General features: G+C 49.4%; 8 protein-coding genes and 1 long non-coding RNA gene across 13 annotated transcripts; 6 read left to right on the top strand and 3 right to left on the bottom strand.

Annotated features, from left to right (window-relative positions):
* The first annotated feature begins 37,227 nt into the window (after positions 1–37,227).
* On the top strand, positions 37,228–49,469 carry Pdik1l (PDLIM1 interacting kinase 1 like). Of its 2 annotated transcripts, none has more exons than XM_015994528.3 (3): positions 37,228–37,361; positions 40,662–40,963; positions 45,295–49,469. In XM_015994528.3, the coding sequence occupies exons 2-3, from the start codon at positions 40,679–40,681 to the stop codon at positions 46,033–46,035; spliced, it is 1,026 nt and encodes a 341-aa protein (XP_015850014.1). In that variant the 5' UTR covers positions 37,228–37,361; positions 40,662–40,678; the 3' UTR covers positions 46,036–49,469. The 2 variants fall into 2 exon arrangements, with proteins under 2 accessions (XP_015850014.1, XP_006975709.1); XM_006975647.4 differs by lacking the exon at positions 37,228–37,361 and adding an exon at positions 37,693–37,840.
* A 19,637-nt stretch (positions 49,470–69,106) lies between these two features.
* Fam110d (family with sequence similarity 110 member D) lies at positions 69,107–72,380 on the top strand. Its single transcript, XM_006975645.4, has 2 exons — positions 69,107–69,213; positions 70,917–72,380. Exon 2 carries the CDS (start codon positions 71,010–71,012, stop codon positions 71,832–71,834), a length of 825 nt encoding a protein of 274 aa, XP_006975707.1. The 5' UTR covers positions 69,107–69,213; positions 70,917–71,009; the 3' UTR covers positions 71,835–72,380.
* An 870-nt stretch (positions 72,381–73,250) lies between these two features.
* C2H1orf232 (chromosome 2 C1orf232 homolog) lies at positions 73,251–76,378 on the bottom strand. 2 transcript variants are annotated; one of them, XM_042272053.2, is made up of 4 exons: positions 76,295–76,378; positions 75,008–75,091; positions 74,821–74,918; positions 73,251–73,587 (listed from the first exon to the last, which is right to left on the bottom strand). In XM_042272053.2, exons 1-4 carry the CDS (start codon positions 76,376–76,378, stop codon positions 73,290–73,292), a joined length of 564 nt encoding a protein of 187 aa, XP_042127987.2. In that variant the 3' UTR covers positions 73,251–73,289. The 2 variants fall into 2 exon arrangements, with proteins under 2 accessions (XP_042127987.2, XP_042127988.1); XM_042272054.2 differs by lacking the exon at positions 76,295–76,378 and adding an exon at positions 75,609–75,662.
* A 1,485-nt stretch (positions 76,379–77,863) lies between these two features.
* Positions 77,864–78,725, top strand: Znf593 (zinc finger protein 593). Its single transcript, XM_006975644.4, has 3 exons — positions 77,864–78,063; positions 78,298–78,360; positions 78,451–78,725. Exons 1-3 carry the CDS (start codon positions 77,864–77,866, stop codon positions 78,590–78,592), a joined length of 405 nt encoding a protein of 134 aa, XP_006975706.1. The 3' UTR covers positions 78,593–78,725.
* On the bottom strand, positions 78,058–79,398 carry Znf593os (ZNF593 opposite strand). Its single transcript, XM_076565375.1, has 2 exons — positions 78,998–79,398; positions 78,058–78,474 (listed from the first exon to the last, which is right to left on the bottom strand). The coding sequence occupies exon 1, from the start codon at positions 79,273–79,275 to the stop codon at positions 79,030–79,032; it is 246 nt and encodes an 81-aa protein (XP_076421490.1). The 5' UTR covers positions 79,276–79,398; the 3' UTR covers positions 78,058–78,474; positions 78,998–79,029.
* Positions 79,399–84,191: 4,793 nt separating this feature from the next.
* On the top strand, positions 84,192–95,945 carry Cnksr1 (connector enhancer of kinase suppressor of Ras 1). Of its 2 annotated transcripts, XM_006975697.4 has the most exons (21): positions 84,204–84,371; positions 86,663–86,820; positions 86,941–87,122; positions 87,794–87,878; positions 88,303–88,344; positions 88,421–88,525; positions 89,426–89,485; positions 89,592–89,654; positions 89,981–90,082; positions 90,198–90,259; positions 90,518–90,591; positions 90,730–90,836; positions 90,915–90,945; positions 91,367–91,539; positions 93,247–93,320; positions 93,482–93,553; positions 94,270–94,343; positions 94,476–94,537; positions 94,633–94,717; positions 94,804–94,985; positions 95,315–95,945. In XM_006975697.4, exons 1-21 carry the CDS (start codon positions 84,224–84,226, stop codon positions 95,582–95,584), a joined length of 2,211 nt encoding a protein of 736 aa, XP_006975759.4. In that variant the 5' UTR covers positions 84,204–84,223; the 3' UTR covers positions 95,585–95,945. The 2 variants fall into 2 exon arrangements, with proteins under 2 accessions (XP_076421489.1, XP_006975759.4); XM_076565374.1 differs by lacking the exon at positions 95,315–95,945 and having other exon boundaries at positions 84,192–84,371; positions 94,808–94,979.
* On the bottom strand, positions 92,445–96,450 carry LOC121827407 (uncharacterized). 2 transcript variants are annotated; one of them, XR_013049384.1, is made up of 4 exons: positions 96,399–96,450; positions 94,291–96,320; positions 93,207–93,288; positions 92,445–92,786 (listed from the first exon to the last, which is right to left on the bottom strand). It is a non-coding gene; the product is annotated as an uncharacterized LOC121827407 (long non-coding RNA). The 2 variants fall into 2 exon arrangements; XR_013049383.1 differs by having other exon boundaries at positions 92,445–93,288.
* Positions 96,451–96,511: 61 nt separating this feature from the next.
* On the top strand, positions 96,512–109,955 carry Catsper4 (cation channel sperm associated 4). The gene is made up of 11 exons (XM_015994421.3): positions 96,512–96,659; positions 96,754–96,828; positions 97,238–97,381; positions 101,507–101,608; positions 104,414–104,511; positions 104,690–104,810; positions 105,008–105,141; positions 106,507–106,681; positions 108,318–108,529; positions 108,796–108,961; positions 109,534–109,955. The coding sequence occupies exons 1-11, from the start codon at positions 96,657–96,659 to the stop codon at positions 109,582–109,584; spliced, it is 1,281 nt and encodes a 426-aa protein (XP_015849907.2). The 5' UTR covers positions 96,512–96,656; the 3' UTR covers positions 109,585–109,955.
* An 8,702-nt stretch (positions 109,956–118,657) lies between these two features.
* Positions 118,658–131,122, top strand: LOC102927901 (uncharacterized). Its single transcript, XM_076563578.1, has 7 exons — positions 118,658–120,122; positions 121,820–122,025; positions 124,901–125,058; positions 126,889–127,125; positions 128,796–128,955; positions 129,185–129,299; positions 130,439–131,122. Exons 1-7 carry the CDS (start codon positions 118,673–118,675, stop codon positions 130,501–130,503), a joined length of 2,391 nt encoding a protein of 796 aa, XP_076419693.1. The 5' UTR covers positions 118,658–118,672; the 3' UTR covers positions 130,504–131,122.
* The last annotated feature ends 7,332 nt before the right edge of the window (positions 131,123–138,454 follow it).

Here is a 138,454-nt window from a genome sequence, read left to right as displayed (position 1 = left end):
AGAGCACTGGTTACTCTTCCAGGGGACACAGGTCCAAATCCCAGCACCCGCATGGCAGCTCACAGTTTCAAGGAATCTGAGCCTTCCTCTGCATGCAGGTGATGCACAGACCTACACTCAGGCAAAACACCACACAGAACAAAAATAAATAATTTTAAAGGTAAAAGAGGGCGGAGGAGAACTTAATGATAAAGCATTTGCCTAGCATGTGGGATGAGGATTGGGTTCCATTCTCCATAAATCACCCCCCTCTCCTCAAAAAAAAAAAAATCTGGGGCCAGTCTCAGGAGAGGGTAGATGAGGAGGAGGGACCAGTCCCAACCAGATTACAGGCCTGGTGTTTCAGGCAGGAGGACCGCTGTGAGTTCAGCTCAGCCTGGGCTGTGGTGGGAAGACATGCCAGGTTTTTCGGGTCTGGCGGTTCCTCTCGTTCCAGGCACCGTGCTAAGCACCCTCTTGCCTTCTACAGTTCATCGCCTGGACAGTCTACAGTGCAAGAGCCGTCGCGTCCCCATTCAATGCCACAGGCGAGTCAGGCACAGAGAGGCAAAGTGACCTGTGTGAAGCCACACAGCAGGGGGCTCTGAGACACAGGCCAGTGTGAGCCTCTGGAGTCTCTATGGAGGTGTTGGAACAAGTCGATAGTTTTGGGCCATCTGAGGGGGAAATGATGAGAACTCAGAAGAGGCGTTCTTCCCGGTTCACAGGACCTCAGGTTCATTCAGGCATGCGCGGCCTGGTGCCCCAGGAAAGGGGTTCTCTCCTGTCACAAGAGATAAGTCACAAGAGAAAAGCCTATACTGGTAATCTCATTCCTTCTGTCTAACGATGCAGCAGTTACCAATGTCAATACTATTAGCAGTAACATTCGCCAACGCTAAGGACTTCCTTCCTGCTGAAAACATGAGTGCAGGATGACAGCTTCATTCTTGTCTGGAATGGGGCCGCGAGAGAGTGGGCAGCCACTTTGCAGCTATGAGGGGACAGTGTAACAAAGAAGCCAACCCTGAGGAATGCCCAGGGGAGCTATAAAGAGTCCCTGGTGACAACGTGGACTTAAGAGGTGTGAGAGGGCTGACAGCTCAGCGATTAAGAGCACTGGCTGCTCTTTCAGAGGACCTGGGTTCAATTCCCAGCACCCACATTGTGGCTCCAACCATCTGTAACACCAGTCCCAAGGGAACTTATACCTTCTTTTGGTTCTGTGGGCACACGTGTGGTGCACAGACATCCATATCGGCAAAATACCCATCGACATAAAACTTAAATTTTAGAAATAAAATAAATAATTAAAAAAAAAGAAGTTCAAGGTCATTCTCAGCTACATCGTAAGTCCAAGGTTAACGTGGATTATATTAGATCCTGTCTCAGAAGCAACATGGAGCCAGGCGGTGGTGGCTCATGCCTATAATCACAGTACTCGGGAGGCAGAGGCAGGAGGATCTCTGTGAGTCTGAAGCTAGTCTAGTCTACATAGTGAATCCCAGGCTAACCAGAGCACAAACAAAAAGATCCTTAAGAGCCAATGGGAGGACTCAAGGGATACACAGAGCTTGTGGACAAAGACCTGTGTTTGCTCCCGCGGTCTGCCCTGGGAGGATTGAGCTGATTCCAGAGGTCATCCCGACTCCCACATGCAACAAGAATTTATATTTTAAAAAGAAACTCAAAGCTAAGACAGGTCAAACAGTGAAGAGAAAATAGAGCTGGGGCTGCCTCCGAGGGAGGGCATTTCGATTTTGAGGTGCAGGCTGGGAGAGGGAAAAGACAGGGAACATTCTGGGTACTGGGAGCAGGAGAGAAAGAAGAGCTGGCCAGCGTCTGGGGCTGAGGTGGATCCATGGACAGCGGCAGAGGGTTTGGTATGAGCCGTGTGGTCGATCCTTGCTGCTGTCTGTGTCCTGGACCTGCTTGCCACCTGGGAGGAGCCAGTCACAGGGTCCTGTTGATTTCTCCAGCTGCACTGGGCAGGCCAGGTGCTGAGCCCCAACAGACGGACAGTGGGACAGCCTCCAGCCTGGACACTGGTAAGCCAGTGCCGCTGAAAGCCGAGGGGGGAGATGTGGCAATCCTCACGTGGGCTGTACCGGGCAGCAAAACATGCCTGGTCATTCGATCCTCACATCTGTCCTTCAGGAGATCTGTGTTTTCCTTCTCCCAGCAGGAAATGAGGTTCAGAGAGTTAACTGACGTGGCTGAAGCCACACAGCCACAAACGGCAGAGCCCAGCCCTGGCTCGTAGCCAAGGTAGCCTGACTCTCAAACCTGTGCTCCACAGTTAGAGCAGGTAGTGAGTGCTCCTTATAGGCTGGCCAGTGTGCTGAGACCTTTCCATACTTCTTGTCGTTCAGTCTTCCAAGTGACTCAGTGGGACAGGGAGGAGCACCTTCTCTGTCTCCAGCCAATCTGCCAAGGCTCAGAGACGGGCAGTCACTTGGCCAAGCTCCACCAGGAGTGAGTGACAGGGCCAGTGGCATCACCAGGATTTTATAAATCCACTACCAGTCATTAGAACAAACGAGAGAGCCATGGAACGGAGGGTGAAGAGGTCAGTATGAATTATCAGTGGTGAGTTGGGCCCAGGACTGTTTTTGAGGCAAGACAGAGCCTCACAATGTAGCCTCTGCTGGCCTACAATTCCTCTGTAGACCAAGTTGGCCTTGAACTCACAGAGACCCACCTACCTCTACCTCCCGAGTGCTGGGACTAAAGGCGTGTGCAACCATGCTTGATGCAAACTTTTTTTAAATGCTGGATCTCATGTAGAGCCAGGAATTGGAGAAAGACTGGTGGTGAGGATCTGATCCTTCTGCCTCTACTTCCCAAATTCTGAGATTGCAGGCACAGGATTGAATGAAGATTTCAAACATGAAAGTAGGGAGAAAAGTCTAATGAGCTCATGTAATCAAGCTCAGCTTCAATTCATTGGTTTCATGTGTGTGTGTGTGTGTGTGTGTGTGTGTGTGTGTGTGTGTGTGTGTGTTACTGGAGAATGAACCTAAGACCTTGTGCATGCTAAGCAAGCACTATACCACCAACCTATACTGCAACCTTCTCTGCTTTAAAAAATTGTTTGCCAGTGCTGGAGACCTGGCTCAGCGGTTAAGAGCACTGGCTGCCCTTCCAGAGGACCCAGGTTCAATTCCCAGCACCTTCATGGGAGCTCACAACTGTCTGTAACTGCAGTTCCAGGGGATCTGACGGATCTGACACCCTCACACCAATGCACATAAAAACAAAATTAAATAAATTGTGTGTGTGTGTGTGTGTGTGTGTGTGTGTGTATGTGTGTGTGTAAAACCTGACCAGGCAGTGGTGGTGCCTGCCTTTAATCCCAGCACTCAGGAGGCAGAGCCAGGTGGATCTCTGTGAATTGGAGGCCAGCCTGATCTACAGAACAAGATCCAGGACAGGCACCAAAACTACACAAAGAAACCCCGTCTTGAAAAACAAACAAACATACAAACAAAACAAAACAAAACAAAAAACCCAAAAACAAAAAAACAAAACAAAAACCTGTTTGCTGATTTCATGAATTTGTATGATGATTTTAGTCATGTTCAACCCCCATTCTCTCCCTCACCCCCTTCCCTCTCCCACCAGGACCCCTTCTTCTCATCAAGTCTCCCTCCTAGGAGCATCAGTTGGAGATAATAATACTGGGAAGCGTGGTACCTCTTGGACCCCTCCTCCATCCCTGATGAAATGTGGACAGGTCCAATTTTGTCACAGCTGCAGTGAGTTTATGAATGAAATGGCTGTGTCATGTGGTGCTGGGAATTAAGCCTGGGTTCAATGGGTATTTTTGTTTTTTTGGGTTTTTTTTTGGTACACATCCAAACAACACAGGCTGTTTCCATTGCCCTTGGTGGCCCAACAGAATTTGATGGTAAGACCCTGTTACTGAAGACAGCTCACCCTTTAGTCACAGGTTCTAGAGAGATCAGGCTGGAGTTGAGCTAGACGCTCCCTCCACATTGGCGCGCCCTCCGAATCCTGGAAAGGGCTATGCAGGCTGCTGGAGAGAAAAGCCATTAACAGCCTTACTCGGCTGTGACCTCGGCAAGCTGCAATACCTGCAAGCCACAATACTGACCCACCACGCAACGTGTGCCGACGAGTGCATTAACGGCATGGCTGTGGTGGGGGTAACCAATACTTCCCAACTCAATCTGGTTCTGAAACCTGATCATGAACTCTAGTGAGAAACCTATACTTCCCCCCCCCCCCAAATAATCATGTTGCCAGTTTTTTTTTTTTCTCCATTTTATTCTGAGATAGGGTATTGCCAAAGCGAGAGGCAATCAAGTTTGCCTTCAACTTTTGATTCCTCCTTCCTTAGTTTCCAAATGGCTGGGATTACAGACACGCACTAACAGGCCTGGCCGAAATTTTCAAGTGAAGAGGTCAGGCTTGTTGTCTCCCTTCTATAGAAGAGGGAGCAGAAGCACAGGCTGGCATATGGAGCTGCCACATGTCCACAGCTGGGACTGGTAAAGCTGGAACAGGCCTGCTGAGTCCCTGAGTCTGCTCTTTGGGAATGCCACTAGAAAAGGGACTTTTCGGAAACCGGAGAGCTTGAGGCCTCTTGGTCACAGGAAAGAACCCTGGCCACGGGCTGGAACCTGGGCTCTGACTCTCTCTGACCAAGACTTGCAATGTGATACCCAGCAGGCCACAGCCACCACCAGTGACGGAACGGCTGCTGGAGAGGATCCCCGAGGGTCCCTTTTTGTCCCCACCGGACTATTCTCAGGAGAGTTGGCCCAAGCTGACGGAGTTGTGGGGATGGCGGTGCCACGGGGGCGGAAGCCACCTCATCTTTCCTTTCACACACACACACACACACACACACACACACACACACACACACACACACACACCCGTGTTCCCGGCTTGGTGGAATGCTTTCCTGGTTTATCACGGTTCGCACGGAGCAGCTCCGCGTCAGATGCCTGCCTGCTCCCACCTGCCCCTTCCCCCACCCCCCACAAGATGTGAGGGTGCATTCTGCTTCTCCGGACTTTCCCTCAGGAACAGGGGCAGGAAGGCAGGGGGCGGGGGCTATTTTCTAGGGCTTGAGGACTCAGCCATAGACTTCGATGTCATCCTCAGCGATGAATCAGCCCGGATCACAGGATCAAACTGATGGTCATTTGATCTGCTAAAGCCAGAGCAGTTGGCAGAGTCGGGCCCATGGGTTCTGGGGCATGATGCAGTGCCCGGGGGCCAGGACGATGTCCACGGGGCCTGACCCACTTGCCGTAGAAAGGAGCAAAGTGTCCCAGGAACTCAGTACATGAAGCCTGGGCCAGGAGCCCCATGGCCTTCTTCTACTGTTCCCAGGTCTGGACAACACAAATGAACAGCTCAAGGACTCTGGGGGGTGGGTGGTCTTTAAAGTAAGGGACTATTAGGCTAGGCATGGTGGGCACGCCTTTAATCCCAGCACTCAGGAGGCATCTCTGTGAGTCCGAGGCTAGCCTGGTCTACAGAGCGGGTTCCAGGACAGCCAGGGCTACATAAAGAAACCCTGTCTCACAAAACCAAGAAAATGAAGGAAGGGAGGGAGGGGGGGGGAGAGAGAGAGAGAGAGGAAAGAAAGAAAGAAAGAAAGAAAGAAAGAGAGAGAGAGAGAGAGAGAGAGAGAGAGAGAGAGAGAAGGAAAGAAAGAAAGAAAGGAAGGAAGGAAGGAAGGAAGGAAGGAAGGAAGGAAGGAAGGAAGGAAGGAAGGAAGGAAGGAAGGAAGGAAGGAGCTATCTCAGGGGACATGGAGGCCAAGTATATGAAGTGGCTGTGGATTGATGGATCTGAAAAAGGGAGTTAAAGTGCTTTGAGAAGTGTCATACCTAACAGAGCCACACCCTGAGACCCTGAGAGCAAGGAAGAGGCCACCCGGGACCACTACAGCTGAGGTCAAGTTTAGGATCCTTCAGCAGTGGTTAGTTCTGTTGCCTCGGGCAGGATAGTCAACATCTCTGTGTCAGGTTGCTAACCTGTGAAAGGACAGTCCATAGAGCAGAGGTCTCTGTGGGCCAAGAGTCCAGACTTTAGGGTGATATCTTTTAGCCCTCTCCAGTACAAAGGTGCGGAGCCTGACTGACCCATGACAGTCCTTCACATCTGGATAGGGAGCAGCAGGTCTGGCTACCATCTGCTCAGCGGAGCTCTGGACACAGCGGTGTGAGATACGCTCGTGTGTTTGTTGAGACAGACTCGTCCCAGGCTGGACTTGAACTTAGTGTATAGCTGAGGATAGCCTTGAACTCTCGATCCTTCTGCCTCAACTCCGGAGTGCCGAGATCACAGGTGTGTACTGCCACCTCTGGCTTACTGTGGGGCTGGGGACAGAGTCCAGGGTTTCACACATGCTAGGCAAGCATTCTACCAACTGAGCTACATGCGGTCTCTGTGTAACTCCTGACTGATCTGGAACTTACTGTGTAACTCAGGCTGATCTCCGGTTCTCGACAATTCTCCTGCCACAGCCTCTGGAGCTCTGTGATGACAGGTGTGAGCCGCCACACCTCCTGGCTTCGCTTCTTTTTGAGGTGAGGTCTCCATACACAGTCCAAGCTGACGCTGCCTGTGGTCTCCCACCTCAGCTTGTCACCTCACAACAAAGATTTTCCACCTAACAAATTATCCCCGAATTTAGCTAAAAACTGTAATAAACATTGATTATCACAGTTTTGTGGATCACGTCATCAAGAGAAGCTACGTCAGGGCCACTAAGAGTCTGTGGTGAGGACACCGGCTGGGTTGCAGGCCAGTTTATCTGAGGACTTAACTGGAGCGACAGGAGCCACCTTTGAGATAGCTCACTCAGTGTTTATGAGTTGCTGCCCTCAGCTCATGTACCTGTCCACAGTGTGTGCGCACACACACACACATACACACACACACACACACACAGACACACACACACACACACAGACACACACACACACACACACACACACACACACAGTCCTAAACATGGCATCTAGCTCAGAAAAGCCAGATAATGGCAGTGTCTTTAGTGAGCTGGCCCGGAAGTCATACATTATCAGTTTTTAATTGATTTTTATTTATTGCATGTGTATGTATGTATGCAGAAGTCAGAGGACAACGTGCGGGAGTCAGTTCTTTCTTCCACCATGTGGGTCCCAGGAATTGAACTCAGGTCAGACTTGGTGGCAAGTGCTGAGCCATTTCTCAAGCCTGACGTCCTCTCATTGTGACTGAATTCTCCCGGGCTCACAGTCCAACCCTGATGCTCAGTGAGATGGTAAGAGCTGCTGAAGACTTTCTCGGAAGCTGATTACAGTCTGTCCTGAGCATTTCATAGGTACTGATTTATTAGTTCATGAGGTCCATTCCAGTTCCATCCCCATTAAACAGATAAGGGAACTTGGTCAACATGCTTGCACATTGGGTAATAAGTCCAACATTAGGCTCCCAGAAAACAGCCTGAGGCATTGCTGGGGGCTGGAAGCTTGGGTCGCCCCCAAATTCACAGCCATAACTGGGTGTGATGATACGTAGAGATGAGACCTCCCTTACATATAAAGTTCAAGGCCAGCCTGGGATATGTAAGACCTTGCCTTTAAAAAATTAAATAATAAAAACAGTCGTGGGGTTGGGGGGACATACCACGAAAGAAGGTAGCCTTCCTCCCTCCATGCACACAGCAAGGAAGATCTGTGTGTGCACATGGCAAGATGCGACATTCCTCCTGGCCTACCTTGCTAGCTCCTTCCTTGATCTGGGGCTTCCCAGGCTCCAGAACTGTGAGAAATCAATTTCTAGTGTTGAATTACGCTAATCTGTACAGCAGTTGCTAGGCAGCCCAAGTAGATCATTGCATTTTTAATTCTGTGTGTGTGTGTGAGAGAGAGAGACAGACAGACAGAGAGACAGACAGAGAGACAGACAGAGTTCATACATGCTTTAGTATAAGTCAGAGGACAACTCCACCGTGTGGTCCCCAGAACTAAACGGCTCAGTCATCAGGCGTGGCAGTAAGTTCCTCTACCCACTGAGCCATCCTCCTGGCCCCCAAGCAGGTAATTACAGGCCTGGGACTCGAACTGCCTGCTTAAACTCTCACTTCTTCCTCTTCTGTCCTGTGCACACTGGCTGGCTCCCACACTCCTGTCTGGGCCCAGGCCCGGAGGAGAGACCGTCCTCACTGGCAGCCACCCTGAACGCCCCAGGAGGGACCCAGGAAGACCTGGAGGAAGCGTCCCAGGCACACTGCCAACCAGTGGCTCCGGGCTGCCTCTGCTGTCTTCCTTTCCTTTGCCTGTGCCTCAGAGGGCCAGTCTTGGGGTCCAGCCGGTGCTGCGCCCCACCCCCACCAGCCTGAACCTGGGGCTTGTCACACACACACACACAACCTCCAGGACTGTCCAAATCACAAATAACAAGCAGGGGGAAAACAGACTATATTTAAACCAGCAGTTGCTCCGTAAACAAACGAAAAGACAAGTCACTGGCGGAGGGGAATCACGGGAGACACGTGTCCAGACAAGTGGCGGCAGCGGCGGCGCTGTGACGAGTGCAAAGGTAAGAGGAAGGTGGTCCCCAGGGGCACCGATGCACCGAGTTCCCCACAAAACCAGAGGCAACATGCTTGTCTGCACTTGCTTCCAAACTGCCCACCAAAGTTTGTAATGCAATGGAATTTTCATCTATAAAACTGGCAAAGATATTAATGATTGGCTCCTCTTGAGACCTGGGGGATTGCAATTTGATAAAAAATCACAATGTAAACTATCCATACAGGGGGCTGGAGAGGTGGCTCAGTGGTTAAGGCTGCTCTTACAGAGGAAGTAGGTTTGACTCCCAGCACCCACCTGGCAGATCACAACCTCCTGTAACTCCAGTCCCAGGGGATCCAACCTCCTCTCTGGCCTCCTTGGGCACTGCACGCACATGGTACACAGACATACTCGTAGGCGAAACACCCATACACACAAAAATTAATAAATTCATACATGTGACTCGGCAATTGTGCTGGGGAATGGAACTGTATGAAACCATCAATAGAGAGATAATAGGGCTGGAGAGATGACTCAGCTGTTAACAGTGCTGACTGCTCTTCCACGGGTCCTGAGTTCAGTTCCCAGCAACCACTGGTGGCTCACAGCCATCTGTAATGAGATCTGGAGCTCTCTTTCGGTGTGCAGGCAAACACGCAGCCAGAACACTGTGTACATAATGAATAAGTAAACCTAAAAAATAGATAATAAATATGTTTGAGCTCTGTACATACAAGGATTTTTTTTTTTTTTTTTTTTTGGTTTTTCGAGACAGGGTTTCTCTGTGTAGCTTTGCGCCTTTCCTGGAACTCACTTGGTAGCCCAGGCTGGCCTCGAACTCACAGAGATCCACCTGGCTCTGCCTCCCGAGTGCTGGGATTAAAGGCGTGCGCCACCACCGCCCGGCCCATACAAGGATTTTTTTAAAAGATTTATTTATTTATTATGTATACAACATTCTGCCTGCATGTATGCCTGTAGGCCAGAAGAGGGCGCCAGTTCTCACTACAGATGGTTGTGAGCCACCATGTGGTTGCTGGGAATTGAACTCAGGACCTCTGGAAGAGCATCCAGTGCTCTTAATCTCTGAGCCATCTCTCCAGCCCCCAGATTTTTTTTTTTTTTTTTGAGCAAGTGTTTGAATATATAGTGTAATCGCTTCTCGGCCTTTTGGCTGAGATCAAGTGTGAATATATAGTGTAGGGTAGTCTTAAACTTGAAGCAATCCTCCTGCATCAGCCTCCCAGACTGCTGAGATTACATACTTGAGCTACAACACTTGACTTGCAAGATTTTTTTTTATTGGACCTTAAAAACTTTAAAGAAAAAAGAGCAAAAAACAAAAAACAAAACAAACAAACAAAAAACCTTGAAAACAAGCCAGATTACCACCACTGGGAGAAATACGTAAGTCAAGTGGTCACAGAGAGGAGACCGTGCAGGATCAGAACAAAGATGTTGCTGCCTATAATGCAGAGGGGTCTCATCAACAGTGTTGAGCCAAACGGTGCAGCTTGTAGTCCTTTTCTGTGACGCTAAAAACTGCAAACTAACCTAAACTGTTACAAGTCGGAATGGCAGGAGCCAAGGACATGGCTCAGTTGGCTGCCATTTGGAGGATTTTCTCAGGGAAGGAGTAACCAGGGGACAACCAGGTAATGTCTACCCTGCTCCTTATAAAAATCCCAATGCTAAAGTTGGGATTCTATCCCAGAATTCTATCCCACCAAAGTCACCCCCCACTTCTCCACCCTACCCCCCTGGGAAACAATGAGTTTATTGGGCCTCTCCACAGAGCATCCTTCTGTACAATGTAGCCGCACTGAGACGTCTTTACCCAGTATAGATGATGGCTTCCTCCCTTATAGACAAGGGAGCCTCCTTCTTGTCCGTGGATTCCAGACCCTCCCAAGACCAGAGGCTCTGTGAAATCAGGGCAGATTGCATGCTACTAGCTGAGAATGACTGGATATTGAGGTGACGGTCCCGGCCCCCTCCTTCTAAGAGTGATCTTCAAAAGCCGACAAGCCCAAACGTAATGATCATTCCTGAACAGATGCAGCCGAACGTGTGAAGGTGGCGGGTACTTGGCTCGGAGGACAGTACTGCACAAATGCCTGGCTTCGGCCCCCTGTACCAAATAAAACTGAGAGTGCCAGTGCACACCAGTAACCTAAGTTCTAAGGAGGTAGAGGCAGGAGGATCAGAAGTTCAAGGCCAGCCTCAGCTACAAAACAAATTTGAGGCCAGACACATGGACTATGAGACCCTGTCTCAAAAATAAAACAAGGCATGCAGGGTATGCTGGCTCAGGCATTTAATCTCAGCACTTAGGAGGCAGAGACAGGAGCATTTCTGAGTTCAAGGTCAGCCTGGTCTACAGAGAGAGTTCCAGGACAGCCAGGGGCTACACAGAGAAACTCTGTCTGGAGGGGGGGGAAAAAAGAAAAGAAAAAAGAAAGAAAGAAAACTTTTCTTTTTCTTTCTTTCTTTCTTTTCTTTCTTTCTTTCTTTCTTTCTTTCTTTCTTTCTTTCTTTCTTTTTTTGGTTTTTTCAAGACAGGGTAGCTTTGCTGTGTAGCTTTGGTGCCTTTCCTGGAACTCACTCTGTAGCCCAGGCTGGCCCCGAACTCACAGAGATCCGCCTGTCTCTGCCTCCTGAGTGCTGGGATTAAAGGCGTGCACCACTACCGCCTGAAAACTTTTCTTGAAACTAACAAACAAACAAAGCAGCCTGGGCCATAAAATAAAATCCTGTTTCAAAACCAAATGTAAACAAAACAAAAAACACCCCAAAAATATCCCCACGGTCCTCGAAGAAAAGCAAATCAGTATGTAAATTTACACAAAAATTCTTCCAATTAAAAAAAAGATTACATGGTGTCTGGAGAGATGACTCAGCAGTTAAGAGCACTGGCTGCTCTTCCAGAGGACCCAGGTTCAATCCCAGCACCCACATGGCTGCTCACAGCTGTCTGTAACTCCAGTTCCAGGGGATCCGACGCCCTCACACAGATACATATGCAGACATATATCTGCAGGCAAAACACCAATACATATGAAATAAAAATGAATAAACTTGAAAAGATGACATGGAAGTGAGGTGTGCTGGCTCATACCTGTCTTGTCAACACTAGGGAGACTGAGGCAAGAGGATTGTCTCAAGTTGGAGGCTAGCCTGGGCTACGTGGTGAGACTTTGTCTTGAAATTCTCATCAGGAATGAAGGAGGGAGGAAAGGAGAGAGGGGGAGGGGTGAATTAGAACAAGAGATGGAGAGAACAGGAAAAGGCGTGCAGTTTCCCATGTTCTTGAAGTTTATGTCATGTGTACGGCTGTCTGCCTGCATGTCTGTCTGTGCACCAAGTGCATGCCCGGTGCCTGTGGAGGCGAGAAGAGCACTTCCGATCTCTTGGAACACGAGTTCCAGACAGTTGTGAGCTGCCCTGAGGGTGTTGGGAATGAAACCCCAGGCCTCTGGAAGAGCAGTCAGGGCTCTTAACTGCTGAACCATCTCTCCAGGACCTAGCTTTCCATACTGACTATTAATATGAAAAGATATTAGTAGTATAAAGGAAACAATGCTTGCTGAGCATATGTAATCAAATCTGTTACTAGACTATTAAAAAATAATGGAGCCAGAGAGCTGAGTCAGCAAGGAAGGGTATTAGCTGTCAGGTCTGGCAACTTGAGTTCCATCCCTGGGACCCACATTGTGGAAGGAGAAAATCATCTCCTAAACTTTGTTCTCTGGCGTCCACCTGCATGGTGTAAGTGTGCACATTCACAAAATAAATAAATGCAGGGAAAAAAAACAACTAAACCCATGTGGATATGTAAATAAGCATGTGGGTAAAAAATGTGATTCAGGCATTAAAAAACAAAATGAAACAAATATCAACAAAAGTGCTAGAAGGAAATCCCCAAACTGATGTGGTGGTTCACGCTTGTCGTGCCAGCATGGGGAAACAGAGGCGAGAGGATTTGCAAGCTTTCCAGTTTACACAGTGAATTTCAGAGGAGCCTGGGCTATACAGTGGGAGCCTGTCTTGGAGAAAGAGGAGGAAGAAGAGGAGGGTGTGACCATCCACGGGAGTGATTACTGAAAGTTGTCCTCGGACCTCCACGTGGGGCACACGTATGCATGTAGATACAGCAGAGAGAGAGAGAGAGAGAGAGAGAGAGAGAGAGAGAGAGAGAGAGAGAGAAGAGGAAGAGGAAGAGGAAGAGGAAGAGGAAGAGGAAGAGGAAGAGGAAGAGGAAGAGGAAGAGGAAGAGGAAGAGGAAGAGGAAGAGGAAGAAGAAGAAGAAGAAGAAGAAGAAGAAGAAGAAGAAGAAGAAGAAGAAGAAGAAGAAGAAGAAGAAGAAGACTAAACTTTTGGAAATTCACTATTCCTTTGGATCCAAACTCTTAAGCCAGATCCCTTTACCCTTTTAGGAGACCCACCAAGAAACCTGAATTCTCCAGGCGGTGGTGGCGGCGGCAGCAGCGAACGCCTTTAATCCCAGCACTCGGGAGGCAGAGGCAGGCAGATCTCTGTGAGTTCGAGGCCAGCCTGGGCTACAGAGTGAGTTCCAGGGAAGGCGCAAAGCTACACAGAGAAACCCTGTCTCAAAAAAAAAAACCAAAAAAAAAAAAAGAAACCCGAATTCCATATGTTTGACTGGACCTACCTTTGGTAGGCACTGGGCCCTGGCCACTAGACTAAGGGGTGTTTAGAATCAGAGTGGACAGAAAGTCTGGGTGCCTGGGCCTCCCGGAACACAAGGTCAAGGCATCAGGACAGGAGGAAGGGTCCCTATGAAGAGGGTCACGATTAGGGCCACCCTCAGTTTCAGGGTGGAACAGAGCACAGCCTTCACCCAGGGCCACCAGTTAAGCCACATAACCCTGTGGCATCAAGGCACAGCTTTGTCACACAGGTGGTCCATGCAGTCAGGCCTTGGACTGGAACCTGGCTAAACCAGTGAGGGCTGCCGCGGGCTGGAGGATCAAACAGCAGGGACCAGCGATGCGGGTACTAGACTCCAGAGTCACGGAGGCCCAGGCTGCAGTCACATCGAGGTCAGAGCTGTCTCTACCCTGGCCTCAGGGGTCTCTCTAGGCCTCTGATGCCTTTGGCTTCAGCTTTTTGCAGCCTGGTGGCCAGCCAGAATAGATCCCTGGGCACCCCCTATTCCCTTCACCCTGCTCTGAGTTATGGGAACATAAAGCCTGGCTACTTGAGAGGCACAGTGGGGCAGTGGAATGGCCTGAGTCTTAAGTTTCTGGTGTGAAACTGGAGCCAGGGGTGGCCTGGCTGGCTGTTCGTACACAGCTTAGAAGGAGCAACTCGTTGAAGGGCCATAGTCAGTGAAACCTGACTGAAACTGTACAGGTTTCTTGAGTCCTTACTTCTATGGGAGGTAGGTACAGATAAGGAAACTGAGGGAGGGGTGGGGGTGGGGGTGTGCAGTAATTCTCCCAAGCTTACCCAGAGCTGGGACCCTGGATCTGGGAAGACCCATTTTGAGCCTAGCCCTCCTGTTTACTAGGTATGTGGTGGTGGTGTTTGTTTTTGACACAGGGGTTCATGTTGTCCAGGCTGGCATCGAACTTGCTACTTTAAACTTCTCACCCTCCTGCTCCCTCCCCCAAAGTGCTGGGATGCCCTGCTCAGCTGTGTGGTCTTGGTGCGTTGCCTAATCCTGTTGAGTTTTGATTTCTTCACCTATAAAGATTATATTACATTATCATGCACCTTCAAGATTTGTGAAGATTACACAAGGTATTGGAAGAGAAACTCAATGGTGCAGGCTTGTAATCCCAGGACCTCCAGAGGCTGATGCAAGAGGATCACAAATTCAAAACCAGCCTGGACAGAATAGAAAGACTCTTCTGATAAAGGTGCTTGCCGACAAGCCGGAAGAAGACCTCCAGAACCCACATGACAAGAAGATAACTTGACTCCTGCAAGTCATCCTTTGATCTCCATAGGGGTGTGATGGCACACATGTCAGTATCCCCTGGTCACACACGGTATTGACAAATGTTAAAAAAAAGAAAAAAAGCTGGGCAGTGGTGACCAGCCTGGTCTACATAGTGAGTTCCAGGACAGCCAGGGCTACCCAGAAAAACCCTGTCTTGAAAAAAAAGTGAAATGATGTCTAGAGAGATAACTCATTTATTCAACATACTCAAGGCCCTATATTGGGTGATCTTAGTTGAGTATCAGGGAGCAAGCCTATATTCCCAGTCCTTGGGAGGCTGAGGCAGGAGGATTGTAAATTTGAGGCTAGCCTAGCTACAATCAGTCTACTCTATCTCAAAAGAGCAATTCACAGCCAGGTATGGCAGTACCCTTTAGTCCCAGCTTGGGGCTGATGGGATTGCAGAGGCTGGCAGACCTCTGTGAGTTTGAAGCTAGCCTGGTCTACATAGTGAGTTCCCATCTAGCCAGGACTATAGAGAGACTGTCTTTTTAAAAAGAACAATGCATAAGTAAACAAAAAGGCAATGTTAAAACTCTTAGTGTTTGGTACATAGAAGGTCCCATCAAATATTATGGTTAGTGGGGCTGGAGAGATGGCTCAGAGGTTAAGAGCACTGACTGCTCTTCCAGAGGTCCTGAGTTCAATTCCCAGCAACCACATGGTGGCTCACAACCATCTGTAACAAGATCTGATGCCCTCTTCTGGCCTGCAGTCACATATGCTGTATACATAATAAATAAATAAATCTTTAAAAAATATATATATTATGGTTAGTTTAATCATCTAAGCCATGGCAGTGAGACCAGCAAAGGCTTGCAGCCTTCCAGATCAATCCAGGCTGTCTTCCTGGAAGAAGCAACATTTCTGTCCTATTCTAATCCAAGTCTGAGCTCCCTGGTGTGTGTGATTGCCTCGGGTAGCCTGGGGTGTGCCAGGAGAGGTGGGGTAATTGGAGCAGGACGAGTTGCCTGGGTCTGGGCGTTGTGAGGGTCAGGTCAGGTCTGAGCCTGGGCCGGCATCCAGACCTCGTTCTCAGAGGTTGTCTCAACAGCTTGCTTGGGCACCTTGGATGATAAACAGGTTGTCACCCTCTGCCTGCGCCCCGAATGAACCTGGTAGACCCTGGCGAAGGAGGAGAGGCGAGGAGCCTTGTCTATAAATACACCGTGACTCAGCTTGTCCTGGTGCGGGAGCTGTTCGTGTTTAAAACCCCATTGCTGGGGGCGGGGCGGGGATCAGCCTCTGGCCTGAGTTTTTGGGGGCCAGGCCACCCTCAAGTTTCAGACTTCCCGTTTTCTCTGTAGGGGTTGGGGTGCAGGGTTCACACCCTTTTAATTTTGTGAGCAGTTCACTGTGGGACTCTAAGAAGCCAGTTCTGTTCTGCTCCGGCAGGAAATGGGACTTGCTAACACCCTGACCTGTACTAGGGAGGCTGTAAAGCCAAGTGGCCTGGAGACAGGGTTCACAGTGGCAAGAAAAAGTGACTCCACTATCCATTTTATTTCTTTTTTCTTTTTTGGCTTTTTTCGAGACAGGGTTTCTCCGTGTAGTTTTAGTGCCTGTCCTGGATCTTGCTCTGTAGATCAGGCTGGCCTTGGACCTGAGGACGGAACCCACTGAGCTAATCCCCAGCCCCTCATTTTGTTTCTTAATGGTGTGATTTAAAGATGAGACATTTCACTTCTCTGAACCTCAGTTTCCTGAAATGTGCAGTGAGGCTAAGGATGGACATCAGGTTGGCTAAGGATGGACCTTTTTGTTGTTGTTGTTGTTGTTTTCTAGACAGGGTTTCTTTGTGTAGCTTTGGCTGTCCTGGAACTCACTGTGTAGAACAGGCTGGCTGGAACTCAGAGATCCCCTGCCTCTGCCTCCCAAGTGCTGGGTTTAAAGGCGTGCACCACCATTGCCTGGCTGCAGATGGACCTCCTTGAGGCTAGCAGAAGATCCTCAGCCCGTGACGGGGGCTTCAAGCCCAAGTCCGCGGTAGGAACTCACCTCAGCTCTAGCTACTCTTCCAGGTTCTTCCACGTGGGGCTGAAAGAGACATCTGACTCCTTCAGAGAGCTATTCAGGGAGCCAGTGGGCACCCCAAATCTAAAACACCCCTCTGCCACCCAGACAGAAACAACCAAGCTGTGAGGAAAATAAGACAGCACCCTAAGACTGGCAGGAAAGGGCAGGACACTGCCATTTATCAAACAGCCACTGTGTGCCAGCCGCTGTCCCCTACGTCATCACCCCGTTTGAGGCTCCAGCCACCAGGAAACTTCTCTCCCTCATGGCCCTGTGACAGCAACTGAATGTCAGAGCTATGGACCTGAGTCCCAGAGCCTCCAAAGTCCTATTACAGGCACCACAGCACCCAGAAGCCTGGGAAAGGGGTCAAACTGGAGAGGAGGGGGAAAGAACCGGCTGAGGCCAGGAGTTCCTCAACAGCCGAGGGGAAATGAGGGACTTGTGTCTTTCAGGTGACCAGGTGACCGCTCTCTGTGGTCCACCAGCAGGCAGAGGAAAAAGTATAGCTAAACTCAGAAGAGGGGTGAGGCTGGGATGGGGGGGCCTTGGCTCAAGGCTGTGGTAGGACTCTGACCTTCCAACCCCTCAAGACCATCTTCTCCCTGACTACGCGCTGTGCCAGGAAACATCCTATGTACGGTCTCTGCCTAAAAAAATCAGTGCGTGCCGGGCCATGGTACAACACATCTTCAATCCCAGCACTCCAGAGGCAGGCAGATGGATCTCTGGGAGTTGGAGGCTAGCCTGGTCTACATAGTTAGTCCCAGAACAGCAAGTGCTACATAGAGAGCCCTGTCTCAAAAACACAACAAAAATCAGCCATAAAAAGTCTGCTTCTAGGGGCTGGAGAGATGTCTCAGTGGTTAAGAGCACAGACTGTTCTTTCAAAGGTCCTGAGTTCAATTCCCAGCAACCACATGGTGGTTCACAACCATCTGTAATGATATCTGGTGCCCTCTTCTGGCCTGCAGGGACACATGCAAACAGAACACTGTATACATAATAAGTAAATATTAAAAAAAAAAAAATTTAAAAAAAAAAGTCTGCTTCTAGCTGGATGATGGTGGCTCATGCCTTTAATCTCAGCATTTGGAGGCTGAGGCAGGTAGACGTCTGAATTCGAGACCAGCCTGGTCTACAGTGCATCACAGGATAGCCAGGACTACACAGAGAAACCCTGTCTCCAAAAAAACAAAAACAAAAACGCCTGCTCCTCACTAAATGTGGTGGCTCATACCTGTAATCTCAGTACTTGGGAGGCTGAGAGAGTGGGATCATGGTGAGCTGGGGACAGCCTGGGCTACAGAGTAAGAGGTTGTCTCAAAACAAATAAATAGGGCTGTCGAGATGGCCCAGTAGGTAAAAGCACTTATGGCCAAAGCTGATAAGCTGAGCTCTGTCCATGGGGTGATGTGAGAGGACTGGCTGACACAGTTACCACTCCAGGTGCACATGTGGGGTGCACACGCTCCCACATCAGCCACAATAGGATAAATAGATGGGAAAACCATGAAGTTGTGTTTATAATTAGTCTAGTCCTTTTCAGGTGAGATGCACCTTTCCCCAGGAAGCCTTCCTTAACTACTCCATTTAAATATGCTTCTATCTCCTTAACATAGAAGAAACTCAAAGTAATAGAATTGTTGTTATAAAAGATTTACTAATAGATTTGCTTAGGAGACATTAAGCTATAGAAAGTAGAATTTAGCTAAGGGAGCGCTGCCCCCAAATTATCCCAAAGATAAGTAGTCTGCTAACCAGGCCTGTTAGAGCTAAGCAAAATTTACAGTGTCAGGATGTAAATGTTTGTTCATCAGGATGGCCCAGCCATCAGGCCCATCACCAAAAAACATGCCTCTAACAGGCAGCTCTCGGGGGCGGTGCACGGTCACAGCCAATGCTAAGTCCTGGCCTGCTGTACATCACAGCCAATGCTAAGTCCTGGCCTGCTGTACATCACAGCCAATGCTAAGTCCTGGCCTGCTGTACATCCGGGAAGCCCCCTCTTCTTCTTGAGACAAAGCATAATTCTGCCAGGTGGGCAAGATGACCCTGGGTGAGACCTTTCCAAAGAGAACAAGGCTGTGTACTTACTTAAGAAACAATTCTGGCCGGGCGGTGGTGGCGCACGCCTTTAATCCCAGCACTCGGGAGGCAGAGCCAGGAGGATCTCTGTGAGTTCGAGGCCAGCCTGGGCTACCAAGTGAGCTCCAGGAAAGGCGCAAAGCTACGCAGAGAAACCCTGTCTCGAAAATCCAAAAAAAAAAAAAAAAAAGAAACAATTCTGGCACTGTCTGCCCAAGTGGCCAGACTCCCGGTCTCCAGTCTCTGTTTAAATTGTTCAAAGTGTGACCTGAAGCCAGGACCTAAAAGAGATGTAAAGACAACAGCGCATGTGAAATGCATCAGCCTGAGGTGTGTATAAGCTGGGAACATCTTCTGCTCAGGGCCGACTCTCACTTGAGTGTGAGCCCCAGTCGGCCCCACTTTAGTAGAGAGTTTTTCTTTTGTCTCTAAGTGTCCGGAGTGATTCCTCACTGGGAAGACGTGCTATGTCTATGACATCCTTACTCCTGGAACCTGGAGCGTGATGGGTCACAGGCCCTAGGAGAAAACTCACGGTTATTAATCTGTTAAAGTGACAGCAATACAATTATTCCTAGTGACTGATCGCTATACCCATAGAGCTTGGCTCTCCTCAGAAAAGCTGCTTGCAGTAGATGATAATTAACACAGAAGCCCACAAGTGGTCCCTGCAATAGTGACCCTAAGCGGGATAGCTTTACCTCAGCCCTCCCCTCAGGGCTCAGGGTCCTGTGTAAGAGCCAGAGGCGGTGGGCAGGTATAAGGAAACTGTTTCAGACACAGCAGGACCCATGCACAGATGACAGCCCAGACTGTGAGAATGTGCACAGGACCTCCATAAGATCAAACCACACAAAATCCCAGGGTAGAGGAAGGGGTGGCCATGAGGTCCCACCGCTCCGAGGAGCTACGAGGAATTATTGGCTTTTGGGTGCTGCTGCTGTTGAGAGAGAGAGAGCAAGTCAGTTTTCTTCAGCGAGGGAAGGTCCCATGACCAGGAGCAGTGAGCCAATACAAACTGAGATCAATGGATTTTTAAGATAGATAGATAGATAGATAGATAGATAGATAGATAGATAGATAGATAGAGCAATATAAATTAAAAAATATATCTGCTAATGTTACATTATTGTTTCTGTACATTTTGTTTTGACTCCCCCCTCACTGAAATAAGGTCTCACAGTGTGGCACAGGCTAGCCTCAATGGGTGTTTTGACTATAGGTATGACTCACATACCCATCTTGTTTCTGCATTTTTTTTTTAGTGTGTGTGTGCATGTGTGTGTATGGATGATGGTGTGCCACTGTGAGCGTGTAGAGGTCATGAGACAACCTTACAAACTGGTTCTCTCCTTCCACGGTGGGATTCAGGGATCTAATTGAAATCATCAGGTTTCCATGGTAGTCACAGTCATCTCCCAAACCATCTTATAATCTCCGACTTTGTATTTTTATTTATTCTATTGTTTGCATATGAGTGATTTGCCTCCTTGTATATCTGTGCACTGTGTGCATGTCTGGTGCACGCAGAGGCCAGATGAGGGCATCAGATTCTCTGAAACTGGAGTCACAGATGGTTGTGAGCCTCCACATGGGTTTCTGGGAATTGAACCTGGGTCCTCTGGAACAGCAGCCAGTGCTCTTAACCACTGAGTCATCTCCCAATTAATTCTTGCAGAAAAAAAAAAATAAAATGATTTGCTGATCATGATGGAATGTGATTTGTATTTGTTCATTTTTGTTTTTCAAGACAGGGTTTCTTTGTGTAACCCTAGCGGTCCTAGAACTCTTTCTGTAAACCAGACTGGCTTCACCAGAGATCGGCCTGCCTCTGACTCCCAAGTGAGTGCTGGAGTTAAAGGCACCACCACCACCACCTGGCTGAGAATTGTATTTGTACAAATTGTACAAACACCTTATGGTATGTGTTTGTAGCCCTGCATGGTGGTGCATACCTTTAATCCAAGAACTCAGGAGGCAGAAGCAGAGACAGGCAGATCTCTGAGTTCGAGGCCAGCCTGGTCTACAGAGAGTTCCAGGCCAGCTAGAGCTACATAGTGAGATCCTGTATCAAAAAAAAAAAAAAAATCAATCAATATAATGAGAAAGCTGGGAGAAATATTTACAAAAGTTGTAGCTGATAAAGAACTTAGCTAGCTGAGGGGCCCCCAGCTGGATCAGGCCCTCTGAATAGGTGAGACAGTTGATTGGCTTGATCAGTTTGGGAGGCAACTAGGCAGTGGGACCAAGTCCTGTGCTCATTGCATGAGTTGGCTGTTTGAAATCTGGAACTTATGCAGGGATACTTGGCTCAGTCTGGGAGGAAGGGACTGGACCTTCCAGGTTGATTGCAGTCCTCGGGGGAGGACTTGTCCTGGAGGAGGTGGGAATGGAGGGTGGGCTGGGGGTAAGGGGAGGGGGGAGAATAGGGGAACCCATGGCTGATATGTAGAACTGAATGGTATTGTAAAATAATATATATATATATATATATATATATATATATATATATATATATATATATATATATATATATATATAAAAGAACTTAGCTAGCATGTAAAGAGCTTCTAAAGTACAACAATCAGATCATGAATAGGGGGCTGGAGAGGTAGCTCAGTGGTTAAGAGCACTGGTCATCCTTTCAGAGGACCTGAGTTCAGTTCCCAGCATCCACACAATGGTTCACAATCATCTGTAAGTCTAATTTCAGGGAATCCAACATCCTTTTCTGATGTCCATAGGCACCAGGTACACACACTGTAGTACACGCCTTTAATCCCAGCATTGGGGAGGCACAGGCAGATGGATCTCTGAATTTGAGGCCAGGCTGTAAGAGATACAGACTTGTCTAAGGATACGCTCATTAGTGAGTGCTTGCCTAGGCATGTGCAAAGCCCTGGGTTTGGTCCCCACTACAAATGGCTAAAAACCAAGCAATAAATGCTGCCCCATTCCCCACCTCCTGTAGACTCCACCAGGAGGACCCTCACCAGGTACCAGTACCTTGTCATTGGACTTCCCAGCCCATAGAACTGTCCTTGGCATGGCCCCTTGCCACCAAGAAGCTTACCATCTAGTAGGAAGAGTGATTATCTCGGTACAGTCTGTTAGTTACCCAGTGTGTGTCGTGGAACAGGGACAGTAGCACACTCTGTCCATAAAGCATTACTTGGAAAACACACGAGAAGCTGGACACAGCAGAGCATGACTGTAACCCCAGCACTTGGAGGTGAAGGCAGGAAAATTAGGAGTTAAGGGTCATCCTCAACACATAACAAGTTAGGGGCCAACCTGGGCTACATGAGACCGTGTCTCAAAAACAAAGCAGCACAGCAAACCCATAAGACTGAGGGAAGAAAAGGCAGAAAGCAGCTCCGAATCTGGAAGCCGAGGACACGCGGTGAGCATGTGGAGGGTCCCCTTCAGACAGACGTTCCAGCTGCCAGTGCCTGCGGTTCCAGGCTCCAGCCAGCGTGGACTGCCAGCCACGTGAAGGCATGGTTCCTCCGCTGGCTCCCAGCCTCAGCCCTGGCAGATGCCAAAAGGAGCGGAGATGAACTGTCCCCTGAAGCCCAGAGCCACGCTGGGATGAGAACGAAGTGTTCTGGGACAAGCCTTCAGGCAACCGCGGGCTTCTTTGGGGTTTGGTTTCCTCAGATGTGAAATGAAACCATATAGAAACTATGGTGTGTGTGTGGGAGGGGGGGAGTGACATTAAAATGATATAATGCACTTGTAGGTTTTTCTGTTTTGTTTTAATACAAATAAATAAATGCTACTAAAAATAAATAAATACTATTAATTAAATTTTTATTAAAACATATTTATTTTTATTCTATTTATATTTTTGTTATTATACTTATATGTTTTTACTTTATTGTATTTATTTGTGTGCATATTTGTTGACATGTGCTTACCATGGCAGGGGTTTGAAGGTCGGTGGAAATTTTGAGGGAACTGGTTTTCTCTTTCCACCACATGGGTTCCAAGGATCAAACCCAGATTAGCCGTCTTGGTGCAGGCCCCTGTACCCATTGAGCCGGCTCACCAGCCCACTATCGGTTTCTATAATCAACATAAGGAAACAGAGAAGCCTTGTCTGGTGTAACGCATAGGCTGGGGGCAGAAGAGGGAATTCCCGTAAGATCTTTGTTCCCTGGGATCTGCCGCCACTTCTGTGGCAAAGAGGGCTTGGGCTGGCGCCTCACGGCCGAGGAGACGCGCTGCAGACTAATTCCCGCGCTTTGTATGGATTGTCTCATGCATGTTTTCAACAGCCAAATTCAAGCCTCATTTAGCTCAGGCTAGCCTTAAATGCGAGCGGCTGATCGTCCTGCCTCTGCCTCAGAAATGCAGAAAGTACGGGTGTGGAATACGGGATCATTTTATGCAATGCTGCGAGTGGAACCCAGGGCTTCCTGTACTGTGGGCAAGCACTGCCCCAAAGGAGCTACATTCCAGCCCCCGGACAGGTTTTTCTTGAGACAGAGTCTCACCACGCATTGCGGTCTGGCCCAGGCTTCTCCTGTCTCAGCCCCTCGGAGTGTTGGGATTGCAGGTGTGTGCCACCACGCCAGGCTAGTGAAGATTTACAGTACATAGAAGGGTTCCAATCCTTAGTGCTCTCGGGCGGGCGCTTCTGATGAGACTGCAGCTGAAGGAGCCTTCCCGTCACCGGGCCCAGTCTAGAGGGCGCCCTGTGAAGCGGTCAGCAGGCTGGAGTTGTCCGCATACCTTCTCGCTTTGACAGCCCACAGTTCCAAGCGTGGGCTTGCTCCTGGCACCCATCAGGGCCCTGCTTTATTGGGCAGCCCGATCCCTGGAAAGACAGCGCGATGCCCTTAAGGGACTAGGAAGATGCCTGCCCCAGGCTTGACTTCATTCAGGAATTTCACACTTGTCTAGACCCTAGTCTGCAGGTGGAGGGTGTCTGGCAGAAGGGCCCAAGTGCGCCTGCTGAGATGGGACAGGATCGCTCCCACCCAGGCCACCTGTTCCGCAGCCCCACCCTCCCACCTCTGCACCTCGCTGCTAGAATGCTAGCTCCCGGGCTGTGGGGCACTTGCGGAGTATTAATAGCCCAGCACCGAGACTGCACTGATAAGAAAGGCATCCTCTGGCTGCCCAGTCAGGGCAGTGGCTCCATGCAGGCTCTCCTCACCCCTGCTCTGTGCAGCGATAGTAAGTCACCATGGCAACCCTGGTTTGAGTGCCTGCTGAGGAGCCAAATGAACCACCTGCTTGTCATGTGCATTCCCATGGCTGCCCCTTCAGATACTTCCAGTATCACCATTTTTTTTTTTTTTTAATTTGGAGAAACTGAGGCTCCTGAGAGGTGCATTCACTTGCTTGGGTCCCGTAGCAAACAAGTGGCGGGGCTGCCCGCCCTCCTCCCCCAGATCTCATCTGCCGGCTTCTCTGAGTCCCTTTCCTTCTCCGTTGATATGCTCAGCTCCTCTTCACCCGAGGTTGAGACAGACCCTTTGGATGGTGAAAGCCAAAGAATTGAACCCTGCCCCCGGAGAGAGCCTAGCTGGGGAGCAGACTCGCTGGCCCAGTTCCTTGAACTTTTGGAAACCCGGAGATTGAAATGGGGCGGGGCAACAGGACACGGACTTCCAAGAAGAGAAGGTGGATAAATGCATTCACTATAGGACTGGCCTTTTGGCCTGGGCCTCCCCACAGCCCCAGGGGGTAGGTAGGGATGGAGCCAGCCCAAGAGAGAGACAGAGACAGAGACAGAGAGAGACAGAGAGACAGATGTAGCTAGAGTTTTCCTGCCTTGCCCACAGTCAGGACAAATCTCTGACACCCGCCAGTCCCACAGCCGCTCAGACCCAACCAAGTAAAAACAGAGACTTATATTGCTTACAAACTGTATGGCCGTGGCAGGCTTCTTGCTAACTGTTCTTACAGCTTAAATTAATCCATTTCCATAAATCTATACTTTGCCACGTGGCTGGTGGCTTACCGGCATCTTCACATGCTGCTGGTCATGGCGGCGGCTGCAGTGTCTCTCCGCGTCAGCCTTCCACTTCCCAGCATTCTCCTCTCTCCTTGTCCCACCTACTTCCTGCCTGGCCACTGGCCAACCAGTGTTTTATTTATTGACCAATCAGAGCAACAGATTTGACATACAGACCGTCCCACAGCACTTTTCCTTTTTTTTTTTTTAAAAGGAAGGTTTTAACTTTTACACATCTCCAAAGTCAGCTTGGTATATTTGGGAATTTGGGCGTAGTTTTTCTTACTACTTCCTGCTGGAGGGGGGCGCTGTATCTTATGGGGACACAAAAAAAATTTTAGGATCATGGAGTAGTCCGTGAGACCATATTGTCTGAGCCAGTTGCCTTGAAACGATTTTGGATGTTGAATCATCTGGGTCATGGTGTCATCAGAGATCTTTCAGGTGGTCTTGGCTGGTCAAACCTGATGTATCTTAATCTGGAACAAATCCATAGCCTCTGGCTTTCTGTGGAAACAAAACCAGAGCCTCTTTTTCAAAGCAACATATCCTTATAGCCAAATTTTGAAGTCAAGGTACCTTTAAAATATACATTTTGGCATAACTCAACAGCTTTTGTAATCAAATGTTTTTTTTTTAGTTACAAATATCAAAGAGAACATAATCTAGATTTTCTGTGTGATAGCCATCTTTACATAGCTTATTTTTTATATTACCTTGAGCCTATTGCTTAAACTGTAGTCTTTTAAGCCTGAAACGGCGCTGCGGCTGCTGGCTCTGTCCACTTTAGCTTTTTTTTTTTTTTTTTTTTTTTAAGATTTATTTATTTGTTTGTTTGTTTGTTTATACAGTGTTCTGCCTGCATGTATGTCTGCAGGCCAGAAGAGGGCACCAGATCTCATTACAGATGGTTGTGAGCCACCATGTGGTTGCTGGGAATTGAACTCAGGACCTCTGGAAGAGCAGTCAGTGCACTTAACCTCTGAGCCATCTCTCCAGCCCGACCACTTTAGCTTTTTAACATGGCGGTGGTACCTTTTCCGCCAGCTCTGGGAGCCATCTTGGGTCTATGCTTTTATCCAAGCAGTGTGTAGCCCAGAAACTTTTTTTTGTTTTGTACTAGCAAAGGCTAAATCCACCTTGTAGCTTAATGTGTCACTTGTAGAGGCCTCATTTTCGCCATACTGTAGGTCAAGCTCGTACGCTAGGAACCCGCCAGTAGCTCAAACCGGCAGCTGCCGCTCATTTGAGAGAGACAATTAGGAAGCTGTTTTTAGCTCCGTTTTAGAATCTTTTTTCAGGTTTAAGGTAGAAACTTTTGCCCCACGTTGGGCGCCAGACAGAGACAGAGACAGGAAGCAGGGGCATGAATTAGCACAGTAAGCCTAGGAAGCCCCCGGCAGCTGGGCCACCCTCCAGTTCTGCCACTCTGCTCGTTGGTTTTGTTTGGGGCAGGCTTTCTCACAGCCTGGCGTGGGCTGACTTGGAACTCCTTAAGTAGCAGAGGATGATCTTGAACTCCTGATCCTCTTGCCCCCAAATGTTGTAGGAATTTAGCGGAGTCGCTGTATCTGGGGCGGACATGAGAGCGAATAGTTGTTTTCTAGAAGTACTTTGACCTTGAAGAATCTTTGTGGACAACGATGATTGTTTTCCATGATTTGTAGAATTGTTTTACTGAAGGGCGTGTTGCAGCCTTCACATGACTTTGGTCACACGACACCTCTGGACACCTGAGGCTCTTGGATTATTGTGTGCTGCAAACGGTACATGGTCAAGGTCTGAAGTCATGAGGGCATGTGATGCTTTCCTTTAGTGAGACATAGAGATTAGATCAGGGACCTTGGTATGAGGACATACTTTATCCAAAAAACAACTTTGTGTAACAATCAATAAATATGCTTTTGTATAGCTGTTCGGGCATTAGTCCATCAGAGAAACTGGACCTTTCTGCTGCCACATAGGCCTTAAATTTTTATCTTGGGCTGGGCAGTGGTGGCGCACGCCTTTAATCCCAGCACTCGGGAGGCAGAGCCAGGCTGATCTCTGTGAGTACAAGGCCAGCCTGGTCTACAGAACAAGATTGGGGACAGGCACCAAAACTACACAGAAAACCCTGTCTTGAAAAGACAAACACACACACACACACACACACACATACACACACACACAAATTTCATCTTGGAATGCCTTCTTTCCTCAACTGACCCATGATGCTACACAGAGCACCCCAACAACCAACTCCCAACTTGTGGGTATGCATCACCACCTACAACTCAGATTTGTCATTCAGTCAATTTTGTGTGACTCTGGGCAGGTCTTTCACCTCTATATGCCCCAGTTTCTCCATCTGTAAAATGGGTAGAAATACACACTTCACAGAGTTGTTAGTGAAATTATGAAGATTATCAATGTAATGTGAGCATGTATTAGTGTAAAGCCTGGCACAGAACAAGCACTTGGTGTCAGCTACTCCCAGTTAAGGTACACACACAGCCATTACCGGTGATCAGGCTCAGGGTCGGGGGCTTCCAGACTCTTGGCCTCTTGTGAAAAGACTTGAAAAATAAGGGCAGGTCTGCAAAGGTAGCCTGTCAACACATGAATTTTACCTATTTCAGTGATGATAGAGGGACCTTCCTCACCAAGTGTCCGTTTTTTTTCAGAAACTGGCAATGTCTGAATTCAACTGATGTCAACTGGCATGTCTGACAAGCCCCTACACCTATCAGCTGCACTCACAGAATCTACCACCAGGGGGCAGGATTGTCCCATCCAAATTTCCACTTGTCCAACCATGCATTTCGTTTTTGAGCATGATTCTTTTTATTTCAGAAAACTTCAAATATACAAAAAAGTACAGGACTGGGGATGCATCTCAGTTGGCAGAGGGCCTGTGTAGCATTTATGAGCCCTGAGGTTACGTCCCCGCACCACAAAACCAGGGTGTGGTGTCCCATGCCTAGAACCCTATTATTGTAGAGGAATGACCATCCAAGTTCCAGACCAGCAAGGAGTTCAAACCAAATTCAAAGTCACCTTGAACTAAATGAAACCCTACCTAAACACAAAACAAACAAACAAAAAAACCCTCAAGCACAATAATACAGTGAACCTCATCAACAACTAACATTTCCTTTTGTTCGCTGTGCTATTTGCAGACGTTTTATGTATTATTATTGTGTGTAGGTATGATGGGAGAATGCGGTCATGTGACACTGCATGTGTGGAGGGCAGAGGGGAATTCTGTGGAGTTGTTTTCTTGCTTGCCACCTTTACATGGGATCTGGGGGGCTAACCCAGGTTGTCACCCCATCTCGCACGTTATCCCCTGAGCCGTCTCCACGGACTCTTGCTCAGTATTTTAAAAGGATGTCCTAGACCTCATCTCCTTTTATCCGCAACACAGCAATGCTCTGTCCCCTTACCTTCACAACCACCACCTGAACAAACGCCACAGTAACACCCTTTTCTCTCCGTTCAGATTCCAGCTTGCCCAAATCTTACCATGGGTATCTACTGGGTGTGGGAGCCCGTCTTCTGAGACACGGCTTCATGTAGCCCAGGCTGGGCTGGTACACTTTAACTTTCGCCAAATCTTAGCACAGATGTCTATTGGTGGGCGTGGGGGTCATCTTCTGAGACACAGCTTCTTGTAGCCCAGGCTGGTACACTTTAATTTTCTACAGTCCCGTTTTGCTGCTGGTGAGGCCATGTCTCACTGTCATCTCAAACTGGCCTTGAACTCTGCTCCTCCTCCTGCCTCACCCTCCCTAGTCCAGTCCCCTTTTTTCCTTTCCTTTTCATGTATGAATGCCCTGGAAGACTTGGGAGCTTGTCCTATAGGACACTCCAGATTTTGAGTTACAATTGTGGTCTTTGTCTGCCCACCATATTTTTGCTGAACTGACAATTACAGATCATCTGAACTAGGCTCAGATTCCTTCTTAGACAGAAATATTTCCTGGAGACACTGTGTCACCCCATTGGTAATTAAGTTTGGTCAGTCAGCTCAGGTTGCTGCTTAAATTTTTATGTCCCCAGTCACTGTTCACACATCGGTGTTTTGTTTTTGTTTGTTTGTTATTTTGAGACAAGATTTCTCTGTGTAGCCTGGGTGTCCTGGAACTCACTCTGTAGATCAGGCTGGCCTCAAACTCAGAGATCCACCTGTTTCTGCCTCCCAAGTGCTGAGATTAAAGTCGTGGGCCACCACCACCCGGCTTATATGGCTGTGTGTATTATATATTATAAATTAATAGGTTTTTTTTTTTACATACTCTGTTAAAATACCCTAAAATAGCTGGGCGGTGGTGGCACTAGAGAGGCAGAGGCAGGAGGATCTCTCTGAGTTCGAGGCCAGCCTGGTCTACAGAGCAAGTTCCAGGATAGCCAGGGCTACAGAGAAACCCTATCTCAAAAAAAGAAAACAAAAATCCTAAAAACAAAAAAACAAAAACAAAATGCTTTTTCTTTTCTTTTGTGGTATGTTGTACTGTACATGTAAGGAGCATGTACTTGTTAGTGTAGGTGTGTGCATTCAAGTGTGTGTGTGTGTGTGTGTGTATGTGTGTGTGTGTGTGTGTGTGTATTCACACACCTGATAGACATCAGGCCTCTAGACAGGATTTCTCACTGAACCAGAAGGTCACCGGCTCAGCTATGCTGGCTAGCCAATGAACTCCAAGGACCCACCTGTCTCTACCCTCCATCACCCTCCGGTGCTGGGCTCCAGGCATGCACGGCAGTGCCTGGCTTTTTGTATAGGTTTTGAAGATCTCAACTCCGGTCCTCACGCTTGTACAGCAGACATTTTACCAACTCAGCCTTCTCTCCAACCCTGGTGTTTGGACTGTTTGAGGCTGGTTCTTGCTATATAGCCCAGGCTGGCCTTGAATTTATGGTCGTCCTCTACAACCGTGAGCCACCAAGACTGGCTTTCTCCTTTAATGTTCAGATTGTTTCATCTTTGGCCACTGCCCCTTGGATTGCTTCCTTAGTCATTTTTACGTGACCTATGAGTCGTTAGTAGTCTTCTGGCTTCTAGAATCAAGGTGGACCCAAGCTTATTCTACTCGGAGAAGCTGGGAACCTGGAGCTCACTGCGCAGCCTGCAGGCAGCTTGACAGATTGAAGAGTGTCCTTTCTGGATGACTCGGTTGGTCTAAACCTCTTCTAAGCGGCCGGTCTGGTCTCAGTCTTCTTTGCAGCTTGATTTCATCTGGGAGGTGGGGACCTAGTGAATCTGGTCAGTTTCAGGGACTTCCTGTAGCTATTTTGAGTTATTTATTCCTGCTTAAGGAGCTTCCCTGCTGATGGAATGGTTCCATCCAGGAAACTACTCCACAACAGTAATTTAAGGGAGTCTGCCCTCTCCTTCCATCATTGGGATTACAAAAACAAAAACAACAACAACAAAAAAAAAACCCAAACCCTCAAATTGTCAGACTAGGTGGAAAGTGCCTTTATTTGCTGAGTTACCTTGGTGGGTTAACCTTGAACTTTTGATCCTCCTGCCTCTGCCTCTTGAGTACTTGGATTGTAGACATGGGCTACCATACCCAATGTATGTCTGCTTGGGCTCAACCCACCTCCTTGTACATGCTAGGTTGGTGCCCCATTGACTGAGCTACATCCCCAGAGAAGGGATTCTGACCAGCGTGACTGCGGCAAGCACAGCTCTGGCAGGTCCTTCTCCCCGATTCCCTCTGCCTTGCTAAAAAGCCGTTAGATGACATTCCTAAAGCTGGCCTTCAAGGTCTGTTTCCTTATTTGGCCACTTCCTCCTCCTGAGGCTGACTACCAACGTCCAAATCAAAAGCCCCCTTTGGCTCACCCAATTAACACGCCCAATTAAAATTAAACACTTCATCCTAGCATGGGGTACCCCCCTTCTACCTTTATAAACAGCCATTTGCCACCTCTCTCCAGAGGCAGGCTTTGGTCCCCCTCACCCAGGGGCAAATACCCCGCCCCTTTCCCTTGACCCCTTCCCCTTCTCCCTCATCCCCTATCTCCTTTACCACCGCATCCCAGCCCATCCTAACACAGACCTCCCCTTCTCCTCTTAAAAATTCCACCTGCAAGGTCATTGGCTGCTGTTTTCGGTCTGAGTCAGAAGGCGGCCACTTTTCTTCCCCGCTTAATAAAGGAAAACTGTGAAAACAGGTGTTTGGGTGTGGTTTATGTCTAATATGAGTTCCAGGAAGAAGCCACCCCTGGGCAGGGGTCTCCTTCATCCAACCTCTTAATTTTTCTTTTCAAACTAGAAAAAACCGAGAGACTAAGTCTTTGTGAAGACGGTAATTACCAATGATTTGGTCATTGTCTCTAGGTCTATTCAGCACAGATAGAGTATACTTTTTTGTTTTTTGTTTTGTTTTTCTAATCAGGGTTTCTCTGTGTAGCCCTGGCTGTCCTGGAACTCACTTTGTAGACCAGGCAGACCTTGAGTTCGGAGATCTACCAGTGTCTGCCTTCCAAGTGCCGGCATTATAGGTGTGGGCAACTACTACCTGGCTAGAATATACTTTTAAAGAAAGATTTATTTGTTTTTACGTGTGTAAAACATACCTCTGCGTGTATGTGGGGCACCATGTATGTGTCTGGTACCCTCCAAGGTCAGAAGTGCACATCTGACTCCCTACAACTACAGTTACAGATGTTTGAAAACTAAGTTTCTATTTCTCAGAACTAAGCTGCCGCGGACCCCAGCAACCATAGCATGGTCAGTAACAAACGTCCCAGGAAGATTTCCTTAACTATCTGGTCTCACTCGATAAGCACACTGGCTACCCTATGGTTTTACCCTAAAATAGGGAACTGGCTAAGAGCTGGTCTCATGAACCCCAGCCTTAGGGAGAGACAGCTACCCATTTAGCTCTGATGTGTACACAAATAAAACTTGCTTTAATTTGGCTTTCTCTAGTCTGCGGGATTAGCAGGTTCTGGGAATCGAACACGGGTCCTCTGGAAGAGCGGTCAGTGCTGGCAACCCTCTTAACTGCTGAATTGTCACTCCAGCCCTCCCTTTTTATTTTTAGATTCATCTTAGTTTTTATGTGCATGTGTGTTTTGCCTACATGGATATGTATACTCTGGGAGCCCACAGATGTTTCCTAGTGAGATCTGAGCTTGCTTTACCCAGCAGGATTGCATAAGAGGATGATTAGACCATGGGCCTGATTACCAGGTATTTGGAAGGGTCTACACTTGGTTGTATCTATCAAGGGGGAAGTCTTTTGCCTCACCTCTTAGCCCAAGAGACAGTGTGAGCAACAAGGGTCGGCAAGCTTTTTGCCGTGAAAAAGCAGAGGTGAACAGTAGACAGAGGCTTGGAGTGCACCAAAGACTTCAGACCCATGGCCGGAGCAGGTCTGTCTCCTGGAGCTGCATTCCCTGGTGGCCAGAGCCTGGCAGGGGTGACTCAGGAGAGGCAGGAGAACAGAGTGGGCAGCTGTGCAAGAGACAATGCCTCCATAGAAAGATGCCCCAGGGCACACACCAGGAGGGCCAGGGAACAGGCACTCTGAGTTGAGGCATTCTGGGAACACCGGGGAGCCTGAGGGGTGTTTGGCAGAGCGTGAGGACCACCGGCACAGCAGGTAACGCAGCCAGCAGGGGGTGCAGCTGCAGTGACCGGCCATGGCTGGGTTTCCTCCTCACCCCCGGGGTGCTGAGGGCAGTGACTCACAACAGCAGGGGCAGCCTCTTGAGCCTGTGTGGTGTGAGGTGATTGAAAGCCCTCAGGGCCTCAGGACACAGGGGTCCTGGGAACGGCCAGATTATGGAGGCACAGACAGTGACTGTGAAGGCTGTGAAAGTCAGGAGCCGAAAGCCTGGCAGTTTCTGTTTGCTGGCTGTAAGAGTCTCTCTTGAAAGGACTCTGCCCAAGCCAGCTAATGCTTTTTCCCTGAAGCAAAAATGGCCTTATGGGAAGGCTATGGACTGCAGGGCGCAGCTGAAGCACAGAGTGAAAGTTTCAGAGCGGCTACTTGCACTGGAAAAAAAAAGTTTTGGTTCTGGGACTCCTCGTATTTGGAGCTGTTTGCTTCAGAGTGATTATGACTCTGACAGCTATACAAAGACTTAAGGGCAGCTGACGAGCCAGGCCCTGATTTCAAGTGCTCGGATGAACTGCTATCAGAAAGCTTTCTGGAACTCTAAGACCGGTAATAGAACTGGTTTTTGAACTTTTTGGACTTAAGAAATGAAAGGGACAGGAGTGATTCCATTGCAATGGGACAATTTTGACTCTACTTATGCATATAGACTCTACTCATGAACTATTTTGTGTTAAAAGTGGAACTGTTTAAATGGAGAAATTTGTTTGTTTTTAACTAGGCTCAAGATCAATTTAAAAAATTATAAAGAGGGAGTTAATATTCCTCAGTCTATTATTTAATTAAAAAATATTTTCTTGTCCCTTGAGTAGACTGATGCTATGTTAATGTACCCTATGTTTTGTATTAAGAAGTTGCTTTTGGATGTTTGCTAAAGTTTTTGAAGTGTTAATGGTTATATTGAGAATATTGCTTTTGGATGTAGGTTTGTAGGACTGTAATTGTGTATAGTGATATTTATGTTAGAGTTATTATGTTAACCTGTTGATATTGACGTACCACGGTTTGGTGAAGTTAAGGGAGTGTTTAAGTTTGATGTGGATGCGTCAGAAGTTTATCCTATGTTTTGTTAGCAAGACATGCAAATGGTTCTGTTAAGAGACCGCTTTAAAGTGTATTTTTGCTAAAGTTTTTTTTTTTTTTTTTTTTTTTTAAAGATTTATTTATTTATTATGTATACAGAAGAGGGCTCCAGATCTCATTACAGATGGTTGTGAGCCACCATGTGGTTGCTGGGAATTGAACTCAGGACCTCTGGAAGAGCAGTCGGTGCTCTTAACCTCTGAGCCATCTCTCCAGCCCATTTTTGCTAAAGTTTTTAAAGTGTTAATGGTTCTATTAAGAGTTTGCTTTTGGCCCCCAGCTGGATCAGGCCCTCTGAATAGGTGAGACAGTTGATTGGCTTGATCAGTTTGGGAGGCAACTAGGCAGTAGGACCAAGTCCTGTGCTCATTGCATGAGTTGGCTGTTTGAAACCTGGAGCTTATGCAGGGACACTAGGCTCAGTCTGGGAGGAAGGGACTGGACCTCCCTGGACTGAGTCTACCAGGTTGATCACAGTCCTCGGGGGAGGATTTGCCCTGGAGGAGGTGGGAATGGGGGGTGGGCTGGGGGTAAGGGGAGGGGGTGGGAGGGGGGAGAATAGGGGAATCCGTGGCTGATATGTAGAATTGAATGGTATTGTAAAATAAAATAAATAAAATTTAAAAAAAAAGTTTGCTTTTGGATGTAAGCTTGAGAAGATTGTAATTATGTATAGTAATATTTATGTTAGAATTATGTTAACCTGTTAATGTTGATGAAGTTAAAGGAGTCTTTAAGTTTGATGTAGTTGCATCCGGAGTTTATTGATTTATTTGATGTGGTTGCATCAGGAGTTTATTGATTTTAAAAAAGGGCTTGGTATGGCTAAGACTGCTGTAGTCACCTTAGACCCATTCCAAAAAGGACATTCCATCTTCACTTATCCTCTATTCCTTCACGGGAAGGTGTGGTAGCTATGGGGATTGCTGTTTTGTTACAGCTACTTGCAAGTTCTTAATGGGGAGCTCTTAAAATATTTTTAAAATTCTTAAGACATTTAAAATACATTCTTAAAATATTAAGAAGAAGGACCTGTGGGAGTCCACAGAGGTTTCAAAGTGAGACCTGAGCTTGTTTTACCCAGCAGGACTGCGTAAGAGGATGACTGGACCTTGGGCCTGGGTACCAGGTGTTTGGAAGGGTCTACACTTGGTTGTATCTAGCCAGGGGAAGGTCTTTTGCCTTGCCCCTTGGCATTGTTATAAAAAGCCCTTTTGAATAAAGTTCTGGACTGGTGAATAAGGATCCAGGTCCTCCCGAGGCTATCCTGTGTTTCTGTTTCCCTCCCCTCTCTCCTTCCATCTAAATCCCTTATCCCTCACCCCTCAAGAGTACCTAGGTGAAGGTGGGGGCTGGTCCCCCACAGTACACCACATGCACAACTGGTGCTTTCAGAGATCAAAAGGCACTGGATCCCTGGAACTGGAGTTACAGATGGTTGTGGGCCACCATGTAGGTGCTGGGAACTGAACCTGGGTCTTCTGCAAGAGCAACAAGTGCTCGTAAACACTGAGCCATCTCCCCCCCACCCTACTTTGTTGTTTTGAGACAGGTTTCACTGTACAGCCCTGGCTGGCCCTGAGCTCACAGATCTGCTGCCTCTGCCTCCAAAGTACTGGGATTAAAGGTGCGTGCCACCATGGCTGGCCTTAGAATACCTATTTTTATTTTATTACTATTATTTTCCAGACAGGATTTCTCTGTTGCAGAATATTTGTTTAACTATGCAAAGATGTGTGCCTGTTTTACCTTGCCTACCTAAGGCACCTGATTGGTCTAATAAAAAGCTGAACAGCCAATAGCAAGGGAGGAGGTATAGGCAGGAATTCTAGGCAGGGAGAGTAAGTAGGGGGAGGAATTTAGGCTCAGGAGAAGAAAGAGATGCTAGGGAGACGCCAGAGGCCAGACAGACAGACATGGAAGAAAGTAGGACACACAGAGTGAAAGAGAGGTAAAAGCCGGAGGCACACGTAGATGAATGGAAACAGGTTAAATTAAAAGAGCTAGCGAGACAAGCCCGAGCCAAGGCCAAGCTTTCATAATTTATAGTAAGTCTCTGTGTCACCATTTGGGGGCTGGTTGACAGACCAAAGGAAATTCCTTCCAATTACATTCTGTCGCAAGCTTTCTCGCCAGACTGGTGTGGTAGCTCAGCAATTAAAGGCACTTGACACACACCTGGTGACCAGAGTTCAGTCCCTGGAATCCACCCCAAGGTGGAAGGACAGAATGGACTCCACAAAGTTGTCCTCTGATTTCTATATATACATCATCACCCAAACACAGACACATACGTTTTTTAAAGGCTGGCCAGGTGTGGTGGTGCACACCTTTAATAACAGCACTCAGGAGGAAGAGGCAGGTGGATCTCTGTGAGTTCAAGGCCAACTTGGTCTACAGAGTAAATTCAAGGCAGGCTAGAGCTACAAAGCGAGACCCTGCCTCAAAAACAACAAAAGCACAGGAGAATGTGGACTAATTCTTCCTATACTGCATTGATGATAGGCCTTTTAAAAGTTTAAGTAACTGTGTTCATCATTCACACAGAAGATGGCGCACTGTAAAACACTGGTCTCCTAGTTAGCTTCAGCTGTCAACTTGACAGCTCAGCTATTGGAGGACGTCTCATCTGAAGGCTGGCCTCCATCAGACTGGCCTGTGAGCATGTCTGGGGGGAGGGGGGTTCTGGATTGCTACTTGGCAAAGGAGGGTCCCCCTCAATGTGGGCAGTGCTGTTCCTAGGCAGGCCCTCAGAAAGGCAGCTGAAGCATGACCCGGAGCGAGTCAGTAGGTAGGCTTCCCCCGTGGTTCCTTCCCCTAGTTCCTGCCCGGATTTTCCCCAGTGATGAATTTGTGACCCTAACCCTGCAAATTTAAGTTAAACCAACCCTTTCCTCCTCTAAGGTGTTTTTGGTCTTTTGGTCAGTGTTTTGTTTTTTCATCACAGCAACAGGAAAATAGCTGGAACAGGTATGTCCCTTGGAGTTCCTGACATTTAATGACTGCAGTGAATAGAAAGGCTACTCTGACGGAGACATCTCTTCCTATTCCGTCCTTCTGTCACACTGGTAGGCAGTTGTCTACAGAGCTTCCCATGCCCCGCTGCTTTCCAGGGCAGGAAACAAGTCTTGAGTGACGTCAACATCCCCAGCAAACTGGTGGACACCAGTACCAGAATGGCGCTCGGGACAAACTCTCCAGAGTTAGTTACACCACGGGCAGGGGCGGGTTTTCTACAAAGACACCATTTGGCCAAATGTAGCAGAAGTCGGCTTTTTCTCCCGTGAAAGCGGAGTCAGTAGTAAAACCTTTACTTGTGGAGTTTGGTTCAGATTATATAAAAAGTTGCCCAGTTCCCAAATATTAGTCCCATAAACAGAAGACTGAGAAAATCACTGGAGCGCAGTAACAGATTCTAATCGTGCCTTACACCGCAATGAGCGCAGAATCAACCTTATTAGCAAACAGTAGGTGCAGAATAATAAAAGAATGGGCGTTTCTGGCAGATGCTTACTGAATCTGTGTAACTAACGGGCCGGCCAATTGGTCCTGGTCTCCGAGTGCCTGTCAGCCTGATGGTAGAGCTCAGGCCGACTGCTGCCGGGACATGATTGACAGCTGTTGGGGGGATTTGACAGGCTTCGGGCCCGAAGCGCCCACGGTCCAGTGGACTGCATTCAATCCTGGTCCGTGGCGACTTGTCTCGTGTCGCTGCACCCTCCGACCCTAGTTTCAGGCCTGCAAGGCGGGGCGCCGCAGCCAGGTCGGCCGCGCCCTGTCTCCCTCACCCAGCAGGGCAACCCCGATCCTCACCGCCGGGAACAATGAGGTTCCGGCTTCTTTAAGGGAGATACCACCGCGCCGGTGGGGCAGGGGACGGCGTCCTCCCCGATGCTCGCACTCAGTCCCGCGTCGCCGCCTGGGTCACTGCGCCGCCCGCAAACACGGCTGGGTAACTCGGACAGAAGGTGCAACCTCCCAGCACCGGCCGCATCACCCCACGGGCCCGCCGCCCAGACCCGCCAGCCGCAAGGAAGATGCGCCGGGCATCCGGCCGCAGCGAACCGCGCACTGCAGCCCGTCGGCGCTCGGTAGGTCGGCAGGGGACCGGGAGGGCAGCCCGCGGCCGGGCACCGTGCACTGCCGGCCCGGGACAGTGGCCACAGCTTCCCCCGAAGTCCCAGGACTTGCGCCCGCTGCGGCAGAGGCCGACCGTCCCCTGCCGCCACCCCTGCGGCCCAGGGCAGCAGTGGTCCGCCCTGCAGCGCGCACACCGCCGGCTCGGCTCGGCTCGGCTCTGCGCAGCGCTGGGGCCGGGGCGCCGAAGCCCCTGCAGCCGGCGCGGCGCGCGCAAGGGGGAGAGGCGCTCGCCCAGCAGGCGGCGCCCGGCGGCGCACGCGCGCTACGGAAAGCCGGAGGGGGCGGGGCCCGGCGTGAGGGGGTGTGTCCGCGCACCACGGGGGCGCGCGCCGGCTCCTGACTGGAGGCCGCGGCAGCCGAGGCGCGAGCTGCCCGATAATGGCGGCTTGCAGAGCTCCTGAGAGGGAGAAGCGGCGGCGGCTGCCCTGAGGTAAACCTGGCCCTTCGCCGTGGCACGGGTGCCCTGCAGTCAGAAGCGAGCTCCCTGCATGCGCCTCTGGCCCCTGCGGGCCTGTCACAGACCTCTCAGCGGAGTCATCCCCGGGAAGGCCCGGCGCTGCCCCGGCCAGCGGCCGGGACTGCGGCCTCCGTTCCCGCCCGGGCCACTCCCGGCTCCCGGGCCCCTGGTCTGCAGCCTCCGGGAGTGGAAGCGGCTGTGGAGCGCGCTGGAGGGCCGCGGGAGGGTCCCTCGGGGTGCAGGGCGCCGCCGCCGCCGGGAGCGCTCTTGCTGCTGCCGGGGCAGTGAGCGCGGCCTGAGCGTCCGCGCCGGCTGCACCGCTGGCCTCGCCGGTCCCTTCCCGGGCACCAGCAGGTGCACGTCCAGGCCGGCGGTGCCCAGCGCCGGGCACCGTAGCGGCCAGGAGGGGCCCTCGTGAGGCGCACGGGCTGGCGAAGGATGCTGCCCGGGGGCGTCTGTCCCTCCAGGATCCCAGGGATGATGGGATGCACCCCTTCCTGCCTCCCTTACCCGGGAGGGGGCTCCTCTCCCGGGGACGCTGCTGCCCGGGACGGAGCCCCTCGGAAGCGCCTAGGAACTGGCGATCGGCGCAGAGCAGGGCAGCGGGTCCGCCGCCGGCGGCCGCAGGAAATCTGACATTAGGAAATCGAGTAAGAACTTGAAGGCTCGGCGAGCAATGGGAGGAAGTAGCGCTCAGGGCAGCCCCCAGAAGCGGTCGTTTTCTTTTTAAACCTGGCCCGTGGACGTCAAGCAGTTGTTCCGGGAGTCCCAGCTTCCAGAGTCAGTCGCTTTTTGTTTCTCTGATTGTGCGACGTGAAAGTACAATCTCGGGTGACAAGGTTCCTGCCGGCGATGACAGTCGGCGGCCAGTGAGCCTTTGGGGAGCGAGGGAGCACACAGCGGGCAGGCTCTCCATTCCAAAGAACATGCTCTCTAGGGCCGGTGCTCCAGCTTGCCTCTAAATGGTTTATTAAGGTGGAACTCCAAAGAACTCTTGTCAGAGAATTCCCTATGATGTATAAGATGCTTCCCCCCCCTCCCCGCTTTGGCAAAAATGACCTAGAATTAAATAGCTATGTCAAATGATAATGTAAAAGTAGTTCTATCCTAAACAGCTTACTTCATCCTAAGGATCAGTTCTCCTACAAAAACTTGGTGTTTGTTTTGTGAAAAATAAATAACCAAACATGCGGGAGCATGCCTATAACCCCAGTATTTGGAAAGTGGAGGCAAGAGGATCAACCTCTGCTACATAGTGAGAGTTCAAGGCTAGCCTGAGCTATTGGAGACACTGTCTCAAAGGAAACAAAGGTGATCTCGTTCACTTGTAGTCCATAAGCATAAGTCAGGTGTTTGTAGTTCTGTGAGGGATTTTTGCATTTCACCGTTTTTATTATCTTTCATATGTGTGTCAACCTTAAGGAGATGTAGATACATTTCTTCTTTTTTTATGATCAGTAAATTAAAATGTTGAATTTTGGGTTTATTTGTTTATTTATTGTTTTTTGAGACAGGGTTTCTCTGTGTGGCTCTGTCTCTCCCTCTGTAGACCACATTGGCCTTGAACTCAGGGATCTGCCTGCCTCTGCCTCCTGAGTGCTCAGATTAAAGCCGGAGTGCTTGGATTAAAGGCTTGAGCCACTACTGCCCGGCGTCGGGTTTATTTTTAACAGTAACATGCTCCAGCACTTCCTATAAGAAGCAGTCTAGTTTAGTGGTTTAAATCATGGCTGTCTGAGCCAAAGAGCTGCCTGGCCACTGGCTTCTTACTTACCTTCTCTGTGTTTCAATTCCTCACTTCTAAAATGACCATTACAACACCTGTCCCTTACTACACAGATTATGGTTAAGGATTAAATGAACTTAATATAAAGTAGCCAGGTGTCACACACCTGTAATTCCATCGTTCCAGAGACAGAAGCAGCCAGGGCTGTTGAGATGGTTCAGTGGGTAAAGTTATTAGTTATTAGTTATGAGTTCAACTCCTGGACCCACATGGTAGAGAGAACTGACTCCCACATAGTGTCCTCTGACCTCCACAAAGCCACACCCATGCATACAAAATATGCAATACAACTTTTAAAAAGTGAAAGCCATCTTGAGCTATATAATAGCAAGCTCCGTCTTTTAAAAAAGGACTGGATGCAGGGCATGGTGGTCCAAGTCTTTAATCCTAGGACTGGGGAAGTGGAGGTAGGCTTATCTCTGTGAGTTGGAGGCCAGTCAGGGTTACACAGTGAGACCTTGTCCAAAGAGAGGGTGGGTAGGTGGGTGGAGCCTGGAGAGAGCAGAACCCATGTAAAACCAGATGTCCTATGGGGAGATGGGAGGCAGAAACAGAACAGTCTCCATCCAGAAGTCCACAGGCAGCTAGCCAGCAGTGACAGGAGAACCAAAGTTATCTCCAGACAGGTGTGTCATGGCATGGGCATGCCTGCACTCACACACCAAGATTAAATTAAAAAAAAAAAAAAAAGTCAGGAATGACGGCGCTGTAACCATGGCTTCTGAAGCCAGCCTGGCCTACATATCAAGCTCTCGGCCAGGGGAATTTAGCAAGACCCTGTCTCAAAGACAACACAAACTTTAAGAACAATTTTAAAGTACTTGAAATAGTTCCTGATATATGGTAAGTGCTATCTGTTACCTTTATTATTATTGGTAGATTTGTCCAGGGTATGGCTACATACCTTTCAAGTACCACAGACAGTGAAACAGTTAGTTAAATCCTGCATAAGACTACAAGCCAATAGGTACACCTCATTTCAACAGAGTACTTTGTTGATTTTTCCAGAAACCTCGACCTTGAAGATGGTGAGTAGCCAGCCAAAGTACGATCTAATACGGGAGGTAGGCCGAGGTAGTTACGGTGTTGTGTATGAAGCGGTCATCAGAAAGACCTCTGCAAGAGTAGCTGTGAAGAAAATTCGATGCCACGCACCTGAAAATGTTGAACTAGCCCTTCGAGAGTTCTGGGCACTAAGCAGTATCAAGAGCCAGCACCCAAATGTGATTCACTTGGAAGAGTGCATTCTGCAAAAAGATGGGATGGTGCAAAAGATGTCCCACGGCTCTAATTCTTCCCTTTATTTACAGGTATGTGTCACTGGATAGGAAATGGACATAATTTTGGTCAGCAAGAAGAAATGAAAAGTGTCAGGTGAACTTCTCCCTTAAAATGCAAGCGTTTTATGGCTAGGTGCAGATAGATCTCTTCAGAGGATAGAGGAGGTATTTGCTTTAAGCTTGTGCTGCACATACCTAAAAATAACATAAGCCACCTGTTAGGCCTGGTATTTGCCAGTCTGTGTAGGAATGGAACGAGATGGGAACTAGAGAGTTTTTGAGACTAGCATCAAAGTTCAGTTCCTGGAAACCAAGTCTTTTGGAAATAAACACAGAAGACAAGGAAAGACACCACAGTCAGTAACAACTCCACCCATAGGTCACCGGACTTCTCTTTTTAGAAGGCACAGGTCTAAACATGAGAAGCCTCAGATGAGTATATTGGCACACGCCGATAATCCTAGGACTTGGAAGGACACGGAGGCAGGAGGCTCAGGAGTTTAAGACAGAATCACCTGGGTATCAAGTTCGAGACATGCCTAGACTGAATCATGAGTTCCAGGACAGAAGTTGTCCTGTAACCTCCACACTTGCAGTGTCGTACACACACGTAAGCACTAAACCACATAAAATAATAAGTGTAATTTAACAATTCAGAGATAATAACGGTAAAAGAGTTTTGTGGTGTTGAAAAGGCTCAGAGGGTAAAGGAGCTTGTTGCCAAGTCTGATAACCTGAGTTCAATTCCCAAGTCCCACATGGTAGAAAAAAGGAGTGGACTCCTAAAAGTTATTGTCTTACCTCCACGAGTTTGCTGTAGCACCCACACATACACAAAATACATAACTTTAAAGTTTTTTAAAAAAATATCTTCATTATTGTCTACCTTTCTAAAAGTATTTAAGATATCATGATTAAAAAAAGAAATATTGGAGCCAGGCAGGGGTGGAACACCTTTAATCCCAGCACTTGGGAAGCAGAGGCAGGCAGATGTACAGAATGAGTGCCAGGACTGTTACACTGCACAGAGAAACCCTGTCTCGAAAAAGATTGGAAACTTTCCTCTTTTTTTTTTTTTTTTTTTTTTTGCCAGTGCTAGAGATTGAGCCTAGGGTTTGGGGCGTACTACAGAAACTACATCCCATCCTAACCGTTGTCAACTTTGCACTGAGTTTTAGAGATAAAGGTATCCAATCCCTGTGGATGGAAAAGTGAAGATGTTAGCACATTTGACTTAGTGCAAAGTCCAGATCTAGCAACTGTAACAAGAATTAGGTATTGTTTAGTACTTGGAGCTCTTAAGATAGGAAGTACCAGATTTGACTAAGCCCTTCCCATATTGAAATTGCCTTTCTTAGTAAATCTCATTCGCTCTTTAAAACCGTATAGACCTGTATTTGATTTATGTCACTTTCTGTTATCAGAATGACTTGAAATAAATAATCCATCTTTCCTAGTAGCTGTGTGGGCACTGTCAAAGAAGAGGAGATGCTGAAAGAGGATTTGGCCATAACTCAGAAATAGGGACCTGTGTTGAAATAAAATAGTCTTTTCTGCGGAGTTATAAGTTAGCCAGATTTTTCTTTATTTTCATTTATTTATTATTTATTTATTTATTATTCATTTATTTTTGAGACAGTCTCACTGGGTAGCTCTGGCTAGCCTAGAACCCAATATGTAAACCAGGCTGGCCTCACACTTACAGAGATCCACCTGTTTCTACCTCTGAGTGCTGAGATTAAAGACATGTACTACTTCACCCAGCATAGTTGACCATATATTTATCAATAGAATTGTATCTAAAGAATACACTACAATATAGTCAATACACAAATCTATAATGTTTTTTTTTAAAGATTTACTTATTTATTATGTATATAGAAGAGGGTGCCAGATCTCATTACAGGTGGTTGTGAGCCACCACGTGGGTGCTGGGAATTGAACTCAGGACCTCTGGAAGAGCAGTCGGTGCTCTTAACCTCTGAGCCATCTCTCCAGCCCCACAAATCTATAATGTAACCAGAAAATTCCTATGCATGGTCTTTATTATCTGTATATATTCTCACTTTTTCCATATGTTTTTCTAGATATATTCTTCTTTGTTCTCAGTTGGAACCATTAAATCAGTTCCTGATAGCTAAAATCCTTATCCAAGAGAAAATGTAAAACAGTTACAAGGGCTCAATTTCAAGCATAAGGACTATGCAGGCTCCAGTCTGTATATTTCAGACTAGTGGAACTATGTAATAGGGAATCTGATTTATCTTGTGGCTTAAGAATTATGAACTGACTGGGTGTGGTGCACATAATCCTGACACATATGAGACTGAGGAAGGATTATCATGAGTTAAAGGCCAGCCTGGGCTACATATAGAGTTCAAGGTCAGCCTGAGGTACAGAGTGAGACCCTATCTAGGGAGTTAAAAAAAGAGCTATTTAAAACTTAGAGAGTCCAACAATCATTATCTAAATAAGTGGGTGAGAGCTATACATTTCCCTTCTTGCTGGCCAGTATTATGTGCACCTCCATGCCTGCCTTATAAACCACTCTTTGAGTACTGGGATTCTGCATTACAAAAGCTGTTTATTAAGTTTGCATTTTAGGGAAAGATAGAAAACTTAAGTTACTTAGAAACAGTACACATGGGGACTGGAGAGATAGTTCAGTGGTTAGAGCACTGGCTGCTCTTCCAGAGGACCTGGGTTCAATTCATAGCATCCACATGACAGCTCACAACTGTCTGTTAACTCCTATTCCAGGGCATCCTCACCCACACATACATGCACATAAAATAAAAACAAACCTTAAAAAAAAAAAAAGGAAAGAAACAGTACACATGTGTTTCGTTCTCTTTGCACACCATGCTAAAAGGAGACTCCTGCAGACCTTTGCCACAGGAGACAGAATGAAGGGCTGTTCTTGGCTTTTGCCAGAATAACCAGAAGTAGTAATAGTAATTAACTTAAATATAAACTTATCAGTTACTCATTCTTTACCAGCTTAACTCTGATCTTCCCCTTTTGACCCACCAATCTAAAAAGACACCATAAAACAAATTATTTAAAAGCAATAGTCCTCTATTTAGTCTTTTCATGAAGTGATGCGCTAGAAGGTGGTAGAATTGACCTATGTAGAAAATGTAGGCCAGTTGGGCACTTTCCAAAATACAGCTACTTAAAAATGTCACTTCTTGGCTCAGAAATTTAGTTTGTATTCATTTGGAACAAAGGTGGCATCCTGAAGTGCTGGAAACCATTTTTTAAATGCATGTCTAAAAGCACTGCTGAAATAAAATATTTCTGAGGTTTCCAGTTAAAGCTGGAGGCTGGAGCTGGACTCACCTCAGTGCAGAGCAGAGCATCCTAATCCTTCCACTCTGCATGACCCTGGGTATGTAGGTGTGTAAAACAGACCTACAAATAAGCATGTACTGGTCATGAATCCTAAATAAATTCATTTTAAAGCAATCCTTTGGTATACATATAATTTTACCTTTTATTAAAGTAGGAAGCAAATTTACACACAAATAAAGTGAATGTGCCTGCTTATTTCTACATAAAGAGTTAAAGCTTGGGCTAACAAGATGGCTCAGTGGGTAGAGACACTTGGCTGCAGGCCTGTCAACCTGCCTTTCATCCTCGGGGTTACCCTCGGACGTGTGTGTGTGTGTGTGTGTGTGTGTGTGTGTGTGTGTGTGTGTGTTTATACTCAAGAGCAGTCAGTACTCTTAACTGCTGAGCCATCTCTCCAGCCCTTTTTTTGTGTGTGTGTTTTTTCAAGACAGTTTTTCTGTATAACTGAGGTTGTCCTCAAACTCACAGAGATTCTGCCTTCCTCTGTCTCCTGAGTGCTGGGATTAAAGGGGTGCACCACCACCCCTTTTAATATATATATATATGTATATGTATATATTTATGTATATATATGTATATTTATATATATTAAAGATGTATAGCCAAGTGTGGTGGCGCACGCCTTCAATCCCAGCACTGGGGAGGCAGAGGCAGGCAGATCTCAGAATTCGAGATCAGCCTGGTCTACAGAGCGAGTTCCAGGACAGCCAGGGCTACACAGAGAAACCCTGTCTCGAAAAACAAAAACAAAAGATTTATTCATCTTTAATTGTGTTTGGGCAGGGGTAATATATGTGTCAGTGCAGGTGCCTCAGAGGCCAGAAAAGTATTGAATCCCCAGGAGCTATTGTTGCAGGCAGTGTGAGCCACTGATGTGGGTGCTGAGGACCTGAGCTCCGGTCCTCTGAGGGCAGTAAGCTCATAGCCACGGAGCTGTATTTCCTGCCCCTTTAACCTTCCAATAGTCAAATTCTGTAACAACTTCTCCTCCTTCTGCCTCTTCACAGCTTGTAGAGACTTCATTAAAAGGAGAAATTGCCTTTGATCCCAGAAGCGCCTATTATTTGTGGTTTGTGATGGATTTTTGTGATGGAGGAGACATGAATGAGTATCTGTTATCCAGGAAGCCCAATCGAAAGACTAACACCAGCTTTATGCTTCAGCTCAGCAGTGCTCTGGCTTTCTTGCACAAAAACCAGATCATCCACCGAGACCTGAAGCCTGATAACATCCTGATTTCTCAAAGCAGGTTGGATACCAGTGACTTGGAACCTACACTGAAAGTGGCCGATTTTGGTCTAAGTAAAGTGTGTTCAGCATCTGGGCAGAACCCAGAAGAACCTGTCAGCGTCAACAAGTGTTTCCTTTCGACGGCATGTGGAACGGATTTCTATATGGCTCCCGAAGTATGGGAAGGACACTATACAGCCAAAGCTGACATTTTTGCTCTGGGAATTATCATCTGGGCGATGCTGGAGAGGATCACCTTCATAGACACAGAGACAAAGAAGGAGCTCCTAGGGAGCTATGTAAAGCAGGGGACCGAAATCGTGCCTGTTGGGGAAGCACTTCTGGAAAATCCCAAGATGGAACTTCTCATCCCTGTGAAGAAAAAGTCTATGAACGGGCGAATGAAACAACTGATTAAGGAAATGCTGGCTGCAAACCCTCAGGATCGTCCGGATGCGTTTGAACTAGAACTCCGATTAGTCCAAATTGCATTTAAAGACAGCAGCTGGGAAACGTGACCTCCTGCTTGCAAGCATCTTCGATGACATGCTGCTTCTGATTCAACAGTGATTCAACATTATGTGGCCGAAAAGAAGACGAAAGTTATTCTCCACTCTCAAGGGTTAGGTTTTATTGTGGGGTAATTTTTTTCTCTCGTTTTTCTTACTCCATGCAGGCCATTTTATTGTATGTTTTGAATGTGTATTACCAATGTGGGTGTAAAAAAATTTTTTTTTTTAATGATCATTGGTAAAAGTTTGGCAGAAAAAATTCTCTTAAGAGCCAAGCAGAGAAGAAAGTCCCATTTTCTGGAAATATGTCTTTAAGTATTTTAGACATTCCTTGTCAGTATTAGGCATTTCCATGGAAGAAGAGGTTTGCATGCTGGTAATGCGACCTTTGAAGCTTTGTAAAGGAAACATATATGTATATATTTATGTATATGTAAGTATGTGAATGTGTGCATTTTGCATTCCACATGAAGAAAATGCCACTTCTGTTTAAATTATTTGATAGAGGTTTGGATTTTTGAGGTTTGCTGGTGAAATTGCTGACGAAAACTACACAAAACCACCTTCTTCTTCTTCCCTGCCCCTCCTGCTCCGGGAAACGTGCTGAGGGTATTTGTCTGTTGTTGTTTTTTTTTTTTTTATCCCGGTATACATCTATTTTTAAAGGCATCATTTTGAAGGGTCTAAAATGGCTGATTAAACATAATTGAAGCTAAGCTGTCCAAGCTGCTGGAGTACGTCTGAGCTCTCCAGGGTCCTGTAGCTCTTCGAGTTGATTAGTCATTCAGTCACATGGTAGAAGGTCGGCAAGGATGCCGATGGCCCAGTCATACCTTTAGGTAACTGAGCGTCTGTTTAATTAAACCACTGCATTGGGACATTATGTGCGCTTAAGCATCAGCCGTGACCTGAGGATGGTATTCTTCTGTTCTAAAAACATTGCTTTCCACGACTGTAATACTTGATGTATTAGTTTCAAGTTTTAAGACTTGTACTAAGTCTCAGCATAAAGTTGAAGAAACCAATGAGCTCACCCTCAAGTGGCTGGCCCTGATGTGGCGTCCTGTTGGATCACTGGAGTCCCTGACACTTTGGCCCTGATGCTGTTTTCTCTTGTCTCCTGTGAGACAGTAATGGGACTGGTAATCACTGTCATAAATATTGGTTGCTTTTTTCCAAAGTGAGAGATGATGCATCCAGAGTTTGGCAAATGGATAAAATTCTATGCCATCAACTGCTTTTCGAGTAGAAAAGTGGTCAGCTTCATGTGGTCACCTGGCATTGTCTGTGAGGAAGCGAGAGACTCCTAACTCCTCCTGAAGTGAAATTCTAACTGCATGCTTGTCTCCAGATTGTTCATGCTAATGCAGGAAACTGAGGAAAAGAGTCGTTCCTGAACTAGAGTACCAGTCTCTGAGATGAATCAGATCCTCCTACCCTTGTATCTAGATGAAGCTTTATGAAGCACTAGATCCCACTTCTGGGGCTGGGGTAGAACCTTGGGCCTTGGGCATATTAGGGAAGCAGTCTGACACTGACCCCTCTGGGATCTTTATAAAGCACTAAGATGCAAAAGTCAAAAGAGTACCAGCATGTTGCCATTATCAGCAGGTCTCATTGTCTCCTCAGCGCTTGAGCCTCCACGCCTTCATGGTAGGGCAGGAGAAGCTCAGTGGAGAGCACTTGCCTGGCATGTATGAGGCCCTGGATTCAGTCCCTAGCACCATAAAAATCAGTAAGTCAATAAATAAAATGTGTTCAGAGGGTAATAAAAGATAAAACACCAAAAAATGGAACATGTAAAACTTCTAGACTGATTTAATCTGGAAGTTTAAAAACATGAACTGAAAGGCTTTATTAAAATCTCATCAAATGAAAAAAAAAAGTCACATACACCTAATATCACTTGCAGACTTAACTAAAAGAATTCTTTCTGAAAGAGAAGTGTATTGGAACTTCATGGTAATTGACCCTCTACAACACCAAGTTGACACAGATCTGACCAGGGGATTGAGTTCCAGGAAATGAGAAAAAGTCCCATTATAATGTATTATCAATGACTTGGCACTCCATCAGACTGATACATGATGTGTGCCAACAGTTCACTTGCTCTACAAATACCTGTGCACTTGAAGCCCCCGTGTCCTAAGCACATAGAGTTGATCCTGTCTCCTTGAAAATAATGTGTAATTTGGTTTGTCTTTTGTTTCAGTTGGTACTGGGATCATACCAGAGCCTTACATGTGCCACACAAAGGCTTTACCACTGAGCTACATGTCTAGCCACAGTTATAATTTATTTTGAAAGATTTTTACCTGTGAAATACAGTTCTTTCCATCATTAGCTGTAAGGGTGTGGGAGGATCAGGAAATTTTTTCCAGACTGTTCTCAAGTCCTTGTATTCTAAAATAGCTTATGATATCAACAAAAGGACAGTAATTTCTTTGTCTTTCTTCTTTTTCAGTCAGAGGTATTTATTAAGTACCTACTGTGTGCTCAGCACTAAGGTTTAGTTGATAGGACAACAATTTAAGATTTGCAGTGGAGGGGTGGCTGGAGACGACTCAGCAATTTAGAGGGCCTGCTGCTCTTGCATAGAACGGAGTTCAGGTCCTGGCACCCATGGTGGGTAGCACACAACCACCTAACTCCAGCTCCAAGGGATCCAGTATCCTCTTGCTTCCATGGGCACACACATAATTAAAAAAAAAAATAAAAGTAAACCTTTTTCAAAAAAAATGGCATTTAGCCATGCACTTTCTCTGGTCACATATAAGGAATAAAGATGATGAGTGATACTTGGAAATTTTGGATATTTGCTAAAAGAAAAATGCAATCAAGAAATTGTGCACAGTGCCTTGCCCATAATAGGTACTCAATAAACAGTTATTCCTCATAGTCCGTTGCCATGGTTTCTAGTGTTTTATGAAATTTGTCTTAATTGAAAAAGACCAAATATTTCCAATAAAGCTTCTAGGCAGCTGTGTCCAGTCACTGTAGGTTGTACAGTTAGTTCTAGGATGTTTCTTTACACTAGATGTCACTTAGAAACATGGGTTCTGTAGATTCTTGGTGCTAAGGGATACTTTGTCATTTGGATGAAGTAAGTGTTCAGTGTCAGATAATAATAGCACAGAATAGTTCTTTCTGCAGGTCTGGGTTTCTGTTTCTGTTTCTGTTTTTTCTTTGTTGTTTTTAATTGTAAAATGTTACCAATCAAACTATTGTAGCAGCTACAAAATAATTCACCAGCATGACAAAATAGTCAAAAAACGATGTCATAGGCACATCAGAAATGAAAGCAACTTTAAAATTTTTCTTTTAAAATTGTCAAATATATTTTATGAAGAATTTATAAAGGGGGAAAGTATTGTAATTTATTGTTCATGAGGTTTTTTGTTTTTGTTTTTGTTTTTTTAATAAAGTGAATTTCAACAAAACACTGGAAGTTCTTCTTGCTACCTTGGTGACTCTGGGAGTTGTGCAGGGCACTAAGTCCTGAGTGTGAAGTGATGTATACCATGGAAAAGTATTCGGGCCTGTGGAGTAAAGGGGTCTCTCGGAAACTGGTGCTGAGGAAAGTGATTGGCTTACAGGACTTGAAGCATTTCAAGTTCTATGATATCATAATGCTAGCTGGCTATTTTTGCTTTATATAGGAGAGAATATGTATTGTTTAAGATTATTATTATTATTTTCGTTTTTCAAGACAGAGTTTCTCTGTGTAGCTTTGTGCCTTTCCTGGAACTCACTTGGTAGCCCAGGTTGGCCTCGAACTCACAAAGATCTGCCTGCCTCTGACTCCCGAGTGCTGGGATTAAAGGCATGCGCCATCACTGCCCGGCAAGATTCTTTTTTAAGGTTAGTATTTTCTAGGTATGAATGTTTTGCCTTCATATGTCTGTGCACTGTGTGCATGCAGTGCCCAAGGAGGCCAGATAGGGCATTGGATGCCTGGATCTGGAATTACAGACGATTGTGAACCTCCATGTAGGTGCTGGGAATTGAACCCAAGGTCCTCTGTGAGATCATCAAGGGCTTTTAACCACTGAACCAGAGATTTTTTTTTTTTTTTTAATCCTAATTCATTTGACTGAGTATTCAATCCAGATGTGATGCTTTCTATTTAATGTACTAAGTGGATGCAACTTCAATTGTTAGCATGAGGCAATGACTTCTAAAGAAGCCATAGGTTTATCTGAGAGTGGTGGCCCACGCCTTTGACCCCAGCACTCGGGAGGCAGAGGCAGGCAGTTGGCTGAGAGTATCAAGCCAAACAGGTCTACGTATTGAATTCTAGGCCAGAACTACACAGTGAAACCTGGGGGGGGGGGGGGGGATTGTCATTGTCAGCCTTTTATTTATTTATTTAGCCTTTGTAAAATGTATGGTTGCCTGCTACAGTCTCCCTGGTGGCCAGTAGGACGGCAGAGGGACAGGAAGCAGGAATCCCTGGCTGCCCTAGACGGCTCCTGCTGCTACTAGATAGAGCCTCCACAAACAGCTTTTGCTTCTACTTGGAGATTACCTTTTAAAAATTCAAACTGTAAATTGTAGCTCTCAGCACTTTTGTGACCCTCTGTAGCTTACAAAACACAGTCACATGCTGTTCAGTCTTTTACTTGAAGTAGTTGATTTCCTAGCGAAGAACTGGAGGTACAAACAGCCGGAGAGACTGGGCTCACCAGGACATCCTGCCGCCTAATCTCGGCCTCCAGTTGGCGTTCCTCTCACAGCAAAGCTTTATCTCTCTGACCGAAGGAACGCAACTCTAGTCTGGCCTTCCTTTAAATTCAAATGTTGCTGTCTTGATCAGCCAATCAGGGACATCCTCTCAAGTGCCCTGCAGTGACGGTTTGTGGGTAGATTGTAACTCCTACCCAGAAAACCCGCAGGCACAGCCACACCTCTAGGCAGCAAAGCGCGTCTTTTAAAGGTGGCACTTTCACCTAGACAAAGAGTTTCCATTGGTTAGAAGTGAATTGTTTGAAAAAAAAAAAAAAAAAATCCTGGGCTTTGGACTTCTCTCTTTCCTGTTCAGTCTGGTATTTCAAGCTTAGCTTGTTTTCAGCTGAAGTTAAGCAATTTGGTATTACGGAAGCTGTCGTGGTCTAGCAGCCGAAAGATCCGGTATGGAAGACAGGCTTTTGCGAATAGCCACCTAAGTGATGTGTGTCATTGGGTAAGTGGCTTCATTTTGAGCCTCAGTTTCCATAGCTGCAAAGCAAACATGATATTTACATTTCATTGTTTTATAAGGGGCGGAGAATGCCGGGCAGAGCACCTGCATGTTGACTTCTTCAGTGGTCCTGTATTCTAAATTTCTATGAGAGCAGAGTTCTGTCAGCCAGGGCTGCATAGTGTGACCCTGTCTCAAACGTCAACAACAAAACGCACCACAATAAAGTTTGTTGAGGAGGAAGGGGTGACCACGCCAGACTTCAGATAGTGCTTTGATTGGCCTCCACTTTGTGAGAACCTGGTGAAGGAACTGCCCCCTTTCCTCAGAAAATGGTTGCCTATAATATGAAGGGGGTACAGATGTCCAGAGTCCACCTGGACCCCGAGCTGAGGAACCCTGTGTTTTAGGTGCGCAGAGTGCCTCTCTGCTAGCACCCATAACTTAAAGGAGTCCATGCATCCAGGGATTCTAGCAAAGCTGCAAGATTTTGTTTCTGGACTTAGGTGCTGGCTACACGGTGTGTCATTGTGTGTAAATCCATCAAGCTGCACTTGACCTTGTGGTCCTGGGCACCACTCCCAGGTTCTCACATGGGCAAGGCAAGTGCTCCTAATTCTAAGATTCTTAAGATTTTAATACCTTAGATCCATTATTATACTTCAATTAAAAAACATTTTGAGAGAGGGTTTCCTTTACCATAGACTGGCCTCAAACCATGTGGCTGAGGATAGCCTTGAACTCGGATCACTCCTGGTCCTCCTGTCTTCACCAAACCAAGTGCGTGGGTGTGCACCACCACCTCTAGTTTATGCACTGCTGAGGACTGAACCTCTAAGGCATGCTAGGCAAACAAACACTCTACCAACTGAGCCATGTTCCTTTAAAAACTTTATTTCAGTAAAGTGTTTAATTAAAAAATAAATGTGGGGCTTGAGAGATGGCTCAGAGGTTAAGAGCACTGACTGCTCTTCCAGAGGTCCTAAATTCAATTCCCAGCAACCACAAGGTGGCTCACAACCATCTATAATGAGATCTGGCGCCCTCTTCTGGCAGGCAGGAATACATGCAAACAGAACACTGTAAACATAATAAATAAATCTTTAAAAATAAATAAAGAAGTGTGAGGCTGGGAGTGTGGCTCAGTGGTAGAGCACTTGTTTGGCATGCCCAAGCCATGGCTTCCATCCCCCAAATCACACCTATAAAGAGCAAAAGAAGTCAGGTGTGGTAGAGCACGCCTTTAATCCATCAGCACTCAGGAGGCAGAGGCAGGGAGTTGTCTGTGACTTTGAGGCCAGCCTGGTCTACATAGTGAGTTTCAGGCCAGCCAGAGCTACATTACGAAACCCTGTTTCAAAAACAAAAGCAAAAAAAAAAAAAAAATGGCACCAGGCTGGAAACGATCAACTGTGATTGGAAACAGGAGATTATCATCAGAAGAGGGAAAAGGAACATCCCTTTATCCCTTTACCTTTCTGGTCCTGTGTAAGTTCTGTGGTCCAGCCTGGCCTTGGCCTCTTGGATGCTGGGATTCTGAACAGACAGCACCGTGATCGCTCAGCCCCCTGAGTGCACACAGATAACACCTAATCCTGTTACTCACAGTTCTCTGCAAGACTCTAGATGCAGATGTATGGAGCACACGGCTGTCACCGCTGCCAGGACAGGAAGGGGTTAAAACTGCTCCTACTGCTGATGAACATCAGGGGTTTGGCTTGTGTGATGTTTTTTAGTGAAGGTGGGTTCCATTTTGACCTCAGCAATGAGGTTGGTATCTCCTAGTTCAGGACTGAAATGACAGCCACGCTTCTTGCTTTCCAGCCCTCTGCAGATGTGTCTCAGGTCTCCTTTGCCCTGCCTTCATTCCTCTGGTAGTGTAATTCAAGATGTTGGCCATCTCTCAGACACAGGTGTTAGGAAGGGGATGTCAGGGTAGTTACAGCTGTGGTCCAGCAAGTCCAACAAAGGCCGTCTCGTGATGGAAGGTCCAAGAATCCAGTGGCTGTTCATTCCGAGAGGCTGGATGTCTCAGCTGGTCTTTAGTGTGCACGTGTGTGTGCGCGTGCGTGCGTGAATCCCAAAGAAGTAGGCTCTAATGCCAGTGAAGGACCACCTCAACAGCTGGATACATGAACGTATCAGTGAGAGCGAGGGCAAGCAGGCCCAAAACAAAGGTTTCTTTCTTCTCTGTCCTTTACATAGGCTGCCATGAAAAGATGAGGCCAGATTTAGGCTGGGACTTCCCGCTTCATATGATCCAAGTAACCAAAAATCCCTCACAGGGTCCAGCTGTTAGTTAGTTAGTTTGTTTTTAAGATTTATTTATTATGTATACAGTGTTCTGCCTTCGGGCCAAAAGAGGGCATCTCTCTGCCCCCATTTTTTGTTTTTTTGAGACAGGATTTCTGTGTAGCTGTGGCTGTCCTGGAACTCACTCTGTAGACCAGGCTGGCCTGGAACTCAAGAGATGTACCTGCCTCTTGCTCCCAAGTGCTAAGATTAAAGGTGTGCACCATCACTGCCTGGCTTAAAAGTAATTTTTAATAAAAATATCGAAGCACTGAATAAAGTTCAAAATCATCTCACTATTTCAAACTTTTCTCAGTTCTCAAAAACAGAAAGGTTGTAACATGCTTACCGAGAAGGGCAGAGCCGCCATGATGAAGGCCGATTTTCCAGGGTAATGTGCACCCATTTACTCCAGGTGCGCTGACCCCCGAAACATCTCCACACTCTGGAAACTCAGTTTTGTAATTTGTGGTAGTAGGGGAGTATGTTCCCAGCTTCTCCTGAAAAGAAATTGTAGCATCTGTCAATTCATTTGATTAAAAAGCATTAGGCAGGGCTGGGCATGGTAGCACATACCTTTAATCCAGTACCGGGGCAGAGGCAGGCACATATGAATTTTGATGCCAGCCTGGCCTTCATAGCAAGTTCTAGGATAGCCTGGGCTACATAGTGAGGCCCTGAGTTTGATCAATGACACTGCAGAAAGAAAGTCACCATCCCCCACCCCACCAGGTAAAAAGCTGAAGGAGCCAAAGGTCATCCTAGTGTGGTGGCTTTTACCTGTCAATGCCAGCACTGGGGAAACTGAGGCAGGAGGATCAGCATGAGTTGGAGGGCAGCCTGGGCTACAGTGTAAGACTTGAGGGGGCAGGGGAGAGGGAGAGAAGAAAGAAAGGTCACAGGGCAAATGCTGCTGCTGCTGCTGTCCCCAGAGTTGAAGAAAGAGACAGGCAGATGCAGAGAGCTCCCAAATGCAAACACTTTGGGGGAACCAGGGCTGGGCTAGGAAAAAACCAAACTCTGTTTAGGACAAGGTGGTTTCCTGTGGCCCAGGCTGGCCTTGAACTCCAGGTACAGCTGAGGACAACCTTGCACTCCTGGCCCCCCTTCCCCAGGGTGGGGGTTCTAGGTGTGCATCAGCCCTAGGTGTGCACCAGCCCCCCTTCCCCAGGGGGGGTTCTAGGTGTGCACCAGCCCCCCCTTCCCCAGGGTGGGGGTTCTAGGTGTGCACCAGCCCCCTCCCCAGGGCGGGGTTCTAGGTGTGCACCAGCCCCCCTTCTCTAGGGCGGGGGTTCTAGGTGTGCACCAGCCCCCCTTCCCCAGGGTGGGGGTTCTAGGTGTGCACCAGCCCCCCTTCCCCAGGGCGGGGATTCTAGGTGTGCACCAGCCCCCCTTCCCCAGGGTGGGGGTTCTAGGTGTGCACCAGCCCCCCTTCCCCAGGGCGGGGGTTCTAGGTGTGCACCAACCCATCTTTTTTATTCGGCTCTGGAGAGTGAACCCAGAGCTTTAGTGCACTCAGCAAGCACTCTACCAACTGAGCTACATCCAACAGCTCTGAAAACCCACCCTTGAATAGAGTTGCTTCAAGCAGGCAGCTGAGAGAGCTAATTGTTTGGAGGAGGGGCAGCCAGCCTCCCTTCCCGATGTTGTAAGGTAGTCACCGGACAAAACTGCTCGGACTCAGGTTTAAACCAATAGAAAGCCTTTATTAGCAGGCTGGTGACCACACTGGGTGCTCAGGGTCCCAGTGTAGCTCTGAGCCTTTCTGGGGTGAACTTTTAAGCACAAAAATCATGTTCTGGATTGACATACTTCAGTTAACAAGAACAGTTATCCAGAAGTGGAACTAGAGAAGCCAAAAAGCAAGGTTAGTACATCTAGAGACTTTCCCAGAACGATGGACTTTGACAGATTGGGGCTTTGTTTTCATTTTGGCAGATGATGGTGCTGTCTAGGTGCTGAGTTTTACAGTCTGAATGGCATTCCATCATGGAGTCGGTTGTGCTAAGGTCTGGGGCCCTGTTATACACTTTCATGAGATTTTCTTCCAGGAGCTCTAGCAGATCCTCACAGAGGAAAAATGGACTCATTCTTCTGGCAGAGGCGGGGAGAAGGAACCTTGACCATGCTGAGCATCAGTTCTCAGCACATCCTGAAGAGAAACCATTTTATCCAAGTGGAGCCTAAGCTGCTGGGATTTCATCGGTTGAACACAACCCACATGAGAGAAGGGAAATAGCCCAGAGACCCTTCCAGACATCCGAAACTACCTGAGGGGAAGGGGAACTGAGACACATTGCTGAGGCTCATGGTCAGGGCCACGGGCTCACTAATGCCTGAGAGATCATCAGAAGGTGTAGCAATAACTCCATATTGGAAAAGCTTGTTAACCTAATAGTTCACGGGTAACATCACAGAAAACAGGGGTGGTACAAGCAGTTGTTGAGCAGCCTGCTTGATTTCTCTCTCTCTTTTTTTTCTTCTCTCTTTTCAAGACAGGGTTTCTCTGTGTAGCCCTAGCTGTCCTGGAACTCACTCTGTAGACCAGGCTGGCCTCGAACTCAAAGAGATCCATCTGCCTCAGTCTCCTGAGTGCTGGGATTAAAAGTGTGCGCCACCACTGCCTGCCTGGCTGCAGCCTTCTTTCTTGTGCTTAGGTGACAGAAGGCAGAGTTGTTAATGTGAAGATTCAAATGGCCTTCTCAACTAAGAACAAACTGAGTCACAAAAGTTCCTGGAGTTCTGGGTATCGTCAACAGAAGAAAGCTTTATGAAGCCCTGAGCCTGCAATCAAAAGTGTGTGTGTGTGTGTGTGTGTGTGTGTGTGTGTGTGTGTGTGTGAACATGAATGTGGAAGCCAGAGGTTAAATGTGTTCCTCAATCACTAGTTTTTAAATTACATCTGTTTGTGTGTGTGTGTGTGTGTGTGTGTGTGTGTGTGTGTGTGTGTGTGTGTGTAACACATGTGCATGGTCACATGTGGAGGTAAGAGGATAATTTAACTGAACCCAAGTCCTCTGCAAGAGAAGTACATCTCTGGACTGCTGAGCCATCTCACCAGCCCCCACCATCTTTTTTGTTTTGTTGGGTGTATTTTTGAGACAATGTCTCTCATCGAGTCTGGTACCCAGCTCTCCTGCAGACTGGTTGGTCAGTGAGCCCCAAGGACCCTCCCATGTCCACCCCCACCGTTGGTATTCCTGGCATGTACTCTGGGCTTGGTTTACAGGGGTTCTGGGGACTGAACTCAGATCTTCACACTGTGCTGGCTAAGCCATCTCCCCAGCCTGTGGGCGACTCTTCTCTCACATTGTGCATGCTGTTTGCTTAAATTCTCTCTCTCTCTCTCTCTCTCTCTCTCTCTCTCTCTCTCTCTCTCTCTCTCTCTCTCTCGTTTTCTGAGACAGAGTTTCACTGTGTAGCCCTGGCTGTCCTGGAATTCCCTCTGTAGACCAAACTGACCTCAAACTCAGAGATTCACTTGCCTCTACATCCCAAATGCTGGGATTGAAAGTGAAAGTGTACACCACCACTACCTGGTGCTTAAATCCCCTGTAACTACTTTTAAATTCTCCTGTAACTACTTAGCAATAAGAAGGAATAAATTATTGATACGGTCTTATGTGAATGAATGGTCAACCATTCATTTGTCAATCTTTTTTTTTTTTTTCCGAGACAGGGTTTCTCTGTGTAGCTTTGTGCCTTTCCTAGAACTCACTTGGTAGCCCAGGCTGGCCTCGAACTCACAGAAATACGTCTGGCTCTGCCTCCCGAGTGCTGGGATTAAAGGCGTGCGCCACCACTGCCCGGCTCATTGGTCAATCTTAATTAGGGTTTCTGCTGCTGTTATAAAAACACCATGACCAAAAGCAATTCAAGAAGGATTTGTTTCATCTTACACTTCTAGGTCATAGTTCATCACTAAGGGAAGTCAGGGCAGGAACTGAAGCAGAGGCCATGGAGGAACACTGGCTTGCTCAGCCTTTCTTATTTATTTATTTATTTACATTTAATTTTATATTTTGAGCTGGCTGCCTAACTGCCTAAAATTCTCTATGTAGACCAGACTGGCCTCAAACTTACAAAGTTCCACCTGCCTCTGCCTCTGCCTCTTGAATGCTGGGACTAAAGGTGTGTGTGCACCATGCATGACTCAGCCTGCTTTCTTACACAATCCAGGCCCCCTAACCCAGATGTGACACTACCCCTAGTGAGTCCCCCAACACCACCAATCATTAATCAAGACAATACTCCACAAATTTGCCTGCAGGCCAATACTATGGAAGCATTTTCTCAAGTAAGATTCCCTCTTCCTCCAGACAGTAGTGGTGCACTTAGGAGGCAGAGGCAGGCAGATCTCCAGGTTCAAGGCCAGTCTAGTCTACAGAGTGAGTTCCAGGACAGCTAGAACTACACAGAGGAAACCCTGTTTCAAAAAAGCACCCCCCCCAAAAAAAAAAAGAGAAGAAAAAGAAAAAGATTCTCTCTTCCCAGAGATGTCTGGGTTTATGTCAAGTTGACAAAAAACAACCATCACGATATTATAAAATAAACTGTGATCCTCAGCCCCCAAAGTATATATTATATGCTTGCATTCATGGAACATTGTAGAAGTAATGTGATAGAAAACGTATCAAAGACCATGGCCAGGCAGTGGTGGCGCATGCCTTTAATTCAAGCACTCAGGAGGCAGAGACAGGTGGATCTCTGTGAGTTCAGGCCAGCCTGGGCTACAGATTGAGTTTCAGGACAGGCACCAAAGCTACACGGAGAAACCCTGTCTCAAAAAAAAAAAAAAAAAAAAAAGTATCAGTGGTTACCTGAGCATGCAGTGGTATAGCACGGATTCCAACCTACATGCAGAACTTTTTGAGGGGCTGTAGATGTATTAAGTGGTTTTTTTAATCCCTTTTGTGTTGATTATAGTCCAATAAAGTTATTTAAACTAAAACCAAAACAAAGGAACCGTAATGGCCAAGTTCCCGCCATCAGAATTTCAGTAGGTGGAGCTCTTACACTAATACTTTACAATACTCTAATATGAAAAGAGGGTAAAAGTTGCCTCTGGCACTCTGTTCAGCAGGACACGGCTGTGCACGCCGGTATTCCTCTCATTCTAGACAGGGAAGACATGATGAGCTCAAGGACCAGCTTGAGCCCCACAGCTCCAGAAACAAACAAGACGACAACCGGAAGAGATGACTCCAGATGAACTGGAGAGATGGCTCAGTGGTTAAGAGCATGGCTGCTCTTCCAGAGGACCCAGGTTCGATTCCCAGCACCCATGTGGCAGCTCACAGCTGTCTGGAACTCCAGTTCCAGGGGACCCAAGGCCCTCTTCTGGTTTCCGCAGGCCCCAGGCACACACGACTACACAGGCAAAACACACACGTAAAATAATAAATAAGTCTTTTTAAAAGATGCAGAAGAAGCCAAAGAGTTGATAGACAGAAGGACAGGCAGAAGAAGGCAAAGACAGTGTCTTGGGCAGCGGTAAAATCCCAGCACTCGAGAGGCAGAGGCAGGCTTAGCTCTATGAGTTCGAAGACAGCCTGGTCTATAGTTCCAGGACAGCCAGGACTACACTGACAAACCTTGTCTTAAAAGAAAAAGATAGCAGCTTGGGGAATTCACTTACCTCCATCAAGTAGCTGAAAAGACCCCACTTTGGTGCCCGCCTGGGAGCCCATCTCCACTCTGGGACTCTTTTTATGGCATGTTACAGGTGGGGCAATAAGAGGTGTTGAAATGTCCCTCCGGGGCATTTGACTCTAGGACAGGACTTTTTTCAAGCATTAAAAAAAAAAAGATGTGCCGGGCGGTGGTGGCGCACGCCTTTAATCCCAGCACTCGGGAGGCAGAGCCAGGCGGATCTCTGTGAGTTCGAGGCCAGCCTGGGCTACCAAGTGAGCTCCAGGAAAGGCGCAAAGCTACACAGAGAAACCCTGTCTCGAAAAACCAAAAAAAAAAAAAAAAAAGATGTATTTTTAAAATTTATTTTGTGTGAATACGTGTGGGTGTGGGCATGACAGGACACACACGTGGAAGTCAGAAGCCAGCTTGCAGGAGTCGGTTCTTTTCTTCTACCATGTGGGTCTGGGGGCTCAAACTCATGACATCAGGCTTGGTGGCCAGCACCTTTACCTGCTGGCCTAGCGAGTCAGCATTGTATTGTTTTTCATCATGACACATTCCTTTTATACATGTACATAATGTGTGTCAATTTCATTTGCCTCCCATTTTACCCTCCACTGCCTCACTGCTCGCTACTTCAGGACTTCTCAAGCTGGCTTCCAAGGAGAGACTCTAGTGCGGTCAGCAGATCCACTACAATTACAAACAAAACCTAGGAGTGTATGTTTGTAGGTCAGGCTCGCCTTGAACTCTTAATCCTCCTGAATGCTGGGAATATAGGTGTGCACCATCACACTCAGCCAGCAGTTCCAAAGACTCACCCTTGAAAGAGCACACGAATCTGTCATAAGTGTTCTGGGGGCCAGGCCCAGGAGGCTTGGAAGGAGAGACTTCCGGAGGAATTGTAAGGCTCCTATGGGTTAATTCCTCTCATCGCTGGCCTGGAGCAGAGAGGCCATCTCCTGGGAGGTGATCCTTCTCCTCAGAGTCCACCTATTGGAACACAATTACCGGACTTAGCCAAGGTGCTGGGCCTTCTCCAGCTGGCTGGGGGACTAACAACCCCGGCCCTGCTTTTCCCAGTTCAGGGGATGGGTTTCCTAAAGCTGAGAGATCTGTGGGGCCTCCGCCCTGTGTCTCTAATCTCATCAACGGTGTTGATGGGGCCCACACTTGACTAGTCACAATGCCGGTGTGCTATAGTGGGCTGGGGGGAGAAGAAGTCTTTGGAGCTCAGTCAGATGTTTATCTAGGCCTGCATCTCAGCCAGGCCCAGGCCTTAGAGGAGAAACTTCCTGGCATCAGGATTTCCTTTACGTGCATGGGATCCAAAGAGTTCAAAGGGTCTTTGTAATAGTTAATCAGTGTCAGCAACGAACTGGGTATAGTTCCTGCGGTGAAACCCAGAGATTCTGCCCATTCATGGAAAATTACTACTGATAGTTCCAAAGGAAGTCCACATAGACCCTGCCCTCAGCCGAGGAAGACACACAAGTCATACATGGAAAGAAAAGAGGGAGAGCCTGGGGCTGGGGCTCAGTTGGTAGAGGGCTTGCTAGCACACATCAAGACTTGGGTTTGATTCCCAACACTGAATAAAAAAAACACATGCAATGGCAAATATCCATGGGGATCTTTCTTTTTTCTTTTTTTTAAATTTTTTTTAGACAGCATTTCTGTGTGGCCCTGGCTGTCCTGGAACTCACTCTGTAGACCAGGCTGGCCTCGAACTCAGAGATTCACCGGCCTCTGTCCCTGGAGTGCTGGGATTAAAGTGTTTGACACCACACCCAACTCACAGCAACCCTTGTAAAGGGAACCATTTTACTGGGGCTTGCTTACAGTTCAGGGATTTAGTCCATTATTGTCATGGCGAGAGGCATGGTGGCGTGCAGGCAGACGTGGTGCTGGAGAGGTAGCTGAGAGTTCTATCTGGATCAGAAGGAGGTGGGAAGAGAGAGACACTGGGCCTGGCTTGAGCTTTTGAAACCTCAAAGCCCACCCCTAGAGACACACTTCCTCCAACAAGGCTGCACCTCCTAATAGTGCCGCTCCCTATGGGCCTATCAGGGCCATTTTCTTTTCTTTTTTTTTTTTTCTTTCAAAAAAAGATTTATTTATTTATTATGTATACAGCATGTATGACTGCAGGCCAGAAGAGGGCACCAGATCTCATTCCAGATGGTTGTGAGCCACTGTGTGGTTGCTGGGAATTGAACTCAGGACCTCTGGAAGAGCAGTCAGTGCTCTTTACCTCTGAGCCATCTCTCCAGCCCCCTATCAGGGCCATTTTCATTCAGACCACCACACCTTGCATGCTCGAGAGCTTAGATTCAATCCTCAGCAGAGAACAAGAAAAGGGTGAGCAAGCTGGGTGCAAACTAGGTGTGGTGGCTCTTGCCCAGCCCTGGACCCTGGGTTCAAGACCGAGAATGGGAAAGAGAAAACAAAATGAAAGGCTTATGTATGTATTGTTGAACTGAGCAATTAATAACCCCTAACATATTTCAGTATTCTGTTTATCCCATCAATCCAATAAGTTACTGTCCCAATTATTATAGAATTTAATAAGTCTCACCACCCCCAATGTCTTGCTATAGAATCCAGGCTGACCTCAACCTCATGATCCTTCTGCCTCAGACTCTCAAGTGCTGGGATTATTAGGTGTGTAGCACCTGCTGCCTGATGATGCTCCCTCAGAATCAACCTTGGCACATATTCTGTAGCAGTTTTCTTAGAGACTGAAACATTCCATCCTCCTCAGAAGCTCCTTAAACAACTCAAAATAGCTTCAGGAAGTTCCTAAAATTGACCAGATTCACTAGGCCCCTCCCTCCCAAGAGTAAACAAGGCAAGCTGCTGAGAGTCACTCCCAGACCAGGTAAGCTGCTAAGAAGACTCTGAGACTAAACCAGCTGCCTGGAAGACGCAGAAACCAGCTGAGCTGCCTAGAAAAGATTTAGACCAACTAAATTTAGAGGCACCTGGAAAGGACATGCATTCTCCAAGCATGTTGAGCTGCCTGAGGGCTGTGCAGTGTGTCCTAGCTTTTATGAGCTGCCACCTGTGCTGGGATCCGCTTTGGTGACCGCTGTCCTTTGCTGTGTATTACGCTCATTGTTAATAAAAAAAAACAAAAAAAAAAAAAAACAGATTGGCTGATAGCAGGGCAAGAAGAGATTGGGCATGACAGCTTGACACAGGGAGAATGATGGGAGGAAGAAGGGCAGAGTCAAGAGAGTCAGAGGCGTGGACAACCAGACACAGAGGGAGCAGGAAATGAACATGTCATGTGGCAAGGTGTAAATAAGGAATATGGGTTAATTTAAGTGTAAGAGTTAGCTAGTAATAAGCCTGAGCTATCAGCTGAGCATTTATTTATTTATTTTAAATATTTATTTATTTATTATGTATACAGTGTTCTGTCTGCACATATCCCTGCAGGCCAGGAGAGGGCACCAGATTTCATTACAGATGGTTGTGAGCCACCATGTGGTTGCTGGGGATTGAACTCAGGACTTTTGAAAGAACAAGCGGTGCTCTTAACCTCTGAGCCACCTCTCCAGCCCCATCGGCTGAATATTTATAATTCGTATTCAGTCTCTGAGTTGGTGCTTTACCTGGCAGTCAGGATGGGAAATGTCTGTTTACAGTCTTTGAGTAATTTCTGTTCCTGTAAGTAACCCCTCACCCATATTCCTGTAAGTGACCCCAATAAAACTCACTGGTTTACCAAGTTGGACTTTGATGGTATCTGTACTTTAATCTGTCTTGGGCTTCCTGTCTGGGTGAGTAGACATGTGTATGGCATCTCCCTGGGAAAAGCCTTGTCACACAGTAGCATAAGAGCTTAATAAATGTCAGGGGTTAACTAACCAATGGCAGCAGCGGCAATAGCTTTACTGTGTGCCTTTGATCCAGCCACTTAGTCCTCTAAGGAGTGGCTTTAATCATACATTGTTTTTCCAAATTGTCTTGCTAGCTAAATGAGAATAACATATGTAAAGACATTTCCTAATCTCCCCAGAGGGGGCACTAATGCAGGATCGCTGCGGTTGCTGGTTAACTACCGTTACAGAGCACCCAGTGTTAGCGTCAAGAACGGTCTAAGTCCTTCCTTCCAGGTGGCTTAGAGCAGCAAGGATATCTGTGCTGGCAGCCTTGTGGACAGGCCCTGGAAGTACAGGAAAGCTTCCTGCCTGGTGCAGCCTGCCCCCTGGTGGACAACCCTATGTTTTGGGGGTGTCCAGGCACAAACCACTCCCTAAAGAGTTCCAAGTTCTTGCCTGTGGATTTTGTAAGGTACGATGGGATGACTTTGGAAGCAGTATTATTGTGGCAATTTATCATGTGTAGTTAGTCAAGAGTTGTGAGATGCTGCTATCTCCTGATGGCCAATAGCAGTGGTAGAGGCAGCCTCTCTGGCTACTCCTTAACCTCCAAGGGGGAGCAGCATGATTTGCATCTCGCTTGATGGCTCTTTTCTGTTTGTCTGTCTGTCTGTTTGTTTGGGTGCTAGAAACTGAACTCGGCGCCTCACCCATACGGGGCAAGTGCTTTACCAATGAGCCGCAAGCTCAGTCTGCTTGAGGGCAGGATGGGACATCAAGTGGCTTGACCTTTGTACTGGACTTCCCTCAGTCATCAAATCCAGGCCGTTCTGGGGAGCCAGTGACCTTAGCAGCAGCTGAGGTGGACTTAAAGAAGGTGACATTGCTCAGAGTACTGGGCATGTGTGGACGGCGAGCCCTGCCCTGAAAACTGGTGCTGTTCACACACCACCATCCGCACTGAGTGAGAAGCCTCTTTGGGTCCCAGTGGCTCTTCCTGGGGGGAGAAGAAGAATTGTGGGTGGACCCACACACACACAGCCTGCAATACAGTGCTCTCCACTGCGGCCATTGCTCTCCCTGCTCCGCTGCTTAATGTGACAATCCCTCTCATGTCCCCTCTCACCACTTCTTCGGGCCTCCGTGGCTCCCAGGGTGGCCCAGTGCAGGCAGGCCCTCATGCTCTCAGAGAGCCTGAGCACCTTCTGATGCTGCAGAGGCATGACCTGTCTGTTTACAATGACCAATTATCAGCACAGGGGCTCCAAGAAGCACCCAGGACCCACACACATTGCTCCTCACCCCTGCAGTGTACCAGGGGCCTTATTCCTACTTACAACCAGAGTCAAAGATGCCTGATAAGACGGGGTGTCAAGAATCCTGTCTCTAATGCCGGGCGGCGGTGTCACACGCCTTTAATCCCAGCACTCGGGAGGCAAAGGCAGGCGGATCTTTGTGAGTTCAAGGCCAGCCTGGACTACAGAGCGAGATCCAGGAAAGGCGCAAAGCTACACAGAGAAACCCTGTCTCGAAAAAACAAAACAAAACAAAAAACAAAACATTGCTGCATCTAACTACCACTCAGGAGAGAGGCGGCATCCGGCTGGGAAAGTGATAAAAACATTTACGCAAGAGTAAAGGCTGGAAAATGAACTCCCTGTGAGTCCTAGAGCTAGCTGAAGGCAGCACCATACATACATATGCATATATGTGTATATATGTATGTATGTGTGTGTGTGTGTGTGTATACACAAGTTGTTGTTAATACTGTCAGCTTGACAGGGTCCAGAGCCACCTAGGAGACCAGCCTCTGGGCATGTCAGTGGGGGGTTATCTCTACTAAGTTAGTGGAGGCTGGCTTTAACTGTGGGTAGCTCATTTCATAGGCTGGGGTCCTGGGCTGAGTGAACAGGAGAAAGAGGCCCTGAGCAGCAGCTTTCTCCTCTCTCTGCTTCCTGCCTGTGGCTGCAATGTGATCAGCTGCTTCCTGCTCCTGGTACCATGCCTTTCCTGCCATAATGGCAAAACAAACCTTTTTTTTTCCCCTTAAGTTGATTTTGTGAGATATTTTGTTGCAGCTATGAGATACCTATTACAACTAATATCTGCCTGGGTGGGGGTGCGAAAGAAGAAAAAGTTAGGATAATATAATAATTCCTGCTTTATACAGGAGTTTGTATGTAAGGGAGGTACTGAGTATAAAGCACTTTGCACAGTACCTAGTACCGGAAGCACTCATCGGTTGTAGCTGGTTTGCTGCTCTAACTAGGTGATCAGCACTAAGAGAGCAGGCATCCTGTCTGCCTTGTATGCATTGCTCACTAGCTGTGTGGGTTCGCACGGAAGAACAAATGTTCAGGCATCTCCCTCGGTACTACCCCTGCTGTGGGTCGTGTCGGGGGTGCTAGGGGCCAGGCTCTCCTCGGAGCCACACCCCTCGGAGCGGCAGCTGCCAGGGCCAGGCTATTGTTGTGGCTAAGATTCTTTCCCCAAATGGAAAGCCACAAATTAGAGAGGAGCTTTGGCTCCGCTCTCAGGAATTGAGGGAGGCCACCAGCCCATGGGGGGGGGGGGGGGCTCCTTCCAGGTCAGAGTCCCTGTCTGGGCGCAAACCTGCACCCTCTCAATACTACGTTCTCTGCACCCCACCGTCTCTCTAAGCCTCTTGCCCTCCCTGAGACCCCTGCTCCTGCTGTCCTCTGCCCTGAGGCTACCAGGGCTCTTTCACCCCTAGCCCAAACAACAGTGTCGTCCCCCACCCCCAGGCCCTGCTCAAATCCCCTCTTTGAAGCTCCCCACCCCATCCAAGCGGAACAAATCGCCCCTGCCCCACCCCACCCCCACCCGGTCATCTGCTTTCTTCGTCTCCTTGCCACAGAGCTGGTCAGTCTTCCTCTGTGGCCCCCTGCCCCACCTCGGCCGCCAACCTCCCCATGAGTCCCTCAAGAGGATGTGACCCCCGTCTGCTGACCCCACAGCACAGGGAAAGTGTCCCCAATGATCTGTTGCCAGCAGCTGAGAGTGAGGCAGGCGGGGGCGGGGGCAGGGAGAAAAGGCTTAGGCCACAGGTCCAAGTCTGAGGGCGGCGTCGGGTGGAGAGCCCAAGGAGAGGTCAGCTCCATCCACCATTCCTGGCTTGCCACAAGGTGCTCGTGATTTCTCAGCCCACCCTCCGACGACACAAAAGCCCGTCTCATCCTCCACATTGGACAAGAAGGGCTGCCCAGAGAGGTTATGTTTTTGTTGGAGGCAATGTCAAAAAAAAGAGTGGAGAGTCAGGATTCGAATCAAGACAGGGCTGAAGTGTGAATGGTCGTGGCTTAGGGACTGTGGCTGCCTGGGGAGATGTAGACAAGAGTCTCCTTCGTGACATGCAGGCATGAGGTCTGAAGCCAGATCTGAAGGCTTCTCGGGGCCTATCTCACTGTTCCCGACAGTCTGCCTGTCAACCCTCTCCTGAAAGGAGCCGCTTCTGACTCAGGCCCATTCCCAGCTCAGGTGTTCCGGGAATGAGGTCTGAGGTCGGATATAGGAAGGAAACGGCCCTCAGACTTAGCCTGCCCCTCCCCCAGGTCCTGGCTAGTGGGCAGGAAGGAGCCACTTTAAAGATTTCCCTGGGGACCTATGACCAGAAAGAGAGAGGATCTGGCCCTTGTTGAGTGCCCCTGCGAATTGAGGGCCGCTGGATAGAAGGATGTGGGCCCCCATCCTCTGAGGACAGACAGATATATGACCTCCCGTCCTTCTGTTTCTTGTCCCTCTTATTCCCCCCAGCTCTTTCGGGGTCCCTCACCATTTGCCTTCTGTGTGCGCCTGCTCAGGCTGTGTGTTCCTGGGTCTGTGTCTGTCCCTAGATACTTTGTCCACTGGTGTCCTGGCACGAGGCACTGACACTTCAGACTCTCACCCTCCAACTGAAGACCCCCAAGAGCCTAGCTAGGGCACTGCCCTCTGACTAGGGCTCTCTAAGTCTCTGCCCTCGGACTGAGTACTGAGCGGGAGCCTACTCATTTCAGAAGTGTGGAAAACAAGACATCCAATCAGGAGGACCCCCCTGGACCCTCTGGGTTCCCCTTCCAGTAGTCTAGCATCTGTTCTTGATCCCCAGAACACAGCTGTGAAGCCCCCCCCCCGCCCCCCCGCCCCGCCAGTCCCTCCACCTAACCCGGATGCTCCTTTAAAAGCAGAGGAGTGGGGGTGGCCTCAGGGAGACACTAGGCCCCATCCTCCCCCTGGCAGGCCAGGTTTCCTGCCATTGACAGCATCCCAGCTGGGCCCCCGCCCGGTCTCCCCCCTGTTTAACCCCTTCATGCTCAGGCCACAGGGCTACTGGCCTGGACCCTACCTGCATCTACTGAACTAGAAGGGACCCCGTTTCCCTGGATTAAATATATGATCACGGTATGAAGTCACAAGAACGGCCCTTAGCACATATATCTTCCTCAATAAAAGTCGCCTGTTGGGGTGAAAATGTGGCTCAGTTGGTGCAGGGCTTGCTTCGCATACACAGGGCCTGGGTTCCACCCCCAGCACCGGACTGCACAAAATCAGGCACGGTGGCTCGGTGGCTCGTGCCTGGAATTCCAGCACTCTAGAGGTGGGGATAGGAGGATTAGAGGTTCAAGGTCAGCCTGGTCTACTTGACACCCCTTCTCAAAACGGAACAAACAGCCATCATCGTGTGAATTTGGACAGGTCATTTCACTACCCTAAGCCTCAGTCTCCTCAGCTCTAAATGGGAAAAATGATAAAACTTAACCCCAAAGATTGTCTTCGAGATGAATTGTGACAATGTGCTGAAAGTATTTTGTCAAATGCTGTAACAAGACAATTTTGTTGTTATGGACAAAAATAAATACCCCCTCTTCCCCTTCATAACAGTGGGAGAGGGATCCAGGGGCTCACAGAAGGTCAGGGACCAGGGGTGAGGGGGACTGGGTCCAAGCACTGACCTTTGAACTCTGGGTGACGGAGCGTCCACCTGTGGAGAGTGTAACACTCCAATGGAAGGCTTCTCCTCTGTACAAACAGGGTTGGGGAAATCTGGCAGGCTCCCCAGGGAGGAAGCCAGGGGAGTCTCCTCCACCTCTCTCTTCCATCAAGGTATGTTGTGTGTCCCAGCGTCTTCCCATCCCATTCCAGGCCTGCGGAAGGTAACAGCATCTTCTGGCCAGGTGATGAGCCTTGGGTTCTCAGACAGACTCTTGGTCTAGCCAGACAGACATGGGGGCAGAGGAGAGAGGGCTCTGGGGGTCTGCGCATGTCCCTCCTGCTAGACTCACTTCCTCCCCGTGAAGTGGAGTTACTATTCCTGCTGGGCCCTACCTAGGCTCCAGGGGAGGGGGCTCAGGGGAGATCAAGCGCATAGATGGGACGTGCCTTGCAATCATGAAAAGTGTTAGAAGGAAGGGAGGGATTTATGCTAAGTGGTCGGGCTGGCAGGGGGTGGGCGCAACTGGGAGAGAAGCTGAGGCAGAGCCCAAGGGAGCCCCAGCTTTGAACTCTAGAGGGGTGGGGCTCCTTCCTGGCTAGGGCTTCCCCTTGAGATAAATGGTGTCAGCAAAGAGTGGGGACCACTAGGGATCCCAGGTAGGAGGCCAAAGGATGGAGGCTTAGCCCTGCAAGGCCTCCTCCATCACACCCTTCCCGTTTGCCATCACTGGGGCAGGACCACCGAGTTCTTGCTCAGTCCTCATGCTAAGTCTTGCTGGGACAGGCTCTCAACACACACACCTGCAGCACCCTCACCCACCCTTAGGCTGCAGATGCCCGGCTCATCTCTAGGAAGAGCAGGCTTGCCACACCCCAGTACCGGGATTAAAACAGGCCTATACCAGCTAGAGGGGAAAAGCAGATGGCATATCACCCTCTTCTGTCCTCCAGTCAGAGCATGGAGGCTTCAGAAGGAGCCTGGGGAGTAGAAGGTCTCGTTTGGGGTCATGGTACTTCAGCCCAGGTTTACGGTGCCTCCATGGCAACCATCGAACCCGACAGAACTGACTTAACCATCTGTAAAGTTGCTGGACACGGCTCACAGGTCCTGTCAGCACCAAGACTGGTCAGGAAAGAGTTAATTGAGTCTGAGCTCTGGGTCAGGAAGGGTTAACCCAGGGGGTGGAGGCTCTTCACTTTTCCTGTGGAGAGGAAGGCTTGGCTGCCACCAAAGTTACTCCCTGGTCCCCGCTGTCCTTCTGGCCTTCAGTCTGGGCGTGCCGAGGGACCCCTGTAACTCGGTGTCTCCACACGGAGGTGAGTGCCTCGGGGTGGGAGGGTATCAGAGCAGGAGGGCACCTTGGGAGCGCTGGTAAGGAGGCTAGTGCCAAGCTACTGAACTTGGAGGCGCCAATGTTGAGAGCTGAAGCCTCTAAGTGGACAGAGGAGGAATTTCTAACTCAAGGGCTGGGAGAGGCTAGGTAACAGGGACAGAGGACAAGACTGACTGCCAGTCTAGCATGGGCCATCTGTGGTCAAACATCAAAGCCAGCCCAGAAAACAGGGGAGAAGCAGGGGACAGCAGACTATTTTGGTCCTTGTGTTTAGGGACTTTTTATAGCCTCCTTGCTCAAGGCTACAGAGAGAAGGAGGGGACAGAGGCCATCCACGAGGTCAGACAAGCTCAGTGCCCTCCTGGGACCTTGGCATCTGACCCAGTATCGTCCCTGCGTGAACAGAGCGGGACACTGGCAGGCTGTCCTTGCTGCCTAGGTTTCTGCCACAGTGGGCAGATTCACTACGTACTAGGTGGCCATGTGGAGTAGTGTGGGGAAAGTTTTCAGGTTGGACCGGGGCTGAAGTGGCCAGGGTCTCCGCTCTAAGGCCTCTGGGAAGGGTGGCGTGCACATCCGTCTTCACACAGCCTTGCCTAGTCTGTGCCTTTTTGCCTCCAGAAGCAAGGTCCCTTCAGACCCCAGAACCAATAAGTGTCTTCCAGCTGTATGGGAACGGGAAATGGGAGGACAGGGGTGGGTGTGTTGGCCATGTGGGTGGCCCATTCTGTCAGCTAACAAGGAGACCGTCAGCTCTTGATTTACTGTCCCTTCGGCCCTTTTCCCCCGGGACAAGGGAGGCGAAGAAGAAGGGTCAGAGGTTTCTGGATCAGAAGCCCGCAGGGACCCCGAGGGCAGATTTCTGGGTGTGCAGGTTATTAGGCAGACTCAGTGGCGGGGAAGGCTTAGTGAGACTGGGGTTCCTGCCGGGACCCACAGCATCAGAGCCAGAACCCAAACACCGGAGAGGAGTTCTGACCCGCAAGCCGGGGGGTCCAAGACGATAAGGCGAAATCTGGGTCCCAGGTGGCACCCTGACTCTCAAAAGGACCCACACAAGCCCTGTCCTCTCCTGGCCACTGTCCTGGGCTGACATGGGAGTGCAGGGTTGGAGGAGGTGGTGTTTACCGGTTAGGTTTTTCTGGAGTCCCCTTGGCATAGGGCACACAGTGGCTGGCTGTAGAGACTGGGGACCACCTCCCTCTCCTTCCTGAATAGCCCTGCTGGGCCTGGGCGAGGAAGCTGGCAGCAGTTCCTAGAGGTTTCTACCCTATGGTTATGTCCCTGACCTCGGTGCTTGGGGGCGGGAAGGGTGGGCCGGCTGCAGGCAGCCTGTGGCCGCGGAACCTCCTTGTCTTGGGCTTGAAGTTGCTCTGTTGGGAAGAGGTATTTTTTCCGGTTAAAGCCGATTTCGGGAATTGAGCTAGGGCCCGCCTGATTTTCCTTTCCAAGTGTCCTGCTTGCTTGTACCAGATCAGAGCACTCTCAAAGGGGCATTAAATCCCCTCCCCCCAAATTATCCAATGCCTCTTAAGGATTGGGGAGGGGTGGGTCTAGCTCTCGCTCCCTGGGCATGGCACCAGCTGATGGGGGAGGGGTGACTGGCTGATCCTCTACCCAGGAATGCCTGCAGGAGAGGGGCAGGGACAGCCTACCCTCTCCCAGACAGTTCCTCTCTCCCTGCAGGCCGCAGGAACTCCGGAGAATTGTTCGCTGCTCCTCAGCTACCTGCGCATCCCTAACTGTGCATGGAGCACTGACCTGCCCAGCTCCACTAAGATGCTCCTGGCCTCTCCCTCCACGCCATCGAGGGCACGGACCCCCAGCGCCGTGGAGAGGCTGGAGGCCGACAAAGCCAAGTACGTCAAGACGCAGCAGGTGATAGTACGTCGTCAGGAGCCAGCCCTGCGAGGGGGACCAGGACCGCTGACGCCACACCCTTGCAATGAGCTGGGGGCCTCTGCATCACCCAGGACGCCGGGGCCTGCCCGCCGGGGTAGCGGCAGGCGACAGCCAAGGCCTGACTCCCTCATCTTCTACCGCCAGAAGCGGGACTGCAAGGCTTCGGTGAACAAAGAGAACGCCAAGGGCCAGGGGCTAGTACGACGCCTCTTCCTGGGCGCCTCCCGGGATGCTGCCCCGAGCAGCCCGGGACCTACAGAGAGACCCGCGGCTCCTGCGGGCTGGGCTGGGTCCCCGGATGCTCCGGAGGCGACAGGGAAGAGAGCGTTGTGTCCCACGTGCTCGCTGCCCCTGTCGGAGAAGGAGCGCTTCTTCAACTACTGCGGCCTGGAGCGCGCGCTGGTGGAGGTGCTGGGCGCCGAGCGCTTCTCCCCGCAGAGCTGGGGCGCCGAGCACAGCCCGCAGGTCGCCACGTCGCCGCCGCCGGGCTCCGGGGACACCAGCGATTGGACATCCAGCGACGGGGACGCGGGCAGCCGGGACTGTGCGGGAGGCGGCGGTGGCGGCGGCGGCTCGGAGGCGGCGGGGTCCGCGCGGGACGGACGCCCCTCGGTGTCAGTGGTGGAACGCAACGCGCGCGTCATCCAGTGGTTGTACGGCTGCCAGCGCGCGCGCGCCCCGCCGCGCGAGTCCGAGGTGTGAGCATCACGGCCCCCGAGACGGCTCCCGGAGAGCTCGCCGCGTCCGTGAACAAACCCTTTGCCTAGATCTGTTTTCCCCATCTGCACCCTGAGCAGGCGGGACCCCGAGGGCCAGGCGCAGATTAAGGAAAGGGGTGGGGTGGGGGGTAACGTAGCCTTTCTGGAGGCTGAATGTGAGCAGCGATGGACTGGGGTGGGTGGGAGATGAACGAACTACTGAATAAAGCTAAAATATTATTTAATAAAGGGATCGTGAGTGTGGCTCTGCGGGCAGAGGTTGGGGAAAGGGGAGGACTGGTCTGCGTGGCTGAGTGTGTGGGTTGTGAGTGTGGGTTCCAGGCTGAGTGTGACCTTGGCCAAGCACTCCGCTTTTCTGGGTTATTAAAGGCGTAAATAGCGTCCTGGAGTAGTTGTAATGCATATGGCAAATGTACCTGGAATATAGAAAGTGTTCAATAAACGTAGCTTGCTTGAGCCACCCAGGATTCTTGGAGCTTTGCGTCCCATTCCCGTCCCCCATGGTCCTGAGGTAAGAAAGTCTGAGTTTTGGAGGGTCCGGAATGGAAGTCATTAAAACTGGGGCATCCTTGGGTCAGGATTTTGCCATCTGTAACCTGCTGTCTGTCTGTCTCTGTCTCTCTCTCTGTCTCTCTCTTTCTCTCTCTCTCTCTCTGTGTGTGTGTGTGTGTGTGTGTCTGTCTGTCTGTCTGTCTGTCCCAGGCCAGCCTCACCCTGCTAGCAACCACTGAGGTTTATGCGATAACTGGGGATCGAACCCAGGGCTTCATGTAGTAGGCAAGTCCTCTACCATCCGAGCTATACTTCCCGGCAGAGTTCCTCCACCCCACCCCACCCCCACCCCCCACCCCACCCCCGCTCCAGAACACACACAGTCGCAGGTTTTCTTCACAGGTTCCCGTCGAAGCCTTTGTTCAGGATCCCCCTCCTCTGCCTTAGGTTTCCTTCCCTAACTGTATTCTTGGAAGATCACACGTACAGTCTCCTCCAGGAAACTGCCCCCAAAATACCCGATCTGCCTCCTCCTCTCTGAGCTCACAGGGGCAGCTGCGTTTTGTTCCTCAACAAACCCTGGTCTGGGACCCGCTGGTAGAGAGCTGCCTCGTTCGTTACTCCAGGATTTTCACACATTTTCAATCAGCGTCTGCGGTTGGGCCACCGGCAGTGTTTGCTGAACGAAAGGAAGCGGGACAGGGCAGTGGAGCGCGTCCTCCGGGGCTTTCTGGAAAGTTGTACCTTAAATCTAAGGCCACCCATCCTGCCACCTGGAGTGTCTCGGCACTTCCGTCGGGAAAGAAGGCGAGGAACCCTTTAGCTGGACCCCGCCTGAGATCGCCCACCTAAAAGTAGCTTTTCCTGTTGTCGGGAAAGAACTGACACTGTCACACCGGGTGTCGATCCAGGAGTTTTATGGGAGGTAGGGAAGAGCGGGCCCCGGCTAGTCGCCCTTGGGCGCGGTCTTCACCCTCATCTCTGCCAGTTTGTGGGTGAGGAAACCCCACTTGAAGCCTGCCGCGGGGTCCACCTCCCGGGTCTCGGGGCACTCGGTGGCCTCCTCGGCCGGCTTGTCCCCGGGCTCGGGGTCCCGCTCCGCGGGGGTCTCCACGCCGCGCAGCATGGACGCCGCCGCCTGCTGTTGCTGCTGCCATCTGCTGGCGAACGCGTCCCAGAATCCCGGCCCGCGCGGCTCGGTCTCGGCCGCGGCCGCCTGCGACGGGGGAGGCGCCGCCAGCGGGCTGCAGGAGAGGCGGGGGTCAGCGGGCTGGCCCGGGGTCCCAGAAGGGGACAGTGGGCAGGAGAAGGGACAAGAGGTGCGGTCAGGGGGAGTCGGGGTAAGGTCAGGGCCTGCAAGCAAAGGGAGGGTTCAGAGGCTCTGGGAAAAACCGGTCAAGTGGGACAGGGTCGGGAGAGGGCTGGGCAGGGGGGACCCGGGATCCCCGAGTTGGGTGGAGCGGTCAGGAGTTTGGAGAGAATAGACTAACGGAAACAAGCCAGGTCCGGAAAGCCAAGGAGGGTCCTAAGAGGGGAAGGGCACGGGAGAGAGTGGGGTGGGCTTGCTTAGGTCCATAGCAGGGACACCCCCACAAAACACACACACACACACACACACACACACACACACACACACACACACACACACACACACACCCCGCGGGAGGCGGGGAGAGCCAGGCCAGCAAAGTGGTTAGGCTCTAGGATGGAGGAAAGAGGAACTGGGTACGCGGGAGAAAGTGGAGGAAATCCTAGCACAGATGCTTAGGAAAGAAGAGGTGGAAGCGGAAAGGCTGTGAAGGAGGGATAATAACGCCCGAAGAAGGAGCATTGTTTCTGGAGGAGCCTTGCCTCTGGAAGAGTCCTCAGAGGACTGGGACGGGCAGGCAGAGGAGGTTAGGGGGTGGGGAGGAAAGGAACCTCGGCGGCAAGGATAGTGGATGGGGGGGGGTGCAGAGCAGAAGGGAATGTGATGTGGGTGCGCAGGGCTGAGGAAAAGGCCGAGATGCGGTGTGTGTACGAGACAGGGCCAGCGGGGATGAAGCCCTAGGTCTGCTCTCAACACCCAAGACCTTATAAAGCAGTGCTTTCCGAACCGGTGTGCCTTGGGGGGTCCTCTGGGATCCTCAGGTCTCTATGTACACCAAGAGAATCAGAGGAAGGGAACCTAGGTTTGGTCACCGCTGCTTTGGAGGGGGAGGATTTACCATCTAGACCCACCCTTTGTTGCAGGCACCTAAAAAGGCCTTCTCTGCTGTCCTGGGTTCTAGGGAGTTGGCCGTCCTGAGGAAGAGGGAGGAGCTACCCATAAGGACTTCCCGGTTACCTCAGTCCCAAGAGATCTGACCCCGCTGTATCCTGATAAGAGGATAGAGCATACAGGGGTGATGAACAGAGCACAGGGAGCCAGCATGGCAGAAGAGAGATCTTAGGACCCTTCCGCCCCTCGCCGCCCCGCCCCCTGAGGCCACACGTACTGATCAGCGCAGGGCTCCGGTGGCAGCAGCTTGTCCTCATCTTCTTTGTTAAACAGAGATGACATGGTCAGCCAGCCCTTCACCCCCACCCCCTGAACCTGGGAGGAAAGAGCTGAGAGTCAGGAGCGCATGCCGCCACAGCCTCCGCCAGGCTTCCCCGGGTTGGGTGGAAGACTGGAGAACTCACCCTTCGGGCCAGCTGTGACACTGGGTTGAAGGCCTCCTCCTGGGGTTCTGCCGCCTCAGACTCCACTAATGCTGGGTTCTCCCCCTGGGACACAAGACCCCACCCACCCAGCATGAGAGAAGCCTCATTGCTAGCCAGTGCACACACACACACTTACACACCCATTTTGCATCTCCTCTAGGGCACATGGGAATGCTCACAGGTAGACTACATAATGCCTCTGGTCAATACACAGGCTTGCATGGTCAATCTGCATAGATACCTCTAAGCACATACACTTGCCCACTCCCACACATACCCAAACACACACACACACACACACACACACACACACATAGAGTGGACAAGGGCATGCTATGCACACGACTACAGACACACAGCTACCCCTTTCCTTCTGTGCACAGGTGTATGAGCGGTTAGGCAGTCACACAAGGACACTCACGTGGTTAAACAACCCATTCCTGCAGGCAGCTAGCTAGACAGAGGCCTGTGCAGAGCTGTCAAAATTTCTCCACCAACCAAATGCAACACCTGCAAATGCCTACATGAAAGCATACAGGTCCAGAATCCTGCTTAAAATACATATCCATATAAAAATCACTAAATCCAGTTCACACCTGTACTGGAGTTTCCACGGAGGCACTAGTTGTAGCATTTTCCTAGACATGTCCTTAGAATCCCAGTCTTGGACACCAGCATGTCTAGCCATATGCTTAGCCACCCTCTCACCCACCCCTGTGGGGCTAGTTTCCGCCCCTGCCACATCCATTTGTGTGGCTGCCACTTATCACAACTTCCAGACATAAACTCCTAGGTTCAAAGTCCATTCTGCCCTCCCCCTCAGAACTAAGTATGGTCTAAGTATGGCTTTGATGGAATGCTGCTACTGTGGCCCACAGAGCATAAGGACTGCTGACCCCCTATTCCCACACGCAGGCGCTCATACCTCTCCAGGCAAGCCGTCTCCCTTCTTAGCTTTGTCTACTAGAAAGCTGTGACGAGCTTAACGGACTTCTGTAGGTACTGCCAAGTGGCATTAGAACAATCTTTATCTTATGGCAGGCAGTTCACGAGATCCTTGGAATCAGCAGTGCCTGCTTCGCCCATGGCCCAAGCTCTCCCCTTTCCTGTGTTTTTCAACATCTCCATCATGCTGTTTGTAATCCCTGAATGTGCCTACAGTCTTTGCATAAAAGAATCTGTGTCCTCTCCGGCTTATTTAATGTTCTTTATACCCCCCTCCGCCTTTGCTGTCCCTCTGTTCTAGAAAACATGGCCAGTACCCACCTCCTCCGCCAGGTCCTCTTCAGATTCTCCACCCAGAGTCTGTAGCACTTTGGACTTGTAAGCTTTCCAGAAAGCTTGGTTCATGGCTGCGGGGGAGAGGGGCCTGGCACCCAAACACAGAAGGTGGTAGCTTAACGGGCACCCGTGGATCTGGCTCCAGAAACTTGGAGGAACCAAGAGCCTGTCCCAGGGATCTGGTGACTTCATGAAAGATGCACCATTCTCCCCAGCTGGCACAGTGCCGAGCAGGTAAACCGGATCCCAGTGATTCTGAGGTTGGGGCAGGCTTGTGCCACCTCAGCCCCTTGTCTTGACCCATATTGGCCAAAGTTAAGGAAGACAGCTCTTTGGAGAGTCCGTTTTTCCTGCACTTAGGAATACTGGTGGCTGTTCAGCTCTTAGGAGAGCTGCAGAAAAACTTTTCCACTCAAATTCTTGAGTCCAGGGCCCACACCTGTGCATCCTCTGACTGTAGTCACACCAGCCATGTTTTCCTCGGGGCCCCGCCCTGTATCTCTACTCAGCCTTCACGAGCTGGAGTGGGAAGGTCCCCAGGCCACCTCCAGTGAGCACTCTGGGCTTCCATTTCATTCCTTTGTCTGGCCTAGAAACCTGTTCTCCCCCGGGATGCACGTGCCCGTCTCCCTGTTTCCTGGCAACTGGTTCCAAAGAGTCGGAACCCTGAATTATTGCTGAGCTCCTCTGCCCCCATACGGTGGAGTTGGCTCTGGCCAGCCTGAGCGGCTCCAGGCCAAGATGAGCGAAGAAAGGCCCTCAGCTCTCGCCTTACTCTAAGCACACACTTCTTGGTTATTTCCCCTTTTTCTGCCAGCCCTCTCCTGGGAGCCTGGGCATAGAGAAAGAAAGCAGAGATGAGCAACATTTCCTCTTGGGCAGGGGATGGAGTCCGCCTGTTAGACCAGCTGCCTGGCATCTGTGAGGCCCTGGGTTCCATCCCCAGCACTGAGAAACCAACCAACCAACCAACCACCAAAAAACAGAAAAACTGACCCCTCTTCAAGGACGGAACACCTCCCCAGGTGCTAGATTCTCTGGGAAACAGTTCTCCACTCTTGGCCCCATGAATTTGCCTAGGAGTAGAGGGAGGACAGAAGAGACACAGACCCAAGAAAATAACGAGGGAGAGGCAAGAAGAGGCAAGAAGAGCCTAGGGGTAACCCTCTGGGTGCCCCATCCGTGATTCCAAACTTATTCTCATTTATGAAATAATTTATTCATGGCACAAACATCAGTGCTTTCCAGAGACGTTGAAAGTATCCTCTCCAACTGAAATCCGAGGTGCGAAAACCGGGAAGTAATGATGGGACCGGCAGAGTGGAAGGATCCGCTGCCCCCAGGCCACTGCCCCTCAAGAGCCCAGTCACTATCATCCACGGCCACCGGGGGGCGCTCCAGCCACCAGCCCGTCCGTGACGCCATCAGAGGCGGTCTGGACAATCTTGCTCCGCCCCCGGGCGGACCTCTCGTGGCGTCATCGAGCGGCCCGGAAGCTCCACCACGTGTGGGTCTTTCCCTACACCCAGCTCCTTGGTCTTGGTGTCACTGATCATGGGTCGCTCCCGCAGGACCGGCGCGCACCGAGCACATTCCTTAGCCCGCCAGATGAAGGCCAAGAAGCGGCGGCCAGACCTGGATGAGATTCACCGCGAGCTGCGGCCGCAGGGGCTCCCGCGGCCCAAGCCAGAGCTGGACGCCGAGCCCGACCCGGACCTGCCAGGGGGCGGCCTGCATCGCTGTCTGGCCTGCGCGTGAGTCCAGCCCGGGGCCGAGCAGGGTTTGAGGTACCAGCCCCATTGCGATGAGATCCGGGCGGCGAGGCTCGTGGGATCTCCTGTCTTGGGACCCGTGGGTCAGCCCGCCTCCCATCTCTTCGGGCTCGGAATCTGGTATCCGGGGACGAGTTAGGGCCAGGGAGGTAGGCATGCATACCTGAAAGGCCTCACCACCTCTTTACTCTCTCCCTTCACCCTACATCCCTGCAGGAGGTACTTCATCGATTCCGCCAACCTGAAGACCCACTTCCGATCCAAAGACCACAAGAAAAGGTATGAAGGGGTCAGGAGATGGTGAATGGGTATCATGCAGGTATGTCTTGCATCTGATCAGCTCCAAACACCTATTCTTCTTTCTCCCAGGCTGAAGCAGCTGAGCATCGAACCCTACAGTCAGGAAGAGGCTGAGAGGGCAGCGGGCATGGGCTCGTATGTGCCCCCCCAGCGCCTGGGTGTGCCCACAGAAGTGTCCACTGAGATCCCTGAGATGGACACATCCACCTGAGGGGCCTGAGGATATAGGGCAGAGAAACTGCCCATGGACAGTGGTTCAGTGCTAGTCTGAGAGTGTGTGCTTTGGTTTTTGGGGAGATGATCTCTTCTGGGTGTTCTGCCCAAAATAAAGGACCTGGACAAGAGGGCGTACCTCTGATTCTAACTTCCCTTCCAGTCCTGCAGAGTCCAGCCCTGCAAGGGTTTCTGAGCCAAGATGTCTATTCCCCATCGGGCCCAGCTTTGGAACCCGTACCCCAGCCTGCCTTCTTTGAATCTGGGCTGGAGTGCAGGTACAGTGTAAAACTGGGGAGTAGGGTCAGGTTTATTCTGTGTTTGTGGCGATGGCAGAGACTGATCCCCCAAGGGGGAAGACATGGGTTTCTGAAGTTGCAGACCCTTCCCCTGAGTCACCTACCTGCAAGCCTGGGTGAGAGGCTGCCTGCCTCATCATGGCGCCTTGGACAGCTGCCGCTGCCTCACCATCTTCCACACGGCATAGCAGGAGCCACCCAGCCCGAGGACAGCCAGCGTCGTAGCCACAATCCCAACCAGCGGACTCCGGGGCTCTGCCTTCAGCTCCCCGGCCACCTGCATCTGGGAGAACACAAACGGTGGACATACGTGGTCAACGGAGACTTCTGGGTAGGAAGTGGATAAGATGGTGCTGCTGGGTGGAGAAGATGTGGACGCCATTTCTGCCCCAGGGAGATTCCACCCCGATCCCTCTCGCCTCACTGCCCATCTGGGTCCTGGCTAGTCAGGCAGCAGGGAACGTGACAGTCTGGCCGTTGGGGGTATCAGCCCCGCCGTGAGAAGGGGAGGGAGAGGTGGTACAGAAAGCCAGTATTTAGATGTACTTACCTGTAGCACTCGGAAGTAGCCAGGGGTCAGGCGGCGGAATCTCATAGTCGGGGCTCTGGTCTCCCTGTCCTGTGGAGTGGGGGCCGAAATGAAGACGACTAGATTTCCCAGGGTATCAAGAGGCGGAAACCAGGGCATAGGAGTCCCTGACCTGTTTTGCCTGGGCACTGTGTGTTCAGAGGATGCTCTCCGCTGCTGGCTTGCCCAAGTCTGGCAGGGGGTGGGGCAGCTGGATCTTTAAATCTGGTCCCTTCCCCCCTGCTTGCCAGCCTTAGGGGCAGCTGTCAGGAGAGATCAGCATCAGGCCTGAGTAGCAGCTCCTCCCCCATTCACCAGAGAGGCCAGGCCAGGCATGTAGGCAAAGCTTTGGCTGGCAGTGCCCAGGAGTCCAGGCATTAACCAGGTATGGGGCAGGCTTCCTCATCCCTGATCTGGACCCTACTGTAGCACAAATCCTAATTGGTCTTAATAAAAACCTGGAGCCATATATCGGGGTAAATGCTGAAAGATCAGAGAGACAAAGGAACAAGCCACAGCCACCTCTCACCTCACCAACTCCTCAGCCTTAAAGGACTGAGCTCCTGTCTCCTCCCGCCTTATATTCCTTTCTGTGCCCAGCCATATCACTTCCTGTCTCAACCTCCCTAGTGCTGGGATTAAAGGCATGTGTGCCTCCCAAGTACTGGGAGCAAAGGCATGAGATCCCAAGTGCTGGAATTAAAAGTGTGTGCCACCATTGCCTGGTCTCTATGGCTAACTAGTGTCTGGCTTTGCCTTCTGATCTGCAGGCAAGCTTTATTTGTTAGAGCATACACAAAATATCACCACACCATACTCCTACCTTGGATAAGTGAATGTACCAGTCAGCATTCAGCAAAAGAGGCCAGGTGACTTGTTAGTCACTTTTCCATTTGGATTCTGTAAATTCAACTACCTTTGAAGGGTATACTTCACCTTCTCCCCAAGATGGAGTTTCCACAAGAACTTCTCTTGTGTGGGCTTTAAAAGAGAATTGCTTATGCAGATAAAGTTCTCCATAATGTGTTGTTAAGTTTTTTTAATTACATCTATTTGTGTATATGTGCATGTGTTTGTATACACATGTGTGACGGCATATATGTGTGTGACGGCATACACATGGAGGTCAGAGGACAACTTGAGGGAGTTCTCTCCTTCCAACAAGGGGGTCCTGGGTGCCCAACTCAGCTCATCAGGCTTGGCAGCAAAGCCTTTACCCACAGAGCCGTTTTGACAGCCTGCATAATATATTAAAAGATTAATTAAAAAAAATGGTCTCAGTGTCATTGTTACAAGAAATTTCTGTGTATTTTGTTATCTCTCTAGTTTTCTTTTTTGAGACAGGATCTCTCTGTATAACCCTGGCCATTCTGGAACTTGCTCTGTAGACCAGGCTGGCCTCGAACTCACAGAGATCCGCCTGCCTCTGCCTCCCAAGTGCTGGGGTTAAAGGCATGCGCCACCACTGCCCAGCTTTTTGCTGTCTTTGAAAATAACAAAAAGGATGATTTTCAGAATAGTGTGTAGAATATCTGTATAGAGAGGGCAGAGGGTGTGGTACTGTGACTGAGTGCCTGTCTGTCACTTGCAGGCTCTGGAATTGTCCCTAGCATCACAAAAAAGAAGAAATAAAAGAAAAACTAGGCCGGGTAGTGGTGGCGCACGCCTTTAACCCCAGCATTCTGGAAGCAGAGGCAGGTGGATCTCTGTGAGTTCGAGGCCAGCCTGGTCTACAGAGTGAGTTCCAGGACAGGCTCCAAAGCTACACAGAGAAATCCTGTCTTGAAAAACAAACAAAGAACTAGGCCAAAAATCGCTAGCTAGGCTTGGTGGCACAAGTCTGTAATCCCAGCACTCTGGAGGCAGAGGCAGAAAGGTCTCTGAATTGGGGGCCAGCGTGATCTCCATAGTGAGTTCCAGAACAGCCAGGTTTACAAAGAGAGACCTTGTCTCAAAAACAAGAAGAGAGACAAATAATACAGAGGTGAATATGGAGAAGACAGGATGAAACTCACCAGAGTTTGCACCTATCGTGTGTGAAGCCCTGGGCTTCCATCCCCAGCACCCCATGAACCAAGTGTCTCTTAGGTCTGTAACCCCAGTTCTCAGGAGAAGGATCACTAGGCTAAGGTCCTCTGGCATACAGGGAAGTCCAGGGATTCCTAAGCCTGAAAAGCAAAGAAACAGCTTACAACTATTTCAAACCCTTGGTGGTCTTTAGCCCACTCTTACCTACACCCGATGGCATGCTTTGTTTCGGGCCCCCTGCCATGTGGCCACCATTGCTTAGGATGACATCTGTGTCTAGCAGACTTTAGAGGGCCGAATGGCCACTCTGTTCCTGTTCTCACTCTGGTGATGCAGACTTCTCCATCATACTTCTGCATTCTCTCTCTTTAGTTCTTTGCTGCTCAAACAGGTTAGGTAGGACTGGGGTGGGGTTGGGGTTGGAGCACATGCCCAGCTGTAAGGCCCAAAGTGCAGTTCCCAGCACCACAAAAAGTAGTAAACCACACCGCTCCTCCCACTCAATGTTCCTACTTATTTTTGAGACAGAGTCTCGTGTGACCCTGGCTGACCTGGAACTCACTATGTAGACCACATTGGCCTCAAACTCAGAGATCTGCCTGGGATTAAAGTTGTGCACCATGCCTGGCTAGTGTCCTTTAAAATAAATAAATAGCTGGGCAGTGGTGGTGCAGGCCTTTAATCCCAGTGCTCAGAAGACAGAAGCAGACAGATCTCTGCCTGGCTATTTTTTAAGGTTAAAATTAAAAAAAAAAAAAATGTGTCTCTGAGTGTTTGCCTGAATTTATATCTGTGTACTATTTGCATGCCTGGTGACCTCAGAGGCCAGAAGGGGTCATTGGATCCCTGGAACTAGAGTCACAGACAATTGTGAGCTGCCATGTAGGTGCAAGAAACTGAGCCCAGGTCCTCTGGAAGAGCAGACAGTGCTCTTCACACTGAGCCAGCTCTCCAGCCCTTGTTTTGCTTTTTTAGACAGGTGTTTCACCATACCTGGCCAGTGTTCTTAAAAATATTTGTGTGTGTGTGTGTGTGTGTGTGTGTGTAAAATATATAACATATAACACATATATAACATAATCACATTAAATTTTTTATTGGAGTGCCTGCATGGCTCTCTCTCTATAGTCCTGGCTGTCCTGGAACTCAATGCAGACCAGGCTGGTCTCAGATTCAGAGTCCATCTACCTTTGCCTCCCAAGGACTGGGATTAAAGGTGTAATCCTAAAAAATTGTTTTGTGCTTTTAAAAAAAAGTTTTGTGTGTACTGGTGTTTGCCTGCATATATGTTTGTGTATCATGTGCATGCAGCTCCTGAGGAGGCCAGAAGAGGGCATCAGATCCCCTGGAACTGGAGTTATAGTTGTGAGTTGACATGGTGGGTCCTAGGAATTGAACTGGCGTCCTCTGCAAGAGCAGCCGGCTCTTAACTGCTGAGCCATCTCTCCAGCCCAGCTGTGCTATGCTTTTAAGAACATTATTCTTGCTGATTTTGTGATACAAACTGTGGTCCACTGTTTCTGGAAGCTAGGGCAGGAGAATCACTTGAACCTGTGAGTTGGAGAGCAGTCTGAGCAACCGAGCAAGAATGAAAAGCATCTCAAAAATTGTAGCAAGAGCCGGGCGGTGGTGGTGCACACCTTTAATCCCAGCACTCGGGAGGCAGAGCCAGGCGGATCTCTGTGAGTTCTAGGCCAGCCTGGGCTACAGGGTGAGTTCCAGGACAGGGACCAAACTACACAGAGAAACCCTGTCTCGAAGAACAAAAAAAAAAAAAAAAAAAAAAAAAAAAAAAAAAAAATCATAGCGAGAATAAGAAGTGCATTCAGAAGGCAGCTAACACGTCTGCAAACGTTTCTCCAGGGGAATGGTTGGCGTGTTTCCTCTTCATTTGTAACCAATAAAGGCTGTTTGTGCCCTAAAATAAATAATAGCTGAATTAATGAAAAGTCTTACTTTGAGAAAGGGACTCTAATTCTCAACAGACTGTCAAAGGATGCAAAATAAGAGGAGACAGAGTCCCACACTCAAAGTTTTCACTTAGTTTTAGTTTCTGCTGTGCATTTTTGTATTTTTGGAAGGGGCTTACTCTAGTCCAGGTCCTCCTTGAACTTGGAGCGATCCACACTGGCTCAGCATCTAGAGTCCTGAGATTACAAGCAAGAGACACCATGACCCGATGTTCTAAATATTCAAAGCCATTTGCTCAGATACAAATGTCCCATGAAACAGGGACTATTATGCCCTAGAACTGAGCACCGGGAGTTAGGTCAGCAATTCCAGATGGCAATAATGAGCTATCATGGGGACCCCAGGGTGAGGGGTGGTGGGCTAGCCATGTGCTTTGGTTCTGCGCCAAACCCTCATCAGATACTCTGGTTTTTAGGTGCTGAGGTCAGAATCCCGGGCTGGGATATGGGACTAGTTTTTTGTTTGATTGTCTTGTGGTTGTTTTAGACAAAGTCTCCCTACACAGCCCTGGCTAGCCTGGAACTCGTCTGTGTAGACCCGGCTAACGTCAAACTCACAGGGATCCTCCTGGTGAGGCCAGTTTGGGGCCAAATCTCATGTCAGTTCCGGACAGCCCGAGTCACACCCCCGCGGCGTCAGCCCTGGAGCCCGGCTGCCTAGCTGCCAAAGTCCGAGGATGCCAAAGGGGCAGGGCAGGAGGAAGACAGGCGGTGGGCCAATGGCAGTCGCGGGGCCTCACCTGGGTGGCCACGTGGGCCCAGGTATGCGGCGGCCCCGCCCTGACCCAGCCCGGCGGGCTCGGGCTCGGCCCGGGAGCGGAAATTCCTGCAGGGGCTGGACGCTGCGGGCGGAGCTCAGCATGGAGCCCGTGGAGGCCTGGACCCCCGGGAAGGTGGCAGCCTGGCTGAGAGGTTGGTGAGCCGGGGGCAGAGGTGGGATCGAAGGGAATAGCGTGGTGTCCCTTGGGCAGAAAGTAGGAAAGGGGAAAAAGAGAAAGAACCTGAGTCTATTAGTCAACAGGTATTTATAGAGCGTCTGCCACGTACCCGCGTAACAAGGGCCCCTGAACAGGCACAGTGCTGGCAGAGATAGGCCAGGCGACACCAAAGGCCCTAAGACGCAGGAAGGGGTCTTCCCATATTTTTGTATGTTCAAGCCGCCAGGGTGGCGACCAGCAGGTGCAGTAATATGCAAAACAGGGTGGCCCTGGTGGCCCACGCCCCCTTTTATCTGCGACATCTTCCCTGTGCCCCAGGGCCCTGCGAGCTGTTTATTAAGCCCATTTTTCGGAAGTACAAACAGGCCGGGAGCCAGGAAGTGATTTGTTCAGTCTTGGAATAGGGCCGGCCCTGGTGTCATATTCCCCTCTCCTCAAACCGAGGTCGGCAGTGAAGAGGCAGAAACCCCAGCCATTCTGTAGGGGTGACACAGCCCCACCCTGGGGATTCCATCAGAGTGTGAGGATCACTCACCGGGCGACCAAGAGACATAAACACAGGCTGACTCAGAGAATTGAGGGCCTTCTGCAGCTGCATCAGGGAGTGAGGAGACCAGTCATTGCTTTCACAGGGGCAGCTGGAGCTTGCTGGAGGCCTTTTCAGTGTGAGCAGCCCAAGAAAGCTGCAGTCACACCCCCAGACTGGGGCCCAGGCCAGCACTACCACTCACCAGGTCTGTGACCACAGGTCTGAGTTTCTCTAGCATGACATGGACAAAATGTCACTGGCGTGTGTGGCTCCATGTGGGTGTCTCCTGGGAGGGTGGAGGCAGCCCAACACATTCAACGTGGGAAGGAAGTTGTCCAAGTAGCCCTGGCTTAATGAGCGCCCAGTCAGGACTCAATGCCATAGGAGGAATGAGGAACACCTAATGACACACACATTCTCCGTCATTCTCCGGTGACAGTCTGGCCTGGTGGGGTGTGAACAAGTCACTATCTCTCCCTCCATTAGTTTTCCCGATGATATCATCCCTGTGTATCAGGGATGATGTGTAGTCCCCACCTTCTAGAAATGTGAAGATCAAATGTGCCAATATGGGTAAAGTTCTTTTTATTTGTTTGCTTTTGAGACAGGATTTGTTTCTCTGTGTAGCCCTGGCTGTCCTGGTACTCACTCTGTAGACCAGGCTGGCCTCGAACCCAGGGATCCCCTGTTTCTTTATTCCAAGTACTGGGATTAAAGGCATGTGCCACCACACTTGACTATGGGTAAAGTTCTTAAAACATTGCCTCACACAAAGTAAGGTCACGGTAGACAGCCTGGCGATAATGTGATGGCTGTTACTGCCCGACTACAGACCACGTGTTTGGTACACATCAATCATCTAAAACACGCGGTTACAAGGCAGGCGCTCTCATTGTTGCTATTTTATTTAGTTTTAAATTTTTATTTATGATGAGTGTTTTGCCTGCATTTATGTGTGTGTACCTTGAATGTGCTTATGAGTGATGGTTGTGAGCTGCCATGTGGGTGCTGGGAACCGAACCTGGGTCCTCTGCAAGAACACTAAGTGCTCTTAACCACTGAGCCACCTCTCCTGCTTTTTGTTGTTGGTGTTTTGTTTTGGTTTTTTGTTTTGTTTTTTGTTTGTTTGTTTGTTTGTTTGTTGTTGTTTTTTTGAGACAGGGTTTCTCTGTGTAGCAGCCCTGGCATCCTAGAACTTGCATTGTAGACCAGGCTGGCCTTGAACTCACAGAGATCTGCCTGCCTCTGCCTCCTGAGAGCTGGGATTAAAGGCGTGCGCCACCACCCCCCGGGGCCCATCTCTCCTGTTTTAAAAGTAAAGAGATTAAGCACAGAACTAGTAGATATCTTAAGTGTTAGCTCCTGCTCAGGTCTCCCTGACTCCGGGTGGATGGGATGTGGGTGCTGGGAAAATAAGCTTAGGTCCTTTGCAAGAGAGCAGTATGTGTTGTTCTTAACCACTGAAGCATCTCGCTAGCCTCTTTTATTTTTTGGTGACTGGATTGCAAGGTATTCGAGCATGAATTCGGTAGAAGGCAATGTCAGTAGGTTGGACACACTTGCTGGAGTGGCTGCTGTATATGGTTCTCAATTCAGCCGCATCAGCTGTGAGATGAGCAGAAGCCAGCCCGGGTCTCAGGGTTGTCATTAGAGACAAGCAGGAGGGGAGGAAGGGCTCTGATGTGATGAAAACTTAGAACAATAATGACACCTCCCCCCCCCCCCCCCTGCTCCAGGCCTTGATGATGCTCTGCAGGACTATCCCTTTGAGGACTGGAAGCTGCCTGGAAAGTACCTGCTGCAGCTCTGTCCCCAAAGCCTCGAGGCTCTGACTGTGTGGCCTTTGGGCCACCAGGAGCTCATTCTAGACGGGGTGGAACAGCTCCGGGCCCTGGTGAGTAAGCACAGGCACACGGCTGTATCCACCACACTGGTTGTAGCATCCACCAGCCTTGGGGTTTGCCCAGGGGGGCTGGCTGTCGAGGGGGCAGTCATAGACCCGTTTCTGATGCAGGGCTCCAAGCTACAGACAGAAAACCTGCAGAGCCTGGCTCAGGGGCTGCTGGAAAGGACCCAGGCCTTTCAGAGCTTGGTCCAAGGCCGTCTGGGAAGCTGTGCTGAGACTCCTGCTGATGTCCTCACCGCTGCTGTAGAGCTGGTGCGGGAAGCCCATGCCCTCCTCTCCTGGCTCAACAGGTACTAGGGATGGGGTGACTAGTGACTCATCTCATCCGTGGTCTCCTCTAGGGCCTGGGATTGAAAAACAGTACTTGGCTCTTAATCAGATCTGTCAGACAAGTCCAAGAGTCTGTCTGTGCAGGGACCCTGGGCCGCCTTGCTTCCCACCCCACCCTGGAGCTTGTCATCTCGATGGTTTTATCAACAGTTGAATTTTTGTTGGCTTGTTTGACGTGTGTGTGTGTGTGTGTGTGTGTGTGTGTGTGTGTGTGTGTGTGTGTGTGAAGGTCAGAGCATCCATTGTAAGAATCAGTTCTCGCCTTCCACTGTGGGTCCCGGGGACTGAACTCAGGAACTCAGGCCGTCAGCTTTGGGGGCAAGCACCTTTAGCGATGAACAACCTCTCTAGTCCCTCAACAGCTATTGGATGGAGAGTTTCCCCTTCACTGGCAGTTGTCTGTCCTTCGTGGCCTGCCTCAGATGTTACCGCCTTAGGGACACCTTGCCTGTGTGTCCCTTACAGATCATTGTCTGTTTAATGGTTGTCTCCACGGTGCCTACAATAGGACCTGGCACATTCGGGACAAATAGTCCTGTGCCGAGCAGAACCCACCACAGTAGGAATTTGTCTCCAATTCTCAGGTGAGGAATTATAACCAACACAGTGTCTTAATTGTCCTTCCTGCCAGGTACCTCTTCTCCCAGTTAAATGACTTTTCTGCCTGCCAAGAGATTGGCGTGTTGTGCGGCGAGCTGGGCCAGGTCTTGCAGGAGGTAGGAGGACAGGGGCCAGGCCAGGCCAGGCCCCAGAGCTTTTTATAACCTGTGAATCAGACCAAGATTGGGGCGGGGGGTGAGAGCTGGGGGAGGAGAGAACAAGAATAGGAGAAGCCCTGCCCCTGGGTCTGGGCTACGAGGCAATGGGGTGGGTCATGGGGTGTCCCTGGCAGCAGCTCGGGTGGCGTTTGGGAAGGGTGGCAGGAGAGACATGTGTGGTAATGGTTGAGTCAGGTGTCATGGGAGAGGAATGAAACCTTGGAGTTGAAACACTGAGACCATTATAGTTCTGGCAAGGAGACCCGTGTAGAGAAAGCAAGGGAGGGCCATCAGGGGACCTTCTCAGCCCCACCCCGCATCCTCAGGGGAAAGTGGCCCCCACCCCTTTCTAAAAGGGGCCCCCTGTGCTCTCTGCTTTCAGGACTGTCCAGAAGCAGAGAAGGAAAGCAGCACCCTGAGGATTGTGAGTCTCAGGGCTGGGTGGGGAGGCACAGGGTATGGAATCAGACTCATCCAGACAACCTGCCGCGTTCCCCCAGTGCAGCCATGTGGCCGGGATCTGCCACAACATCCTGAGCTGCACCCCAGAGGAGCTGCTGGAGCAGAGGGCTCTGTTGGAGCAGGTGCAGCTGGACGACCCTTCGGTGAGCTCTGACCCCTCACCTCCTCCTGCAGACCCCCGGCAGCCTTGCCTGAACCCTGAAACATGGTCCGGGAGTCCCAGCCTCTTGTATTACTAAGTCTGTTGTGTACCGATGCTTAATTGGAGTCCCAGAGGACCTACCTAGAGTCTCACCATTGCTGGGCACCTTTCCAGAGCCAGAGGGGCCTGAGTGACGCATTCCAGGCCTGACAGGGATTAATAGAGATGAGAGGGAACACTTATGCTTTAAACTTGACCAGTTAAAAGAACCAGAGTTGCCGGGCAGTGGTGGCACACGCCTTTAATCCCAGCACTCAGGAGGCAGAGCCAGGCAGACCTCTGTGAGTTCGAGGCCAGCCTGGTCTACAGAGCGAGACCCAGGACAGGTACCAAAACTACACAGAGAAACCCTGTCTGGAAAGAGAGAGAGAGACAGAGAGAGAGACACACAGAGAGAGAAGAGAGAAGCAGAGTTGCTCCCCCTGCCCCCCAACCCCATGTCATCCCCTGTCTCCCCTCAGGAAATTTCTGAGACTCTGCTACCTCAGAAATCAGTGACACAGCTTCCCTATGGCCTTATGGGTGGTGGTGGTGGTGGTGTGAGTGTGTGAGTGTGTGTGTGTGTGTGTGTGAGTGTATATGTGTGTGAGTGTGTGTGTGTGTGTGTGTGTGTGTGTGTGTGTGGTGGCAACAAGTCCAAAGCTACACAGCAGTTAGGACAATGCCGTCTTGAGGCTCTGCTCCCATCCTGCCTACCTTAGAGTCCTGGTACCCGGTGTGAGGTCCTGCCCACTGGCTCTGCTCCCATCCTGCCTACCTTAGAGTCCTGGTACCCGGTGTGAGGTCCTGCCCACTGGCTCTGCTCAACCCCTCTTACTTGACTTAGCTCCTGTCTCCACAGAGTCTAGAAATTCACACCACCAGCAACTGCCTGCACTTCGTGTCCCGAGTAGGTGTCCAGGTAAGAGCCTCTCACCGCTCCCGCCACCCCGTCTACCCTGAAGGCGTTCTCACCTGCCAGTCATGCCAGGAAAGCCTCATTCTCTGGGCCCCATTCTTCACACTAGGCTTCCCCCGGCTCCCAGATCCTGCCAGGAGATGAGATCGTCCAGATCAATGAGCAGGTGGTGGTGAGTGCCGGGGAGGGGCAAGGTGGAGGTGAGGGTGCTGAGTGCTGAGGAGACTTGGGAGAAGCAGGAAAGTCACCCGAGGGTTTTGCACCCTGTGAAGACCAGGCCTATGGGAACTGCCTCGAATGACATGAGCCAACACAGGAAGGTCTCAGGGTGACTGCTGGTGGGCGGGATCTCAGTTGGGTGCTAGCCCGACCTCCCACAGAGCTCAGTTAAAGGGGCTCCTGGAGGCCCCCTGAAGGTGGAGACCTGGCAGGGAGCTCTGACAGAGAAGAATTGCAGGGCAGTTTGAGAACCTCCCACTCAGTGTCCTTGTCCCCCAGGTGGGCTGGCCCCACAAGAATGTGGTGAGGGAGCTGCTGAGGGAGCCAGCAAGTATCAGCCTAGTGCTGAAGAAGATTCCAGTGCCCAAGACCCCGTCACAGGTACCTGTCCCCGCGCCCCCCCCCCCCCCCCGCGCGCAGGTCCCCCCACCACCACCACACCTGCTTTCATACTCCTGTGGTTAGCGCTATCACTTTGTTTCTGGTTGTTTTCCAGACACCCCAGGATTCCCCTCACCTGCTAAGCCAATCACCGCCTCTGACCCCACTGTCTCCCAGGTAAGCAAGCTCTGTCTGCTAGGTGCCTTTTTGGTTGGTTGGTTTTGGTTTTGGTTTTTGAGACAGGGTTTCTCTGTGTTGTTTTGGAGCCTGTCCTGGAACTCACTCTGTACACCAGGCTGGCCTCAAACTCACAGAGATCCTCCTGCCTCTGCCTCCCAAGTGCTGAGATTAAAGGAGTGTGCCACTAAACCCGGCTTCTGGGTATGTCTTGAAGGGGGACCATGGGCTCATCGCACGTCCCCTTGGTCTCCGCAGGGTTCCAGCCGAAGCTCTTTTTACCTTCCACCTGTCTGCAGATGGGAGTCCTGGACCCGGCCCCACCTGGACAGGTAGTCTCACAGCCCCAGCAGGCGGCACATGCTCTGGACAAGGCATCTGAGTGCCCACCAACCTCTCCATGCTGACGTCCTACCCACAGGCCGGGGCCTGAGCTCATGGATTTTCCCTCTCTCCTCCCTGCCTAACAGACTCTACCTCCCTTGACGCTAAGCCCCGGCCCACTCCCCCTGAGGCCCCAGGCACACTTCCAGAAAAAACAGCAGAGCCTCTGGAGACTTCAGGAAACCTTGACAAGGTAAACTCAAGGACTCAGCAAGGAGGGGCGTGGGCCCTGGATCTGGACCCTTCTCTAAGCTCTTCATGGTCTTTTCAGAGTCCCGTCCTTGGTCGGAAGAAATCAAAAGGTATGAGCATCCCTGACTGGGCGGGGTCTCAGAAATCTTCACAGGGCTGGGCAGGACCCCTCAGTGCACACACATGCTTCCTACACAACAGTCTTTTCTGGAACCATGGACCCTCGCTTCTCACCAAGGCCTCTTGTTAGCTCTGAGACTGTGAGAAAGTACCCTCTGGTCATCAGTTTTATCTCCTGGTGTGTGTGTGTGTGTGTGTGTGTGTGTGTGTGTGTGTGTGTGTGCTGTGCACTCTACCACTAAGCTATATGCCCAGCTTCTTTAAAGTCACTCCACCTGAGGGCATTTGTGATATTGTGAGCCCGCAGGATGAGTTCAGACAGTTCCTACTGGGGATCCCCCTGGGGGCAGATGGACTCCGGGAAGGATGCTTGCTGGCCGCATGTCAACATGGTCTGCTGTGTTGGGGCAGGTGTGGCCACGAGGCTGAGCCGCCGGCGGGTGTCCTGCCGGGAGCTGGGCCTGCCGGACTGTGATGGATGGCTTCTACTACGCAAGGTACCCGGCGGCTTTATGGGTCCACGCTGGCGGCGCTGCTGGTTTGTGCTGAAGGGACATACCCTATACTGGTACCGCCAACCCCAGGTGAGACCCCATAAACACTTGCATAGGTAACGTGTGGACCTAAGGCCACCATTCTTACCTCTGTTTTACACAGGAGAGCCCCATACTTTCCTAGGCCCCAGGATTTCCATTTGTAAGGTGTGAGTGGCTCTTGGTAGAGAAATGAGTTCTTACAATGTGTAAAAAAAAGGTTATGGGGGGCTAGAAAGATGGCTCAGTGGTTAGTCTTGGAGAGGACCGGTGTTAGTTTCCAGCCCCCAGATGGTAGCTCCCAACCGTCTGTAACTCCAGTTCTAGGGGATCTGATGCCTGCTTTTGACTTTTGTGGGTGCCAGGCACACATGTGGTGCACAAACATGCATCAGTCTAGCTACATAGCAAGTTCCAGGCCAGCCCAAATAACACAGTGAGACTCCTGTCTCAGAAAAAAGGGCCAGTGAGAGATGGCTCAGTGGGTAAGGTGCTTGACACCAAGCCTGAGGACCTGAGTGTGATACCCATAACACCATGGTCTGGACCCATAACCCCCATGGTCTGGACCCATAACCCCCATGGTCTGGACCCATAACCCCCATGGTCTAGACCCATAACCCACATGGTCTGGACCCGTAACCCCCATGGTCTGGACCCATAACCCCCATGGTCTGGACCCATAACCCCCATGGTCTGGACCCATAACCCCCATGGTCTGGACCCATAACCCACATGGTCTGGACCCATAACCCCCATGGTCTGGACCCATAACCCACATGGTCTGGACCCATAACCCACATGGTCTGGACCCATAACCCACATGGTCTGGACCCATAACCCCCATGGTCTGGACCCGTAACCCCCATGGTCTGGACCCGTAACCCACATGGTCTGGACCCGTAACCCCCATGGTCTGGACCCGTAACCCACATGGTCTGGACCCGTAACCCACATGGTCTGGCAAGTTGTCCTCTGATCTCCATGTGTCTTGTGGCACGTGTGGGTGGGCATACACACACACACACACACACACACACTTACACACACACATACACACACATACACACATACACACACATACACACACACATATATACATACACACTCACACACACATATACACACACACACATACACTAAATGTATAAATGCAAACTTTTTTTAAGTGTAGGGCAATCGTTTTTACTCTCTCTCTTCTCTTCTGATAGTCTATCACTGGTGATGGCCACTCAATCCCTTATTCACTCAGTAGATATCCAAGGTGCCTGCTGGACCCATCCCTGAGCTCTAAAGCCCTGGGGGAACAGGAAAGATTTGGAGAGTCCTGCCCCTCTTGTAACTTAGAGGCCCGTGGGGGAAAGAGCTGAATACATCCTTAAGGACAGTGTGCTAGGATGAAGGAACTTCCAGGCGATGTGTGGGAGCCCAGCAGAGGTGTCTGATCTAGTCCAAGGAGTCTAGAAGCTTCTTTGGAAAGCTGTGTTTGGATGTTTGTTAGGGAAAAGGAAAACCAGGAAGGGAAAAATGCTTTGGGACAGGAAGCAGTTCCTGGGAGAGGGCCTGTCTAAGCAAGCTGCTCCCTTTGGCTGTTCTGGAACCTTTGCTCTCCTGTTCCTGCTCAGAGGGGCCTCTTGGCCACACCTTCTGCCCTGAGTTCCAGAAACCCAGAGAGTTACCTAGGGAGCTGGCTGTCTGACCTAGGGCTCCGTGCTGACCTGGAGGTCCCATGCTGACCCTTGTACTGTGATCCCCCAGGATGAAAAGGCCGAAGGACTCATCAATATCTCCAACTACAGCCTGGAGAGCGGACATGACCAGAAGAAAAAATAGTTAAGTCTTGGAATGGCATGGGGTGGGGGGGAAAAGGGAGAGGAAGGGTGGGGGTGGGGTGGACATGGGGCAGGTGGCTGGGATTCCTGATCCAGCCTCTCTCTGGGTTCTGGATGGGCATGCCCAGAGGAGACTGCGACTTCTTTCTGCCCGCTGGCAGTGTGTTCCAGCTGACCCATGACGTGTACAAGCCCTTTGTCTTTGCTGCTGAGACCCTGACTGATCTGAGCATGTGAGTGCCGCTTCCTCTTCCCCACTCCCATGGAGTCCCCAGCCTCCACATGCTTAAGAGCTGGGCTCAGGGGCTGGAGAGATGGCTCAGGGTTAAGAGCATTGGCTGTTCTTCCAAAGGACCCTGGTTCAATTCCCAGCACCCACATGGCTGCTCACAACTGTAACTCTAAGATCGGACATCCTCACACAGACATACATGCAGGCAAAACACCAATGTACACACACACACACAAAAAAAAAAAAAAAAAAAAAAAAAAAAAAAAAAACAAGCTGGGCTCAGGAGACCAGACTGAAACCCAGCCCTCAGAAAGCCTCAGTTTCATCATCTGCAGAATGGGTAAAGGAGGATTCCTACCTAATTTGCTCTTTGAGGATCAGATCTGTGGGTCTGGGACATGGTGGTTCACCTCTCTAATTCTAACCTTAGGAGGCTAAGGCAGGAGGATTGCAAGTCTGAGGGCCAGCCTGGGCTACATAGTGAGTTTCAGGCCAACGAGAGCCGAATAGTGAGATGCTGTCTCAAGAAAACAGGAACGAGAACAGAGGGTATGGCTCAGTGTGGAGCACTTGCACTCAGACTCCAGCACACACAAAAACATTCGGGGGGGGGGGGGGGGACGGGACGGGACTAGAAGATGTAGGTAAAGGGTGAAAAGCGCAGACGTAAACAGGCTGCGGTGAATGGAATCCCACAGCCCACATGCTCCTCTGCAGGTGGGTCCGTCATCTCGTTACCTGCATTTCCAAGTACCAGACTCCGGGTCAGGCGCCCTCTGCCAGAAAGGAAGGTGAGTGTATCACCGAGTCAGAGCAGGGGTCCAGACATCCCTGAGCTCCTGCCTTTCCCAGGCTGGGCGCCAGAGCTCCAGTTCCCTGGCCTCTCCAAAGCCGCTCCATGGTTCTCCAACTCCTCACTCTAGATTGCTACAGTGAGACAGAAGCGGAAGACCCGGACGAGGAGGCTGGGTCCCGCTCAGCTTCAGTGAGTACAGTCACGTCCAATTCGGAGGTAGGGGCTGCCGAGCAGGATGTGGGGGGGTTCAGACTAATCCTCTCTCTCCTTCTGCTTTGACACAGCCTGGCCCGGCTCCAACCCGGAGTGACACCCCCCCCACGGCTTCACCCTTGCAGAGTCCAAGGACGTCCTTCGGCTCCTCAGCAGGTGCTACCCCGGGAGCGGGGGTCCCCGGGCTGCGGAGATGACCTGACTGTGTTCATGTGTTCTCATCCCGCATCCTGCTCTCACAGACAGCAGTGACAGGGTCCTGGAGGGGATGGTGCAGGAGCTGAGGCAGGGGGGCGTGTCCCTCCTGGGGCAGCCACAGCCCCTGACCCACGAGCAGTGGCGGAGATCTTTCATGCGGCGCAACCGTGACCCTCATCTCAATGAGCGCGTGCACCGGGTGCGGGCACTGCAGAGCACACTCAAGGTGAGCTGGCAGCGACGGGCCTGGGCAAGACTGGACGAGGCTGTGGGCTCAGGCCCTGGTGACTGTGAGCTCTACTGTGAGATCCAGACTGTAGACAAGGCTCTAAGCCCTGGCTCTCTGATTCTGGAGCCCAGTGTTGGGCTCTATACTCTATTCAAGGCTCAACTGTGCCTGAGCCAAGTTCTAGAAGGTTCTGTGTGCAGAGACCAGCTACTCACCCAGGCTCTTGGGCCAGGGTACCCTGGTGCTGGGCACAGGACTTAAAGTTAGTGCTGGGTTCTATCCTTCCTTGGGTGACCAGAGAGGTTTGCCCCCTGCTCTCGCCTCAGGCAAAGCTTCAGGAACTGCAGGCCTTGGAAGAAGTGCTGGGTGACCCTGAGCTCACGGGAGCAAAGTTCCGTCGGTGGAAAGAACAGAACCAGGAGCTGTACGCGGAGGTCCTGAGCACCCGTGGAGGGATGCGGGCCCAGAACAGCTCCCCAGCCCCAACCTCTGACTCCAGGGGTCAGTCCCCACAGCCCCTGACCTCTGACCCCGAGGAACCCTCCCAGCTTTTTCCCTTGACCCCAGAGAACAGCCTCCAACCTCCTGACCTCTGACCCTGGCTGGTAGTGCCTGGCTCCTGACCTCTGATCCTGAGGAGGACTTCATCTCCAGCCTCTGTCATGTCTAAGACAGCATGCCCAGGGGGTCTGTGTTAGGCTGGAAGTAGAGCTAGTCCTCGGCTTTACCTGATCCCACTATCCAGGGCTTCCACAGTTTCTGCTCATGTGTCCCCCAGAGTGGAAGGAGAGCAGCCCCCCTCCCTGTGACGTAGAAATCCCCTAACCCATCCTCAGATCCGGACACACCTGCCTCCCTGGGTCCTTCAAAAAGGTTTCTCAGAGCAGATCTGGATGACTGTTTATTTTACATGAGAGATGCTTTTCCACCAAATAAAGTTGATTTCTCCCAAATGAACCCATGTGTCTTTGCTTTAGAACTGGGGATCTGCAGCGCCCTTGCAGACATCCCCTCCCCACAACACACACAGGGGTGAATTGCTGTCCGGCTAGAGTGAATGCCTTCTGTCACAGGGTGGGTGACAAGCTCCCTGCGTAGCTCATCACCCTGCGGTCTACACTCGAGGCTCCTGTGCCAGGGCGCTGGGCTCTGTGGTCACGCATCCTTTTGCCTTAGTCCTGGGAGGTCAGAGCCGCTCCCCTATCCTAGCCCCAGGGAGGCACACTCACTTAGTAGATAAGAAAACTTACCTTTCTGGAAGGGCCGGCTGGGTAGCTGGAGGCAAGGGATCCCGGGCATCTCTTCCCCTTCACTCAGCCTCTCCTCTAGTACCTGGATGCAGAAAGGGGACCTCGGTTTGCTATATTCAGATGCCGTGGGGGTCCAGACCTATTCCCGCCAGCCTCTAACCTCTGACCCCATCCTGAAGCTGGTGGCTGAGGACCTGGTTCCCCCGCTCTTTTTTTTTTTTTTTTTTTTTTTTTTAATCAGGTTGGAACGTCTTGGTGGAACACAGAAGGGCGCGGTAACAGCTGCCTCTGTGATCTCACCACAAGGGGAAGGGAGACGGCCTGCAGCAAAGCTCTGAGGAAAAAGGATCAGAGCTAAGATGCCTGACAACCAGAAATAGTGGATGCAGAAACCGACAGTGTGAAACCCTCGGGCACTATGGTAGGGAGCCCCTGACTGGCGCTGTCACTAAGCTGGCATCCTGGGTTGGGCAGGGGCCGTGGTCACGCTGAAGGCCTGCGCCTGTCCCCTGTAGAAAAACACCTATGAAGGCATGGGTCGGCATGAGGAACAGGTGCTCATCAACCGCAGGGACGTCGTGGATAAGAAGGTAAGGCAAAGAGGGAGGGAGGGACGGGCCGAGTCGAGACTGAGGTGACCTCCACCCCGTAGTTCCCTCCTGCAGCTCTCTACCCTTTAAATGTCCTCCCTGAGGACCTTCTCGAGGAGCTAATGCCCGCTGAGGCGGCTTCTCATAGGAAGCCCTATATGGTGATAGCCACTCACCAGCAGAGCCCCATGGCCCCCACGGTCCCCAGTAGTGACCCTCTCTTCATGATCATTTGTTGTGACTCCTTCATGGAAACCAGCATTTCATGAACTCAGGCAACAGCATCACCCTCTAGGACAGTCCCCCGGGTGTCCCGTCCCCCCCATTCACAGGGAATAGGGAGTCAAGAGTCCAGGTGGAGGCCACCCGTGGTGACACCTGCTGAAGGGAGGTCTCCGTCCCCTTCCAGGATGCCTGGGACGTGCAGGAGTACATCACTACACTGTGTGTCAAGCACTTGCTCCGACATCCCGCCTTCCAGCTGCTGCTGGCCTTGCTGCTGGTGATCAACGCCATCACCATCGCTATTCGTACCAACTCTTACCTTGGTCAGGTGGGATGCTGGCCTGATCTCTCCCTCTCCTCGCTCTGACCTGGGACAAGGAGCTTCCTTCTCAGGTCCTTGGCTCCTTGTCTGTGTATGATTGGATTCGGATGTTCTTCAAAAGTCTGGTCACCAGATGGGCCTGGTATAGCAAACCTTTAATCCCAATGCTAGGGAGGAAGAGGTAGAGGCAGCTGGATCTCTGTGAACTAGAGGCCAGCCTTGTCTGTGTAGCAAGTTCCAGGCTAGGCAGGCTAGATAGTGAGATTATGTTCAAATAAGTAAATTAAAAAAAAAAAAGTCTGTTTCCATTGACCTTGCATAGGATCTGCTTGTCAAGAAAGACTTCTTGGGCTGGAGAGATGCCTCAGTGGCTAAGAGTGCTTGTTACTCTTCCAAAGGACCTGGGCTTGGTGACCTGAGTATGGATCTCCAGAACCCGAATAAAAGCTGGATGCCATGGTTTGGTGTAGGTCTGTGATCCTAGTCCTCCTGTGTCGACATTGGAAGTAGGGACAGCAGACTTCCCCCGCCCCCAAGCTCTCAGGCTAGCTAGCCTGGAGTACTCACCATGGTAGCAAACAGCAAGAGAGACCTTGCCTCAAGGTGGATGGAGAAAACCAATACTCTTTTAATTTCCCCCCTTGGTTTTTTTCAAGACAGGGTTTCTCTGTGTAGCACTGGCTATCCTGGAACTCACTCTATAGACCAGGCTGCCCTCAAACTCACAGAGATCCTGCCTCTGCCTCTCAAGTGTTGGGATTAAAGGCCGCCGCTGCCGCCGCTGCCGCCGCCGCCGCCGCCGCCGCCGCCGCCGCCGCCACCACCACCACCACCCAGCTAGACCAATACTCTTAAGGGTGTTCTCTGATCAACATACACACACTGAGACAGGTGTGCACACACATACACACAAGCACACAGGCACTCACTTGCACACTCACACACATCATACATACAGAGGTTTTTTAAAAGGAAAAAGAAAGGAACAGAACATTAGAGTTTGCTGAGGTGGTTTACACAGAGGCTCCCAGCATTCAGGGATCTGAAACGGGGGTCGGGGGTGGGGCAGTGTCTTCAGGACAAGGCCAGCTTAGGTTACATAGTAAGTCTGAAGCCAGAGTAGACTTTATGATACCTGTGTAAGAAAGAAAGGAAGAGGGGGGGAGGAAGAGGGAGAGATAGAAAGGGAGAGCGAGAGAGAGGGAGAGAGGGAGAGGAAGGGGGCAAAGAAAAAGAGGAGGAGGAGAAAAGAAGAAACAGTGAGAGAATTCTTCATGTGTGTATCCAGCTGGAGAGCCCAGGTTTGCCTCAAACTTGCCATGTAGCCCTGGCTGGCCCCCAACTCATGACAGTCCAGCCCTAACCCTGTAAGTATGTAGATTGCGGGTGTGCACCACACTTGATAGATTTCTTGTTTTGTTTTAGGTTTTATTTATTATTTGGTTGTTTGTTATCTAGTTAGTTAGTTTGAGACAGGATCTCACTACGAGGCCCAGCTTGGTCTCAAACTTATGACCCTCCTGCCTCAAGCTTCTGAGTACTAGGATTACAGGTATATGCCACCATGCCTGATGAGGTTTAATTTGCTTTTTCATTTGTTTGTTTTTTTAGACAGGGCTCCATATAGCCCCAAATGTCTTATAACTCACTATACATATAGCTGAGGACAAATTTGAAAGCCTGCAGCTTCCTCCTAAGATTTAAGACCTAAGTGCTGGGAATCCAGGTGTGAGTCACCGCACCTGTCAGTTTTATTTCTTATGAGGTGTGTGTGTGTGTGTGTGTGTGTGTGTGTGTGTGTGTGTGTGTGTGTGTGTTGTTTAAATTCAGCATGTCCATGCAGGTGGTGATGGATGAGTTCAGAAAGGTGGTCAGTGGCCAGATCACATACGATCTTTATGTCAAGGGAGCTAGTTTGTATCCTACGCCATTGAAAAAGCAGGAAAGGATTTAAAACAGCATTGAAGTGAAATTACCATGTGCATTTTAGAAAATGCACTGGGTGGGGTCTGGAGAGATGGCTCAGTGGTTAAGAGTATTTGCTACTCTTGCAGAAGACAGGAGTTTAGTTTCCAGAACCTACATTAGGCAGCTTACAATTGCCTGTAACATAAGTTCCAGGGATCTGACGCTCTCTTTTGGCCTCCAAGGGCATCTGCATGTGTGTGCTACACATACAGACAAACTAACACACACAACATACATATTTTTAAAAGAAAAGATTTTTTTTTTTTTTACTGTGAATCAGTGTTTTGCCTGCATTCATGTCTGTGTGAGGGTGTCAGATCCCCTGGAACTGGAGTTCCAGACAGTTGTGAGCTGCCATGTGGGTGCTGGGAATTGAACCCAGGTCCTCTGGAAGAGCAGCCAGGGCTCTTGACTGCTGAGTTATCTCTCCAGTCCCCAGAAAAGTATCCTATAAAAAGGCACAGTGTGGACAACAAGGCAATGAAGAGGGCCAAGACTGAGAGAAGATGGGTCAAAATGGGTGAAAGATGTCCAGGTGAAAGACATGTGATCTCGACCAGGACAATGGAAGTATGTGAGAAGAGCCACTGAGTCACATCCCTGGGTTCTTCTGCTTCCTCCCCATGGTCCTTGGATTGAGCCCAGGGCCTTGCACATGCTGGGCTAGCGTTATACCACGAGCCTGTGTCCCCAACCCCATGGACTTTTCTGATGATTTACATTGCTCGTTAATATTTAGTGGGCCTTTGCTATGTGCCACCTTCTGTTACTACATAGCCTCCTTTTATGCGTGTAGACAGAGACTGCAGGAAGTTGAGTTTGTGCCATGAGCAACAGTGTCGGGGTTGGTGCTATGGCTGGGACATGGAGACCCAGGAGAAAAAAGTTTAGAGAAGAGTGCAGAAGTTGGTACAGGACATTTGAGGGGCTAGGAAGTCCATATGGGGAGGGCTCAAGAGGAGTCGATAGATATAACAGACTGCAGGTGCTAGCCAGGTGATGGTACACACATCTTTAATCCCAGCACTCGGGAGGCAGAGGCAGGCAGATCTCTGTGAGTTCAAGGCCAGCCTGGTCTACAGAGTAAGATCCAGGACAGGCACTAAAACTACACAGAGATACCCTGTCTCGAAAAACCAAAAAAAAAAAAAAAAAAAAAAAGAACAAAAGAAAAAACAAGCTTTTATTATGGGTCTCAATTGAAAATGCTGGGTTAAGAATGTAGTTCAGTTGGTAAATCAGAAATTCAAGGACATCTTTGGCTACATAGTTGAGGCCCACCTGGGCTACATGAGATTGTCTCAAAAAATATAGTAGAAGAGGAAAGTAAAGCCAAGCCTGGAACCCTAGTGTGGAGTTTGTGACTGTAAAGATCAGACTTGAGAAGCCCGGAGGTGGGCAGAAGTGAGTGTGGGTAGCAGGAGGCCCACATGAGGACAGGGACTCTGCTGGCTGCTGGAGTACAGAAAGAGGCAAGGTGACTGGTGTGCTGGGGTGGACTCCATGGACTGGGGGTGATGGGGAGTGGGTCACAGCTATGAGGACGCTGAGAAAACAAGGTGGAGGTTGGTCAGAAGTGGATTTGGTTTTGGACAGACCCTAATTACCCATCCACCTATTGATGCACCCAAGGTACACGTCCTGGATCTACAGAGGGAGGGCACCTCCGACCTGACCCAGACAACTTGGGATGCTGCAGCCACAGGGGTAGTTGGGACCAGAGTAGCAGAGAAGTTCCCTAGGGTCTGGGGTCCTGCAGCTCCTGACAGAGGGCATGCCTGTTTTTTGTTTTTTGTTTTTTTTTTTCCCCAGTGCCAGAGTTTGTTTAGCTCTTCCTCACCTCCCTTTCCCAAATAGCCTACTCTAGAGGCTGGGGTGAAGGCCAGTCATGTGCATCCAGGTTCCTAATTCCCCATCTGTGAGATGTGACAGAACAGAAAACTACTTTTGAAAACAGTGTTGACAGTCGCTTGACACCGTATGTGAAGGGTCTTAGCACTACCTGGCATATGTGCAAAAAGTGTCCCCTAAAGGAAACCATGGAGATGCTAAGGAGGAAGAGTAGCCGGGGTACCCTCACCCGCACCCCGCCTCTCTCCAGCCTGGCGCAGACCCTGCTCACGGATGTCTCTGCCTCCCTCTTTTTCTCTGTCTTCCACATAGAAACACTATGAGTTCTTCTCAATCATAGACGACATTGTGCTGACGATTCTTATGTGTGAGGTTCTCCTCGGCTGGATCAATGGCTTCTGCGTTTTCTGGAAGGTAAGGTCCCGGGAATTCCTGTCATTACTGTCCCCTCATCCCCCTCACCCTGGTGTCTGCAGTACATCAAGTCTTTGCCTAGCAAAATAAAGGTTTTATATGGAGAGAGAGTGTATCAGTGTGAGGGGATGGGGAGGTTACAGGTATGTCTGGAATAGGGCAGAATATACGTCGTTCAGGAAGTGCCCCGTCCAGGAAGTGCCCCGTCCATGTGTCTGGACCCCTGCTCCTGCCTCCCAAGCTCTCTCTATTTACACAAACCCAGGTTTCTGTATCTCAGAGATGGAATCAAGGAATTGAGAGTATCTGTCTTAATTTACATGATTCTGGATCAGGACTCCATGAACTTTTTCTATAATGCAGTAATTTGTTTTGTTTTATGGTAGGGGATGTGTTTGTTTGGTTTGGTTTTTTGAGACAGGGTTTCTCTGTGTAGTCCTGCCTGTCCTGGAAATTAGTTCTGTAGAGCAGGCTGGCCTTGAACTCACAGAGATCCACCTGCCTCTGCCTCCCAAGTGCTGGATCAAAGGTGTGCCCCACCCCTGCCTAGCTCAGTGAATTGTATTTTAAGCTTTATAGGCTCTAGTCCCTGTTGCAACAATTGACCTCTGTCAGGCCGCACACAGCACAGCCAGAACGCAGATGGACGGGAGGGGCTGTGTCCCAGCATAGCTTCCCCCCAGGTGTGTCGATGAGGTGTTTGTCTGAAGGTCTTACTATGTTTCCCAGGCTCACCCCACACTCCTGAGCTCTAACGATATCCCTGGCTCAGCCTCTCAGTGAACTGGACTAAGATCAGCTCTAGTCCAGTAAGAGTTCACTTGCACCAAGCACAGTAATGCACACTTATAATTCCAGTCGTCTGGAGGCTGAGGGAGAAGGGTCAGGAGTTCAAGGCCTACCTGGGCTAGATAGTGGGACACCATCCCCAGAAGACAAAATGCCTCACGTCTGGACAATGCAATTTGAGTTTTGTGTAATTTTCATGTTTCCCTTCTGATTTTCCCTCTTCCCTCACTTTAAAATGATGAACTGGCTCCTTGGGATGTCTTCTTTTTGGGAGGTCTCTCCCAGGCTAGGCTTCTGCTACTCTGGCTTTCCTTCTTGGGTTCTAGAAACTCTCTCTGGCAGAGTTAAAGAGTCTATGAGCCCAGCGTGGCAAAACCTTGTATCCTCAGAAAACAGGTCAAGATACGGCATACAGCAGGAGCTTAATACTGGGTGGATGTGTAGTCCAGCTTGGCTAGGCCTTTTGCTTTGACTCCTAGTGAACCAAGGGTCTCAAACTTACCAGGTCCTTCAGTCACTGTCATACTGCCCTGAGGAGAAACCATGACCAAGACAACTCGTATAAAGAGACCACTTACTGGGGGCTTGTTACAGTTTCAGAGGGTTAGTCCATGATCATCATGGTTGCAGGCAGGAAGGCATGGAGCTGGAGCAGCAGCTGAGAGCTTTACATCCTGATCCACAAGGATCCACAGGGAGCAGGAAGAGAGAGAGAGAGACACTGGCAGCACAGCCTTCTCTAACAAGGCCATGTTCACTCCAAGAAGACCACACCTCCTAGTCCTTCCCAACAGTCCCACTCCCTGGAGACCAAGCATTCAAATAGATTAGCCTATGAGGGCCGTTCTCATTCAGACCACCACACTAGGCTTGCTTACTCACCCACTCCCTGACCCTCTTCTTACTTTGAGACAAGGCCCCACTAAGTTTTCCAGGATGGCCCTGAGCTTACACTGTAGCCCAGACAAGCCTTGAACTTGTGACACCCCCAACCTGCACCTTCGTCTCCTAAGTGGCTGGGGTTACAGGCCTTGATTCCACAGAGAGGCAGACTTGTGTCTCCCTGTGTGTGCGGTGTTGTGGCCCAGACTCTAAAATGTGAGGAAGGCTTGAGTCTGTTGGATTGCCTCCCAAATTTAAGAGCATCTTCCATTAAAATATGGCTTTCTTTTTGAACATTACTTCAGTCACACATTGACAAAACTCTGTAGAAAGCCACGCAGTCCTGGATCCGATCCAGTCCCTCAGCCTGTCTTGCCTCCGTTCACCTCTTAGGTAATCTTCTCAGAGCCCGTTTATCCTCTCAGCTGTTGTTTTAAATCCTAGGCAAATAGGCATGTATTTTTAGTGCTCCCTTTCCTGACGGTAGCCTACCACAAACAATGCTTTGCGCTTAGTTGGTACTTATGGGATCCTGGTAATCTTTCTATATTAGTACATGATGAATGTACAATAGTTCATTCTATCAGTCTATCATTGCTGGGCACGTTCGTTGTTTTCAGCCTCTTTTGTATTTATATATTTATTATTTTTGAGACAGGGTATCAACTCCCTTTGTAGACCAGGCTAGCCTCAAACTCACAGAAATCTAATTGCCCCTGTCTCCAGAGTGCTGCAATTAAAGACATGTACCACCAGGCCTAGCTACTTTAATTTTATTAATTATAGTGTATGTCACACTTCACATTAAGGCAGGAGCATCCAGGAGTTTTGAAGTCACCTAACTACACAGATCATCATTGGCTAAGGAGCTATTGTGTGTGTGTGTGTGTGTGTGTGTGTGTGTGTGTGTGTGTGTGTGTGTGTGTTCTCTGTGAGTCTCTGAGAATGGCTGTTTTCATAGGCATAGGACTGTGATTGTGTGTGTTTGTGGCACCTCAGGGGTGGACAACCAGGAGATGGCAGCTGGCTAGCTTTGTTCTTAGAGGAACACTGAGTCTCCCATTGTGTTAGGGCAGATGGGATGCTCCCATGGGCTGGGCTTGATAGACCCTTTTGGGCTGCTTCCCCATTCAGGACGGCTGGAACATCCTCAACTTCGCAATTGTCTTTGTCTTGTTCATGGGGTTCTTCATAAAGCAGCTTGACATAGTTGCCATCACCTACCCTCTCAGGTGAGTGGGGAGCTCCGAAGGAAAGGGGGGTTATCTGTTCGGATCCCAGGAGTGAGAAGGGAAGTCGGTACCCTCTGGGGCTCAGCTCTTCCCCTTGGGGAGGTTGGTGGGAGGGAGGCAACAAGAAGGAAAAGGTCTTGGAAGGGTCAAGGGGCACCTCTGAGAGGCTCTGCCACAGGGCACTTCGGCTGGTACATGTGTGCATGGCAGTGGAGCCCCTAGCCAAGATCATCAGGGTCATCCTGCAGTCGGTGCCGGACTTGGCCAACGTTGTGGCCCTCATCCTCTTCTTCATGCTGGTCAGTGCCTGCCAGGCCCCAGCCTGTGTCCTTCCCTACACAGAACCTGGAGGGTGGAGATGGATGCCCAGGGAGGCAAGGGGCTTGCCTCTGAATCCTTGTGGGTCCCTGGCAGCATTTACTTGCATTAATTTGCAGGTCTTGTCCAGCTCCAAGGCCATTGGGTGAAGTGAGGTGGGTTTTGGTCTCTTTGACAGGTCTTCTCTGTGTTTGGGGTCACACTCTTTGGTGCATTCGTGCCCAAGCATTTCCAGAACATGGGGGTTGCCCTGTACACCCTCTTCATCTGCATCACCCAGGATGGATGGCTGGACATCTACAGTGACTTCCAGTGAGTACAGATGGGTTCTTGGGCTTGTGGTAGGTTCTTGTCATCTCCTTGTGGTAGGGCAGGACTGGAGTTCCTGGAGGTGAGGAAAACTATGAGAGGGGCTCCTGGGACTTTGATGAAACTGGCCGCACAGGAAGTGAATACACAAGGAAATCATGGGGCAGGGCCTTTGGCTTTGTGGGACTCGAACCCTGTTCCCATAGAAGCCTCACGCATTCACAGGGCCGCCTGACCCTGTTCATGGAGACTTCTGCTATCTACAGAGCTGTGTGGCTCGACCTTGGGCCAGGGAACAGGTCTGAGGTTGGGCCTGAGGTTCTGAGGCGGCCTCCAGCTTGCAGGAGAGCACCACACACCTCCTAGAGTCCTGGGAAGTTTGGGTTTCAATGCACTCATTCTCAGACCTGCTCCCCAAGGGCATTTTTGTGTTCTAGTCTTTGCTTCTTGGAGGTTCAAGTCCAACCTCATTCCATCCCACTTCCCTTTGTGAAGTAGAAGCCAAGTAGGCAAAGGGGTTCTGTAGTCCCGGGTAGTGGACACCTCAGCATTCAGGAAGCAGAGGCAGGAGAATCAGGAGTCCAAGTCAATTATAGCCAACTTGGGCTGTAATAAGACCCTGTTTCAAAGAAGAGAAAATGGGGGGGGGGTGAAGGAAGGCACCTGGGGATGGAGCTCAGTAGGTAGAGTGTTTGCCTAGCCTGGGTTCAATCCCCAGAACTACAGAAACCAACACTGGTGCCATTCACCTACACTACACAGTTGGAGGCCAGCCTGGGCTAACTTGAGAACCAGTCTTAAAAAAAAAAAAAAAAAAAAAGGAAAAGGAAAAAAAGCGGGCATCGTAGTGCACGCCTTTAATCCCAGCACTGGGGAGGCAGAGGCTGGCGGATCTCTGTTTGAGGCCAGCCTGGGCTACGTGGACTGCACAGTGAAGCTCCGGGGTTTTTTAAGTACTTTCCTCTGCACTGGCTCTGTGACATTAGACAAACTATTCCACTGTTGGCCTCAGGCTTGAAGTGATCTTCCTGCCTTAGTCTCCTAAGTGCTGAGATTACAGATGTGGGCTGGGTGGTGGTGGCCCACACCTTTAATCCCAGCACTCAGGAGGCAGAGCCAGGTGGATCTCTGTGAGTTCGAGGCCAGCCTGGGCTACAGAGTGAGATCCAGGACAGGCACCAAAACTATACAGAGAAACCCTGTCTTGAGAAACAAACAAAAAAAAGAAAGAAAGAAAGAAAGAAAGAAAGAAAGAAAGAAAGAAAGAAAGAAAGAAAGAAAGAAAGAAAGAAAGAAAGAAGAGGAAGAGGAGGAAACCGAGGCGTAAAGGGCCAAGGAAATGATGGCGCTCCCGACTGCCGTCCCCAGGATGGAGGACAGGGAGATCGCGATGGAAGTCGGAGGCGCCATCTACTTCGCTATCTTCATCACCATCGGCGCGTTCATCGGCCTCAACTTGTTTGTCGTCGTGGTGACCACAAATCTGGAACAGATGATGAAGATTGGGGAGCAGGGGCAGCAGCGTCAGATAACGTTTAGTGAGGTGCGTGGGAGGCGGGGGGGCACAGGGAGTGCGAGGAGGAGAGCGTGGGCATGAGTGACGTGTGTGTGTGTGCGCGTGTGTGTGTGTGTGTGTGTGTGTGTGTGTGTGTGTGTGTGTGTGTGTGTGTGTTTGCACACACACATACAAAGCCAGCTCCAAAACCTGGAGGCAAGGCCTTCATATCTGTAATGTCCACTCAGTGACTGAAGCTCCCAGGGGCTGGGTATGGATCCCTAGATGTGCCATAATAATTCAAAGCTGAGCAATGGGATGTCATCAGGGCATTTACCCAAGGCATCCTCAAGTTCTTCTCTATGATGGGAATGATAATAGTACCAGCTTGCCAAGACTCTCATGAGAATCGTATAGGGTCTGATGAGTGCTTGTAAGTAAGTGCTCAATAAATGAACTGGAGGGCTGGCTCAGTGGTTAAGAGCACTGGCTGCTCTTCCAGAGGTCCCGAGTTCAATTCCAGCAACCACATGGTGGCTCCCAACCATCTGTAATGAGATCTGGTGCCCTCTTTTGGCATGCAGGCAGAATACTATATACACAATAAATAAATAAATAAATAAATAAATAAATAAATAAATAAATAAATAAATACATACATACATACATACATACATAAACAAATAAATAAATAAATCTTAAAAAAAAAACAGAGTACTTACTGCTCTTGCAGAGGACTTGGGTTCAATTCCCAGAATCCACATGGCCACTCACAACTGTCTGTAACTCCAGTTCCAGGGGATCCATAGCCACCTTCTGGTCTCCACAGGCATCGCATGTACATGGTGCCCTTACTTATATGGTGCGCTTATTTACACACATGCAGACAACACATACATGTAAAATAAAAATAAATACTGGCTGGATGTGGTGGTACACACCTTTGATCCCTGCAGAGGCAGGTGGATCTCTTAGTTTGAGGTCAGCTTGGTCTTCAAAATGAATTCAAGCCAGGCTACAGAGAAATCTTGTCCTGAGAAGCAAAACAAAACAAAACAAAGAAAAAGAAGCAGGGCAGTGGTGGCCCATGCCTTTAATCCCAGCACTCGGGAGGCAGAGGCAGGCGGATCTCTGTGATCTCGAGGCCAGCCTGGGCTACCAAGTGAGTTCCAGGAAAGGCGCAAAGCTGTCTCGAAAAACCAAAAAAAAAAAAAAAAAAAAAAAAAAAAAGAAAGAAAAAAGAAAAAGAAAGAAAAGAAAAAAGAACTTAATGTTGGCTACCCAGTATTTACTTGGTAGAACTTGCAAAAGGTGGAGGAGAAAGTGGAGTACTTTGAAAAGGCCAGAAGGCTAAGACCATCATTACTTCAGAGTAGGGAGGGGCTTTAAAGGCTTGCTGGGGTGAGAATTTCTAAAGGGATCTGAGAGGGCCTTACGTATACACTTGATGGAGTTATCATACAGCAAGGTAGGGAAGCTAAGATTGACTGGAGCTGAGGACCGGTGTTAGAGTGCTTGCCTAGGTGGCTGGAGGCCCTCGGTTCCATCCCTAGTATGCTCAGATAAGATAACATAAAATGTTATAATACCAAATACGGTTAAAAGGGGCATGTCCTAAGAGAGTCATCCTTTCTAAAGTCACATGACCCTGAGCTGTCTATCCCTCTCCATCTAATGTCCCCAGACAGGCAAAGATGAAGAGGACTGGGCTGACGACCTGCCACTGGTGCACTGTATGGAGGCCCGCAAGGAGATTTCTGGCCTCCCCCAGGAACCGCTGGTTGGGGGTCCCCTGTGCAACCTCACAGAAAAGACCTTCGATAATTTCTGCCTGGTGCTTGAGGCAATACAGGAGAACCTGACGGAGTACAAAGAGATCCGGGAGGAGCTCAACACGTAGGGGAGGGTGCTGGGGAGGCAGAGCGGGCCCTGGCCTCGTTGAGCCCATTTTCTAAGGAACTCGCCCACAGTTCATGCTTCCCAGCTCAGGAGCTGGTGTCCTGACTTTCGGGTCGTGCCTTTCTCCCAGGAGGGCCCTGCGTGGCCTGGGTCTCCCTTAGGGATGCTTCAGAAGCAGTGAGGGAAGAAGGGAAGGGGAGGGTGCACACCAGGGGGGAGATGGAAGGGCTTGGCCAAGGAGCACAATGTCTCTTCTGCCCCAGGATCGTGGAGGAGGTGCGCTCCATCCTTTACAACCAGGAGCAGGAAAAGGAGCTGTTACACAGGCACGCCTCCAAAGCCCTGTCCTTACAGAGCGGGTCCTCCTTAGATATGCGTGAGGTGGCCACCCAGCAAGACTTGATCTCTGCACTGGTCAGCAGGGAAAAGGTACGCATTCCCTTCCCTACCTAATCAACACCGCCCCCCCCTTCCCCCACAAACACACCATAGCCCCCACAGGTACTACGGCCAAGATGTCCTTCCTTTCCTGCCGACCCTCTAAGATCCCCACTCATTTCAGAGGGCACCACCCCGTTCGGTCGAGTCTAGTCATTTTCTTCTCAGAGAGGCCAAGCTCCCTCCCATCAGGCTCCACCCTAGGAGCCACCCCCCCCCCCCGCCCGCCCCCAGCACCTACAGACTTATCTTAGAGTGGCTTTTGCCAGCTCGGCTCTTCCTTGGAAACAGTCCCACATTGGAAAAAGGTCCCCTTTCAATCCATCTAGGGTGCATATAAGCTGTGTGTGTGTGTGCGTGCGTGTGCGTGTGCGCGCGCGCCTCTTAGCTCACAGGACTGGAGTGGAATGGAGTCTTGGGAATGCCTGAGCTCCCCAGTTCTGAGTGTGGGTTCTACCCATGCTAGAATTACTCAGATGGGGCAGCTGTTGAGACAGGAGGAGGAAGAGGCAGTCTGTCCCCTCAAGGTAAGCAGAACGACAAAAGGACCCCTTGGCTTGCAGGTTCACGATTCTAGCACAAACATGCTTAGCAAACACAAGTTCAGCCTCTGAAGAGCAGAATGGGCGCCAAGGGGGCCTGCACCCACCCGGGACCAGCTGCTGCATCGCCCTGCATCCCCGACTGGAGTCCATTCCTCTCCCTTGCACCCGGGGGCAGAGGCCAGGGTCTGCGATGGTGGCAGCATCTGCATGGCTTATGCCTGTGAGCTTGAGGTCCAGAGGAGTCAGGACGGAGGATTCTGGATGAGAATGGAAGCCCCACAGCAAGGATGAGCGCAGAAAGGGGTAGCCAGGCTTTGGCCCACCGGTGACTTTCCTTGACCTCTGCTCCAGCTCCGGGATGAGTCCTGGGTGGACCCCGGCACTGAAAAGAGCCAGGTCAGTAAGGCTGTGTGCACCAAAAATAAAATTTCGTGTTATAATCAGTGTGTCTGACTGGTTGTTCTCAACCTGCTTCACACTCTTGCCTTTGGTCTGCGAGGGGAGATAGATCTTGCTTCTTAAGAGCCAGAGCCCAGCCTGGGCTTCGAAATGAGATCTCGTCTTGGGGTTGGTCTGATGAACCCCTTAGGGGCTTCCGATACAGTGATGGAGTAAAATTTACCCCCTGATCAGTTTGACTTTAATGGTAGAGATAGAATCCCTGACCTTAGAATCCTGAATTTGGGGTGAGGGTGCTGTTTCTGGGTCTCATGGTTGGGAGCCCCGTAAGATAAAAGAGTCCCTCCCTTCTCCTCTCTCCCTGTCTGAAAGTGACGGCTGCTCCTCACTCTGGGGAGTCCCTGTCTGGTAGGGTCACCACTGACCAAGTGTACAGGTGGTTCTACCCTTGGACACCAAAGGGTGGCTGGTTAAAGCGGGAGTCCCCAAAGGTCTTCTGGATTACAACAGCACTGAGGCTTGTTGGGAGGACGTGGGAAGATTGTGTGCATCAAGTGAAGTCTGGTGGAAGAACTTCCGGCCTGTGGCTGGAGCGGTAGCTGAGAGCTACATCAAGATCTGCAAGCATGAGGCAGAGAGAGATACTGGGGGTCGGGGAGGCTTTTGAAGTCTCTTTCTTGTTTGTTTGTTTGTTTGTTTGTTTGTTTGTTTGTTTGTTTTTCTGAGACAGGGTTTCTCTGTGTAGCCCTGGCTGACCTAGAGCCCATTCTGTAGACCAGGCTGGCCTCGAACTCAGAGATCCAACTGCCTCTGCCTCCCTAGTGCTGGAATAAAGGCATGAGCTACCACTCATTGCCAGGCTACACCTTCAAAATCTCAAAGCCACCCCCAGCAACCCACCTCCCCCAACAAGGCCACACCTCCTAATCTTTCCCAAACGTTCCATCAACGGGGGACTAAGCATTCTAATAGATGAACCTATAGGATCTGATTCAAATCACCGCAGAAAAAACTGGGTCAGCTCAGGCAGAAGATCTGGATTCTCGAGTATCAACTGGAAACCCAGAAGCTGGAAGACCAGAGTCCCTGACACTCAGATACTCTGCTGTTGGTGACCGGGAAGCTGTGTGGCCCAGAGTTCTGCCCTGCTGTTCAGGAAAGGCTGACAACTAGGGGCCCTGGGGATACTCACTCGTTGGAACTGCAGTCCCCAGAGGTCCTCTGATTGCAGCTGATGGGAAACACTGCCTCCCCCCACCCCACCCCGCCCCTGACTCCGCATCAGTATTGGCTCTGACTCTAAAAAGCCCCCTGAGGCCCACAGGGAGTGAGGACAACAGAGTGGGTAGAGTGCTCGGCAGGCAGAGCGGTGGCACTGGTGACCAGGGTACCATGCTGTCCTGCAGTCTGTCCCTGTGTTCGGGCCAGAGCTCCTTCCTAACACCCATCAGCACAGGCATGGGCAGCCACTGGCTGCTGCTGCTGCTGCTGCTCCTAAGTAGGGACAGAGCCTTCAACCTGCCCAGTGAGTACCCAACACCCTTTCTGCCCTCCCCGTGTGGCTGCTTTTCTGACTGGCTGAGAGATGAAGAAAATGCTCAGAAACCCAGGTAATACCTGGATTTCTCTCCGGTCGCTAAGGGAAGCTCGGCCACTCCCTAACTACCCCCCCTTCAGCTGTCTACAGGGTATGGGGTAGAGGCACCAGGGAGTTTTAAAGAGAGAATGACCTCTGCCCCTCTAGCCTCATGCATCCCTTCCAGAGCGCTATCTTTGCCTGCCTGCCTGCTCCGTCTCATTTGTCTGCTCGTCTGTCTTTCTGTCTATCCTTCCCATGTGTGGCGGGTTAATAGTTTGGGCTTTCAGCAGGCTGAGGCCTCAGGTGTTCCCACCTTGGGGCTTTGCCCTTCTCTAACAAGATCAGCAGTCTGATGCCTCACAGTTTGAGCAAGGAAGGCATTCTGGGTTGTGAGTTCCTAGGTCAGTATGAGGGAAGGTACACGAAAGACGCTGTGTGTCAGCAGCTCCCCAGGGCTATGACTTTGACCAGGGACAGGAGCCTCTTTGATAAAGCAAGGAAGAAGCACACTTTAGTAAGTGTGGTAGAAGCAGCAGCGAGGTAGGAGAGCAATGACTCCAGCAGCAGGTTCCACGCCAGGCCTGCCCGCCTGTGCCAAGCACTCTGTGAAGGCATCCGTTGCCTTAAGATGCCCAGGGTCACAGGGAAGTAGGCATTGTTAGCTTTGTAGTGCTAGAAACCGGGGCTCAGAGTCACGTGTGGATTTCCGTGTCCTCCCAATCACACAGTAGGGATTGTCCCCAGGTCTGACTCCAGAGTCTAGGTCACACTCCATTGCTAAAAGCAGGGAATCTCAATGACCAGGAAGATTTTCACCAAATTTGAAATTTCAGCCTATTTCCAACTAAAATCTCAATCAGGGCTTGTAGTCTAAAACTGACTCCTGTTCTTATGGAAGGACAGAAGGAAGCTGACTTTGGTAGCACAGACCTGTAACCCCAGCACTTGGGGAGTGGAGGCAGGAGGATCAGAAACTCAAGGTCCGCCTAGGCTACAGTCTCAAAAGAATCCAAAAAGGAAAAAAAGTAATAAAAACATGAAAGAAAAAAGGCCAATAACATCCACAATATTGTGTGTCGTGGTGTGTGTGTGTGTGTGTGTGTGTGTGTGTGTGTGTGTGTGTGTGTAGCCTGAAGAGCTTGACCCCTTGGAGAAAGCATGAAGTCAGGTCAAGTGTGGTGGCGCATGCTTGTAACCCCAGCCCCAAGGAGGTGGAAGGGCCAGGCATCAGACCGTAGAGAGAAGAGGGAAGTGTAGGGGAGGTGGCAGGGTCCAAAGCCCTGGGCCCTCAGCCCACTGAAAGCCCAAACTCTTCCCAAAGTGTCAGAGCCCCTGGAGCCAGAGTTACAGGCCATTGTCAGCCATGCAGCATGGGCATTAGGAATGGCAGTTGGGTCCACTGGAAGAGCAGAAAGTGCTCTTAACTGTGAGCTATCGCTCCAGCCCTCCCACCACCCCCTCAAGTTTTTGAAGGACAGAATGGGAGACTAGGGGTAGAGGTGAGGGGAGACGTAGCCTACCAAGTACTGACACTTCCTTTAAAGAGGCAGTAGGCTGATGCTGTGTTAGCAGTGATACAGAAGTAAACCAGCCAACCGAAAGACGGCATGGAGCCGCGCAGATCGCAGAAAGGCAGCTCGGCATGATAAACCAGAGGGGAAAGATGGATGCAGAGGGGCAGAGCGACTGGTTGACCACTTAGAAAAAGAATAAAGTCAGATCAGGTGTGGTAGCACATGCCTGTGATCCCAGCCCTGGGGAAGGGGAGGATCTGGATTTCAAGGTTAGCCTTGACTACCCTGTCTCAAACAATCCAAAAGAAAAAAGAAAATAAAGCATGCTGTCCAAGCCGATGGAGCTAACCCTCCTTGCAAATAAAAACAGGCCACCTGCCCTGTTAGCCTGGGCTTTTGTGCCTCCTCTAATAATGAGCCCAAGTATCTCACTATACTGAGTGGGACATGGAGAACAGAGCAAGGGATGGGCTTCCACAGGGTCACACAAGAAATCAATACTAGAACCAGTCCCCATCCCAAGCCTCCCTATTCTTTGCAAGCGTTCCAGGCGGCTGTCACCCTATTATGACCCCGCAGCTCTGTACAGGAGGAAGACGTTAGCGTACAGGAGGGACGGACACAAGCAGGCGAGGGGGTCAGGCCAAGGCCAGTGACTCTTCAGCATGACTGATGGGAAGGAATGCTTCGGCCATGCTAGGTCACCTCCCATCCATCCTCTGAATCAGCCCTCTGCTAGGAATCTAGAGCAGGGCATCAGGTGAAGGCCTGTTTCTGCCCATTGCCCAGGGGAAAGAACAAGGTTTCCTGGGGACCCAGTTCAGTGTATGTGTGAGGGCTTTCCTCCCAAGGGAGAGCGGCTAGCTCAGCCTTGGAAATCAAGTGATGTTTTTGAAAGGCTTCACCGTTCAGTTGAGAAAACAGACTGAGGGGGCTGGTGGTCTAGTGTCAAGTGCAGCATCACCATTTCCTTGGGGGGTGTGGCCTTTGACCTGTTTCAGCCTTAGTTTCCATGATCTGGTATGTAGAAATAAAACAGCGGGTGAAAGATGTCAAGAGCATCCGTAGCCCCCAGTGCTTTCAAACAAGTTTATTTTTATTATCAGTGTGTGTGTGTGTGTGTGTGTGTGTGTGTGTGTGTGTGTGTGTGTGTGTGTGAGAGAGAGAGAGAGAGAGAGAGAGAGAGAGAGCACCATGGCTCAGTTATGGAAGTTTATCAGGTGATATGCTTTTTAAAAAATATTGTTATTACTATCGTTATCATTCATTCCCCACCGTGTGTGTGTGTGTGTGTGTGTGTGTGTGTGTGTGTGTGTGTGTGTGTGTTAGGGTGGGAGGGAGTGCACCACGGTGATGGAAGTCAGATAACAAACTTCAGGAGTGACTCTTCGACTGGGATCCAGGAATTAAACTCAGGTAGCCGGCTCTATGTGACAAGCACCTTTACCTGATAAACCATCTTACCAATGCTGCTTTGAAAAAAAAATTTTAAGAAGTAAAATTGTTGGAGGTTTTGCTTTGTTTGTTTGAGACAGGGTCCCTATGTAGATCAGGCTGGCCTTGAACTTACAGAGATCTGCTTGCCTCTACCTCCCCATGCTGGTATTGAAGGCGTATACCATGTTCTCAGCATAGGTAGTTGGGGGTTTGGTTGTTTTTTGTTTTTTGACACAGGGTCTCTCTATGTAGCCCTGGCTGAGTCTAACTTGCTGCAAGGTACTTCTCTTCTGCTTCCCAGGCACCAGATCACCGGCATCTGCTACCACATCTGGCTTTTTGTGTATGTTAGCATTCTGAACTCATGGGTCATGACCCCTTAGAGGGACAAACAACCCTTCACAGGGGCCACCTAAGACCATCAGAAAACACTGATATTTACATTATGATTCATAACAATAACAAAATTACAAGTATGAAGTAGGAATGAAAATAATTTTATGTTAGAGGCTCACAGTCTTAGGAAGGTTGAGAACCACTGGTGTATTATGGTCCTAAGGATTGAAGCCAAGGCCTCAAGGTTGCACAAAACAAATAAACAAACAAAAAACTTTCTACCATTGATTGACCTGTGTCCCCAGCCTGCTTTCATTTTATTATGGTGCACAACACTGTTGTACCTTTATTTAGTTTAGATCTCATTTTTGTTTTGAATTGTGTGGGGGTGGATATTTTGCATGAATGAATGTCTGTGCACCACATGAGTGCCTGGCACCCTTGGAGGCCAGGAGAGGACATCAGATCTTCTGGAACTGGAGCTCCAGACAGTTGTGAGCCACCACACGAGTACTGAAAACCAAAATCCAAGTCTTCTGCAAGAACAGAAAGTGCTCTTCATGGCTAAACTGTCTCCCCAACCCCCATGTTACTTTAGTTTTAGATTTATTTATTTATTTAATGTGTATGAGTGTTTGCCTGAAGGTATGTATGTATGTACACATGTGTGCCTGGTGCCCTTAGAATTCAGAAGAGGGTGTCAGCTCTCCTATAACTAGAGTTATAGATGGTTGTGAACCACCATGCAGGTGTTTGGAACTGAATTTAGATGTTTTGTAAAAGTAACCAGTGCTCTTAACCACTGAGCCACTAGTGAAATGTGATCCTAATTAGTCTTATCAGTTAAAACCAGGAGTGAGATATTGGGGTAATAACCTGAAAGATCAGAGAAGCAGAGCAGCAGCCACTAGAGACTTCTTACCTCTATGAATCCTCAGACCAAATGGACCCGATATCCTGTCTCCACCTCCTGATTGTGCTGGGATCAAAGGCGCGAGCCTCCCAAGTGCTGGGATTAAAGATATGTGCCATCATGCCTGGTGTCTATGATTAACTAGTAGCTAGCTCCACCCTCTGATCTCAAGGTAGGCTTTAGTTGTCAGAACACAAACAAATATTACACAACACACTAGTTTAACTAAGTTCAAACAAGGCACCAGGAAATCAAACAACAAAAGCCAGTCTTGGGGGGCACTCAGGAGGTAGATGCAGGATGATCAGGAGTTCAAGGTCTGGCCAGCCTAAAATACATAAGAGCAAAAGAAGGAGTTGAGTGAGACAATTGGGAATTTAAGGCCACCCTGGGCTCACAGTGAGTTCAAGGCTAGCCCTGAATACAAAATACGAGGCTAAAGAGATGGCTTAGCAGTTTAGAGCACTGGCTGCTCTTGTAAAGGACCTGAGTTTGATTCTCAGCATCCACTTGGTGGTTCACAAACATCTGTAACTTCAGTTCAGGTGATCCAACATCCTTTTCTGGTCTCCATGGGCACCAGACATGTACACGGTGCATGCAAGCAAAACATCTATACACATGAAACAAACAAACAAAAATCTAAAAACAAACAACAACAACAACAACAACAAAAACACAGCAGGGCTGGAGAATGAGGCTGGAGAGATGGCTCAGTGGTTATAAACATGGGGGCTGCTCTTCCAGAGGACCTGGGTTCAGTTCCTAGCACCCACGGCTGCCTGTATCTCTAGTCTCAGGGGAGCTGACACCCCCTTTTGACCTCCAAGGGCACCAGCCAGGCACACATGTGTTGCACAAACACATAGGCAGGCAAAACACACTTATACATTAAGTAAGGAAATAAATCTAGCACAAAATAGCACAAAGTAGGGCTGGAGAGACAGCTCAGCCATAGATCACTGCTGTTCTTGGAGAAGACCCGGATTTGGTTCCCAGCACCCACATGGTGGCTCACAACTCTGTATCTCCAGTTCCAATGCCCCTTTCTCGTTTCCGAGGGCATGGCACACACATGGTACAGATACATATAGGAAAACACCAATACATACACACAAAAGTCAGGTGTGGTGACACACAACTTCCATCCCAGCACTCAGGAGGCAGGGGTGGGTGGATTTCTATGAGTTTGAGGCTCAGCCTGGTCTACATAGAGAGTTTAAAGCCAGCCAGGGCTACATAGAGAGACCCTGTCTCAAATGATACATAAATAAATAACTAAATACAAAGTAGGAGTTGGCTGGGGAGATGGTTCAGTGGATAAATCATTGCCGCCTAGCCTGATAACCTGAGTTCAAACCCAAGAGCCCATGTACATACGTTAGGGGGAGGGGACCAGCTCCTGCAAGGTGTCCTTCTGACATCCACATGCTCACTACGGCACGCATGTGCAGGGGCACCCACACACATACACACACACACTGAGTAAGTTTTTTTAAAAATAAATAATTAAAATAAGAAAATAAAGCAAGATGTGTGATTGGCACCCACTGATAATCTCAGAACTGGGAGGGTGGAGGCTGGCGGAACAAAAAGTTCAAGGTCACCCTCGGTTATGTAGGGAAAGTTGGAGGTGAGTTCAAGCTATAAGAACAACCTGCTCGGTGGTGTGGTTGCGCACGCCTTTAATCCCAGCACTCGGGAGGCAGAGGCAGGCGGATCTCTGTGAGTTCGAGGCCAGCCTGGGCTACAGAGTGAAATCCAGGAAAGGCGCAAAGCTACACAGAGAAACCCTATCTCAAAAAAAAAAAAAAAAAAAAAAAAAAGAGAGAACAGCAACCAATAAAGCTGGGCATGGTGCCAAGTACTTATAACCCCAGAATTTAGGAGGCAGAGGCAAGAGGGTGGCCACAGATCCCAGGCCAGTTCAGGTTACAGGATAGGGATTCCTAGTGAGACTCTATCTCAACCAAAAAAAAAAGAAAGAAAAGCACTCACCCAATGTACACAAGGCCTTGAACTTGAGCCCCAGCACTGGAAAAATAAAGCATAATTGGTTTCCATTTTTTGCTAACTGGATTCTCACCCACCCTAGAGCAGATGTTAACAGAATGAGACAGTGCCCTGCAGAGTTACAAACTCTCTCTTCTCTGGCATGAAGCAGTTTTTAAAAAAGTAATAGTTTTCTTAAGTCTTTGAGAATTTAATCCATCCCCTCCCCTTTCCCCAGCTCCTCCCAGGCCTCTGCTCATTCACTCTGTGTGCTCTTTCTGCTTTTTGGAAGGCGCTGTCTCGGAGCAGACATCTTAGTCGTCCGGCACTTAAAGGTCTTCCCACCCACCTCTCGGAACCTTGGGTGAAGGGGGTGTGTTACAGATGCACCAACTGGGAGCGGGCACTCCAAGGCCACTTCTCTGCAGTTTGACCAGTTGTGGCTTTCTGGAATGGTGTCCATCTGCTGCATCAAATGCTTCTTTGATGAGTGAGAGCTAGACAGAGTTTAGAAGGCACTTGGGAAGGCGGCAGCGGTAGACTCTCCAGCCAGCATCGGAACGCCATCAGGGGTAGAGCTGGCACATGGCGAGGGTGAGCCTGATGTGGACACTCCCCATGCTGTTGCCGTTATTGTTATTAGATCTCCTCAGCAGGAGACTAGGAGCCTGGGCATCGGAGAAGAGGAAGGAACGGCAGGTGGGTGACTTTATTTTTATTGCTGTTGTCATTTTTACAGGCAGAGCTTCAGTCTGGGTGCTAGCCTCAGACTCATCCTCCACAAGTGGTCCTCTGCTTAATGGAAAACTGTCCTGCCCATCTACAAGTTCAAGTCTGCCTCACAATATGAAAGGCCCAAACTCCAAAGAAGAACCCAACAGTCCCTCAATGACCAAAACATCCACATCTAAGTCCCAAGATCAGATGACATCATCTACTCTTCCAGCAGCACCCCAGAGCAGAAGTATAACAGGGCCCACTGAGGAGATGACACCAACGGTACACACACCTGTCATGACAATCACTAATGACATGTCACTGTCAGATTCCACGGTGACCTCTACAGTAAAGGAATTGATAGGAACACCCCAAACCACAGTTTTATTCAGCTTGGCCACTTCAGCTGAGACCCCACAACTGAGTCAAACTCCACCCTCATCCACACTGGACACTGTCAGTGACACAAACAAACCTTTATCTATGACAGTTACAATCACCTCTTCACCATCCACAGCCACCACCCTGGAGACCACTGTTCTAGACACAGCAACAACTGAGATTCAGGAAAAGGACACTGCAACTGTACCCCCATCCTCAGCAACAACCCCCACAGCCAGCAAGCCACCAGACACACACCACAGCACAGTCACACAGACACCTTCCCAGCCAGCACAGACGGCCTCTGATGTTAGCATGACTCCAGAGACAACCACATCACCACCAAAGTCCAACAACACCGGAATGGGATCATCAGTGTCCCCAAGCCCCGGGGACACAGATAGGACCCTGACAACACCTTCAATGGCATTAAGCACCCCAGAGGATGCTATCCCATCATCTGGAACCGGGACACCCTCTGTTCCTGAGAAGTCAGCTTTAACTCCACCCTCATCCACACTGGACACTGTCAGTGACACAAACAAACCTTTATCCATGACAACTATGACAGTTACAATCACCTCTTCACCATCCACAGCCACCACCCCGGGGACCTCTGTTCTAGACACAGCAACAACTGAGATTCAGGAAAAGGACACTGCAACTGTACCCCCATTCCCAGCAACAACCCCCACAACCAGCAAGCCACCAGACACACACCACAGCACAGTCATACAGACACCTTCCCAGCCAGCACAGACGGCCTCTGATGTTAGCATGACTCCAGAGACAACCACATCACCACCAAAGTCCAACAACACTGGAATGGGATCATCAGTGTCCCCAAGCCTCGGAGACACAAATAGGACCCTGACAACACCTTCAATGGCATTAAGCACCCCAGAGGATGCTATCTCATCATCTGGAACCAGGACACCCTCTGTTCCTGAGAAGTCAGCTTTAACTCCACCCTCATCCACACTGGACACTGTCAGCGACACAAACAAACCTTTATCCATGACAGCTATGACAGTTACAACCACCTCTTCACCATCCACAGCCACCACCCTGGGGACCACTGTTCTAGACACAGCAACAACTGAGATTCAGGAAAAGGACACTGAAACTGTACCCCCATCCCCAGCAACAACCCCCACAACCACAGCTATTATTCTTAGGTCCTCAGAGACAACCAAATCCTCCACTATGACTGGGACCAATCCAGCACCCCCAAACTCTAGCCAGAGTAGTGGTGTGGATGGTGGTGCCTGTGCTTTGGATGAGTATCCGGACAGCACCAGAGGTTGTATGTGCAATGGTAGCTACTATTCCCACCTGGGTAAGTCTGAATAATCATTCTAGGAAGTCTACTGCTGCTGCTGTTGCTTCCTCTTCTTCTTCCTCCTCGTCTTCTTCCTTCTCTTCCTCCTCATCTTCTTCTTCCTCTTTCGCTTCTTCTTCACTTTCTCCTTTATTTTAATTTTATGTGCATGCATGTAAATAACATGAATCACACATATGAACAAACCAGATAAACAGTGGCAGGGGCTAGTGAGGTCATGGAACTCTGAGAAGGCCCAGAGGAACCCTGACCAAAGGAGATGGTGAGACATGAGTATGGGATGAGTCGATCCAGAGGTGGCTGAGCAGATGACAGGGTCCATCCTGTCCCAGCCCCAGCTCCAGCCCCAGCGCCCAGGACTTGAACTACTGTCCAGATACTAATGGGGATTGCATGCATGTATGGCATGCCCGGCTTTGTACACACACACACACACACACACACACACACACACACACACACACACACACACACCAGTGTCTAGTTTCCAGCTTGGAATGAGAGAAAAAATGGAGAATAAACAAATTAACCCCTCAAAAACCCAATCTTGCCAGACAAATTAGAGACACCAGTTGCCTTCACCAAAGTAAAGCTGTTTCATTGAGGCCCAGGGCAGGCTTCCTTGGTTCCCTGGGGACTTAAAGTTGAAGAGTGTGGCAGGACACCTCCTTCTTTTCTTCTCCTCACCTTTCCGGCTCTGCCTCTGGACTTCTTCTAGTCCTCTATCCACTGGCCCAACTCTCAGTCCACCTGGCTCCGAGACAGCAGCCTCACCTTCCAAACTTGGTTGTTGAGTCAAGGTCTCTTAGTCCAGAACGCTCTGGTCATTGAAGATGCGCTTCAGCTCCTGATCCTCCTGCTTCTGCCTCCTAAATTCTGGGATTATAGGCATCTGCCGTCATGCCCTATCTATGTGACATGGGGACCAAATTATGCCAGGCGGGATCTCTGCCAATGAAGCTGCATTCCCAGCCCCCACAAGAGCTCTGAGACCCGGGTAGTAATACCTGGAGAAGAGACTCGAAGCCCCTGTGAGGGCCAGGAATCAGGATCCCAAAACACAAGGGATGGCCCTTGGGATCCACTTGTGTGAGAATCTGTATATATATATATATATATATATATATATATATATATATATATATATATATGTGTGTGTGTGTGTGTGTGTGTGTGTGTGTGTGTGTGTGTGTGTGTTTTGAGAAGGGTTTTTCTATGTAGTCCTGGCTGTCCTTGAACTCATTCTGCAGACCAGGTTGGCCTCAAACTCACGGAATTCCTCCTGCCTCTGTCTCCTGAGTGCTGGGATAAAAGACATGCACTACCATACCCAGATATGTTTACAATTTTTACAACTATTGTGTGTGCATGGTGTGTGTGTGTGTGTGTGTGTGTGTGTGTGTGTGTGTGTATCAAGGGGCCCACAAACCATGGTGTACATGTGGAGGTCAGAGGACAACTTTGTGAAGTCAGTTCTTTCCTTCCGCCTTAATGGAGGATCTGGGAATTGAACTCAGGTCTCCACCACAATCCTTTGCCTACTGAGCCATTTTGCTAGCTGTGTTTGAGGGAGTCTTTATGAGTTGGACCAATATTGCCTCTCATCTTCACCCGCCTGAGAAATAGTATTCCTTCTCATGGCATCATCCCAGGTTCCTCAGGAGACCCTGCCCCTGACTCTTGTTTCCCTGCAGAACTATCCAGGGATATAGGGACCCTGCGCTGCAGACCACAAGACATTGAGGTGGCTCTGAGGAGCTGCTTCCTGAAGACTCACCACTGGGTCCTGAAGGACGATGCCTTCTCCAGGTGTTTCAGTATCAATACCATAGAAGAGGGTCGCCGGGTCCAGGTCTTTCAGTTGGAGAAGAAGGAAGGAACTTGTGGACTCCACATCTCTGTAAGCTGACCCACAAGGGAAAGGGGAAAGCTGTGGGGGCGGGACTGGGAAGCTATGGGGCGGGGCTAAGAAGCTTGGGGGCGGAACTGGGAAGCTATGGGGCGGGGCTAAGAAGCTTGGGGGCAGAACTGGGAAGCTATGGGGCGGGGCTAAGAAGCTTGGGGGCGGGACTGGGAAGCTATGGGGCGGGGCTAAGAAGCTTGGGGGCGGGACTGGGACGGGAGAGGCTGGGTAACTCTTGACTTGGGTGGACTCAAAGCACCATCTTGTTGAAGAAAAGGGCCAACCAAGCTGTCCCCAGAATGGGGATACCTTTACACGTGCTGTGTTTGCTGGATTAGGGTATAGGTTCCCAAACCGTCAGCCATGAAACACTGTAAAATAACAACCACAAACAGTTATTTATTGATTTCTGGCCAAATGCCATGCCTATCAATTCTTTTTTTTTTTTTTTTGGTTTTTCGAGACAGGGTTTCTCTGCGTAGCTTTGCGCCTTTCCTGGAGCTCACTTGGTAGCCCAGGCTGGCCTCGAACTCACAGAGATCCGCCTGGCTCTGCCTCCCGAGTGCTGGGATTAAAGGCGTGCGCCACCACCGCCCGGCTCTCAATTCATTTTTAATGGTTCTAATCTTGAGAGGCTCTCATTAAGACAAGTAATCCATGGCTCATAGAAGTTAAGGGATTTTCTCAAATTGCAGTATGAACTTGAGGTAATCCTTCTGCCTCAGCCTCGTGAATCCTGGGATTGCATGCTTGCACCAGCATACAGAGACTAGTTTTATAAGCAAATCATAACTCACATAAATAATAGAATGCCCGCAAATAACAACAGTGTGCCTAAAGCCCCAGATCTCTTGGTCAGAACTCATCTCTTTCTCCTCTTTCTTTCTCTCTCTGTCTCTCTCTTTCTTTCTTTCCAGTGCTAGGGAGACTTAATGTGTGCTAGGCAAACACTCTAAAATTGAGATACATTCCCAGTCCTAGAAGCTGGAATTCTTTTTCAAAATTTATTTATTTATTTAGAGACAGTCTCACTATGTAGCCTTGGCTGGTACAGAACTCACTCTGTAGACCAGGCTGGCTGAAACTCACAGAGATCTACCTACCTCTGCCTCCCAGTGCTGGAACTAAGAGTGTGTGCCACCACACCCTGTCCAGACTTAGAACATTTTTTTTTTTTTTTTTTTTTGGCCCTAGGTATCCTGGAACTCTCTATGTAGACCAGGTTGGCCTCTGCCTCCCCAGTGATGAGATTTAAGACATATATCATTACACCTAACTCAGACTTAGAATTCTTCCTTCCTTCTTTTCTTCCTTTTGGTTTTTCAAGACAGTGTTTCATTGTATAGCCTTGGCTCTGTAGACCAGGCTGGCCTTGACCTCACAGAGATCCACTTGCCTCTGCCTCCAGAGTGCTGGAATTAAAGTTGTGCGCCACCACCAGCCAGCCAGACTTAGAATTCTTTTTTTTTTAATAATTTATTTTATGTGCATTGGTATTTTGCCTGCCTGTACGTCTGTGTGAGAGTGTCAGGTCCCCTGGAACTGGAGTTACAGACAGTGTGAGCTGCCATGTGGCTGCTGGGAACTGAACCTGGACCCTCTGGAAGAGCAGTCAGTGCTCTTAACTGCTGAGCCATCTCTCCAGCCCCCAGACTTAGAATTCTTTTTTTTTTTTTTTTTTTTTTTTTTTTTGGTTTTTTGAGACAGGGTTTCTCTGTGTAGCTTTGCGCCTTTCCTGGAACTCCAGGCTGGCCTCGAACTCACAAAGATCCGCCTGGCTCTGCCTCCCGAGTGCTGGGATTAAAGGCGTGCGCCACCACCGCCCGGCTCAGACTTAGAATTCTTAACAGCTCAATGATCCTACTTCTTTCCCAAGAGATTCCAAGATGCAAACTGACACCTATAATCCCAGAATTCAGAAAGCTGAGGCAAGAGGATTGCAAGTCTCAGGATAGCCTGGGCTATGGAGCAAACGCTCTCCCTGGGCCGGAGAGATGGTTCAGCAGTTAAGAGTCCACATTACAGAGAACCTGAGCTCTTCCAACACCAGCGCCAGCAGCTCACAGCTGTTTAAAATCCAGCTTCAGAGAACATGTTGCCCTCTTCTGTCCTCTTCAGGGACCTGCACTGTCAAGCACATGCCGGTAGAGAGATACACACATGTGCATGGTTTTCAAAATAAAATAAGCCTTTAAAATGTTCTCTCAAAACAACAACCACACTACCACACCAAAAAGAAAAACAGCCCAGATGTGGTGGTGCGTGCAGATAAGCTCAGCACTCGGGAAGCAGAGGCAGGAGAGGGTTCAAGGCCATCCTTGGTTACATAGTTGGAGACTAGTTTGGGCTATACGGCTCCCTGTTTGAAAATAAAGTAAGATAAAATAACTATTAACATTTAAGAACCATGGAGTAAGAACCTCCGTTGGCGACTCTCGGTTCAGTCCCCAGCACTGTATAAATTGGGCACTGTGACACAAGCTGTTAACCTTGGCACTGGGAGGGGGAACCAGGCAGGTCAGGGGTTCAAGACCATCCTCAGCTACATAGTCACAAAAACCAGCCTAGTCTACATGAGGCCCCATCTCAAGAAAAGAATCTTAGAACCACGGCATGGGGGTTAAAGTGATGGGCCCTAGAGTCAGTCTGTCAGTCGCTTGCTTTGGATGTCCTTTAGCCTCTCTGAGCCTTATTTTACTCTTTTATAAGTGGGGCCCATAAGGGAGAGCTGTGTTCAAGCCACAGAACCAAGATCCAAGAACCTCAGCTACTGCTTTTATTAAACAAACACCTTGTTGCCAGAGAGGATGGGAGAAGGTGTTCGCCCCAGGGACTTGTGGGTAATGTCTGCTCCCCTACCTCTCTTTTCTAGACCAACGTCAGCCATGCCCTGCACTCTCTGGACGTGCATCTTCAACAGGCTCTCCCTGGCTCTCCCAGCACTGGCTTCAGAGAGCTCCACTTCAGCTGCGCATACCCCCTGGTGGTGAATGTCAGCAGGCCTGTCTCCTACCAGGAGACCTCCATTCCGTGAGTTAGGTCCAGTCAGCTGTCTCTGCAGCTAGGCCCTAGGCCACCCCTGAGTTCTCATTGCTACCTCTAATCTAGCCCAAGACTCAACACTCTCGAGAAATTGGCCCTCAAGCTCGCCCACCATATGTAAGCACCTCTTACACGGAGGGAGAAACAAGATACTTCTGGGAAGAGATGCATTATGGGTTGCTTATGTAACCGGCCATGGAGTCAGATAGCTGCCGAGGTCTGGGGACCTATGATGTGGCACCTCAACTTTTATGTGCTCCGTGAGGAAGTGAACAGGCTTGCTCCTCCCCGGCCATCTTTTCTTTCTTTCATACTTATTGATCATGTGTGTGGGTCACATGCGTGAGTCTGGTCTCTATTTTCATGTCATCAGGCATGGCAGAAAGAGACTTTTTACCCACTGAGCCATATTTCTGATTCATCTTTTTCTTTTCTCTTTCTTAGTTCATGTTTGTACAGTGTGTGCTAGCTCATGTACATGTGTGTCCATGTGCATGTGAGTGTGTATGTAGATCAGGGGACAACCTCTGGTATTCCTTAATCATGCTCCACCTTATTTATCTATTTATTTATCTTTTGTTTTTTTGAGATAGGGTCTCTCTTCATAGCCCTAGCTGTCCTGGAACTCACTATGTAGACCAAGCTGGCCTCGAACTCACAGAGAGCTACCTTCCTCTGCCTCCTGAGTGCCGGGATTAAAGGCGTGCGCCACCACCGCCCGGCTAATTTTGGATTATTTTTATTTTATGTGTATGAGTCTTTTTCCTGCATGTATGTCTGTGCACCAAGTGTGTGTCTGGTGCCCACAGAGGACAGAAGAAGGCGATGGATTCCCTGCAACTGGAGTTGCAGACCATTGTGAGATACCATGTGGGTGCTGGGAATCAATCTTGGGTCCTCTGGGAGAGCATCCAGTGCTCTTAACCTCACAACCATCTCTCCAGCCCCTATTTGTTTATTTAATCAGAACATTTTTTTTTTTTTTTTGGTTTTTCGAGACAGGGTTTCTCTGTGTAGCTTTGCGCCTTTCCTGGAACTTACTTGGTAGCCCAGGCTGACCTCAAACTCACAGAGATCCGCCTGCCTCTGCCTCCCAAGTGCTGGGATTAAAGGCGTGTGCCACCACCACCTGGCTTTTTTTTTTATCAGAACATTTTATAGGTTTATATCGGACTATAAAGTAAGACTTTGCTTGGAAATAGATTCTTGGGGCAATATATTTGACTCTATTCTAGCCTGTTTCCCAAGCCACCAGACCTGAGTGAGTCTGAAGTTATGGGAGGCTCTGTAGCAGGCCTGTCCTACTGCTCACATTCCTCTGTACACACCTTGCTCCTGAGAGCGACTCTCCTGGACCTCTGTCCCAGGGTGCAGAGAGCAAAAGCTTTTCCTGATTGTGGGGGACACTCTTAAGTGTTCTCCAAGACCCAAACTCTCCTCTCTGCCGGGAGTTAAAAGACTTTATTCTGAGAAAGAACATGGGTGACCCCCAAATACTACTTCACCGTAAAGTCCCATCCTACCACAGATGGTGACCACGTGGAAGCTGTATCCCAGAGTCCCTCCCTTATCCTTTGAGGCAGAGTCTCCCATTGGCCTCAAACTCACCAAATAGGGCTAGCCTGCTCAACTAACAAGCCCTATGGGTCTGCCTGTCTCTCCAGTAGTAAGATCGCAAGCACGCCATTGTGCCTGGCCTTTTTAACATGGTTATGGGGCTGGATCTCAAGTCCTTATGCTGTATAGAGTACCTTACCCACCCCCTTCCCTCTGAGGTTTCCTGGTGAGGGGCTCACTCTTGTTCCTCTCTGGCCATAGCACCATCCACATCCCCAGTACGGGAGAGACTGTCATCACCCTGAGCATCTTCACAGACTCTCATCTCTCCACTCCACTCAAGAACAGTACAGCTCCTGTGGGCATGCCCCTTTATGTGGTCCTCAAGTCCACCAACAGTGACCCTGGCCGATTTGCCCTGGTGGCTAATGAGGTTTTTGCCAGTACCGATCTCTCCAACACAGTGACTAAGACCACCTATCATTTTGTGAAGGGAAGGTAAGGACCAATCAGGACCCAGCTCTTGGACTGTGACTCTTGCAGGTACTTTTTTTTTTTTTGTTCCCATCAGCATAGACTCTCATTTTTTCCTGTATCCCTGGCAAACAAAATGGGGGAGGACAAAAGGGATTGGTGAATGTTTGTTGAGTGAATGCATTCAGCCCCATTTTACAGATGAGTAAACTGAGGCTCGGGAAAATTAAAACTCAAGATCTCACAGCTAATAGACAACATTCATTTCCTCTATTCTTTCCCTCAAACAATTATTGAGGGCTTATGATGGAATAAAAAAATAACATTAACATGTGAGAGTGCCATATACTATGCTGTGTATTGAAGTACATTACATGCAATAGCTAACAACAGTTAATAATTTAGTTATTTATAAATAATAGTATTTATTTCATGCCAGGTGTAGTTTGAGTCACATCACACTTATCAGTTAATTTAAATCTTATAGCACACTATGACATAGTTGTATTTTGATTCCCATCTTACACAAGGAGAAACCGAGGCCAGTTAAGTGCTTGGGAGGTGTCAGGTGTTGAGCACACTAAGAGAAGAGTGGGTTTTGTTTGTATCAGGTATGGTGGCCTATGCCCCAAATCCAAGTACTTGGGAGGCTGAGGCAGGGGAATTACCTAGAGTATCAGGTACTAGCCAAGTAAGACAGCAAGACCCTATTTAAAGAAAATAATTATAAACTAAATAAAAAACTTGGTAGGGTGGTGCATGCCTGTAACCTAAGCACTCAGAAGGTAGAGGCAGGGGGATTGAGAATTAAGGGCTAGCTTCAGCTACATAGAGAATTCCAGGTCATCCTGGGCATACCTAAGATCCTGACTCAAAATGAGAGGGGAGGGGAGATTGAGGGTCTCACTTGTATATCACATTTCATTAATATTGACAATAGTTTTTGTAGAAGCACAGTGGGTTACTCATTAGTTTACCGTTCACAAAACGATCACATGAAGGATTCTTTCCTCCACTGCTCAGAGGGAGGGCAGAGGGCTCAGAGTCTGACCAAGGACTGCTTACGCTCAGTCTGGCCCCAGAACACACTGCTGCATTTTTCCTTGTGTGTAATTGGCTTTTCCTCTATTCCTGCGGGTCTGTGGTTCCCACCCAGGGCCAGCATCGGGCTAGAACAACACTGTGCTCCAAACCTGAGGATCCACCTAACTTCTCTGAACCTACGTTTGCTCCTTGTTTAAAAAGAAAGGGCAAGCAAGTTCGGGGCTGGAGAGACAGCTCAGCAGTTAGAAGCAGTAGCTGCTCTTGCAGAGGCCCTGGGCTGGGTTCCTAGCACCCACATGAAGTTACCACCATCTGTAACCCCAGTTCCAGGGGTGGAACAACACCCCGTTCTGACCTCTGTAGGCACTGTACTCCTGTGGCGTACAAACACACATACAGCCAGATACCGACAGGCGTAAAACAAAATAATAAACATTTAAAAAATGGGGAGCAGTCAAAAGCATGGTCTCCCTCAGAATATGGCTGTGGGCATGAAATTAAACAATCAATGTAAAGTTAGCTCTTAGTAGGAGACCCAACACCCACAATTACAGAGAACGAGCTAAAGTAACAGAAACCAAACTTTGCGGTTGACCCCTTGGGCCCCAAACCTGGGTCCCAAAGATGCATGCCAGGCCCTCTCTCTGCAGCTGTCCAGTCCAGGGCCGGCTGCTCCAGGACCTGAGCAATGGGGCCTCCACACAGGTGACACTGGCCTTCACTCTGTCACGCTTCTTGAATAGTGACACACTCTACTTACATGCCCAAGTGACCCTCTGTGACAAGCAAGCGTCCCGCCCATGCCAACCGGTGAGTGGGGCTCCTGAAGCCCAGCCATGCAGCTGGGACCGGACCAAGGGCGGTGTGATGGTGTGCTGGTCTCTTTCTCCAGGGACTGGGCTTGGGGGAAGATTTAAAGGTGGACATTTGAAGCCCTAGATCTCGTAGATGGAAATGGGTGGACTTACGTGGGTTGTGGGGTAGTGGAACACGAGTCTGAGGTCCTGGGGAAAGTCCCCACCTGTCTTGTCACCCACAGTCTTGCAGTGGGAAGAATCCCCGGAGGAGAAATTCACCCTGGGCCTCTCCGGCTAAGAGCCGTCTGGAACATGGTGATAGCAAGTGGATCGTATTTGGACCTCTCCGAATAAGCGGTACATGGACGGACCATTTGTGGGGCTTCCCCGGCTGCTCTGCCAAGACCCCCCCCCAGTGTCTTGTTCTGGGACCCCGAGCTTTCACCGAGTCCCCCTCACCTGGATGTCTTCACACTCTCCCCCTAACCCAGTCTCCTCCCTGAGCCCACATTCTCCTCTGCTGGAGGCAAGTCCTTGCAGCCACCCCGGCCTGCTTTCACTCATCTTAGTTTCTTGGCCTGTTACTGTGGGGAAAATACACATGCAGAAGCAACTTCAGGTTTCCTGTGGCTCAGGCTTCAAGGGTACAGTCCATTATGTCAGGCAATCATGGCGGCAGGGGCTTGCTGCCTTTGGTCACATGACATCTGCGGCCAGGAAGCAGAGAGCCTGAACCCATGCCAGAGCTCAAGCTTACTGTCTGCATCGTCTGCAGCTCAGGATCCCCTGCCCAGAGATTGGTGGCTTCGCTACAGTTAAGATGGGTCTTCCCACATCAGCTAATGTAATCAAGGGACTCCCAGACAGGCATCCCCAGGGACCCATCTTCCAGGTGACTAGATCCTGCCGGGCCGACACTAACCAATCATGCCACTCATAAGTCTGAGTCGTCTTCACCTCTCACATCTCTCTAAAGGAATTTAAGATTTTATTTTATGTGTATGAGTGTTTTGTCTGCAGGCATGTCTGTGTACCTCATGTGTGCCTGGTGTCGACTTGAGGCCAGAAAAGGGCATTCGATCCCCTGGAATTGGAGTCACAGATAGTTGTGAGCCACTATGTAGGCACTGGGAATCGAACCTGCCTCCTTGGAGAGAGCATTCAGTGCTCCTGACTGCCGAGACGCCGCTCCAGCCCCTCAGGCACTCTGTCTCCTTTCCTGTCACATCAACTCACTCGTCTCAGGCTGTCTTTCCTGCCAACCTCTACTGGGTCGTTATTCCTGGCCCGGAACACTCTCTCCTCTCTATCCTGTAAGAGTCCTTTCACCCCCACGCTTCAGGTGAGTCCAGAAGTATCATCTCCCCCTTCTGAGTCCCAGATTCCAAAATCAGCCAGCCTCCTTTGTCCAGTCGCGATGGAATGGTGGGTGAGTGCTGGCCACGTCTGGTTTGAGGGGCACTTTGAACTCAATCTCTGTTTTTATGTGGTTGCAGCACCCAGAGCCTCCAGCACCAGGAGCGGAGCAGGTCAGTACAAGAGGACTGCTGTAGAGAAGTAGGTTCTCATGTCCCACACTCGGGCTGGTGCTGATTCTGGATACTGTTTCTTCTCAGAGCTATGTGACCAAGAAGTCAGTTAATCTCTCCGAGTCTCATCTGTAGCATATGGCAGAGTTACTGTGGGGCTGTTGCCTTATCTGGCCTCAAAAATCTGAAACTACCCAGAAATGACTCAGAGTTAGGGTCGAAGGTTTAAAGTGCACCGGGCACAGTGGAGCATGCCTGAGCCCAGAAGTTTAGAGCCAGCCTGTGCAAGATAGTGAGATCCTACTCAACATAAAAGCCAGGTGTGGTGGCTTACCCTGTAATCCCAGCACTTAGGAGATGCAAGCAGGAGAATTAGGTGTTTAGAGCCATCCTTGGCTACAGAGCAAGTTTGAAGCCAGCCTGGACTGTGTGTCTCAAAGAAAATAAGAAAAAACCATGGTGTCCTCAGTAACACTCCCAACTGAGGTTGTTCAGTGAGTAAAGGTGCTTGCTGCTAAGCTTGATGACCTGAGGAGTTTCAGCCCTGGGACCCATATATGGAAGGAGAGTACCCAAGAAAGTTCTTCCGTGACCTCCACATGGACACCATGAGATGCACACACAAAATAAATAATATAAATAAATGTAATCAAAAGAAATTTAAAAGGTCTCATAGACTGAGAGCTCCTCAAATCCCATTTTTAAATATTTATTTCAAATTATGTGTGTATGTGTGTGTATGATATACACATGAGTGCCGGCACCCATGGAGGTCAGAGGTGTCAGATCGCCCTGGAACTGAAGTTAGACTATTGTGAGCTGTGGACGTGGGTGCTGGGAACCACTCTGAGGTCCTCTGTAGGAGCAGTGTGTGCTCTTAACTGCTGAGCCATCCCTCCAGGCCCCTCAATCCTGTTTTGTAATCATTGCTTTCTTCCCTGCAGGAGCCTGGATGTCCATCTTGCTCTTGATGGTGATAGGCTGGATGCTGGACTAAAACCTGGTCCAGCCTCCGCACTCCAACACTTACTGCTTAGAGTTTAGTTTATTTGCCTGAGCCTAGGGCGGAGCAGAGGAAGATTTGAGGAAAGGCAAGCAGTGTGGCCTCTGTTAGGTACCACAGAAGCTGGGCGTGGATCAGTGTGTAGTCCAACACTGGGAGGAATGTGGCCGCTGCACAGTGTGGTGTGCTCTCGTGGCCTGGCTCTGCAACTCTTAGGGGAGGGTGTGTGTTTAGACTGCTCAATATGATGGGGGAAAAGTAGAGTTTATGGCCAATAAACACAAGGAATTCTACTTTTTCTGATATCCATCTGTATAATTTGACCACAATGCTTCAGTGCTCCAGGTCAATGGGCTGAAGGATTGGAAAGGGTGGGGAGGTGTAGGGGGGGAGAGGGGGAAGCAGGGGGTAGGGAGCGGGGGACGTGGACAGTCACTTTATCCCCTTGAGGCTTCATCTCCACACATGTAAAATGAAAGTGTTTGACCAGATGACCTCTGCTTCAGCAGGGGAATCATTCCCAGGAAGTCCTTGGGCCTTAGTCGGCTGACCCTACTTTTTCTTTCTTTTTTTCCTGCAAAATGGCCCAGACTGTTCAGTTCCAGGAAGAGAGTTAAATGCATTTATATAACAGTGTGCAAGCCTTTTCCTCCTATGCCTTGGTTATTCTTGGCCTCATTAGGCCTCCTTTCCCAGTGTTCACACAGTTTTCATGGAGTCATCCCAAACCGGACTCTACCTAGGACCACGTCATACCCCGGGGATTCACTGAGAAACTTAAAGACAGGGTGGATGAGTGCTGAAAGTGGACCGTGGACCAGGAAACAGGACCCATTTTAGACATTAACAGACAGGCAAGCCGGGCAAGGCTGTGTGCACTTGGACTCCCAGCCGCCTGGAGACTGAGGCTGGAGGATTATTCTGAGTTTGACACCAGCCTGGGTTATATAATTAAGGCCCTGTCTCAAATAAATAAACAGACATATACATAAAACATCCCAAAACAGGCTGAAAGTGTTGCTCAGCGATAGAGCCCTTGCACAGCATAGACAAGGCCTTGAGTTTGATTCCCAAAACAGCAATAAAGTCATCCGAACTCCAAACATACATACTCCAAGAAAAAAACCAGAAAATAGGAGCTAGGGACGGTGGTGCCTGTTTGTAATCTCCGAGTTTGAGAGGTGGAGCTGGAGTTAGGAAGATCAGGAGTTCACGGTCATCCTCAGCTACATAGTGAGTTTGCTAGCCTGGGCTTCAGGGAACCTCATCCTCAGCTACATAGTAAGTTTGCTAGCCTGGGCTTCAGGGAACATTGCCTCAAACAGCAAACTCAAGAAGTATTGAAAGCTGGGCTGGAGAGATGGCTCAGCCGTTAAAGGCTAGGCTCACAACCAAAAATATAAGAAGTATTGAAAGCTGGGCGGCAGTGGTGCCACACACCTTTAATCCCAGCACTCGGTAGGCAGAGGCAGGTGGATCTCTATGAGATCAAGGCCAGCCTTGTCTACAGAGTGAGTTCCAGGACAGCCAGGGCTGTCTTGAAAAAAAAAAAAACAAACAACACAAACAGAAAACAAACAATGAAGTTCAATTCAGCATTCTTTTTTCTGTTTATTTAGAGAATAAGCATGTGCGTGCACAACGTGGGTAGTTTTGCCACAGGACAGCACCTGGAGGTCAGAGAACAAACACATGGACTCAGTTATCTTCCACCGTTCTGTGGGTCCCAGGGATCAAAGCAGCCGTCAGGCTTGCACAGAGTGCTTTACCCACTGAGCCATCTGGACGTTCCTTTCAGGTCCTTTTGAAACAGGGTTTCATTATGTGGACCAGGCTGGGCTTGAACTCACTATACTGCTGTCTCAACCTTGAGTGTGAACATTGCAGGCCTGCACCACTGAATTTGACTCTCCCCGTTCTCTTTGGTTAAATGAGAAAGTTATATTTAACGGAATCTAACATTTAAAAAATTTGTGAGTATGAGTGTTTTTGTTTGTTTTTAGATGAGGTGGTCTCCTGATGTAGCCCTGGTTGTCCTGGAATTTACTATATAGACAAAGCTGGCCTCGAACAGATTTGCCTGCCTCTGAGTGTTTCACCTGCGTGTGTGCTTGGTGCCTATTGTTCGATGTTGGGTCCTAGGTGCCGCAGTTGAGAGAGAAGCTCACCAAGATGCTAAGCCTTCTTTTTCTGAAGAAGCAGAGAGGATACTGTTGCAGACTTTCTCTGGGCCACCAACCAGCTCCCAAATAAAGACAGAGAGACTTATTATTAGTTATGAATGCTCGGCCTTAGCTTAGGCTTGTCCCACTAGCTCTTATAACTTGTTTTAACCTGTTTCCCCTCATCTACATTCTGCCTGGGGCTTTTTACCTTTCTTTCATTCCCCATGTCCTACTTTCCCGCTTCCTCCATGTCTGGCAGGCTGGCAGCTGCCTGGCTGGCCCCAGACACCTCCCTCTCCTTCTCTTGTTCTCTCCTCCCTCTGGTTTTCCTTCTTCTAGATCCCTCCTCCTACTTATCCTCTCTGCCCGCCAGCCCCACCTATCCCTTTACTGCCTGGCTGTTGACCATTCAGCTTTATCAGACCAATCAGGTGCCTTAGGCAGGCAAAGCAACACGTCTCTACGTCGCTAAACAATGCAGCATAAACAAATGCAATGCACTTTTACATAAAGTAATATTCCACAACCATACAGGCTTCTTGGAAAACACTGACACTCAGCTAGCTCACTCCTGTTACTTTATTCAAGCACACAAGGTTAACAGGGGCTGAGAAAGGTTCCAACAACCAAAGTCACACCAAAGGTTCAATCTACCAAGCCATAATCAAAAGTAAGAACTCCAGGTCTGCCAGGAGTGTCTCCGGACCAAGGTCAGTGCAGCTGCAAGCTCTCATGTAACACCAAGTACAGACTCTCCCGAGAAATAATTCTTCAAAGTTTAAACAGTCTCCAAACAATTTCTCAGCCTCTACTGATTAACCAGATATTGCTGTCCTGGAGGTCCAGCCTCCAAACAATGCAGGGTTTGAAGAAAAAAAAAATGGCGTAAACTAGGCTTTTCTGTCTGAGGGGTTAGGGAAGGAGCACACAGGTTCTAACAGCAACCTCCTTTATTCTCATGTTAAATCCTCTCTCTTGGCTCAGAATCTCTTTTGTTCTTTACAGCTATATATACCCAACAGACCCTTTCATGTTGAATATAGGAGTTACTTTTTAAGGTCACATCTCATTTGATAAAACAGCGTCATCCTGACAACATACACGTAATAAATCTTAGCTTCCTACGTGGTGGGCTGCCGCTTCAAAGAAAGAACCAGTCATTGTTATCTTTATAGAGAGACAGCTTTATAAAACTAAACTTTTGAGGAGTCTAAGAAAAATAAGGAATTTGTGCATATATCCTCTATTTCTAACTGTAGTAACATTTTAAACTAACGTTTTGTGATTAACAGAAATGCCAGGCTTTCTTGGATTCTCTGTCATAAATGCTTTGGTTGGAACTCAGATTTACCTTAAATATTCTAATATAAGCCCAATTTGGCATGTTCCAAGGCATGGTGACATTAAAAGCGTTTTAAATCTTGCATGTAACTTTTAATTATCTAAAAATATCTGCAGCCCTCATTAGGGACTACAGAGTCAAGTTATCTTCTGTAGCCTTGACAGTGGCTGGATTTAAGCTTTAGCCGGCTATGCTTTCACTTTCGCTTTCTCTCTGTCTCTGTCTTTCTCTGTCTCTCTGTCTCTCTGTCTCTGTCTCTGTCTCTGTCTCTCTCTCTCTCTCTCTCTCTCTCTCTGTCTCTCTCTCTCTCTCTCTCTCTCTCTCTCTGAAGCTAGGAGCACTGCAGGAGGTAAGATTTCAGCTCTGAGCTCTGACCTCTCGGCTTTCTCTTTTACATTGGCTCTGTGTTTCTTATTTTAATAAGACGATTGGTTACATCTACACTTGACTAGTCAGAATCTATGTTCACAAGTTGAGGTGAAGAACGGTACAAGGACTAAATCATTTGCCCCCCAGCAACAACCGGGCTTTATGACGTAGCCAGGTAGCTCAGTATGTCTTTGTGAGCTGGACTGCTTTTTCTGGGAAATGTTCACCTTAAAAGCCATTAGCAAGGCACCTGGCCTAATCCAAAGTTACTCTGAAGCTTTACATCAGCTAATGGTATACAGCTGTCTTAGCACTGGGGCGGTACAGCCATTTTCCCATGTCAGCCTGAGCTATGATATAAAACAGGCCCTAAGTGTCTCACAGTTCTCATGGAACAACAGGCCTGTTCATGAAAAATATTCTAGTACTATTTTTATTCATCAAAATTGTACAGTTTAAGGAGAAATCATCTTCTTGACCATCCATAGATATAAATGTGCCCAGAGATGGAATATATTCATGAGATGAACACATTATAATATAGACAGTGGCAGGCCGGGCGGTGGTGGCGCACGCCTTTAATCCCAGCACTCGGGAGGCAGAGCCAGGTGGATCTCTGTGAGTTCGAGGCCAGCCTGGACTACCAAGTGAGTCCCAGGAAAGGCGCAAAGCTACACAGAGAAACCCTGTCTCGGGAAAAAAAAATAATAATAATAATAATAATAATATAGACAGTGGGAGACTCCCCACACCATATACATAGTAGCAGCAAACATACAGGAACACAACAGAAGCAAAATAAATTCTGGAGTCTGTATTCTTGTAAACCTTTCTTGAGCAAGATGTAGGTGGACACTTTTCTCTGTCCCATTTAGAGACTTAATATTAATTACAGACTGTTTGGCCTATGGCTCAGGCTTCTTGATAGCTAGCTCTTGCATCGTAAATTAACCCATTTCTATTAATCTATATATTTCCATGTGGCCATAGAGTTACCAGTCTGCTGCATGTTGCTCCTTTGGCAGTGGGCTAGCATCTGCTCCGACTCCACCCTCTTCTCTCTGTATCTCTCTTGAATTTCCCACTTTGCACTGTTCTGCCTTACCATAGGCCATAGAAGCTGTGGGATGGTCTTTCTTCACTGTGAATATGCGTTGCTACTGTTGGTTAATAAATAAAGCTGTTTGGCCAGTGGTGAGGTGGAATGAGGTTAGGCGGCACATTCAAACTGAAGATGAAGAAGGGTGGAGTCAGGGCAGACACCAGCCCACCACCCAAGCAGCAACATGCCAGCAGACCAGTAACCTCACAGCCACTCGGCAACACATAGATTAATAGAAGTGGGTTAATTTAAGATGAAAGAGCTAGCTAGCAAGAATCCTGAGCCATAGACCAAACAGTTTGTAATTAATATTAAGCCTCTGAGTGATTATTTTATCAAAACGGCTGCTGCCCAGGTGGGAATGGGCAAGACCAAGAAACTTCAGTCTATAATTGGCGCCCACAGTGGGGCATTGATCCACATAGACCTGAGAAACCTTTTAAGAAGATTCTGAATGCACAGAAATAGAGCCAAGAGCAGCTTCCTAGTTCGTGTCTCCCATGTAGGCCTCAGTACAGAGACTCTGTGGCATTCATGCGGTATTCGAGCTTGAGCACATCATGGCAGATTCCCACCATGGTACACAGAGACATCTCCAAGACAGGCAGCACAGACTTACTTTTGCTATAAGGTTTCTGTGCTACACACTGCGTGGTGGATGCATAGACCCACTGCTTCCCAGAGTTGGTGGTGAGCATAGCTCCCAGAGCTGATGGTAAGCATACCTCCACTATGTCGAAAAACTGAGTGAGCCAGAGCCATCAGCCAAAACCACATCTTTGGTCCTAGCCACGCAGCTTAACAATTTAAAAACTCTCCTGGTCAGAAAAAGATTACAGATATACAATAGGGCAGATTTAGATGGAAAAAAATCTCTAAACAGTTTACAGTGTGTGTAAAATGTATGTAGGCTTGGAAGAGAAAGGAAAAGGAATATAGGCAGTTATATAAAGAAATAAATAGTTTTAAAAAACAAAGTCTTTAAAGAGACAGTAAAAGTAATATAAAATAAATAAGCCACACAAAGATGGGAAATAAAAAGTCTGGATTATGTATAGTATTGTGTTTTCTTTAAATTTTTTGACTGTTAATGAGCTAACTGCCGAAAAGATATTTGATTGTAAAGGCTGCTAAGTTAAACTAACTTATATATCTTAAAGTTATCTTGACTTCAAAATTTGTGTCTAAGGATACGTTGCTTTGGAAAAGAGGTTCTGCTGTTGTTTCCACAGAAGATGAGAAGTTGTGGATTCCTTCCAGTTTAATAGGGTTCCATCAAGGAAGACCCCCTGAGATGTCTCCAATGGGAACGATGGCTCAGATGATCCAACATCCAGAACATCTTCAAGGCTAAGATGATTCAGCCTCACAGAGTGCTATAGCCAAGATTTAACCATAATTCTAAAATTTCTCAGGATCCCCATAAGATTGCCAGTGCCCCCAATCAGCAGCAAGTAGTATGAAAAGCTATGCCCAAATTCCCAAAATATTGTTTATGAATGTTTGTTTTTATTTAAAGGATGTTGATTATAAATGCAATCTCTTTCTAAAGACAAAAGGGGGTTATGATATCAAAATGATAAAAAAGATAGATTATTGAATCTACTTTGCTGTGGGATGGTCTGTGTGTCAAATTACTCTGATTGGTCAATAAATAAAACACTGATTGGGTAGTGGCTAGGCAGGAAGTATAGGCGGGACTAACACAGAGGAGAAAAGAAAGAACAGGAAGGCAGGAGTCACTGACAGCCAACGCCATGACAAACAGCATGTGAAGATGCTGGTAAGCCACGAGCCACGTGGCAAGGTATAGATTTATAGAAATGGATTAATTTAAGATATAAGAACAGTTAGCAAGAAGCCTGCCACCGCCATACAGTTTGTAAGCAATATAAGTCTCTGTGTTTACTTGGTTGGGTCTGAGTGGCTGTGGGACTGGCAGGTGACAAAGATTTGTCCTGACTGTGGGCAAGGCAGGAAAACTCTAGCTACACTACTTTGA

This window comes from Peromyscus maniculatus, chromosome 2 (genome assembly GCF_049852395.1).
Source record: "Peromyscus maniculatus bairdii isolate BWxNUB_F1_BW_parent chromosome 2, HU_Pman_BW_mat_3.1, whole genome shotgun sequence".
In the NCBI taxonomy this organism is placed as follows: domain Eukaryota; kingdom Metazoa; phylum Chordata; class Mammalia; order Rodentia; family Cricetidae; genus Peromyscus; species Peromyscus maniculatus.
This window is presented reverse-complemented; position numbering and strand designations above follow the sequence as displayed.

Coding starts and splice junctions, on each gene's coding strand:
- Znf593os (XM_076565375.1), bottom strand. CDS start 79,275: ATGGCGTCCACATCTTCTCCACCCAGCAGCACCATCTTATCCACTTCC.
- Pdik1l (XM_015994528.3), top strand. CDS start 40,679: ATGGTGAGTAGCCAGCCAAAGTACGATCTAATACGGGAGGTAGGCCGA. Junction 40,964..45,294: donor ATTCTTCCCTTTATTTACAG/GTATGTGTCACT, acceptor GCCTCTTCACAG/CTTGTAGAGACTTCATTAAA.
- Fam110d (XM_006975645.4), top strand. CDS start 71,010: ATGCTCCTGGCCTCTCCCTCCACGCCATCGAGGGCACGGACCCCCAGC.
- Catsper4 (XM_015994421.3), top strand. Junction 96,829..97,237: donor GGGACGTCGTGGATAAGAAG/GTAAGGCAAAGA, acceptor GTCCCCTTCCAG/GATGCCTGGGACGTGCAGGA. Junction 104,512..104,689: donor GCCATCACCTACCCTCTCAG/GTGAGTGGGGAG, acceptor GCTCTGCCACAG/GGCACTTCGGCTGGTACATG.
- LOC102927901 (XM_076563578.1), top strand. CDS start 118,673: ATGACACCAACGGTACACACACCTGTCATGACAATCACTAATGACATG. Junction 120,123..121,819: donor TAGCTACTATTCCCACCTGG/GTAAGTCTGAAT, acceptor GTTTCCCTGCAG/AACTATCCAGGGATATAGGG. Junction 127,126..128,795: donor TATCATTTTGTGAAGGGAAG/GTAAGGACCAAT, acceptor CTCTCTCTGCAG/CTGTCCAGTCCAGGGCCGGC.
- Znf593 (XM_006975644.4), top strand. CDS start 77,864: ATGGGTCGCTCCCGCAGGACCGGCGCGCACCGAGCACATTCCTTAGCC. Junction 78,064..78,297: donor CATCGCTGTCTGGCCTGCGC/GTGAGTCCAGCC, acceptor ACATCCCTGCAG/GAGGTACTTCATCGATTCCG. Junction 78,361..78,450: donor TCCAAAGACCACAAGAAAAG/GTATGAAGGGGT, acceptor TCTTTCTCCCAG/GCTGAAGCAGCTGAGCATCG.
- Cnksr1 (XM_006975697.4), top strand. CDS start 84,224: ATGCGGCGGCCCCGCCCTGACCCAGCCCGGCGGGCTCGGGCTCGGCCC. Junction 87,123..87,793: donor CTCCTCTCCTGGCTCAACAG/GTACTAGGGATG, acceptor CCTTCCTGCCAG/GTACCTCTTCTCCCAGTTAA. Junction 94,986..95,314: donor CACTGCAGAGCACACTCAAG/GTGAGCTGGCAG, acceptor CTCTCGCCTCAG/GCAAAGCTTCAGGAACTGCA.
- C2H1orf232 (XM_042272053.2), bottom strand. CDS start 76,378: ATGAACCAAGCTTTCTGGAAAGCTTACAAGTCCAAAGTGCTACAGACT. Junction 75,092..76,294: donor AAGAGGACCTGGCGGAGGAG/GTGGGTACTGGC, acceptor CTTGTGTCCCAG/GGGGAGAACCCAGCATTAGT. Junction 73,588..74,820: donor CCGGAGCCCTGCGCTGATCA/GTACGTGTGGCC, acceptor CCTCTCCTGCAG/CCCGCTGGCGGCGCCTCCCC.